This window comes from Haliotis rubra, unplaced genomic scaffold (genome assembly GCF_003918875.1).
Source record: "Haliotis rubra isolate DU_JTF1 unplaced genomic scaffold, ASM391887v1 Scf244, whole genome shotgun sequence".
In the NCBI taxonomy this organism is placed as follows: Eukaryota; Metazoa; Mollusca; class Gastropoda; order Lepetellida; family Haliotidae; genus Haliotis; species Haliotis rubra.
In genome coordinates, this window is record NW_025766492.1 from 517349 (window position 1) to 639244 (window position 121896).

The 121896-nt window shown below is 40.8% G+C and overlaps 4 protein-coding genes across 4 annotated transcripts; 2 read left to right on the plus strand and 2 right to left on the minus strand.

Moving 5' to 3' along the window:
- Positions 1-34833: 34833 nt before the first annotated feature.
- On the minus strand, positions 34834-45032 carry LOC124278973. The gene is made up of 8 exons (XM_046714763.1): positions 44811-45032; positions 43388-43618; positions 41896-41987; positions 41068-41132; positions 39642-39756; positions 39371-39426; positions 39024-39157; positions 34834-37722 (listed from the first exon to the last, which is right to left on the minus strand). The coding sequence occupies exons 1-8, from the start codon at positions 44985-44987 to the stop codon at positions 37417-37419; spliced, it is 1176 nt and encodes a 391-aa protein (XP_046570719.1). The 5' UTR covers positions 44988-45032; the 3' UTR covers positions 34834-37416.
- Positions 45033-48899: 3867 nt separating this feature from the next.
- On the plus strand, positions 48900-61343 carry LOC124278994 (probable tRNA (uracil-O(2)-)-methyltransferase). Its single transcript, XM_046714790.1, is given in 11 exon segments — positions 48900-49493; positions 49693-49813; positions 50573-50777; positions 50901-50969; positions 52143-52250; positions 52960-53031; positions 55487-55593; positions 58141-58324; positions 59086-59419; positions 59935-60051; positions 60605-61343. Coding segments are annotated over 11 exon segments (2118 nt in total). The 5' UTR covers positions 48900-48913; the 3' UTR covers positions 60826-61343.
- Positions 61344-63772: 2429 nt separating this feature from the next.
- On the minus strand, positions 63773-112130 carry LOC124278995 (oxysterol-binding protein 1-like). Its single transcript, XM_046714791.1, is given in 15 exon segments — positions 63773-68242; positions 68244-68281; positions 69492-69712; positions 70941-71110; positions 72133-72332; positions 73166-73283; positions 74187-74297; positions 74299-74445; positions 76729-76974; positions 77548-77668; positions 82641-82740; positions 89124-89304; positions 89862-90106; positions 91016-91221; positions 111903-112130. Coding segments are annotated over 15 exon segments (2334 nt in total). The 5' UTR covers positions 112025-112130; the 3' UTR covers positions 63773-68134.
- Positions 112131-113527: 1397 nt separating this feature from the next.
- On the plus strand, positions 113528-119874 carry LOC124278996 (mitotic-spindle organizing protein 2B-like). Its single transcript, XM_046714792.1, has 3 exons — positions 113528-113647; positions 118447-118603; positions 119610-119874. Exons 2-3 carry the CDS (start codon positions 118479-118481, stop codon positions 119809-119811), a joined length of 327 nt encoding a protein of 108 aa, XP_046570748.1. The 5' UTR covers positions 113528-113647; positions 118447-118478; the 3' UTR covers positions 119812-119874.
- The last annotated feature ends 2022 nt before the right edge of the window (positions 119875-121896 follow it).

Sequence of the window (121896 nt, forward strand, 5' to 3'; positions counted from 1 at the left end):
GCAACAGAGTCATCTACCCTATTCACGTCAGGCTCATCAACATGATTCAGCAACAGAATCATCTACCCTATTCACGTCAGGCTCATCAACATGATTCAGCGACAGAATCATCTACCCTATTCACGTCAGGCTCATCAACATCATTCAGAGGCAGAATAATCTACCCTATTCACGTCAGGCTCATCAACATGATTCAGCAACAGAATCATCTACCCTATTCACGTCAGGCTCATCAACATGATTCAGCGACAGAATCATCTACGCTATTCACGTCAGGCTCATCAACATGATTCACCGACAGAATCATCTACCCTATTCACGTCAGGCTCATCAACATGATTCAGCAACAGAGTCATCTACCCTATTCACATTACACTGATGTATTTGATCAGAATGATTTATTCTATTCGCTTTCGACTCACATATCCTAATTGCGTCAGGAGCATCTACTCTGTTCGTCTCTTATTTAGGGGATAGTCTAGTGGTTAAGGCGCTCGCTCGTCACGCCGAAGACCTGGGTTCGATTCCCACTGGCGTACGATATCAATGTACGATATTGCTGACATGTTGCTAATACGACGTAAAACTAAATTCACTCATTCACTCTCCGTCTATAACAAAACATGTCGAGTTGCATGTGTGCGTGCATGCGAGTGCGCGTGCGAGCGTGAGTGCGCATGTGTGTGTACGGCACACTAAAAATCATTAGTCAATATGCCGCAGACAAATCTTATAAATGTTCATTTCAAGAAGGGTTATGGTTTGTTATATGATCAATATAGATTCTATGTTGTTCGTAGTTAACTGGACTTTAAGTTCTGTGGTTGCTTTATTCGTTGGTTATTCTGCGTTATTCTGTGGTTGCGTTGACCATCAGACGCCGTCCTCTTGGTGTTACTGACGACAAGACGCCGTCCCCTTGGTTACTGATGACAAGAAGCCGCCCTCTTGTTGTACTGACAACAATACGCCGTCCTCTTGGTTACCGATGACAAGACGCCGTCCTCATGGTTACTGACCACAAGACGCCGTCCTCTTGGTTACTGACGACAAGACGCCGTCCTCTTGGTGTACTGACAAGACGCCGTCCTCTTGGTTACCGATGACAAGACGACGTCCTTATGGTTACTGACGACAAGACGCCGTCCTCTTGGTTACTGACGACAAGACGCCGTCCTCTTGGTGTACTGACGACAAGACGCCGTCCTCATGGTTACTGACAACAAGACTCCGTCCCCTTGGTGTACTGACAACAAGACGCCGTCCTCATGGTTAATGACGACAACACGCCGTCCTCTTTGTTTACTGACGACAAGACGACGCCCTCTCGGTTACTGACAACAAGACGCAGTCATCTTTGGTTACTGACGAAGACGCCGTCCTCGTGGTGTACCGATGACAAGACGCCGTCCTCATGGTTACTGACCCACAAGACGCCGTTCCCTTGGTGTACCGATGACAAGACGTCGTCCTCTTTGTTACTGAGACAAGACGCCGTCCCCTTGCTGTACCGATGACAAGACGCCGTCCTCATGGTTACTGACGACAAGACGCCGTGTTCTTGGTGTACTGACAAGACACCGCCAAGCTAATTGAAGCATGATACGTCGGTAATGCTGAAACCTCTGTCAGCGACTTACATCTCTCACCTTGACGTAAGCTGAACGTTGACGTAAGCTTACCTTGACGTAAACTGTACGTTGACGTATGCTGTACATTGGCGCTATCCTAGCGCAACGCCTTTACTTACTCTTATACAGTTAAAGACGTTCGAGAGTCGTAGGATTAAGGTCGATTTGTTTAACGGGATAGTTTAGCGGAATCTTGAACATGAAATCCCATTTCACCTAACCACCGCCTTATGAAACGGGTTAAGAGACGTCACATTTAATGAAACAGCAAGCTCTACATCTTGAACATTGGCGTCCGATATGACGTTGCTGTCATCACCGAGATCCACCCTGTCGTAAATACTGGGACACCGTATTTCCCAGAGAACAAATACGATTAAACAACGTACTACTCCCATGATAGATGTGACGTTGACTTGACCGCGAGAGCGAATAGGTTTCTCTTGTAATTGAATCACCCTTTATTTTCTCGCGTGTCCGACCAACTGCGGAGCTGTCTCTTCAAATACTCGCAACACGTATGAATAAATTCATTAAACTGAGAAAGTTCGACGATTCACTCTGTAAGAGACAGTATCATGACTTTAAAACTGTAGTGTGATTTTGCAGTGTGGGCGCTTGTCGACAAACCCCACTTCTTCAAGGCAATAATCCACACGTCTATGACGTCTAAGCATTACCAAATAAACGGCTTCTAAGCGCAAATCGCAATTGAAAATGTGAACAATTTGAAAGATAACTTAACGGATATCTAAATAATTCTGATTTAGGTTATTGAATGACAAATCAACCACGAAGAATCCCCAGTTTCCTGAATTAATCGGCATGAGCTTAACGCTAAGCTGCCCTGACTTATATTTGACGCATTTAACTATTATCAGCTTCAATGGTCATTTAGCGCTTCTATTTCAGCTGATAAGCGAAAGTCGGTGGGGAAAAATACCATCTCTATTTGTTTTGACAGAACAGGGTTTGATAAAAGACCATTTCATGAAATTATGTTTATTAAAGGTATTGATTTCCCTGGCAATTTACGGCCATAATCTAGTAGCGCCGATCATTTGCGTCTTCTCTTCGCGATCTTGTCGTTAAAATTTCCAGAGGTAATGTTTACGATTGACCGTAAATTTTACAGGGAAATTTCTAAAGCATTTTGTGAGCATTTGCCAATAAATTGCCCAGGTAATTTTAACGCCGTATTGGACAATGGGGACATTTGGTTAATGGGCTGGTCTAGAGACCGATAAAAATCCACTATGGTCAACTGCACAACCAAACATTGTAAATCGGCATGCTGCCATGGTAACCCTTATCCACCAGGTTGGCAATGTTGGAGGCAGGTTTTTACACTTGCTTTTTCAAACTTCATCGTTTTTTGTGTTCGGCTGAAACGACCGTGGCATGTGTAAATGTGTTTTATCTTGATCCCATATAAAACGCACTTCATAACGACTGCAGTTTTGGGCCAAGGTTTATGTTGTACATAGCTTCATAGTCTGAACAGGTTATGGAGCTGGAAGTCTTGCGTTAACGATTTCAGAACGTAAAGGCATATTCTTCACACAAATGTTAGCACAATGGGTTTCAACTTTTAATCCTTTTTCTAATTCAGAGTGCACCTGAAAACCATCCGAAGGTCAGATACATATAACATTCGCTTCCTATTCAAGTCAGGTTCATCTGTACTATTCACCGACAGAATGATCTATTCTACTCGTTTTAGACTTATGATCTATTCTACTCCTTTAGACTTGCGCCAGGGCGGTGGGGTAGCCTAGTGGTTAAAGCGCTCGTCACGCGAGACCCGGGTTCGATTCCCCACATGGAAACTATGTGTGGAGCCCATTTCTAGTGTCCCCTGAATATTGCTGGACTAATGCAAAAAGCGGTGCAAAACTAAAACTCACTCACTCTAATTCAGAGTGCACCTGAAAACCATTCGCAGGTTAGATGCATGTAACCTGTTCGCTTCATCCACCCTATTCACGTAAGGCTCATCAACATGATTCAGCGACAGAATCATCCACCCTATTCACGTCAGGCTCATCAACATGATTCAGCGACAGAATCATCTACCCTATTCACGTCGAGGCTCATCAACATGATTCAGCGACAGAATCATCTAGCACCTATTCACGTCAGGTTCATCAACATGATTCAGCGACAGAATCATCCACCCTATTCACGTCAGGCTCATCAACATGATTCAGCAACAGAATCATCTACCCTATTCACGTCAGGCTCATCAACATGATTCACCGACAGAATCATCTACCCTATTCACGTCAGGCTCATCAACATGATTCAGCGACAGAATCATCTACCCTATTCACGTCAGGCTCATCAACATGATTCACCGACAGAATCATCCACCCTATTCACGTCAGGCTCATCAACATGATTCAGCAACAGAATCATCTACCCTATTCACGTCAGGCTCATCAACATGATTCACCGACTGAATCATCTACCCTATTCACGTCAGGCTCATCAACATGATTCAGCGACAGAATCATCTACCCTATTCACGTCAGGCTCATCAACATGATTCAGCGACAGAATCATCTACCCTATTCACGTCAGCCTCATCAACATGATTCAGCGACAGAATCATCTACTCTATTCACGTCAGGCTCATCAACATGATTCTTCGACAGAATCATCTACCCTATTCACGTCAGGCTCATCAGCATGATTCAGCAACAGAATCATCTACCCTATTCACGTCAGGCTCATCAACATGATTCAGCGACAGAATCATCTACCCTATTCACGTCAGGCTCATCAACATAATTCAGCGACAGAATCATCTACCCTATTCACGTAAGGTTGATCAACATGATTCAGCGACAGAATCATCTACCCTATTCACGTCAGGCTCATCAACATGATTCACCGACAGAATCATCTACCCTATATAGACCGATCCAGTCTGTCAATCAAAACTAACGCATGCGTCACTTTTGGCCAATCAGAAGGCCGGGTGCGCTGTGTGGATTTGCCAGACTTATTTCCGGGGTCAAACGATGCCTCGGAAGCAATGTGCTTCGAATTATGCCATTTAAACACGCTATATCTATTACATATTGCTGTGATTTGATGTGTACTTTTTAACAAAAACATTACGGTCAAGACAAAACATATTGAGGCGGATCAAGGAGCACGATAGGTCTCGCGATCAGATAATTGTCTGCACCATCGTTCACGAAACCTACGTCATGCCCGCAGATAAGAATTTGCACGAATTTCCACACTTTTGCACATGTGCAAAATCATTACCAATTGATGACAACAAATACAATGAAATAGCAGTTTAAGACTTTGCAAGTGTTATAAACACGGACAATTCTTGTAACTACAAAATTGTTTTTTACTTAACGTTTTTAGTCACTACTGGGCATTGAGTTGGAACGCCATACAGCTGAAGTGAGACAGGCGAGAAAACCGTGACACAATGTAAACAAATCTGCCAGCGATCTGATTTCGGTTCTAGGGTCGACCGAAATAGCAAAACTTGTTACATTAAAGAACAATGTGGCGGATACACATAGATCTTAGATATTCCTAAATTTGTCACACATTTTAGAATGTTTTAAATTTCAAAAGCGCAATCTGAAGGCCTACTGCACAGTACCTTGTTAATAGTGCAAAATATTCGAGGAGTAATCATGCAATATCCAAATATCAAAATTAATTCATATGAGTGCCTATGAAACTATGCTTCAAATATATCAGAATCTGTATAAAGAGATGGATGGGACTTTGAATTGAGTTACTTCCTCCATGTGGAGCGAATACGAAAACTATGTGAGAAGAATAGTGACTTTCTGGAGTATTGGGCGGAGTGAAATAAAGTGTATATCTTAATTATGAGGACATTTGAAGTTTTGTTACAACATAAAATTATTCACATATATTGGTACATTTTAGGAGCAATATTGCAATTGTCATTTTGATTAATTCACTGGAAATGATAGCAAGGTATGTTTTAAGAATCTTGCTCTTTTTAGTAAATGTGGAAGGGTAATAAATAAATACTAATCTAATCAATTATAAATAATTATTTAATTGATTGACATATCAGATTCATGTGATTTTAAGGCAGAACTAGGCAAACAAACACTATACAAATCATGACAGGACAATCACTTGGTATTAACTTAGTTTGTTGGCTCCTGCTTTTAGATGTGTTTTTTTAAAATAATATATTTACTAATAACATAATTCTGAAAGTGATTGCTAGTATCATAACTCATCAAAGTTATTTCAACATCCAGAGAATTTGATAAAGCAACCCTATGTTTTGGTCACATCCTGGTCAGGCATTATCCAGTCCTGGAACAGAAATAACTTACAGAAATCTCAGTTGACTTTTCATGTAATGGGATAAATATTGAAACATATATTTAACCCAGATTTGATGTAATGTTTCTTATAAATCATCAGTTTTTTAGGAGGCTACTAATATTTGAAGACTGAGCCAAAGCTAGTGTTTATTAAGATGTTTGTTTTGGACAAATTGTTCAAGGTTTGTTGATGGTTATTTGGAAAATGAGCTTCATTAAATTGCACACTGGTTGTAGGAGGTGTTTTCCTAACCTCTTGCTATGACTTTTACCAAATTTTGAATCAACCTTACTATAATTTGTATGACACTATCTCAGAAAAGGAAATAGATCAACATTTAGAAATGTCCTCTAGGGATATAGTCTCAGATCCAATAAAACAGAGATTGTCATTGTTTAAGAAGCAATAATGTCAATATATGTATTTGTATTGACAAAAAGCTTTGCACCTTATTTGCACTAGTAGTTAGCAGTTAAATATCTCTGAAGAAAAAACAATATTTTTGTATTTTGTGTAACATTCTATTTCAATGCTAGTTAATTGTTCGGATAACTGTGGATCATCTGTTCAAAGATTTTGCATCACAGGTTTCCTATTTCTGGAAGATGGGTCACTGGACAGGTGCAGACTGTATCTTGGATCTTCTTTGTGTTCTGGTGCTTTGACATACCTGTACATAAACGCTGGCAGTTCATGAAGTCAAGTTTTGTGGACGTTTGTATGTAAGTTAGGATTCCACAACAAACTACATACATCGTATAGAAAAATAAAATGGAATTAAAAAATGGATTTCCTTATATTCAGTGTCATTTTAGGATGGTGTACAGATTTTAGAGAGGGAAACTTTACTGAGAATTGCTGCGGATCAGCTGTTGAATATTTGCTTCTGGGTCGGTCCGGAGTACATCCATGGAAACATACTGTTTACAAGCCAAATCATATTTTCCAGATTTCCAAATAAGATCAAATAAGTTATGCGCTGTGACTGATTTGTTTACATTAATTATATACAGACAAGATACTCTCAGCAGCTGGTCGAGACGATTTTTCATCGGGCATGTAACTCATTTTCACTCGCCAATTGTCATCTGCCAACCAAAATATATTAAAAATCACATACCTATAACTTGCCTCTTTAAATATCATTCACAAAGGACGGATACCAAAGTACCAGAAGCATAATTCATCAACAATGTTCTCAATCACGTATGTTTCGCCGGTGGTGACGCCATTGTGATTAGTCAGTGGTTGTCCCCCCTAACGACAGAATCATCTACCCTATTCACTTAAGGTTCATCAACATGATTCAGCGACAGAATCATCTACCCTATTCACGTCAGGCTCATCAACATGATTCACCGACAGAATCATCTACCCTATTCACGTAAGGCTCATCAACATGATTCAGCGACAGAATCATCTACCCTATTCACGTCAGGCTCATCAACAAGACTCTACGACAGAATCATCTACCCTATTCACGTCAGGCTCATCAACATGATTCAGCGATAGAATCATCTACCCTATTCACATCAGGCTCATCAACATGATTCACCGACAGAATCATCTACCCTATTCACGTTAGACTGATGTCTTCGCATCAGAGTGATTCATTCTATTCGCTTTCGACTCACATATCCTATTTGCGTGAGACGCATGTACTCTGTTCGTCTCTCATTTAGGGGATAGTCTAGTGGTTAAGGCGCTCGCTCGTCACTCCGAAGACCTGGGTTCGATTCCCACTGGCGTACGATATCAATGTGTGATATTGCTGAAAAACTAAATTCACTCACTCACTCTCCGTCTATAACAATGCATATCGAGTTGCATGTGTGCGTGCATGCGAGTGCGCGTGCGAGCGTGAGTGCGCATGTGTGTGTACGGCACACTAAAAATCATTAGTCAATATGCCGCAGACAAATCTTATAAATGTTCATTTCAAGAAGGGTTATGGTTTGTTATATGATCAATCTGTGAGGGGAGCTTGGTGCCGGAACTAGACGCATGTCTCTCTGTTGAAACCCACGAGCGCGGATGTGAGGCTGAGGATTCAAATCCACATTCGCTGGTTCCTGTCACTCCAAAGGGAAACAACTCTTTACTCTGGAGATTGTAGGTGCATTTAGTGAAACAGTATTGACGTTACAATCACGCTGTATGCGCTTACTGCGAGAGGAAGGCACGAAATACCACAGGTGTCAATCGTTTACCGCTCGCGAGTGGCTCGTATATAGGGTGTATCGGTAACGGGACGTGATATATTGCTTGTAAAACTGCGTATTCTGTAAAAAGAAATTCCACTACAACTTATTTTCTTACGTCTTACATAACATCTAAAGTCAACAATTTTTTTACAATTTTGTTTACAAACCCTGAGTTTGTTATCACTTTTCTGCCTCGCAAGCTTTCAGAAGAGTTTGAAGAAATGGTTGTAGGAATATCTCTAATCCTGTCATCAACACCCTCTGTCTATCGTTGCTTCTGGAATCCACAAGTCTTGAAATCGAAACAAGTTAATCAATAACAAAATGATGAATACAACAAACTCGACTACAGTGGCAAAACCGAAACTTTCATAGAAACGACGACACCGAAAAGCGAAACGACATCAACAATAACTATACAACAATATTTTTTTCCAAAAAAATCATCCTCAACAGATGCAGCGACAGGAACTCCACAACACCATAGCGATCCATCACGACTTCACTGACGAGAACTTCACGCAATGCCAAGATCACGTGACAAACCAAAACAAAAAGACGATTCAAGAACCATTTTTATTCCAAGTGAAAACTCTTTGCTATGTTATTTCAGTCGCTTCAGCGAACAGCGTTTTGTTGTATTTTCAGCTGTTGTCGTGCTCCCAAAATGTGAAAATGGTCCAAAACGACAATTTTAGCTATCCCAACCTGTAGGCGTTAAGCCAAAGCCTGAAAGGCAATTATTCAAAACGCAATTTCTTTTAAGAATACACTTCCGTCGATAAAGACAACTTAACCTAGGTATGAGATGTTCCCAAAGGCAATATCATCAAGCGTGTTTTAATCTAAATAACACCCATAAGAAATGGAGATTCTGCGATGAACATCTGTCTTAGGGCTCATCTGTTTAGTACTGACAGTTTTAATTTATTTGAAGTGTCACTTGAGAATTCGCATTACCTGTCGAGAAGAAACCTCTTTTACAAAACGTGATAATCCATTGCACAATTGGTGATTAGTTCGAGTACAGTGGTATTTCTGATTGATGATTCCAAGAAACGCCGAATGCAGTTCGGAAAGATCGGGAAACTCCGCTCTGCTTGAAATGATCCGATTGAACTGATTTTGGATTCACCTACGCCGGACCGGGGTGGGTCTGCAGTTTTACGCTAAATCATCGGCTGTGCAGTTATTTGTGTGGAACTTGATCCGAAGCAATGCTAACAGAAACATTAATAGTCATGCCTTGCAGTAACATGTAGAATCATGCAATGAATTTACAATCATCAAACACGTAATGAAATATTACAGTGCCACGTGCGCAAGTTATTAATAATAATTGTCTAAACAAAATCCCCTGAAAGGAAGCGTGTATGTAAATTGCCATACATCAAAAACGAAGCTAATCTGAAATTATGTTATTATTTTGTTCATTTCCGGAGTGCCATTAGATGACAAGGCGCCTCAATACCCCCACCCCCTTCCCCTGTCGTGCATCACCCATCCACCCCCACGGCACTAAAACAAACAATACAGGCACCGAATCATGGTAAACAAACGCCCAGTGTATTAACATTAAAACTTCATCATGCTCCTGTAGCCGGCGGGTATCCCGTCCAGAGATGGAGTGTTTCTGACGTGATCGAGATTTTTTTTCACCCCCCACACCTGACAAGATTCGTTTCCATTACAAATACCAATCACAATTTTATTTCCGATACAGGATTATAAGGTAATGTAAAAGCTCTCTCTTATGCGAACCGTGCGTGTTAACAACGAATAAAACAGAAATTGCTATCAGGGATGTATAGGGAACGCGCGGTACCGTCCCCATCAGTAGCAGCAGAGATGATGCTGCATCATGACTAGCAGCAGAGATGCTCGGCCCCTGTCGGAGCGATGCTATACAATTTCTCATAGATCCGTAATCCACCATGTCTCGCGCATCACCCTCAGCGTTTGGCATCTCGGCATTGGGGTACTCTCGCGAGAATTCCACATTTAAATAATGAAATGGTGACAAAAGAGATGTGCGTGTTAGGTCGAATCTCAACAACTTAGTCTGACCGTTAACCTGACCTGAGACGCTCGCATAGAGAGGCTGCGCCACGGAGTGGTGGTGGTATGTTTATACAATCTTTTCTATTGGATCGGTTTATGCCCACACACACAAGTCCAACATTTGTAAAGAGGGTAGAGGCACTGGGTTCCTTCTCATAAAGTATCAGGACAGATGATTATGGTTAACCCCAGCCCCTACTGATGAGCTGGGCCCCGTCTCCTATTTCCCAATATACGCTTTGGCGCATGTTGACGACGCGCAAAGGGAGTCGGGGAGAATTAATCAACTTGGTGTTGCACATCCGCCTTTAAGTTTGGCATAGATACTTTCTCGATATAACACGCCTGTCATTTACAACTACTTATTTGCCAGTGAACTATTAAACCCCACATTCAGCTAAAGCCCGTTTTATATTGCCAGCACGCTGAATTACCATGCGTCAGTTCTTCATGAGGTGAGGTGAAATTGGGTTTTACGTCGTGCTTGAGAATATTTCGCTCATATGACGACGTGCAAGCGTGTGTATGTGTATGTGCGGCTGCTTGTACTGAATGAATGGTACTAGCCCAGACTTAAGCTGGTTTTATAGTGCTAGCCCACTGAGATACCATGCCGCAGTGAAGCACGAATACCCCACTCAGACACATTATACTGACTCCGAGCCGACCAGTCATTGTACCCATTATTGCCGAGCGCCAGGCAGGGACCAACAAGTACCATATTTTAAAGTCTTTTGGTATGACGCGGTCGGGGATAGAACCCGCGACCTTCCGCTCTCCGGGCGGACGCTCTAACCACTACACCACGGAGGCGGTCCGTCAGTTCTGCCATGAATATCCTGCTCAGAAACAGTTTACTGACCAAGATTTGACTGAACTGATTTCATGAACTTTAACATCAGGCAGGGTGACAACAAGTGTCATCTTTGGGTATGACGCGACAGGGAATCGAACCCGCGTCTCTTCTCTCCAGACAGACGCTCTTCCCACTTGACCACGGAGGCGGTAATAATTAGTCATGTATGTAACTTTCAGAAAATTAATATTCAACAGTAAAGATCTGGGTAATAATCTGTTTTCAGGTCGTCGTAATTAGAAGGGACTTTTCTGGATCGGGCTGTCATGTTCTGTGACGTGGTTCACGCGTGTCATCATATCTATATCTGTGACCTGTGGTCATGTCAGGACTAGAATATCTGGTCCAGACTCGATAATTTCCTGACCGCCGTCATACAGATGGAATATTTCAGAATCTGTTAAATACAAACAAATTCAACAATGTATAACGGACTATTATGAAGAGACACGAAACTTCTGCTTGTCATAATCGCGACTGATTGGAACGGGAGGGCAGGTTTGCTAACTTGGTTGACATGTTACATTCAACGGTTCAAATTACGTAGATCGATGCTCATGAGGTCTATCAAAGAATTGTTTGGACCAACCTCGATCAGTTACAGAAGGCTGCAATATTGCTGAGTGCGGCATTCAACAACGACAACAAGAGTATTTGCTCACATTAATTCTCATGTAATGGCGGAATGGAATTCTGTTCGAACATGGCTAGTTTAATCAGTTCATTTGAAAGATTATTGAAAAGCTTTCAACCCATGAATTGAAATTTCCGTAAACTCGCTATTTTTGTCTTTCGCCATTGTGTGTCCAGGAACTCGCGCGAATACACGGTACTACCAAGGAACGCTAATTAATAAAAGAACTGTTTTCTGTTGGTTGGTTACCCAATGCACACATCGATGGCGTCAAAAACGCCAACTCCATGTCAAACTGTTTCCTTACTATCTCATATTTCAGGGGGAAATTCTAATTTATTGACAGAACGTCATTTTCTTTATTTCTCAGTTTCAATGCGTTTTCCAAGTGACTCTACACAAATAGGACGTAATCCATCATCCCTTCAACAGTTAGAACCAGTAAATAGACGCACTCCTAGCGGTCAAGTCTGTGCAATCAAGGGAGATAATTACGACCCGACTTCCGTGTTCGCATGAACAAGTTTTAAGTGGAACAATTTCTATTCCGCAAGACGGACAAGACTAAGAAATGACAGGCATTGTGACGGTTATTGGCGCGCTTTGACAGGCCAATTATATTGACGAGCCCATGCAAATGATGGGCTTACACTACCTAAACAATCTGTCATATTCTCTAGTTGTTTCTACAAGATATCGAAAGGTTTTGACATAGTTTCGTTTTTCCCGATAATTTGGTCCACTTCATTACTTCAGTTTAAAGCGAGCAGTGCGGGGTATTTCGGAACGGTCCTATTACAACAAACGAAGCGTGCAGGCTGTACAAAGCCCCAGAGAAGGCTTTCTGTGCTACCAGTCTTAAGGAATCGACGGATAATCACCTGTAAGTGCCTCTCTTTAATGCCCAACGACTTCCGGTTACCAACAGTACGCCATCTATCGGACTAAAATGACCACAATTATCTCCCCATATCTGTGCAACAGTCTGAAATAATATCCCATCTGCCCTATTCTATATAATTCCATCTTGGCAGTTTCAGATATCCCATATCACATATTACATATCATATTACATTAAAGATGACAGGTTACATATCACACATTGTGTCAACGTATCACCACAATTCCGCATATGTTCAATATGACGCCAGTTTTCATCAAATCTCATACCGTGTTCGTAATGATTTAAATTTGCTTCCGCCACCATACTCGACATGGATTCGCATGCTATTACAGCTGAGGTTAATTTATTTCATTTATTTTACATACCATACTGACAAATTAGCAAAGTTTTTGTTCCATAACTTCTTTAAAATAAACCCCGTGAAAAAGACTATACTCATTACCCCCTTTAAAGATCAACGGAGAAGCTAATTCTGGGGATCTGTTCGACAGAACCAACAGCAGTCGTTATAACAAACGTCATAAGACCGTTTACACAAACATGAACGTTAGACGTGGTCCGTATTTGTGTTTAGGAATACAAATTATGTGTTTAAGGAGAAAGAAATAGCCTCAAGTATTGAGCAATTCACCCAATCTGTGTTTTTACTGAAACGATTGTCTTTTGACATATCCAAGGAAATATTTATTCAACTGTTGGTATACACGTCATTCCAAATCTCGGCTAGTCTCGGGGCTCACGACCTGTATCCAGTGCAGGCTGCACGTGCATTGCACAAACAAACATACACCAGGCATGTATTGGGGGGATTCGGTGAGGATGAGAAGGAAAGGTACCAAAAGATGAGAGAGATGATGCTGAAAGAAAAGGGTAGATTGCGACTGTGAATCGGGAAAGGAACACCGTGTTGTTGCACGTGGCGTAACGAGAGTTCAGCAGTGACGTTGACAGATGTACATAACAGCACTGCTGACACGTGACCTCGTGCAGAACGATACCAGAGATTGGGAATCTCTTTCAAAGAGAGTTTGGAGATATGTATTAACAAATGTTGAGAATAAAACCGGTGGTGTAACATAGCGGAAACGTATACATATAACAAGACAAGATAAATAGTTACACTGACAACATGTATATCCGCAGTATTCAAGTGGGAGGATGAAGGTTGTAATATATACACCTCAAAAACAGTTAAGCACATTCCTTTTTTCTATACGTCCCAAACTTGCATGTATCTTTGGGGGTATATTTCAGTATGGCGTTGACCTCGTTCTGATAAATGTCTGAAATACCGTTGATATTATGTTGGTATAGAGACACCGTGGGACCGTATCATTTCGACACATGGTCCGAGAATGAGTATTGTTTTACGCCGCCCGATTAACAATTAACTTCAGTCGTTGTAGCTACCGGAGAACCCGGGCCGTCGGAGCGACTAATCGTCACGTCTCGTTGATCTGAGAAAAATGTGCCATATTGACGGCATGTGAAATTTTATCAGTTATTTTCACTAAGCATTATGACAATTGTTCTATTGTTTTCAGTGTTTGAGATGAAGCTTATATCAAAGCAAAGTCATAAATTAACGGACAAAAGAATCGCCAGTGGCCCGTTTCACAAAGCGATCGTAAGGTGATAACTCCTATACTTTAACATGGACGTACGATAGCCGTAACGACTACGATCGCTTTGTGGAACCGGGCACAGTTGTGTACTTTCTTTTGTAGGTCAGTTTAGTTGATTGTTCATGACGTCACAAACGATTGTATAAGATGTCTCCAAAAATAGTGTAAATGGGATGACGTCTCCACTTGAAATAAAATATATCACTTTTTTCTACGTTTCTCAGGAAAAACAGACTTCGTGGAAGACTAACCTGTCACACCTCGGAATTATCGATTACCGAGATGATCTGCCCTTCTGCGTTGTTCGTACAGTAGTCAATCACTGTTGTGTCGAGCTTACAGTTGTCTCGAAGAAAAGGTTTGGTCCCTGCGTGTTCTTTTAAAATTATCTGTCTGCGGTTATTTAGAACCTTTGGTAACTCGAAGTATTTACGAGGTCTCTTCAGCTTCGACACAGCGGTGTCTGCAGTTCATTCTCTAAACTAGTGGTGTTCCGATGATCGAAAATAATCGAAAATCGATCGAAAGAAGGATTAAAAATGATGATCGATTGTATAAAACATATTTTCAATTAATCGGAATTTGGTTGTTTCAATATAACACACATGGATGAAGTAAGCTAACCAGTAATTTGACGAATATTCACGAACAAACATGCGCTCGAGAACATAACGCTATGCACATTGTAAAAATGTAACCATTTTCATTGTTTAATTACAATTCCAGTGTCTTTTTTTTGCATGCATGTATTTCATTGCATGACAGCATTAGTTATAAGAAACATTAATTAGAAAAAAACTGGGGAAATATCCTTAAAATTGGTGGTTTCATTAAAAATGTATATATTTCGATAATAATCGATAATCGTTCACCACCTCCGATAATCAATAGTGGTGTTGGTTTCCGATTCCCAACACTACTCTAAACTGTATGTATTTGTCTGGCACGAGCAAACCTTCAACACGTGTGTCCTCAAACTGTCATGATCAGGTACTGAATATCGTGTATCTAACATATGACGCTTTGTAGTAGATCCCTCCGCAATGAGCGTTGAAAACCCTCAGCTGACGATTGCCTTGATGTCACAACATAGTCCCATTATTTATCTTCCTCAGAGAGACGGCTTGTCCACACGGTGTTATACATTGTGTAGTATTACCCTAGCCTGGTCGTTTATCTGGAAGTGATGGATGACCGCAGGGTCTCGGACACGTGTACATCAAGGGGAGAGAACTGAGACCCTGCCCTCCCAACACAAGTCAACGGGGTACGTAACATTTAAACACATATCTAATACGTTTCCCTGTGACAAGGGGCGACTTCTGTTAATGAGTGGTCGTCTCGGAGTACGGGATCAGCGTCCAATTAAACCCTGGTCGGGCCTGGTGGTGCGGCTTGAGGTTACACTTTGTATGTAGTAGCTTCTTGTTTACTGTTGTTTGACGCAGCGCCGGATAAACCAATGGCTGATATCATGAGCACCGACCAGGATACGATGACATGCAGTCAATGGAACCACCGGGCTGACCACCTGATCCAAAGATCACATCCAATTGTTTGTTTGTGGGGAAATACTAGTATCTGAAAATATATGATTTTGAAAACAAAACAAAACCAGTTCTATTTAAATTGAAAAAAGAGCCCCTGTTAGGTAGGAGATTTCTGTGGAAAATGTAGACTATAGCATTGCAGTAAGGGCTGAGAGGAAGGGGAATTAATAAAGTTTAGAGACTGTCAGCTGACCAGTTACACGGGAGCGAATTCTAACTTGGAATCACCACAAAGGGCTTGGTGAGGGATTGGGGTAACGTAGGCGTCATGGCAGTAAGTGTGGTGATGGAGATGATAACCCTTGTTATTGGTTTGGGGGTGGGGGGGACACACGCTGAGTGAGTGTGGGTTACAGAGGTATGTGGTACCGTTTTGAACCATAAACATATTCATACATAAACTCTGTCAAAAAAGAAACGCAACCCCTGTATTTTAGAGATTTTGATCTGAAGTTTTAGGACGACACGGCATTTTTATTATTTAAGACAGAAGTCTGAAATTTGGCAGAATAATAACCCAGATGGGCATGTTTAAAATTGTCATTTCAAAAGTCATCTCACAGACACCAGTTTGTCACCAGGGGGGGCGTCTTTCTCAGTATCTCGTATGAGCACCACGCGCTGCAATCACTGCACGGCATCTCCTTGGACAAGAACGGATAAGACGCCGGATTCTTTCCTGGGGAATGGCTCTCCACTCCTCCTGCAGTGCAACGGCGAGCTGTTGCAGCGTCTGTGGCGGCGGCTGACGTTGACGTACGCGTCGATCCAGAGTATCCACAGGTGTTCAATAGGGTTGAGGTCTGGTGATTTAGAGGGTCATGGCAAGACATTGACGTTGGAATTCTGCAGAAAGTTCATTGTTGCACGTGCAGTATGAGGCCGGGCGTTGTCCCGTTGAAAAATCTGTGTCTGTTGGTCAATAATCGGGAGAAGGTGAAGCTCTAACACGTGGTTGATGTAACGTTGGGCTGTCAGGTTCCTGGAACGATCACCAAGTCTGATTTCTGGTTGTATGAGATGGTTCCCCAAACCATGACGCTTTCTCCGCCAAATCTGTCCACCTGTCGGACGCAGATGGGCGCAAAACGTTTATGACGTCTCCCATACAGACGCTGTCTTCCGTCGTGACGTTGCAAAAGAAAACGTGATTCATCAGAAAACCAGATTCGCCTCCAGTTTTGTAAAGTCCGTATCCTTACGTTGTTGCACCACCTGAGTCGTCGGCGTCGATGTAGGGGCGTAGTACAGGTCCAACAACTGGTCTACAGGCACGTAAACCCGCTTCTTTCAGACGGTTCCTAATCGTTTGAGCTGACACTCTCCTCAAACCTGGTATTTGTGTGGCAGTCACGGTTGGTAGGGCATGCCGATTACGCAGGTGATGGACCCGGATGTACCGATCTTGAAGGGGTCGTGATTCTGGCCTTCCACTTCTCGGGCGATCGTTGGTCAAATTGACGTTGTTGTAGCGGCTCCAAAGTCGGGATATCGTTGTTTTGTGAACATTTAGGTGCCGTGCAACAGTTCCAAAACTTTCTCCGGCTTGAACACGACCAATGGCGATATTTCGGTCGGCAGCACTCAATCGTGGCATTTTTAACACAGCTTTTCGGCGACAAATGAATGAATATAATACGGAAGCACATGGGCTTTTATACACCCCTACATTAACTGCCATTTTCATGATTTGCATGTGTTTTTTTTGTGCGAAGTCACCATGAGGGTCATTTCATGCGTTGTGACGGAATAAGCAATAAAATACACTTATGCGTACAAATGCAGTTGTTTGGATGGTAATCTTCATTAATTACGTGTCTCATTTCAATACATTCGAATAAAATTTAGTTTGGAAGCAATAACCTCATTCAAACGAATTTTTCATATCTGAGGACAGGGGTTGCGTTTCTTTTTTGACAGAGTTTATATAAAGAAACAAAATAAAACAACTTAATTGAATTAAATTTATATATTAATTCTTAATGCTGCAGACAAAATGAAAGTGAATTCACAACATGAGAAAAGGCCTTATCGAGATGAGGAAGAGCAGGACTGAATGGTACTTGTTAGCCGAAATTAGGGAGGGGGGGGGAGTGATCTTGAGTGCATGGGGGCGGAGTGGGTAGAGGGTTGGTGTTGGAACGGACTGGCCCAAGGAACAGTGCCATGAAAAGAACATGGTGAAAGTGGTAGACTTTGGCAAGGGGATACCTTCTTTGCTGAACTTACTTCAACGAGATAAGGGGGGCAGCATCGGATAGGTGTGGGGTAGTGATGCAATAACAGCTCGGTTAGGTAGATATGTTAAAGCCAGACGAATATGAATCCCACAAATTCCTCCGATTAAATCTTTTAAGAACTAATTACCGTCAAGGCGAAAGGATTATGCTCCATCACGTTCATAGTGGTGTCGAGAACGCCAAATTAGCTTCGTTACATTCCGTGAATGTTGACCGAGCCAATGAAAACCTTTGGTGATGGACATCGCGGTTTTGTTAATTACCGAAGTGTCAGTTTGTGTGGTGACGAAGTGGTTGCACTGAGGAATTACCATCGCTCCAGACCGACTCCAGTCTTAATATCGGACGCAAATTAAAGCTTCATCGCCCCACACACGGGCCACCATCTTATTACAAACCACAGCCGACCAAGGGGCATGTTTTTCTTCTCTTTAGGAGATTTTTGCGGGAATTGTTGTCCCGAAATAAATGTGAATTGATAAATAAGTGGAAAAGGTCGCTGTTCTGTTGGCATATTCACGCTTCTTGTCCGGCTCTAACTGAATTACCTCCCTTGGCACGTGAGCGGGAAGCCTGCCAACTCGCGCTATCTTTGCATCTCTGCCGGTAAAAAAGACACCAGAAAAATAAATTTCGACACGAAATTACCATGATTTGCTTTTATCGTTGTAAAAATCAAGCTCTACATCAAGTGGCTTTTATGAAATTTGATATCGTTGGAATTTTATCATTACAATTTTGTTAACAGCCTTTAGATGCGGCAATAAGGCGTTTTGATGATTGGACGGCGAAAGGAATCGACATGAAAGAATCATGGAGAGCCCGGCCCTTCAGAGGTTGAGTAGCCGCATGTTTGCTATCCAAATAGATGTCGTTTATTTTGTATGCTACATTCTTCCACTCAAGGAATTCAACTTGTTGTTAGAACAAATAAGAAGTAAGTCCAAAGAAAAAGTTCATCTCAAAATAGTTTACCTGGATAGTGTCAAGAATAAATTTTCCCGCAAAAAAAGGAACGTATTTTCAAACCTAGTGATCGAATCTAAAAAGCTCTTGGTGACCTTAATAAACACGTTTGGCACAAAGAAATAATAGATTTCATTCGTTTATATTTTGCATCTCGTGTGTAAATTATTTTTGTTAATATTTATTCAAATGCTTGTAGATGAAATATTCAACTTAAGTGTCGGTGTGATCTTACAAAGAAATGGAATTCTTGAGCCCAAGGACTTTTGAAATGCTGGAAGCTGTTACACGAACAAAATTATTGATTGTATCTGCTTCGTGAACAGAGAAGCAGGACAAAGGACAGCCGCGTACAGCAAGGTTGGTTTAGAATACAACTATGTGCAATAGAACGGAGCAAAGTACAACCGAATACAATTAAGCGGGGCAAAGTACAATGCAGTAAAGTAGAGCCGGGCAGAATGCAACCTAGTACAGTAGAGTGGAAAAGAAAACAGTCAAGTAAAGTAGGGCGGGGCAGAATACAACCGAATAAAGTAAAGTGGGACAAAGGACAACCGAGTACAACAGGGCGGTGTGATCTTACAAAGAAATGGAACTCTTGAGCCCAAGGACTTTTGAAATGCTGGAGGCTGTTATTAAGCCAAACTTCGAACAAAATTATTGATTGTATCTGCTTCGTGAACAGAGAAGCAGGACAAAGGACAGCCGCGTACAGCAGGGCGGGGCAGAAAACATCCGAGTACAATAGAACGGGGCAAAGTACAACCGAATACAATAAAGCGGGCCAAAGTACAATAGAGCCGATATAGTACAACCGAGTACTGAAGAGCGGGGCAAAGTACAACCAAGTAAAGTAGAGCCGGGCAAAATACAACCGAGTACAGTAGAGTGGAACAGAATACAATCAAGTAATGTAGGGCGGGGCAAAATACAACCGAGTACAGCAGAGCGGGGCAAAGGACAACCGAGTACAGTAGAGCGGAGCGAAATACAACCGAGTACAGTAGAGCGGGGCAAAATACAACTGAGTACAGTAGAGTGGGGCGAAATACAACCGAGTACAGTAGAGCGGGGCAAAATACAATCGACTATAGTAGAGCGGGGTAAAATACAACCGAGTACAGTAGAGCGGGGCAAAATACAACCGAGTACAGTAGAGCAGGGCAAAGGACAACCGAGTACAGTAGAGCGGGGCAAAGGACAACCGAATACAGCAGAGCGGGGCAAAATACAACCGAGTACAGTAGAGCGGGGCAAAATACAACCGAGTACAGTAGAGCGGGGTAAAATACAACCGAGTACAGTAGAGTGGAACAGAATACAATCAAGTAATGTAGGGCGGAGCGAAATACAACCGAGTACAGTAGAGCGGGGCAAAGGACAACCGAGTACAGTAGAGCGGGGTAAAATACAACCGAGTACAGTAGAGCGGGGCAAAATACAACCGAGTACAGTGGAATCAGGTAATGTAGGGCGAAATACAACCGAGTACAGTAGAGCGGGGCAAAGGACAACCAAGTACAGTAGAGCGGGGCAAAATACAACCGAGTACAGTAGAGTGGAACAATACAATTAGGTAATGTAGGGCGGGGCAAAATACAACCGAGTACAGTAGAGTGGAACAATACAATTAGGTAATGTAGGGCGGGGCAAAATACAACCGAGTACAGTAGAGCGGGGCAAAGGACAACCGAGTACAGCAAGGCGTTTCAAAATACAACCGAGTACAGTAGAGTGGAACAATACAATCAGGTAATGTAGGGCGGGGCAAAATACAACCGAGTACAGTAGAGCGGGGCAAAGGACAACCGAGTACAGCAAGGCGGGGCATAATACAACCGAGTACAGTAGAGTGGAACAATACAATCAGGTAATGTAGGGGGGGCAAAATACAACCGAGTACAGTAGAGTTGGGCAAAATACAACCGAGTACAGTAGAGTGGAACAATACAATCAGGTAATGTAGGGCGGGCAAAATACAACCGAGTACAGTAGAGCAGGGCGAAATACAACCGAGTACAGTAGAGTGGAACAATACAATCAGGTAATGTAGGGCGGGGCAAAATACAACCGAGTACAGTAGAGCGGGGCAAAGGACAACCGAGTACAGCAAGGCGGGGCAAAATACAACCGAACCGAGTACAGTAGGTAATGTAGGGCGGGGCAAAGGCCAACCGAGTACAGCAAGGCGTGGCAGAATACAACCTAGTAAAACAGATAGGGGTAATGTACAACCGTGTAAAGTAGAGCGGGGCAAAGTACAACAGAGAAGCAACGACACGGGGCAGAGTCCAACAGAATGGGACAGAGTATACTGAGAAGATGGAGAGAGACAAAAGAGCATATATACACAAGAACCAAGACCTTTGTGTTTCTCCTCGTCTTAACGTTCTCTGCAACACTTCATCATTGTGCACTCACGTTAATAAGTTCTAGGAAAACATGTGGGACGCCCTCTGTATTGATTGCAACATGCGCTTTGTTTGCATTAGCTCGTTATGTTTCAATAACCTGAATATGAGCGTTTCTTCTCAATGTTCCAACACATGGGTAATGCCGGGCCATGAGTACATGTCGTGTCAGTGATCCTTTGAAGAATTAACCATTAATTCCACACGCACTTAACTTCAAGCACGCAATTCAATGCTTGTAAATTCGACACTTGTCCATTCAAGGCGAAAGTTTAAAAATTATGAAGCGTTTAACATTACCTAAGTGAGTGAGTTAGTCAACCCCGTCATGAGAGAACAGGGGCGCTTGGGTAGCCAAGTGGTTAAAGCGCTCGCACCACAGACCAAATACCCGAGTTCGATTTCCCACATGGGTACAATGTGTGAAGCCCATTTCTGGTGTCCTCGTCGTGATATTGCTTTAATATATTGCTAAAGGCGGCGTAAAACCATACTCACTCATTTGAAGATATTTCAGTTATATCTCGCTGCGTTTCAGCTTCAAGTGGGAGGAAAGCCCCGTGTAACGCAGGTCCTGCACGGTAATCATTGCAATGAAATAAGCGAGCAAGGGTGCTGACATACCTAAAGACTTACGATCCGGGGTTCGAACCCACGATCATAGATTTAACCAGTGATCCCTTTATGATAATGGCACTTTGTCATGATAACACTAAAATGGGTCTGCTGTACAAAAGAAAACTAAGGTCCTTTTGACTAGTTACAGTCAATCATCGTTGTGTCGAACTTTGATGTGTCGAACTTCCGGTTGTCACAGATTATACTTGGTCCATGTGTATTCTTTCTTCAGTCATCAAGGGGCGGTGGGGTAGCCTAGTGGTTATAGCGTTCGCTCGTCACGCCGAAGACCCGGGTTCGATTCCCGAAATTGGTACAATGTGTGAAGCCCTAATTTCTGGTGTCCCCCGCCGTGATATTGCTGGAATATTGCTAAAAGCGACGTAAAACCCAACTCACTCACTCACTCTTCAATCATCATTTTGCGGTTCTGTCGAACCTCGGTTACCTCGGAGGTAGCTTCGACACAGCAGTGTTTGAAATACACGAATACAGTCCTTCGAAAACGTGTTTACATGCAGAAACTGTCCAGTTTGACTTGTTTGCTGTGTAACGCTATTTTGGCGAATCTGTAAATGATCGAGTCTGAGCCAGACAATCCAGTGATTTATACTGTGAGCACATCGTCAGTAACGTTGACACACTATCAACCAAATCACCCAGCATGATCACCCGTTTGGGACAACTTCGACCTACGGATACAAGCGGACAGTGCCAAACAAAACCAAATACATTGAAATGAAACTGCAATGAAAAAACACGTCGCGACTATCAAATATACATCAATCGATATATCGATATGTCGATATATCGAGACGTTAATTATTCCCAGAACTGAATCGATGCACCACCTAGCTGGGAATATCGTTACAATATACTGATATGTCATATACAGTACAACCAGAAATTATTGAGAATTTAAAGATTGTAATTTTTATATTTTTTTTCATTCATTTCTCACGTATTAAATATGAATATTACCAGAACATAACTCCAGATTCAAAGACAGGTGAACAGTTAGTATTTTGTTAAGTCACCATGGGCAGCAATGCAGGCTTCAATGTGGCGGGGCATACTACTGATCAAAGCAGTTAGAAAGTCGTGGTCCATGCTGTCCCAATATCGGACTGCCTCTTCTTTCATTTCAGCAATATTTGTCAGATTTTTCTTATTGACACTTTCCTTCATAAGTCCCCAAACATTTTCTATTGGATTTAGGTCAGGGCTATAGCTTGGCCAATCTAATAATGTCATATTTTGGGTCCGAAACCAGGCCTGTGAATGCTTTGAACGATGTTTTGGGTCGTTGTCCTGCTGGAAAATCAAAGAAATTCCATAGAACACGTGAGCAGATGGAAGTAAATGTCCCTCGAGAATATCTGTGTACCGCTCACTGTTCATATTCCCTTCAAATACACAGAGGGGCGTTTCCCCTAACACAGATATGCCACCCCACACGTTAAATTTCGGACTGTACTTTGGGCGCTGATACAAAGGTTTTTCAGTTTGTTTGGTCCAGAATTTCAAAGTATTAGGAACAGCCACACAAAACTTTCATCTGAGAAAATCACATTGTCCCAGTTAAAATTTCTATGCTGTAAGCACCAGTTCAACCTTCGCTCCTTTTGTTCAGGTTTAATGATCGGTGATGGAATTCCTCGACTTTTCTGCCAACCCACTGCATGCAGCTCAGTTCTAATTGTCTCCTTACAGACAGCCACAGTTCCTCTATCAATCATATCCAGCCTTAAGTTTTCTAAACTCCTTCGTTTGTTTTTAGAAACAAGAACACCAAGCCGCCTCCTGTCACCGACAGTCAATTTTCTGCGCCTCCCTGGTGCTCAATGCCATATCCATTTGCAATATTTTTCAAAACACGATAAACAGTGGACAAAGGGATGCCTGTTCTACTTGAAATCACTTTAGCTGATCTGATGTCCTTGTTATAATACTCTAAAATCAACTTCCTCTTCTCTAAATCATCCATACTGAGGATCACTGAAACTGTCGTCTGCTAGCAAGTAAACAAAGGGGGATAACTCTTCACAAACTAATGAAAAAGGATTAACGGAGTCGTCTCTCTTGAATAAAACCAAGCACTTGATAGCTGGTCAAGGTTGTTTACACTAGAAATCCAATTAAACATATTCCTAAAATTCTCAATAATTTCTGGTCATACTATACTACTCACACGAAGTAAAGGCCACTCGATTTGTTTTACTGGCTGTACAGTAAAAGCCTTGTGCCTTCGTTTTCTTTGTTTATTCATTTATTATTCAGTAGTGTCGAACTTGGAATAACTCGAAGTATTAACCTCTTCAACTTCGACATAACGTTGGTTTACGTTATTCCTGCTGTGACTGATTAATTAACTACTATCAAAGGAAAATAGCAGGTATTTTTTACATTCTCTTGAATAGTACTTATAATGAGGACATAAGTGCTGTTAAATACTTTGATAATGGGTGATATTGTATTACTGTCATACCCCCTTACATTTCTATATGGTAAGGGACCGTTCATAATTTATGGCTAGGGGGTGACTCGGAGGATTTTTATGGACAAGCATGTACAATGTGAGTGACCCCCCTAAAATTTATGTACAAAGTAAGTGACAACCCCACCACCCCACCCAGCATGTCATGTACAATAACAATGAACTCCCCTAATATACTTGTGTTCAAAATTGCTGACCCCCCTAGTACATGTGTACAAAATTGATGACTCCCCACTACCTCCCCAGAACAAAATGGGTGACACCCCACCCCACCCCTTAAAATCATCATTTAAACAAATAAAATATTGGAAGGGATATGCACAGTCCACGACATGGTTGACCGCAAGTGCTATTGGACCACATGATGAGTGAGTGAGTGAGCGAGTTGGGTTTTACGCCGCTTTTAGTACAATTTCAGCAATACCACGGCGTGAGACACCAGGATTGGGTGGTCAGGAACGCTGCCTTGTTTGATGCATGCCATCGTATCCGATTTGATTCATGCTCGTTTCAGTCACTGCAATATTATGTCCAGACTCGACCATTTACAGACCGCCGTCATATAGCTGGAATATAACGTGGCAAACAATAAAGCTCCCCACTGCGCTTGGCGACCTCAACCGTGCTCGGAGCCGAACTCACAACTGACGGACCGTTATGTTTAAAAACAAATAATTAAATTTCTTTGAGTTTATAGTTATTCCTGCATTCTGAGGAGATGAATTTGCATTCATTTCCCTCCGCAGATTCATTAACTTTGTGTATCGGTTTTTCGATTCATTTTTAAATGAAGTGACAAAAATACACAATCAATCCTTAAGTGATAGCTGCCGTGACGACGAATTCTCTTCATCCAACTAAATTATTTTCTTTGACAATTTGAATTTTCTCTTTTATTCCAACTATCATGTAATTGATACTGTAAGAGTGTAACGCGGAAGTTGAGTGTTTTTCGTTAGTGTGCTATCGCGGATGAGTTTGATGAACAAACGTAAATTGATTTGAACTCATCTTGGAAATAGAAATTCAGTCGTAAAACATTCCCCAATTCACTATCTTGAGAGAGGTTCGAATCCAGGATGGGGTCAACCCCAAAAGGTAGTAAAATCTGTAATTTACTGAGAAAGTGTAGTCCCAGATCAAACATATGTTACATTTGACCACTTTCTAAATGGCATTGTGTATTCACAGTTTTCGGCCATGGGAACCTTGCCAATATATTGTCAGAAGGGTATACCAAGTAGATGATCCAGACATGGTTGTCCGACTTCCACTTTTGTGGAAGCCGCGATGGCTCAGTGGGTTAGATCGCTGACTTTCTGTGCTGGCGATTATGTGCCTGACTCTGAGAGTACGACTCCCCGGTGGCACTCGGGGCGTTTGCAGTTGGGTAGCCTAGCGGTTAAAGCGTTCGCTCATCACGCCGAAGTCCTCGGTTCGATTCTCCATATTGGAAAAATTGTGAAGCCTATTTTTGGTGTCCCCACCGTGATATTGCTTGAATAATGCTTAAAGCGGCGAAAAACTAAACTCACTCCCTCACTCAAAGGCTAAAACGCAAAAGAGGTCAAGAATCTATGCGTTACTGAGACAGCGTAGGCAGAAAATCCCATATATGACAACCCGTGAAGGTCCGGGTTAGAATGAACCTTCAGTAACCCATGCTTGTCGTAAGAGGCGACTTACGGGATCGGGTGGTTAGGATCGCTGGCTTGATTGACACATGTCATCGGTTCCCAATTGCGCAGATCGATGCTCATGCCGTTGATCACTGTATTGTCTGGTCGAGACTCGATTATTTACAGACTGCCGACATATAGCTGGAATATTGCTGAGTGCGGCGTAAAACTAAACTCACTCACTCAATCCTATATGACACATGCCACATTTCACTACTTTTACTGGCATTGTGCATCCACACTTTAAAGACATCCCCAAAGACATACACTAAAACGGTACCACATTCACAGGAACCCGTTATCGCCATGTAGGTTACTCTATTTATATATGTGACGTGCGTGTAGATCTATGGTCTATGTATAACCTACATGGCGATAACGGGTTCCTGTGACCACATTTGGTACTAGAACGTATTTTTCAAAATTCTTATATTAGCCCTTGGCAAGTGGTGACAGTGGTGATATAGGAACAGTAACGATGGTGGCACGGGCTGGGAAGGCGCTTGATGTACATATTCAATGGGACACTATTCTAAACCTAGAAGTGTTTATTTACATTTGTTCATCCGAGTGAGTTCAAAAGAACGGAGCTGTCCGTAGTAACAATGTTTCGCTGTAAAGTGAAACGTAAACATTTCAGAAAGTATTCCTATATTTGGTAGAACCTTATTCAATAGTCATTTATATCTTGCAGGAATGCTGACAAAATGCCGAATTTCGTGCAATTCTACCTGGCAATGAATCAAAGCAATTATTTCTGTTGTATTGAAATCGTGGAAAGCCAAGCAAAAGCGCGGTGTGTAGGTGTAAACCTTTTTCCTCCACAGTGACATGTTTATGAAAGAACACGTGCAGTTATTAGTAATTACACGTCATAAAAAACGGTACACGTAATAACTTCATAACATTTGCTTATGCCAGTAAAACGGACGAGCGTTCGCGGAACTCCGTCAGGTGTATGGCTAAAGGGGGATAACTCGTGGCATTCCTAGTAACCTGGTTTCATTACTTGTTCACGGTTTGTGTTCACACCAAGGAATTAATTACTGTGGTATGTTACGTTTGTTTGCTCTGTGTGTTTCGTTTTGTTTGTTTTTGTGTTTTGGGTGGGTTTTTTTCTGTTGTTGTTTTTTGTTTGTTTGTTTTCGTTTTGTTTTTTGTCTGTGTTTTTTGGGTGTTCTTTTTTGTTTTTTGATTGTTGTTGTTTTGGGGTTGCTTTGTTGGGTTTTCGGGGAGGGGAGGGGTTGCTGGGTTTGGTTTTTTTTATGGTGTTTCTTTTCCCAGCCTTTAGTACTATTCAAGCCACAGCACATTACACGTGTGGGGGGAAAGAATCTTCGGCGAGACGACCAAATTACTGGCGATGCTTCCATATTCATATACCGGTATTCAAACTTACATCGTGACTGCAAATACCTCTTGATCTATTTATTATCACCATGTGCTTTATAATGTCATTATACGATGAAGTGTAGCTTAACATCGTATGTTTCGATTATCGGAAATATAACTGATTAGGGATAATACAATGCTTGTATGATATTTACGATAAGGAATTGTGAAGTGAGTGTAGTTTTATGCCGCCCTTAGCAACGTTCCAGCAACATCACGACAGGAGACGGGCGTCACACACCCATGTGAGAAATTCAACCCGGGTCTTCGACGTGACGAACGAACGCTTAACCCACTAGGCTACATCATCGCCCCTTACTATATGAAAGAGACTTGGGTATAATACGTTCCGTCTATGAGGAGGGTATTCAAAATAAGGTATGAAAGGTATTGTTTAACAGTTCGTACAATAATTTATTGTCCAACTCACTAAATACAATTCCTTTAAAGACATCCCCGAACACCTACACTAAAATCTTACCACATTTGGTACTAGAACGTAATTTTCAAAATTCTTATAATGGCACTATTCTAAACCTAGAAGTGTTTATTTACAAATGTCGACGTAAGTTTCCTTGGCTCAGTGCTGTATATCAAGATCCGACCCTCAGCAAAACTATGAAATGAAATATCTCAATATCAATACAATAGTTGAATACACAGATACGGGCCATGAAAATTGCTATATATGCAAAGTTTAAAGTTGATTTAAAGTTGGTGCGTTCATGTTATAAAAGTGTGTCTTGTAGTATTCTAGTACGTCTCTTACTTGTACTTTTTGTATTATATTATTTCTCCTTTACTGTCTATATTATTCCGTGTATGGTTCTAATAGTTGCCTGTGGTGTAATTTGCTATGGCAAATATCCTTGAGCTTGGAAAGGGGTTTTGGAAGTTGTAACAATCTGCCCCTGATCCTTTTCACTTTGTGAATAAAATATGATTAACAAGTGTCCTGTCTTCGAGGATGCCAAATCAGTTAAAAGAGACACCGGTAATTGGGAACGTCTTCACAAATTGAACGTAGTTGTACTCTGGATCACGTGTGATGCGGTCTGAGATCTCGTGTCACAAGTCAAACACGTATCACTGCTATGCAGATCTGTCCACTTAGTCCAAGGATCCTGTTAAATACGACCAAAGGGCCATTCTCTAAGTACCACGCAAATCTGATAAAAACACAAAATGCACTGACTGCTCCCTGAACTCGTGACCCTTGAGATCGATAACAATTGGTTAATTACTTACGCTAGGGAGAAGTCATTAACGTGGATCTAAACTAACACGGACAACAAAGAGGGGCATGAGTTGGCCCTGATTCCAAACTAAAGGCTCCTCCGGAGCAGAAAAAGACATTCATGAAGAAACAGCGCTATTAGATTAGCCGTCCGGACTTATCAAATTATAAGAAATTCTGAGAGCACGAAGCATGGTTATGAAATAGCATGGGAAGTTATGGTTACTTCAAAGGCACCAACGAAATAGCTTCATTGATTAAGATATTCCAACAAACGATGTTCTTAGAAGTTTCCGTTATTAATGCCGAGCAATGAGGAATTCCATATCATAATTAATATAAACTGAAGTTGAGCCGGAGCGGTTAGAGTGCTCGATAAGATGATCGCTTTATGTTCAATGTTTGATGTGAAAACACACAATCAAATGATTCTGACGCTGTTGAAATAAAACTCTCTTTTGTCATGCCGCGTCATGAACAAGTTGGAATGAAATGAATATTAGCACGCTAGGAACACTGGCAATTAATTCCCAGTCATGTAAACAAAACTATGACCAAAGGAAATAACAAAATACAACCTCGGGTTTATTAAAATAAAAATATCAGTGATGGTGCAAACATTGGTTGTTAAAACTCCTAGTTGAGGGAAGATAATATTCTCGGCCATGATTCGCAGGAGGTAGTTTGGTAGATTTGTTTTATTTTCATCTTTTAAATTCCAACGTCCCTCATTCAACATTTGATGTTTTCCATCATGCTGAAACATGAAGTAGAGTATAAAGAGACGCATACCTTTATCTCATTTAAATGACCTGTGAAGATCCGGGTTAGAATTGGTTTTCAGCAATCCATGCTTGTCGTAAGAGGCGATAACAGGATCGGGTGGTCAGGCTTGCTGACTTGGTTGGCACATGTCATCGTAACCCAATTGTGTAGATCGAGGCCCATGCTGTTGATCACTGGATTGTCTGGCTGGGATTAACATTATAAAACTGAATATCTTAAAGTTTTCTAAGTGGCGATGGGCGTTCATAATTTGATTTTATTGCAGATGAAAACTTCTGATTTGAAGAAGGTACGACATAGTGATTTTTCGAAAACCGATTATCATGTTATACTGCAAACAAATAGTATGGGAACACCCTAAAATGTGATAGTCATATATAAACTTAAACGTGGTGAGGTCATTTATACTCTAAGGTAAATACAACTTTTTGTGTGCTTAATTGGCACCTTAAACGACATGTTGGAACATGCAGTGAAGCAACTGATTCAATATTCGTTGAGTTTGAGTGAAATGAAACATTTTCAAAAACAGCGAAAATCAAGGGTGCTCAAACAACGCCCAAACATAACAGCCTAGTGCATGTGGAAGACAGACTTCCCATGCAGCTAGTGGCGCCTATGCACTATACACCGGACACAAAATCACACGTCCTAAAAAAGGGCGGTAGAACAACTCAGTGAACATAGTAAATATCGGGCGTGACCATCATTGACCAAATTCTTAAATATTGATGCCAGGGGCTGGCCTTCCCATTCCCAAGACTTGAACACCCGGATAAGCTGGGAAGAGAGCAGACGAATCAGACCTTGCAAGACCTTGGGCGAGCACTCTTTGACCAAAGGTACCGGTCAGACAGGACATCCTACCATGAGACGTTGTGTTGCCGCTACAGCCGCCCCAAGAGGTTATGGTCTTTATTGACTTTATCAGTGAAGTTTGACTGACTGACTGAGTTTGGTTTTTACGCCGCTTTTGGCAATATTCCAGCAACATCACGGCGGGGGACACCAGAAATGGGCTTCACAAATTGTGCCCATGTGGGGATTCGAACCCGGGTCATCGGCGTGACGAGCCAACGCTTTAACCATTAGGCTACCCCACCGCCCCCAGTGAAGTTTGAGCTGGAACGTGATGCATTATCGTTCCAATAAAATGATGCCATACTACTTTTCACCGTCTGTATTGTCACCTAGATGGCAGCGGTATGATACGCATCTGTTTTTATAATAATGCACACAGTCTTATAAGACCGTCTTTGCCTTCATTAGTGATAATGATATGAATGTCTTTCATTTTATTTGAAAACTGTTTTCATTGTTATTGGAAGCGGTGGAGCCTGGTTTCATCACAAGGCACAAATAATTTCAAGAACGTTTGTGTATCAGCTTCAAACAGACCTAGATTACAACGAGTCATGATCAGACGTCTGAAACTTTATGACTCTAACGAGCTGATACTTTTCTTTGCCAAAGTTCCTGCGATAGTGGGATGTTCTCTCGTCTGGGAAATGACTGCTCAAATAACAATGTGGCACTCAGTGATTCGCTGGTCATCCCTATATCGTGGAATTTCTGAAACGTTCGTTTGCCGTCAGGGACATGGAAAAAATACTATGGGTGGGACTGACGGGATGGAAACAGTGTGGTTTTATGTCGATTATACAATATTCCAGAATTGTCACGATAGGGCTACACCAAAAATGAGCTTCGTTTGTTGCATCCATGTGGGGAATCGAACCTGGGTCTTTGGCGTGACGAGCGAACACTTTAACTACAGTGCTACTCCAGCACGGAAGGTCTGGCGGACAACGAAACCCACGACATAAGACCCTTTGACAATGAGCTATAAACGACATATACTACTAAAAAACTGAGAAGAAGCCAATTATTTCATCTTACAACAGTTAATTAACAAAGTGTTTAGAACTTAGTAAGAACTAAGTCTTGATGACATCAAAGATCCTCCAAGAAACATTAAAATATCAAAAGATTGGCAAAACCCTACTGGACCTCAGTTTGATCGGGGCGTGGTGGGCGAGCTGTCTGAGGCGCCAGGCTAGTGATCCAGCGAGCTTGAGGTGTCGGGTTCGAGCCCACCTGTGACCGGGTGTAAAACCTTGGAGTCAACTTTGTGTGCAGACTCTTTCTGTGTTGTCACAACCCCTGGTGAACAGTACAGCAACGTGCAGTGAAACTTGGACAAAATGCTGTGACTATGTGTCCCAGTCCACCCAGCTGCCAATGGGTGCCTTGTAAGGATGGGAACGTCACATTATAATTAACTTGGTTCGCCTAGTGGCTGCACGAGTTGTATACTCCCCAGGGAGTTGAGAATGATAATACGGTGTGCTGTTGAAATTGACATCCAATGATCGAGGGGAAAAACAGCGCCTTGAGCATGTACTAGTTGGGTGGATATGTGCGTTATATAAATATCATACAAAAAATAATAATAAATAATAATGACCGCGCGGAGGCATGCAGTCACGAACAGAATGTACACAAGGTGCATGAAAACCTGTGTATCATTACAGAATTGTTGCATATCATTTGCTGCTGATGATCGCACCATGAATGCAAATATGCCACCTCAGCGTCAAGGATGTCATTAAGGAACGAGAATTCATTGGCATGCTTGAAGCAGAGTCAACACAACGTCACGCTACAAACGTTTTGGGGTTTTGTCAGCAAAGGCGTGATCTGCAGGGCATGGAACCGATCAGCTACCATGGGTACACAGGATTTTGCGAGGACCTTTCCATTGATTCGGGGATCGTTTATATATAAATGTATGATGTAAGTAATCAGAATGATTCTGACTATCTGTGTATTGTTATATGTTTTATCGTTTTCATTGCATGTGAGAGAAGAATGCATATATGCCGATCATTACCGTTGTCGTTCTGCGAGATTTTCGGTCAGTCATGGCATCACGCTGCACAGAAACTTAGACAATTTCGTATAAACATATCACATTACTGTATTGTATCTATTTTTTTAATTTGCTATTTCTTGCTACGATACTATTTCCATGTATGTTCTAAAAGTATTGAAATTATGCATGCTACGAATAAACGAATGGATGTCTGAAATTTGTTGAAAATGGACAAGTGTGTCTTTCTTTGTTTACACAGTGTCTTTCGCGCACAGCGTTCGTTTTCATGCCCAATATCTTTCGCTTCAAATCACCTAAACACCTGATTGTAGTGACAAAGACCATTTCTTTTTGATACTAAAATGTGTGATGAATTCAGTGATGCATTTATCGCAACTGAATATGAAATATACGTGATGTAATAATTAATAAAGCTAGCCATTAAATGTCTTGTGTGTCACATCAACACCCGTCCCCCGCAGAGGAGGGATATTTGTGGCCCCATATTTGCTTCCATTACTCAAGTTGGTTTTGAGTCGATGTAACACGTGTTCTGATTGGATAGAAAGAAAGGAGATAATTCGTGTTGCGATTTTCTTGCCGCTAGGGGATTTTACGAGAACCGGGAAATATGGTCGTATTAGAACAGAGGTTCGTAGGAGGATATGACAAGTAACCTCTGTGGGAAGAGAATGACTGAAGAGGGGAACGATGTTCCTTTAGCAGCTATCCAATTATTTTGTTTTTGTGATTTCCCCATGTTTCAGCTTTGATCAGGTATTGTTTGGTCACGTGATGTTTGCTGACATTGTGTCACACATCAAACTCTTGTTCATTAAATATGTCTTCTCGCAAAGTAATATTTGCAACTTTATCTGATGCACACAGTTTGACGTTTTACCTTCTCAAACTCAGATGAGTTTGCCATGGCATAACAGATTAGCTGTTGTAAATGAAAGAATCAGGGTGTCCTCAACTTTCTGTTATCTGCAAATACTGTCCCTTTTGTTTCAGTGAGTTTAGTTTTACGCCGCATTTAGCCACCGCGGGGAACACCAGAAATGTGGGAAATCGAACCCGGGTCTTTGGCGTGACGAGAGAACGATCATTCATTATCTAGGCTACCCTACCGCCCCATTTGTTTCAATACTGCACTCAATAACTCGGATCGTCGAAAACCCAGGTTTGATTCGCTACACTGATTGATCTGCCCGAATAGTTACTGATTCAAGTTACCTTCACCCAAGGGAGCTCACCGATATTACCGGCAGGAAGGACTGATTAGTGCAGGGCGGCAGGGTTGTCTCGCGGTTGAAGCGGACGCCGAAGTGACGAGCGTGACGAGTGTGTCCAGTGTCCATGTCATGATTGTTAGAAGATTACTAAATGCGGGGTAAAAAGATATTGACTCACGCAATATGCTCATAAAATGGTCCACGGAGTATTCCTATGCCGTTTCCATTCACTGGTTTTCTTCGCTAAAGGGGTTTATATTTGACACCGAGTCTGGAGTCGTATTAAACTACAACTCCTAACTTGGAATCCTTACTGTGTTTCTGGATCGATGCCAAGCCCTCTGCGAGTGCAGCTGAACTTGTATCATTACTGCATGTAATGTTGACCCTTGAAGATCCGGGTTAGAATAAATATTGGTCTTCAGCAACCCATGTTTGTCATAAGGGGCCACTAACGGGATCGGGAGGTCAGACTTGGTTGACACGTCATCACATTTTTATCCCAACTGCGTAGATCGATGCTCATGATGTTGATCACTGGGTTGTCTGGTCCAGACGCGATTATTTACAAACCACCAGAATATAGCTCTTTGATAAACAACAAACAAATAATATTGACATTATGACTTTGTTCAGTGTTTTTGTTTAGTGAGCACCTTCACTCACCCCGTACCCAAACAGACCACACGCATTTGTCACATCGATTTTTCCACAGCGAGTGAAAGTTGCCAGTCAGTATGTAAATCCTATTTAACCAGTGGATAATTGCAGAACCTAATAAAAACCTGGGTACAGTGGATATTCCCTTGAAGCCTTGAGTCCGAGAGGGTCATATTGCCCAATCCACTCTACATGACCAGTGGCGGATCCAGAGGTGGGTTCAGGGGTTCGGACACACACAGACCACCACCACCACCACCACCACCACCCACCTCTCTCCCCCTCCCCTCCGGAAATGACTAAAGACCACATTGAAGTTAATGTTTTGCAATGGCAGAGCCAAGGTTGTGTTCACACCCCCTCTCCCCTTTGGACATTTCTGGATCCGCCTATGATGAACATTAGGGAAGAGAAGTCAAAGATCTTATGAAAAACATGGTTTATTGTTCCGTCACGTCATTCAGTAATGCCCGTCTGACGAGCAGATCGTGAATCTACATCTTTCTGAAACAATCACGTCTGCCTCGTCTCCAATAAAACACGTGAACATTGAACAAGGTATACAACAAGCAATGCGTGCATAGTGATGATTGGGCCACTGCAGGGTACATCTAGTAAACAAACACTGGACACTTGACATGGCCTGGCTTATTCCAAGACATTACGTGTAGAGTTGATCCATCACTGAAGGGACCTTATAATAATTACGCTTTTAAAAGCTGGTTCCCGGCTCCCTTTGAGCGTCGTCAAATTGCGAATGTTGCGATATGAGAGACAGGTCCCACCTAATATGTACCACCCCTTGGCTGACGTCACATGCATTATTTCGATGAAGCAACAAAATTCGACAAATTACGTCATAGGGTAGTGTGACTTTGAGGTGCTATGCGTATTTGCACAGTGTGCGCACCGGTTTTACTTTGATACCTCTATATACACAAAAATGTTGAAGTATATTTTTAATAAAGCAATTGCAAGTGATTGGTTAACACAACATATTTTGTGTTTATGTTTCCATTAAACAAAAAAAAACATGAGCCACGTCCACTAGCGAACAAACTGGACGTGTTCCACATTCCTGGTTTCAAGTACGTGACATGCATAGCCTCAAATACAAATAGATGAATGAAAACTTCAACAGACTTTTTATTAATGTCACACGCATAATCATTCTATGTTTAACACATAATTCACATACAACAAGTGTATTTTTCACAACTAAACGCATTTGCCCGATTACAGTGTCAGTCGTCTGCTTCAGCTTAGCAATGGCCGATGCAAATATTATCTACGGCGATTTTCATTTTGGATACATTGAGACTGTTTTGACACGAATTCCGGTGTCTTAAATGATATTCTGTGTTTGGCAAATATGGATATTTTTCTGGACGAAGAGTTTGATCTGGAGACAATGGCCGTCATCCAGAGGTATGAAGTCGAACATGAACCACCAAAACTACAACCCCTACCCGAAAAAACGATTCAGAAAACTCACTGAAACTGATCTAAAGGACTAGGGCGCTGACGTCATTCCACAGCAACAAAAAAAATACATCCGGACCAAATGGAGTGTTAAAATGTACCAATGTACAGCCTGGTCAGTTTTTAACATTTTCTAGTGCCTATCATAAAGTGAAAAGTCAACATGCAATATATATCAAAATGATTTCTGGAAAAGTAGTTTATCATCTTCACCGTGTCTGCTTGGCCCAACTGTCATTCCAGAACATTCAAGGAAATGGTCTGTGGTCCAAGGGAGATAACTCCATGCATTATTTTTGGGGTGCTTTTTTTCATCAGCTGATCAATGACCTAGTTCATATGTACATCGGGTTAGACTGATGTACCGTGTGCATAGTTTTGTTTACTGAAGAAATAAAACAAATAAATAGTTTTAGTAAAGCATAATTTAGTAAATTTACACACTTAAATATAATTTGTATTAATTCCAGACTGCAACTATGATCGCATCAGCATGAAAGCCATTATGCCTGAAAATCTAGGCACGAAATTATGGCAATTTTAAGCCTGAAGCCCAACCAAAGAACATTTCTCAAAGATGTGGAAAAAAACACCTCCCAACCAAGCTATCGAGTACCACACACATTCTCTTTAACTTGTAAGATCGGCAAAAAACGTCATTTGCAGACACTGACAATGTAAGAGACAAACAGTTTACACCAGCCAATGCCCATTTCCATGGGAAACTGAAATCCATTGCAGAAAATGGTCTTTCGAGACCAACAAAACATACAGATATAATTCTACCGGCAGATTTACAACACATTTCGCATTCCGTCATTCCGACCACAAATCCGTTATTCTCTGTTACCCAGTATGGTACCAACAGGCCATCCACTTCATCACTCGGAGCATATATTTTCACAAACAACTAAACACGAATTCCTTTCAGAATCAGATTACTCGGATTTACAAAATCTGCACACATTTTTTTTAGGTTTAAACCACCATAAACCCCAAAACATTGAAGTCAGGGGCGGTTTCACAAAGTGGCGATAACGCTGTATTCATAGGCAGAGGGGGCGCATCTACACCCCCCACCCCCCACAGCTGTTGAACATCTGTCAGTTATCATTGTAGCTGCAATCATCTTTGTGCTACTTACAAGAAATGCTGCTTAAAGGTATCAAATACCAATATCAAATACTGCAAGTCAACTACTCCAAGTTCAATGTACCATACAGTTAGTACACTGAGCCAGATCATTATCTTAGATAGCTCCTACAACCACTATAGGGTCTGAGGAGGTAAATCATATTGACCTCTGTACATGTACATAGAGACATAACAATCTTAAACTCATCCTTTGAGGAGTCTTTGGGTTTTTATCGGTTAAATTTACATAATTTTGGTCCAAACATTCAAATTAAAAGTAAAACAATTAAGATTCACTCACTCACTCACTCAAAGCCACACATTGGTCAGCCACTTGCTCACATACTAGGAAAGAAATCATGGGGTCAGCCACTCAAGGAGTCAGTCACTCAAGGGGTCAGCCACTCTGACCAGGTCCAGTCGTCGGCACAGTAAAGCCTCCACATGTAGAAGCCGCTGACGGCAGCCACCTGGAACATGCGGCCCAGGAGGATCTGTGTGGGCCAGATGCTGTGTTGCCCAACAAGCCAGGACAAGCCAGACAGGAAGCCACCGCTGCACTCTGACAGGAAGATGGTCGTCAGCTGGGTGAACATGTAGATGACAGACAGCCGGAGGATGAGGGGGGATTTCCATGGCGACATGGACATGATGGACTCGTCAGCATCAATGTCGTCCAGTAGGGTGACGTTGTTCTGAAACAATGAGTCACATGACACATCCTGGACACACCCTCTGTCACATGCCTAGAGTGAGTGAGTGAGTAGGTTTTTATGAAACTTTAGCATTATTCGAACAATATCGCGATTGAGACACCAAAAATGTGCTTCACACATTGTACACCCATGTGAAACTGAGTGAACTCTTTAACCACTTCAGGGGTGGAAATAACTTTAAAATTGCCAGTGGCACATGTAAAATCACTTGCCCTGATAATTTTTCCACTATACCGGCCGTTTTCTTGTTGATTTTTTAAATAATCAACATAATTAACATTGGAATATCAACTGGACACCGGTACAGTGTGATATACACATTTGCTTGCCCGACAGATAAAAACACTGGACTCGGGCCTCGGGCAATGGGTTATTTCCACCCCTGCACTTGGATATGCCATCGCCCATAACATAGTTAGAATTAATAGTTTATATACCATATAGTTTATACCTTATATGTTGAAGGAAGTATTGTGATAGTGACTTCAGTTTATTGACTGACTGACTGACTGACTGACTGAGTTTGGTTTTATGCCGCTTTTAGCAATATTCAAGCAACATCAGCGGGGAACACCAGAAATGGGCTTCACACATTGTACCCATGTGGGGATTCGAACCCGGGTCTTCGGAGTGACAAGCCAACGCTTTAACCACTAGGCTACCCCACTGCCCCTCAGTTTATTGACAATGACTTTAACATATCAGTGCTTTGAAGTAGTGACTTCCCTTCATCAATAGTGACTTCTGTATCAAGTGAGGATGGTTTTCCTGCTCTTGTAGCAATATTCCAGCAATATTCTAGCAATACAACAATATCACAGCAATATTCCAGCAATATTCTAGCAATATCCCAACAATATTCCAGCAATATCCCAACTTCAGCAATATCCCAACATCAATATTCCAGCAATATGACTTCCAGATATATTTTATCAGATATATTAGAATAGTCCAGGATGTCCAGTATTCCAGCTCCTATATTCCAGTCCAGCAATATCCCAGCAATATCCCAGCAATATTCCAGCAATATCCCGGCAGGGGACACCAGAAATGAGCTTCACATTGTACCCACGTGGGGAATCGAAACCGGGTCTTCACATAACAAGCAAAAGCCTAAACCACTAGGCTACCCCACTGCCCTTTATTATCGATAGTGACTTCATTTTATTGATAGTGACTCTATCATATCAACCATGACTTCAATTCATCAACAGTCACTTCAGGGTATCAATAGTGACTTCAGTGTTCCATTTTAGCTCAAGAAAGATGGTAAAGAATACCTCGTCTCCCTGTGTGAAATTCTTGGTAACCTTGTCGACGATGAACAGGATGCAGTAAAGGCGGATGATGACAGAGAGGAGGAAGAATGGTGACAGGAATTTCTTGAAGAATAACACAGCCTTCATTGCAGTATCTACAGATTATACAAGTGAGTGAGTGAGTGAATGGGTAGCAGGGCTGCTTTACATCATCTGTACATCATCTGTGTTTAATATTCATATATTAACAGAATTAAAACATGAAACAACACTGTGTGTGAAATACACATATGTCAGAAAGTGCACGTGAAATCTCCAAATCATCATCATCATAAAACAATAAAATAATTTAGTCCGCCAAAACGTACCTGCCCTCATGTTGAGAATGGAGATGAAGATGTCAGCCAGAGACTTGCTGTAGTATCTAGAACATGAGATGTTTCAAGATCATCACGCACCTTATCAACAATCAATTTAAAATAAACAAGTCCCATTCATCATTAAACTGCAGTCATTACCAGACACTATGATAAAACTGCAATAAAGAAAATACTCCCAATATTCAGAAGCAATTGCTATCCAATCCGGTAATCAGTACTGCCACAAATTTTTAATTTCTGTTGCTGAACAACATCTGACCTGTTCCATGAAGGTGGTGGTTGCAGCGGTGCTCGGATGTGTGACGTCTCCTCCAGCATGGCGTATAACACCACAACCGGACAATCCGTACACAGACTGCAGAAGGCAGCATCAGCTGATTATACCTGGGTAGTACAATCCATGGCAACAGATGGGACAAACAGTTAGATAGGGATGGCAACAGATAGGACAATCCATGGCAACAGATAGGACAATCCATGGCAACAATCCATGGCAACAGATAGGACAATCCATGGCAACAGATCCATGGACAGATAGGACAATCCATGGCAACAGATAGGACAATCCATGGCAACAGATAGGACAATCCATGGCAACAGATAGGACAATCCATGGCAACAGATAGGACAATCCATGGCAACAGATAGGACAATCCATGGCAACAGATAGGACAATCCATGGCAACAGATAGGACAATCCATGGCAACAGATAGGACAGTCCATGGCAACAGATAGATAGGACAATCCATGGCAACAGATAGGACAGTCCATGGCAACAGATATGGCAACAGATAGGAAATCCATGGCAACAGATAGGACAATCCATGGCAACAGATAGGACAATCCATGGCAACAGATAGGACAATCCATGGCAACAGATAGGACAATCCATGGCAACAGATAGGACAATCCATGGCAACAGATAGGACAATCCATGGCAACAGATAGGACAATCCATGGCAACAGATAGGACAATCCATGGCAACAGATGGGACAATCCATGGCAACAGATAGGACAATCCATGGCAACAGACAATCCATGGCAGATAGGACAATCCATGGGATAGGATCCATGGCACCAGATAGGACAATCCATGGGCAGATAGGACAATCCATGGCAACAGATAGGACAATCCATGGCAACAGATAGGACAATCCATGGCAACAGATAGATAGGACAATCCATGGCAGCAGATAGGACAATCCACAATAGCAACAGATAGGACAATCCATGGCAACAGATGGGACCAGATAGGACAATCCATGGCAACAGATAGACAATCCATGGCAACAGATAGGACAATCCATGGCAACAGATATGGCAACAGACAATCCATGGCAACAGATAGGACAATCCATAGCAACAGATAGGACAATCCATGGCAACAGATAGGACCAATCCATGGCAACAGGTAGGACAATCCATGGCAACAGATAAGACCAATCCATGGCAACAGATAGGACCAATCCATGGCAACAGATAAGCCACATCCATAAGCACATCCATGGAACAGACCAATCCACCTGCCCCACCCATCCACCTACCCCACACACTTTCCTGGTCATCCACATCATGTCATGCGCAGCCACCCCCACCCATCCTTTCCTACCCTACCCACCTGGGACGGACATCCAAACTTTCTGTGCGGAAAGCAGCCCCAATACCCCTTCCTACCCCACCCACCTTCCTGGGACATCCACATCATGTTGTGCACAGCCACCAACAGCAGAAGTACCACAAACACCAACCTGAAACACAGACACAACACCAAGTCTACACAGGGCGTGACTGCACACATCCTGCACACATCATAGACCATCATGATAGGAAACTGCTGGTGAAGACACCCCTAAGTCATACAACCACATCAAGTGAGCCAGTGAGTGTCTTACACTGTCTTATGCTGCTTTTAACAATATTCCTTCAATATCATTTTACCCATGAGGGGAATCGAACCCGGGACTTTTTCGCGATGATGAGAGAATGCTTTAACCACTAGGCTACCCCACTGCCCCCATGAGCGAGTGAGATGGGATTAACACCACTTGGAGCACTATTCAGTCAAATCTGGGATGCCACAAACAGGTTAAGGGAGACAACTCTGCAAAGCAAACTTCAGCCCATGAGGAGCTGGGTCAGCAGAGCCCTACATCAGCTTCTTCACTGGGTTATTTATTCGCATATTTATTGAACCTCAGAAAAAAACTGGTACTTTTAAATATATTTATACTTCATAAGTCAAATAAATCAAACAAAACTCTAGAGTGAGTGAGTTAGTTTAGTTTGATGCCACTTTTAGCAATATTACAGCAGGGGACACCAGAACTGTGCTTCACACTTTGTACCCATGTGGGGAATCAAACCATGATCTTCGGAGTGACGAGCAAAAGCTTTGACCACGAGGCTACTCCACCGCCCCAAAACTCTGGATATCTTGTCAGCACTATAATTTATTGTACTTTGAACAGGGTTTTCAAATAAATATAATGCTGTGGAATATATGTCACTTACCACAGCTGTACAGAGGATCCTTCACTGTAGATATTCCACAGCAGGCTCACAGCAACAGCATAGCACAGCATGGAGATGCCTATGACAAGACACTGGAATCACAAACAACAGCATCACAAGGAAGGATAGCAATATATGGATGAACAACTTCTGTATTACAGTGAGAGTGACGTTTCTGTGTAGGTTCCAACAACACCATTACTTAGCAAGTGATAAACAGAATAAAGATCGAGAGGCATATATATACAAGTGTGGGTAAGTGTTTTTAAAATCATTAACAATTTTTCCCATTGCCAATATGTCCAATTATCAACTTTTCAGCCAGCTCTACAGCACTACATTAACCGGCCTCATAACACAGCCTTGATCATCCAGAGTAAAACATCTCAAATCTTCTTTGGTTTGGTTGGTTGGCTGTCGTTTAAAGCTGCTCTCAGAAATGTTCCAGGTTTGTTACATAAGCCTGGACCAGACAATCTAGTGATTGTCATCATGAGCCAGTGACTGACTATCCAGTCCACTAGTCGCCACTTATGACAAGCATGGGTTGCAGAAGATCACTTCTAAACAAGATGTTCACTGGACAGAATGCAACAAAGCTAGTCAACAACTGGTGAGTGACATTCATGCTTCTTTCAAACCTGAAAGAACAGGGTTATTGTAACAGGTTGTTGTAATTTGTTGAAAAAGCCTCCTGCAAAGTTACTTAGGTCAAAACAGATTCATCTTCTGCAACCCATACTTGTCATAACAGGCAACTAATGGCATCAGGTGATCAGGCTTGCTGAATTGCTTGACACATGTCATCACATCCCAACTGCGCTTATGATGTTGATCACTGGATTGTCTGGTCCAGACTCAATTATTTACAGACATTGATGAGTGCAACAAACAAAACAAAACAAAACTGTCTCAAAATGAAGCAATGGTGGTTTTTTTTAGACATAATACCAGGATAATTCAGGATGATCTAACATGTATGAGACCAAGGGTTTTAGCACCACTTTGAACAATATTCCACTTATATCAAGGTGTGTCAGTTGACTGTGGGACAAAAGCCTAATATCTCAGATGGTGACCGTGGTGAAACCAAACAGCACAATATGGTGTTGACAGGCCAGGAAACAATCAGGGTAAACTTTTACTTGTATTCAAAAAGTTTTCTGTTATGGGACATAACTCATTGTAACAAATTCCTTAGAAGACAGAGCCATTTGTATTCCCTCAGAACAAGAGAGAATATAACCACAATCTGATTGAAATCCCAGCTGGAATGAGTGAGTGAGTTTAGTTTTACATCGCATTTAGCAATATTCCAGCCATATCACTTCAGGGGACACCAGAAATGTGCTCCACACATTGTACCCATGTGGGAAATCAAACCCCGGTCTTCGGCGTGATGAACAAATGCTTTAACCATTAGGCTACCCCACCGCCCCTCTGCTAGAATCAAACAATATTAGGTTACAACTTCCCTTCAGCCGATGGTTACCTTCCACCTGAACCCTTCTTCTTCTCCCTCGTCTTCTATCTTCTCTGCAACCCTCTGGCTGCATCGCATCACAAAGTTTTGTACTAACACCACCTCAGCTAGTAGCAACAGAGGTTCTGTTGCCCATATCAACTTGTCATACAGCCACACGATTGGCCACGGAGTGAGATTGATGGGAAGGAATGCCAGCAGCACCAGGAGGCCCAACTGGAGGTATGGGACGACAGAAAACTGTAACAAACCAGACAACAAACGTTGACAATGACTTATTGATTCAATGAGTTAGTGTGTAGGTAAATCAAAAGGGGAGTAAGTGAGTTCAGTTTTAAGCCACTTTTCATGTACAAGTACATTTAATTCTCAGCTCCTTTGGGAGTGTACACTGACTGACTGAGTTTGGTTTTTTACCGCTTTTAGCAATATTCCAGCAATATGAGCGGGGAAACCAGAAATGGGCTTCACACATTGTACCCATGTGGGGATTCGAACCGGGTCTTCTGCAGTGACGACCAGCGCTTTAACCATTAGGCTACATTGTACCTTGGGAGTGTACAAGCCAAGCAGCCTTATCAGAGTGAGTGAGTGTCTTTTACTTTCCATTGCATTGTTCCAAAATATCACAACAGGGCTACCAGAGATGGGCCACACACATTGTACCTAGGTGTTGAATCAAACCTGCATGGGTCTTCGGCATGACGAGCGAACACTTTAACAACTAGGCTATCCCACCACCAGATTAATCAAAAGGCTGATTGATCCATTCATTCAGGAGACTGAAGGAATTTCTTAAACAATATCACACGGATCAGGACACACACACACACAAACACACACACACACACACCTTGAACATGACTTAAGACCACATTGAAGATTTTTTTGCGTTGGCACAATGGCAGAGCCAATGGGGGGGTTCAGGCGGTTCGAACACCCTAAACTACACCCACATACACACCCCTTCAAAATTCCTGGATCCGCCCATGAATATTAATAGATAAACTGCCCTGTTCAAAACCTCAAGGCTAACCCACTGCCCATAACGTGAATATAGGCCATAGACTTATCCTGTCTCTTTAGGTAGTAAGGGATTTGTTCAAAATATGCCTCTGTTCACCCATCCATGAATGGTAGCCAGTAGAATGAGTTGGTAATGTGAATATGACTCTTCTAGTTCTATCTTCTGATAAGGCATGGGTTAGAATTGATCTTCAGCAACCTCATGCTTGAGGCGACTAACAGCATCGGGTGGTCATGGTGGTAGACTTGCTTGACTCTTGTCATCTGTGTAGATTGATGCTCATGATGTCAGTCACCGGGTTGTCTGATCCAGACTCCATTGTTTACAGACCGCTGCCATACAGCTGTAATACTGTTGCGTTTAACGTTAAAAAATAAACAAAATTACATTTGCAAACTTTCTTACCAGTGATCTTGGTATGTACTCGACAATTACACTGTGGATGTACAGAAGAAGTGAAAATCGAAGGATGACGTCAATACCAGTGAACGCTCCATATAAGGGTACTGTCACAAGGCACAGGTAAGACAGGAATTCTATAATGCATAGACAGGGCCAGTATCGACAGGGCCATAAACACATGCTGGTTTGTTTACATCTAAATTAAATATGGCGCTCTCCGTTTATTTCCGGGTTTTCTATAAACTGGTTTCGTAGGTAGTAGGCGCATGTCAGCGCGCAGTGTAATAGCTAAAACGGAACGTGACCAAACTTGATCACGTCTCAAAATCAATCAAAACGGACTACTTTTTTTATTTCACGAAAGTTTACCACTACCAGCGTATCGTTGGGTGGAAGATTTTGTTATTATCAAAGTGACGGTGGCCTTTTAACTGGCAATTCTAGCAAACTGATTCATGTGTTTCTTGCTCTACTAGATCAAATATGAGGATGTATAAGTTAACATTTACTGAAAAGGTTCTTGAGAGGCATATAGAAATTGGTATTCAAGTATAAGACAAAATATTATATATATACGGTCTCTATACAGTCTCAAGAATACAAACGCGGCACGTTTGCCAATGATGTCATAAAGATTATTTTGTGCATCTTTGTTTGATCAACCTCAACTGGTATGTGTTTGATCATAATAAACTGACAGGCAAAGGAAAGTATACGCCGCAACATTACTAGCGTTATCCAAACAATGTTAGGTTGAAAAACCACACCAAAACACTGCAAACTTAAAGGTCCAAACACACAACTATGATATAGCCCCTATAGGCAACAGGACAGTACTTAGGGCAAAGCATCAAAGAGGCCATAGACACCATAATCAATATGTCGACACTCAATATAAAAGGGCAACAATTAGATGCTGTCTTGATTTCTACTGCCCGGCAGCTCAGTAGAAATTAGTATCAGACTTGACTAGTCACCGTTTAGAACCCTTGGCATCAGTTATCATACATTTAATGTGACGCTGCAGTCACAGCTGTCCTTGATAGCATATCATATTGGATGACCCAGATGAATACCAGACAGACTGGGCTTCTGATAACCTAAACGAGAACATAATGATATTCTGATGTCATTCATAACGTCATTTATGCAGTTAGAATACAAACAATCGCTTCAACGTATACATACACCTATTAAATAACACCCTTATATATGTTGACCTCTCACAGAACTCTTTTCAACTTGCGTATGATGATACATCTGAGAATTGTTTAAAAATGTACTTGGTGGAATATGTCTCCAAAACACACCCTATGGAGCATGCATAGAATGTTCACGAGTGCAGTCTGTGTCAGTATCACATGTCGGTATTTCGTCTGCACTGGATACAATGTTCAATGATTTTTTCTGCCTCTACGGTATGCAGACGATCAGTGGATGGCCGGAGATTATTGGTATGCGTAACTCCGGTACGTCCTTTGAAACAGTTGGTCGAGAAATGAATGTCTACTATACAGTTGCCAGTCGTTTGGTCATAAAATACGGGGAAAACAATGAGGTGAAGGATCCGACACGTCCTGGACCACCCAGGGTGACGCCAGGTCGTGAAGACAAGGCACCATTGAGGTTCATCTCGACGACAACCATTGTACACTAAACGCCAAAACATACGCTACCCTCCCACCTTTATGAATTAATTAAAAACTATTAAAGATGGAAATACGAAAAGAAATTCTCAAATGCATACATATTTAGGTGAAATGCATCTTTTTCAGAAGAGTTAAATTGTCCTATTTTCGACCATACCGAAAAAAACATATAACAGTGATGTAGATGTCCAAATGAAAGGTTGAAATAAAATTTTGCTTTGAGACAAAGATAAACCATTTAAAGTCACCATTTTTCAACTATCAAAACAAGAGACAACAGTTGTAGAGTGTGTAACATTGTAAAAGAATCATTCCTGTGATTCAGTGTTTTAAAACATTTTCTGCTGATTTGCATTAGTGAAAACAAGTACAACGTGTCTTTGATATTGTCAAAAAGTGTTTTGGAACACCTAAAATTATCTTTGTTAACATGTTTACTTGCAAAGTAAAAATTTTTCATTTTCTGTTTACACATAGCAATATCAATCGCCAAAACGTTGCAATATTCAAGCAGTATTTGCATCAATTTCAGGTGTAGAATGATTGTATAGTTCCATCCTCACTTGAGCAGATTTTAAGAAATTCAGTAAGGAAGGGGGGTAACGTTTCTTTTGGCGTTTAGTGTATAGATTCAGAATGCTTAGCATTTGGATATTGCATCTGAGGGATAAGTATATGTATTTGGTAAATGTCTGTGTTCAATTTTATTCATACGTATCCAGATGTGGTCCACCTTGACAAGAGCTTGGCAATTGACAGCTGTTTGTTTACATAGCAACGGTGCTATCTTCTTACAACTGCTTTTGTGTAGTTTGCTGCAAACAAAGCTTTGGTCCCTTTTTTTGGACACCCTCAAAAACATTTTTCACCATTCTTGATTTTTCTTGGGTTTTGTGTACATAATAAATAGAGACTTGTGAACAATCTTCTGCAATAATTAACTTGTTATCACAAATGCCTAGGAAATGAAACCTTGGGTCTCGTGGTATACATGTTCATCCATCCTGTAAACTCCCATACATCCAGCTATTGACACATGCAGACATAATATAATTGGGTCCTAGTCAAATTGGCCACAAAACATCAAAGTCAAAATGGCCACAAAAAAGTCAAAATGGCCACAAACCCTAGTCAAAATGGCCACATCAAAAAGTCAAAATGGCCACACATTATTTTTTATATTTTTTAATACTCATAACATTTTCCCATGTTGCATCATTTGATTTCAAAACCCCAGACCTCGCATGAAGATGACCTGAAAAGTATAAGAACAATTGCAATAAACACAGAGATTAACAATTAATTGACCAATTGCGGCTTAATTAGTTAACGAGGTACTTCTGGATTTACATCTTAATTATGGTTACACAATGTATGTAATCACATGTTGATTAGTAATTAACGAGCCAATTAAAGAATAAGTGGTCATTTTTTTAATACCTGTGCATCTTACCTTCATCTTCACTTGTGCCTCCTGAAGTTTACCAGGCTCTATGGGATTGGAGTGTGGCGAAGAGCCCTCAGTAAAGGTGCCCTGGTCACTTATTGACATGAATGTTATCAAAACACTATAGCTACCCAATGATCATAGGGTTTTGAAATTTACATCTAAAAGTATTGATTAAGAAAACATTGCGAGAGTAACTAAACAGCTCAAAGTATTACATAAGAAAACATCTCAAAGTACAGGCCAAAAAAAACCATCTCAAAATATTAAATAAGTAACAATCTCAAAGTTAAGAAAGCATTTCAAGAACAATACTCATTAATATGCAAAAAACATAATGTATGGCCATTTTGACTTTTTCTACGGCCATTTTGACTTTTTGGTATGGCCATTTTGACTAGGGGTTGTGGCCATTTTGACTTTTGTGTGTGGCCATTTTGACTTTTTTTGTGTGGCCATTTTGACCTGTTCCATTATAATTTACTTCTCATGGCTGTAAATAACACTAAACATTAATAGTGGAACGTACATACGAAGATGACAGCAGCATTCACATACAACTGAGAAAAGGCAAATTGACATATACAATAACATATTTATCTGCATAATAAATGCTTTCTTCTTTGATATATTTCAAAATAGGTCTTGGATATTTAAACATAGTTTTATTAAATAAACAGTGAGTATAAGGGTCTTACTTTGGGAACAGCCCAAATAACAACAAAGCCTTATAAGACACATTACTAATAAACTTTTAATTCTGAAATACCAAATATAAAATGTTATTTTCCTGCTTCTCTTCACTGACCTGAGCACTTCGACTTATCCGTTTTGATCCAAGGTTGCTTGACCACTTTGGTCTTCGCTGTTTTGGAATAATGAGATTACCATAGACGGGTCCCAGTAATAATGTCTTGAGATTGCTCTGTACAATATCACATTGTTAATAAGCTTAACACAATTAATATTAATTAATTAATCATTTATTGTTGTAATAAATTTGTTGTGTCATGATAATAGGTATGTTTTCATGCTTATCCGTAATGCATCATTCAAGATGTCAGCGCCCATATGCACAGATTGCGCATAGCAGCGTCACTCAATATTGTTTCACTGATAAGCCAATACACCATTTTCCATCGCCAGCGAACATGTGTGACGTTGGGAACGTTGACGTGAAAAGTACAAGTGAGGTTGTCATGACTCACAGTGAATTATCAGAGTCAAAATTGAAGACGGAACCAGAAATACTTGTAGAAACAGAATTTCCCGGAACTAAAAGTGGTTTTAAAAACGCACTGTCGGTGTACATAAACAAACCTCATGTTGTCAACAGGAGATTATGTGGTGCAAAGATTGTATTTTTACGTTGGTATCCAGTTTGTAAGGAACACGAAGTCAGTTCTTTGTTGGAACACTTTACCAAAGCAGACGACATTTGTGATGAAGGGGAGGCAACCCATGCCATCACTCCCGCAGACGAAGATGTAGATCTAGATTCCTATGACGAAGGAGTGGTGATCATTGTGAGGGATCTCATTCCCAGACAGATTGATAAATACCCAACTCTGCGAGAACTTGTTCATTATGGTAATGACGTTATTTGTTTTTAATTAGGTGAAATCATGTAAATTTGACAGTTTTATCAAGCTTATCAAGTTTGTACAAGTCACAGTTTGTCAACAAGCAAACTGTGACTTGTAATAACTTGTTTGAGGAAAAAAGGCTACGTTTTGTTGTGTTTCGTGTTTATCATTGTGTGTTTGTAATTGTTTTTGTTTGCCTTCAGATTGCTCAAGTGATTCCATACTGTTCATTCCTGTTTGTCATGTGAAGTCGTCCCCTCCTCACGAGCAGGACGTGAATGAGGATACATACAAGTTTACTTACAAAAGTGGAGACACAACAAGGTGGGGTGTTTACGTAGCAACACAACAAATTTGTGAACTTACATAGAAATAGGGGATACAAATGGCACAGCTGTGCTGAAGGAGCCGTTGTCAGCACCACAGATTATGTACCCCAATGTGTTAGATGAAATGTTTTCATAAGCATAATTTGACGAAATATGATAATTCATGGGGATTCCCGTGATTTTGAATAAAGCATGTCCGAAATTCAGTTCATTGGGTAGCTGAAGCTAATTTGAATCCAGTGATAAAATGGCATTGGCTGGACAACTGTAAGTTGAAGTCTTGTCAGATTCACTCTGCAAGGTGAGACCCATTTTGCTCCCATACAGATCTTGATTAATGATCAGATATTCTTGAACTGGGTGCTGCCATTTGTTTGAAGCAAATGCTAGCAATGTTAGAAGTAGATTCGCTTGACTCATGATTGCCACTGGTTCCACTACTGTTGAGCCACGAAATTACTACCTGGTTTGGCAAGGTTGGAGACTTGACATTAACAGTCTCTGAACTCCCTTGCTTGAGGAAGAGTGAGAGAGTGAGTGAGTGAGTGAGTGAGTTTAGTTTTACGCAGCTTTAGCAATATTCCAGTATTATCATTGTGTGGGACACCAGAGATGGGCTTCACACGCTTTACCATGTGGGGAATTGAACCCGGGTCTTCGGCATGATGGATGAATTCTTTAACCACAAGGCTACCCCACAGCCCTACATCAGGAAGAAGAATCAAGACTGATATTATAGTGTTTCCATCTTCAGGGTGCAGCTGTCTGTCAGGTCTAACAAAGACTCAGGTCATGTGACCTGGAGGTGGCTGAGCGATGTCCTGCTGCAGAAGATTGTGAGATGGGGCCAGGAGGAGACGCTACGAACAGCGACGTCATCTCTGAGACTGGTGCCTGTTGACGAATACAACAGACTGTACAATGATCTCAAGGTCAAATATGGCCATCCATTTGTTGAGGTGAGTAGGTTTAAATGGGAAGATGAATTATGCTAACAGTTTTTGTTATGTATGTTTCCATTGTGACTAAATTATACATGTTAGAAGAGACATTCAATAAATATATTTTTCATTTTTTGACAGAAGTGGCCAGAGAAGACAGATCCAAAGAAATTTGTGTATGAAGATGTTGCCATAGCAACCTACCTTCTAGTAATGTACACTTTTGAATTATTTCTTTTTCATAAAAGACTTTCAGTGTTTGACTCTTTATGCTTTATGAATATGTCAAAATATTTTTCTGAATATGCTTTTTCACAACTATTGTACCTGTGGAGATCCAGGTTGGAATTGGTCTTCAGCAACCCATGCTTGGAAAAGCAGTGACTAACAGGATCGGGTGACTCGGTTGACACATGTCATCGTATCCCAACTGTGTAGATCTATGCTCATGAAGTTGATCACTGGATTGTCTGGTCAAGACATTATAATTTACAGACAGCAGCTGGAATATTGCTGAGTGCAGCGTTAAACAATAAACAAACAAAAAAAGCGTTTAGCAGGTCAGAACAGTGACTGAAAGGATCAGGTTGTCACACTCAATGACTTCGTTGGTTGCATTCCATTGTATCAACTGCATCGGTCGATGATCATGACATCAGTCACTGGGTTGTCTGGTTCAGACTTGAATATTTTCAGATCACCCGCATATAGCCAGAGTATTACTGTGTGTGACATTAATCAAATAATTTTAGAAAGGAGCCGAGGCTTGTGCAGGAGCTAGACCATGATTTTAGTTTTAAATAACATGCAGACATGAAAGACACAAGAATATATTAGTTGATGTTGTTTGAAAGGAAGGGTTAAGAAATGGGAAGATGTGGATGTGGGAATGGCATTGACAACTCCAGATAAGTGGCAAATCTATAACTTATGTCATGGGTTAACACTTTCTCAGTAAAGTACAGATTCTAGTAACTTTGTTAAGTTGAGTCCCATACAGGAGTCAAACTCTTCTCTCCTAGAGTGAGTCAGCCAAAGTCAGCGATCTAACCCATAGAGTGGAATTCAGACTGGTATTGTGCAGAAACCACGCGAATGAGTCGGTTAGATCGCTGACTTTCCATGCTGGTGATTAGTTCCTGACTCTGAAAGTGTGGGTTTGGATCCCAGATGGGACTCAACCAAACGAAAGTACTAGAATCTGTACTTTACTGAGAAAGTGTAATCCCATGTATAACATATGTTACATTTGACCACTTTCTAAATTACACTGTGCATTCATAGCTGCTCACTCTAATCAGTGTTGAGCTGCATGTGTAGAAACACATATGAAAAATAGTTCACCAATGCTGAGTGTATAATGTATCTGTCTTGTTACATCAGCTGATATGGAAGGCAGACCGAGAGAAGCAAGGCGTGACACAGCGGCAATCCTTCGTTGATCTGGGGTGTGGCAACGGTCTCCTGGTACATATACTGGCAGCTGAAGGGGTGAGGCTAACACCAGCAGGAGCATACAGAAATGTATCTAGCTCCGAGGCTGATAATACATCCCAAGTCTGAAGTGAATGTCTGTAAAACTGACGTATTGGAATTGGTCCCAGTTCTTGTTATAGTTTTAACAAGTGTTATAGCTTTATAGAGGTGACTTGTATTTCACAGGCATCAGATGAAAAGCAGCAAGTGTGGCTTTAAGGCTAAGTTGAATGCAATGTTAAATACTTCTGAATTTTAGGTAATAGGAACTTTACAAGTTCCTAATTTTGAAAAACAAATTTCCAGTTTGACAGAAATAAGCACTTACTTTAAAATAGTAGACATTTCCCTTGGTACCTCCATTGGTGCATACATTTGATGAGAACTGGGCCCAAGTTCCAACTGTACAACCCATACATTCAACAGAGATGGTCACTGCACACTGCATCTGCTATTTTGATATGCCTCATGACAGCTTATTTTGTTTTGAATGATAGGTAAATACGAGAAGAAGGTGCTAACAGAATTATTAATCAGTGAAACCCATTAAAACGATTTAAGTATGTCACCATGCGTACTGATTGGTGACATAAAGATCGCAACTCTGGTGGTCAGACTTGATGACTTGGTTGCTTACTGGAACACATTTAAGCGATTTAAGTAGGATTTCTGTTAGTAGATGCTAGGTATACAGTTGTACAGTGATCTATTGACGATGTTGCAGCACCGAGGCCTTGGATTAGACATCCGGAGGAGAGGTATCTGGGATATGTACGGATCTGAAACAATTCTCAAGGTAATCTCTGAGAAAACGTTTATATTGTAGTGTTGAGTGGAGACAGTTAGTAATAATGTATGGACTGAGTTAGCAGTAATGTTGTGTAGAGTTAGTTGGTAGTAATGTGTGTAGAGTGAGTTAGCAGTAATGTTGTGTGAAGTGAGTTAGCAGTAATGTTGTGTGAAGTGAGTAAGCAGTAATGTTGTGTGAAGTGAGTTAGCAGTAATGTTGTGTGAAGTGAGTTAGCAGTAATGTTGTGTGAGGTGAGTTAGCAGTAATGCTGTGTGTGTAGCAGTAATGTTGTGAGAGTGAGTTAGCAGTAATGTTGTGTGAAGTGAGTTAGCAGTAATGTTGTGTGAAGTGAGTTAGCAGTAATGTTGTGTAGAGTGAGTTAGCAGTAATGTTGTGTGAAGTGAGTTAGCAGTAATGTTGTGTGAAGTGAGTTAGCAGTAATGTTGTGTGAAGTGAGTTAGCAGTAATGTTGTGTAGAGTGAGTTAGCAGTAATGTTGTGTAGAGTGAGTTAGCAGTAATGTTGTGTAGAGTGAGTTAGCAGTAATGTTGTGTAGAGTGAGTGAGTAGTAATGTTGTGTAGAGTTAGTTAACAGTAATGTGTGAAGTGAGTTAGCAGTAATGTGTGAAGTGAGTTAGCAGTAATGTTGTGTAGAGTGAGTTAGCAGTAATGTTGTGTAGAGTGAGTTAGCAGTAATGTTGTGTAGAGTGAGTTAGCAGTAATGTTGTGTGAAGTGAGTTAGCAGTAATGTTGTGTGAAGTGAGTTAGCAGTAATGTTGTGTGAAGTGAGTTAGCAGTAATGCAATGTGTGAAGTGAGTTAGCATGTTGTGTAATGTTGTGTAGAGTGAGTTAGCAGTAATGTGTGTGTGAGTGATCCAGTGAGTTAGCAGTAATGTTGTGTATTGGCTGCCATGGATACCACTAATGGCAGCAAGGTATATACAGTACAACCAGAAATTATTGAGAATATAAAGATTGTAATTTTTTATATTTTTCACTCATTACTCACGTATTAAATGTGAATATTAGCAGAACATAACTCCAGTTACAAAGACAATTGAACAGTTAGTATTTTGTCAAGTCACCATGGGCAGCAATGCAGCTTTCAATGTAGCGGGCATACTACTGATCAAAGAAGTTAAGAAAGTCAAAATAGTCCATGCTGTCCCAATATCCGGACCACCTCTTCTTTCATTTCAGCAATATTTGTCAGATTTTTCTTATTGACACTTTCCTTCATAAGTCCCCAATCATTTTCTACTGGGTTTAGGACAGGGCTATAGCTTGGCCAATCTAATAATGTCATATTTTGGAGTCCGAAACCAGGCCTGTAGATACTTTGAACAATGTTTTGGGTCATTGTCCTGCTGGAAAATATTTTTTTCCCATAGAACACGTATGAAAAGAAAATAACAACCAGTAGACTGTCAGAATGTTTTGGACTACTTACATGTCACATTTATGCATATACGTTGCTTGAAACAACGAAAGTTTCCTTCGTGTCAGTGAACATGCCATTTTGAAAAAGTCGCTTCCCGATAGTGATGTCATACGTATGTCAACATTGTTACACATGTTTGGTATTTTCATTGACGTGAGGTTATGAATGAAAATACACACAATCAATCTGTCCTGTTGTTTACATTTTCTGTTCTTATGCTTCTTTTGTATTTTCACAAACTTTTTCACTTGATTATTTTCACTATTAATATCTTTTGATTTGGGACTAGACAGGAGACCAGTCTAAAATCAAGTGGCACCAATAACGTCATAATCAAAGGGTGGTAACTCTGGCCTGTTTAGCTCGGCAAACAAAGGCTTCACAATGGCATAACATTTCAGCACTTATTTTGAGGGTTATACTTTCATTGTAACAAAAATGAGTGTATATTTTAAAACATTGATATTAACTAATTAAAAAATTCACTGTGATTCATATAAGAATAAATTTGATTTATTTGTGTACACCTCCCCTTTAACCCTACTCAGCAATATTCCAGCTATATTGCGGCCATCTGTAAATAATCGAGTCCAGACCAGACAATTCAGTGATCAACAGCATGAACATGAATCTACGCAAATGGAATACGATGACATGTGTCAACCAAGTCAGTGAGCCTGACTACCCGATCCTGTTAGTCGCCTCTTATGACAAGCATGGGTTACTGAAGATCAGTTCTAACCCGGATCTTCATGGGTGCTGAAATGTGATTTGGGTGGTCAGTCTCTGTGACTTGGTTGATTTCATGTGAAGGTGTTTGTAAGGTGTGCACTGATGCTAACACTACCTGCCACTGGATTATCAGGTCCACATGCAATTGTTTACAATCTGCCATCATATTGCAAGAATATTGTTGAGTGCTGATTTAAGCAACAAAATTCCATAAAACTGCATCTCTACAGTAAATTATTTTCTTCATTAAAGTACCTTTCTATGATTTTTTCCATGTCTTTATTCCAGGAACAGACAGTTATTCCATCAGCAGACAGCTTGTTTCCAACATACGATTGGTTGATTGGTAACCATAGTGATGAGTTGACGCCATGGATACCACTAATGGCTGCAAGGTATATACAGTACAACCAGAAATTATTGAGAATATAAAGATTGTAATTTTTTTATATATTTTTCACTCATTTCTCACGTATTAAATGTGAATATTAGCAGAATATAACTCCAGATTCAAAGACAGGTGAACAGTTAGTATTTTGTCAAGTCACCACGGGCAGCAATGCAGGCTACAATGTGGCGGGGTATACTACTGATCAAAGAAGTTAAAAAGTCGTGGTCCATGCTGTCCCAATATCGGACCACCTCTTCTTTCATTTCAGCAATATTTGTCAGATTTTTCTTATTGACACTTTCCTTCATAAGTCCCCAAACATTTTCTACTGGGTTTAGGACAGGGCTATAGCTTGGCCAATTTAATAATGTCATATTTTGGGTCCGAAACCAGGCCTGTGAATGCTTTGAACGATGTTTTGGGTCGTTGTCCTGCTGGAAAATAATTTTTTTTTCCATAGAACACGTGAGCAGATGGAAGTAAATATCCCTCGAGAATATCTGTGTACGGCTCACTGTTCATATTCCCTTCAAATACACAGAGGGGCGTTGCCCCTAACACAGATATGCCACCCACACTTTAAATTTCGGACTGTACTTTGGGCGCTGATACAAAGGTTTTTCAGTTTGTTTGGTCCAGAATTTCAGTATATTAGGAAACAGCCACACAGAACTTTCATCTGAGAAAATCACATTGTCCCAGTTAAAATTTCTATGCTGTAAGCACCAGTTCAACCTTCGCTCCTTTGGTTCAGGTTTCATGATTGGTGATGGAATTCCTCGACTTTTCTGCCAACCCATTGTATGCAGCTCAGCTCTAATTGTCTCCTTACAGACAGCCACAGTTCCTCTATCAATCATATCCAGCCTTAAGTTTTCTAAACTCCTTCGTTTGTTTTTAGAAACAAGAACACCAAGCCGCCTCCTGTCACCGACAGTCAAATTTCTGGGCCTACCTGCGTCTCCCTGGTGCTCAATGCCATATCCATTTGCAATATTTTTCAAAACACGATAAACAGTGGACAAAGGAATGCCTGTTCTACTTGAAATCATTTTAGCTGATCTGATGTCCTTGTTATAATACTCTAAAATCAACTTCCTCTTCTCTAAATCATCCATACTGAGGATCACTGAAAATGGCGTCTGCTGTCAAGTAAATAAATGGGGATAACTCTTCACAAACTAATGAAAAAGGCTTAAAAGAGTTGTCGTTCTTGAATGACACCAAGCACTTGATAGCTGGTCAAGGTTGTTTATACTAGAAATCCAATTAAACATATTCCTAAAATGCTCAATAATTTCTGGTCATACTATAAGTGAACTATGTGTGTCTCTGTCATGCATTTGTTTCAAGCCTGATTCAGATGGCACAATATAGAAAACAGCCATCCAATGAAATTACCCAGTTCTGTCTTAAATACAACAAACAGTGATATTCAACCCGCGAAGATCCGGGTAAGAATGGTCTTCAGCATGTCTTGGTTGACACATATCATTGTATCCCAATGCGTAGACCACTGGGTTGTCTGGTTCAAACTTGATTATTTACAGACAGCAGCCATATATAGAGGATATTATATGAGTGCCCATGTCATACCATGTTTACGACACGAGTGCTTAAATGTTGGTATTTCCCGAGCGAGACCGAGGGCACGAATATAATATTCTGTTTATTACCGAAGTCATCAAGTTGAGGAAAATTAACCCAAATCTACTTTCAAACACAGGCTGGCTACCTGCCGTCGCTTCATGTAGAACGCAACGTCACAGAAGAAACGTGACGTCATAGCCTTGTTCATGACGTCATGTTACCATGACAAAGTGATATTTTGCCCTAGGGCATCGTATGAAAAATATGAACCCACGATAGGTTCGCCCTCGTAGGTAATAAAGCTGGAATATTGCTGAAAGCTTCGTTAAACAGTAAACCAAACAAACAGTGATATCACCGGTACTTGACACTAGTGCTCATGCTGGTTAACTATGATGATTGCAAGTGTGTGTCATTGCATTCTGATGTTATGTGACATCTGTCATGGGTTTGTTTGGTCTGGATTTGGTTTTAATTAGGGCACTATGACATATAAAAGTCAAATATTGCCAATTGTCATAAGAAACAAACAAGATCTTACCTTATCTTTGGTTTATAAAGATTTTTCCTTAGTTGCTCTTATTCTTCATGCCTCTGTTCAGCAGCTGATATTTTCTTCTCCCTGAATTGAACAGGTCCTTGACAATACCGCTGCTGTTAACTTCTCCATGGTTTGAACAGATCCTGCTAAGCTGCTTCTAACTTGCCCTCCCTGTATTTAACTAATCCTCCAAAAGCTGCCGTTACTTTCTCCTCCCAGTGTTCAACAGATCCTCCTGAAGTTGCTGTTACCTTGTCCTCAGTGTTTTAAACAGATCCTCCTAAATTGCTGTGACTTTGTACTCCCTGTTGTAAACGCATCCTCCTAAAGCTAAAGTTTAATAGATCATCCTGAAGCTGCTGTCACCTTGTCCTCTTAAAGCTAAAGCTGCTGTTACCTTGTCCTCCCTGTCTTCAACAGATCCTCCTACAGCTGCAGTTATTTTGTCCTCCCCTGCTGTCTTCATGACTTTGACAAGAAGTTCAGTGAGAGAGAAAAGGGTACCTCTCCGTAGCGGACTTACCTAAACTTTGTGAAGGAGGTGGGGGAGGTATGCGGCTTCAAGGTGGAGGAGGACACTCTCAGGATACCCTCAACAAAGCGAGTAAGTGTTGATCAGTAGTGAATTGTGTGTAGCCTGACGGGGCGCCTGGGAGCATCATCTCATTTCTGCTATGATTGGGTGGGCTCTTTGTTCCCTGACCAATAAGAGTTTTGCATGGTAAAGAGAAATGGGCCCTGTGTTAGACATCTCTCCTTCCATCCACACTTTCTTTGTGCAACATTGTTCACCCATCAGTCATTCACTGCTTTTCGCTTTTTAGAATATTTTAATTTTGATTTTTTTTTGGTGGGGGGGTTGTTGCCATGGCACCTAATTGGATATTTATGGTCGAATATTACTTTGTGAAAGTATACAAATAGTACATTTTGCTAATGAGGAAGTTTCTTAAATTGTTACTTTTGTGGTATGTGTGTCCTTGGCAAATGAGGACAGGGACAGTTTTTTGTTGCATAGCTGTTAATTCAGTGGGTTTTTAAGCTTGTATACCCAGGTAATTGCTGAACTGGTCCCATTCAGGGTTTGACAAATATCAGGATCTTCCTTGCCATGTTAAAAATTGCATATTTGATAAAAAGTAAGAAACAATAATATGCAGACTGAAATCTGGACTATGCCAGTGTTTTCCAGTGCTGGAAATAGAACAGCCTTCATGGCAAGCTCTCCTTGGCAGAGATATCAGTATAAAGATGCAATAATTTCCAGATGAGTTGCCTTGTATTTGCTACAACCAGGGTAACAGGCATTTTGAATATTCAACCTGAATTTATCACTTCAAGCTAATGTTATGGTTGATTTTTCAGGTGTGTTTTATTGGGCGAGGGAGAACGTACTCTGAGAAAGAAGAGTCTCTCCAAGACACCACACGGACACTCTTCGTTCAGAGTCGATGTGTACAAGAGAAACCTGAATCCAACTCTCCATGTTGTAAGAAGCCACGATTGAATATCTCAGAATCTGGGAAGGGATGGTCTGCCAAGTTTGAGCCTCGGCAGAGTGAGGAGCCAGTTCGAAATTGTCAGAAAGTTGCCACAGCAACCAAACAGGCCATTGTGAAGACTGTTTTTGAGAAGATTCTTGTGGCACCGGATGGGGAGGTTGTCTCCCTTGATGATGGAAAACACTGGAGAAAAGGAGGTAGGATTGCTATCAGAATTACAACCATAATAGTTTTGCAATGTCTTTATGTGACAGAAATTGTAGTGTCAAGTCAGAATAGGACATGTGCAAGGTCGATAGATTATATACTTGTCATGAGATTGAGTTAACTGGAGATCCTTCACATCATCAAATTCACTCCAGGAAAGAACTTGTACCTTGTAAACATTGTAACCAATGCTCGTCTTTGATTCAGCTGAATGGATGAGGTGGGGCAACTAGGCAAATTTGGTTAATTCAATGACTTTGTTCCCAGATGGTGTGTTACATACTTACAGACCAAGAAAATTAACAAATGAATCGATAAAATGAAGAGTTTTTTCCAGGGCACTTTCTGTATATATTAAATTTTGTAAGAGGAACTACACTTATAATAAACTAATTAGTAGCCCCCCTTGAGTTGACTATAACACTGTGTTTAAGAATTCTGTGATGTCGGTAAAATATGACCTACTGATGATAAACATAATTCACTCACTCACTCTCCCTGCCAGGTAGCCTGCCGTAGTGCGAGGTGGCACAGCTGTTTGACCAGGACATCCTGCAGCAGTTGAAGGCAGAGAGCGGAGGCATGCAGACACTGCTCAGGAACCACAACAGTGTATTTCAAGGTAAACTATGTTTAGTCTGAATTGGATTGGGTAATGCTTTGTAAATGTAAATGTCCCTTAGCCAATTCAGAATAGAAACAGGTACCCTGGTGTTGATGTTGTCTGTGGAATCCAGCATATCCTGATTCCTTCTAGAAGCTGTAACTGTATCAGAGATTAACTTTTAAATTTATTTGACATTCTGTTTTGTCATACATGCAAAATTTGAGTTTTTTTAAAGCTATTCATATTTCTTTCCAGGGTGGTTGGGAAGCCTAATGGATAAAGCATTTGCTTGTCACTCTGGAATCATGGGTTTGACTCCCCACATGGCTTCAATGTGTGAAGCCAATTTCTGGTGTCCCCCACCCTCATATTGCTGAAATATTGCTGAAAGCGGCACAAAACTGAACTCACTCATTCTGTCCAAGGTATTTTAATAATTAAGGCCTTTTACACATCCATTTTCATAAGGCTATTCAAGCCTTTATTAACCCTTTTTGTGGTCAAACAGATGGACTTCTATATGTGCATTACTGTTTTGAAATTCTCAATTCTCCTGTTGCATCTGCAGTGTCTGGAGGGCGAGTGCGTCTCCGCGACTTCTCACAAGCCGACCCTTGGAGTCAGTCCCGCAAAGCCAAGAACAAGAAGATGTTGGCTGCAGACCATCACAAGACATCACTGTGCTGGTTCCATGCCAACCACCCAGATGGCTGCCCACGCTCAGCTGACAAGTGTGACTTTGCACACGGACAACAGGAGTTACGAGGAAAGCCTCCACTTGGAAAATAATGCGCGCCTTGTTAACATATGTGTGCCAACCTGTGTCTTTCATAAAGGGTGCTTTGAGGTGCAAGAACAGTGTGAAGAGCTGTGTCCACCAGAATACTTGGTAAAACTGAAGGGCTCATTTGTCCCATTTATGATCATGGACTGTCGGGGCCGTGTGGGGTAGCCTAGTGGTTAAAGCGTTCACTTGTCTGGGCGAAAACCCTGGTTCCATGCCCCACATGGATACAATGTGTGAAACCCATTTGTGGTGTCCCCAGCCATAACATTGCTAAAAGCAGCGTACGCTCGCACTCACGCACACACACTCAGAGAGTTTTATAAGAGCATTATTGTTAACAGCAGCGTTCATACCAAGATTGTCATGGAGGACAAATTGTACCACAATTATTTGTGCTGGAGCATTTGATCGAATAATTGGTCAATTGATCGATCTTGCTTGCATCAGTAATGATTTATGGGCTCAAGAGACTTATCAATTTTCATAAAAAATGAACCATCAAATTACACTTTAGCAAGTATGTCTCTTTTTTGTTGTGTTTGTTAAATCAAGACAAACAACTGATGCAGTATCCTGACTCGTAAACCTGCAGTGTAAACAACATACCCATGTGTCAGAGATGCCAACCCTGAATCAAATGAAAGCTGGGTCATACCATGCTAAAAGCAATTCCCGAGCCCTGAAGGTGCGAGTTGGGGGTGAGCGTGAAAGAGGGCTCAGGCTCCTTTTGACAGTGGGGGTCTGGGGGGCCTCCCCTATGAAAATCTTTTGATTTAGCCTGGAAATATGCAATTTCTGGGCATACTTAACTTGATAATACTTAACTCAAATGAACATATTTAAATGGCTATTTACTAAAATTCTTCCAAACATTATAAATTTGTAAACATATTTGTATTTTCTAAAAATTCGGATTTTTTATAAACAAATCGGAGAGTGGATTTTGTATTTGAAAATCGGAGTAACTCCTCCAAAATCGGAGCAGTCTGCATGTGTGTGTGTTAACAGGAAGTATCCTTGATCATCTTGATCGTGGTATTAATCGGTGCCTGTTTCGTTTCATAATGTCCTGTTATTGCCTACAAATGGTGGGGTTTACGATAACAATTGATTACTGAGCTATTATCAATCTGCATATTGTGAGCAATAACCAGCATTTATTATTATGCATTTCTCAGCATATGACAGGATGTGTAATGAAGTCAGTTCTTTCCATTTAAAGTTTGGAGGAATATTGATCATAAAGTAAGCAATTTGTGTGTGTGGTCCATAGAACTACATAAATCTTAGATTGAAATTTACATGAATTTAAAAAAATATGTCAATGATTTGGAAAAACTAATTCATAAATATATTGTGACCTTTTGAAAATCACACATGTAATACTCCAAGTACATCAGGTCTGTCCTTTTCTGTCATTTCCTTCTCGACTGTGAATTGCTCTGGGCTCCATCCTGTAGTATGGAGAACCCGATCCATATTTTAACGGAATAATAACAAACAATGAGTACATGTGATGAATTTACTCATTAACAAGTTCTCCCTCAGGGACCATATATTGCTTGACACCATGACGATCAGGCAGCACATGCTACATAAACAGGCTGGACTTGCATGGGCTACCACGAAGTACAGGTCAAACCAGAAGCTTACAGACATTCATACATCACATATACTGGTAACTCAGTGGATACGAGGGATATACCATGAATCTCCTCGTATCCACCAGCAGCTTTGTGTGGGATATCGTGAGCATCTCACATTCACCAGCAGCTGTGTAGGGGCTTATCTCGAATCAATTCATTTACACCAACACTTGTATATGGTCAAATCAGGAATCTCACTCATAGGATACAAGGAATCTCCCCCCATACAACAAGATCAGTGATTGCAGTATGTAAGGAATCTCCTTGCATCCATACATAGAAGTGCTGAAAGCAAATTGGGAATACCAATGGAGCAGTGTTGCTAGCATACTAGAAACCACTGTCTCATGTACAAAGTAGGCATTAAGTCAGGAAGTGCAAGCTCAATCTCTCAATATAAAGTATGTAACTTAGCAGTGCTTGGAGCATACCTGGACTTCTTTGTATACCCCTAGCAGTGCTTGGAGCATACCAGAAACCTCCTCATATACCCATATCAGTGCCTAGAGCAAACCAGGAAGTTCCTGGTCTGAATTCAGCTGGGTTTAGAACATTCCATGAACATCCTGATATACATGTAGCAGTGCTTGGAGCATACCAGGAACGTCCCTGTAACTGGAGCATACCAGGAACGTCCCTGTAACTGTAGCAGTGCCTGGAGCATACCAGGAACGTCCCTGTAACTGTAGCAGTGCCTGGAACATTTCGTAATATCAACAAACACATAAGGAGCTGTGTGTGGTGCATACCATGACCATGTTAGTATACACAAGCTGCACTGAACATTCCAAGCATGTCTGGAAGATCAGAGCTGAGTGTGGGAAACCAGCTTCACATTCTGGGTTCTGTTCATATCATTGTCAACATTTCATTGAAAGGGCACACAATGTTTCTCAATATCAATATTGAAGCTCGAAGTTCTAAATTCCCATAATTTGGCTATCAGGAACGTTGGAGTATGTATGTACAAGTCCTTGCATAGACAGCACTCGGATTTCATGTTACAGCTATCAGATGCCTTCAGCTTAACCTGCAAGTGAGGCAGGCTTCCAGGACTCAGTTTGTGATTGATACAGTTGGATTATGAACTGGCAATGGAAATGACACAACATGCAGCTATGTACAGATGTGCAGAGTGATAGCTCCACTATCAAGGAGCTCTGTCCCATGTGCACAGTGTGTCCAGGAAATATAAGGCAACCAAATAGTGACAATACTACTCAACACATGTTAGGGATCAGTTCATGGTCAACCTGGATCCTTACAAATGTTCAACAGTATAAATATGACCCGCGCAAGTCTCTCAGTATCTAGGAAGTTCATTCCATAATGCCAAATCATATAAAATACTTGTATAATCAAGGGTAAATTCACGCCCCTCAGTCCGGAGCCTATGAAAAAGAAAATCACATTGCAAATCTCCTTGTATTACAATTCATACAGATTGTAATATTTGATGCTAATATCTGATGCTAAAAAAGGCAGCAAACCAGTATGATATGTGTGATATCACACATGAACTTGCATAACGTTACACAATGATATCTTTATGACTGGAGTTATCTCCCTTTACAGAAATGCAAAAAGTATTCCTTTAGCAAACGTGAATGTTATCATATTTGGCAAACATGGTTAATATAAAACACATTACCAATATTCATTACATATCAGGGCTTAATCAGGGAATAATATCAGGGCTTGTCACTGAATCCCACATGATTTGAATAACGCTGAATTGTGGCTGTCAATTTGACACCGCATCAACTACCCAAAACCTGTTGTCAACACAGTGTCAGGATACAACGGAGGCCTAGTAAGGGTCCAAAACTTAATTCCTTTACAATGGCAGGAATCACATGAAGGACTGGGCATTTTGTTGAAGAGGGGTGGAGCAGCGAGACCTGGCCTTAGGGCAATATCCTATTTTGCCAATCTTCCTAAAAATATGTATAATATCCCTACAAAAAATGACCAGACACTAAATAATGTTCAAGTTAATTAAAAAAATATTGAAAAATGTAAAATGTTATTCCTCCTCCCCATCTTTTATGTCATTCTCCATAACCTATTTCTCCATAACCCACCCTATTTCACAGGCGGGTGTTCCTATAATAAATGCCCAGTCCCATGTAATAATCATGTAATAATCACATATACAATCATCATATTATCAAATGTATCCTGGAAGTACATTTTTCACAAGTTCCTCACCCAATCAACATACAGACAAACAACCTGTATTCATCTAAAGTAACAGATTCCAAGACACAACTTGACTGTCACAGATTCTGAGAATAAGCTCCAAACTTATGACACAAACCTGTGTGAATGAACTGACACACAAGAAAATGACCAATCACAGAATCTGTGTGAATAAGTTGCCACACAGTGTGTGAAAGCATGGACATAAGTTTAAAGCAGATTAGTGCCCACAGGGCTAAGAGCAGTATCATATGCTGACATAGAAAAGAAGTAACCTCCCTTTCCAGGAGAAAAGCAAGTTACCTCCCTTAGCAGGAGACATTTAGAAGACTATCCTCATAAATACATTATATATTATGTCAACTAAAGATACACCATCTAACAATGAGTGTTGCTTGTGTGTAGACTACATCTCATGGCCTCTTACTATAGCAGTGATTCTGGAGGGGAAGTAATGCATGCAGACAGGAAGCAGGACAAATATCCTTTCTGGACATTGTGGAAGTCTCCAGAACACTGCTGTATAGTAGAGTAACACTGATATATTTACATAGTTCTGGAATATTTTCTTCCTGTTCACCTGTTCTAGAAAAACTGCCTGTCTGTATCCGCTGCTCCTACAAAACTAGCAATCAAGTCTCTAATTCAAATTAATTAACAACTGTGAACTGTATTTGAGAAGCACTTCATAGAAAGAGAGAAACGCCAGACAAGCATTCTATGTTATGCCATCATATCAAACCTCTTTTTTCTTGTCCAGTTAAAGGGAAATCTTTGCTTCAGGATATATATATTTTTTTAACAGCTACGATTATATTTGTTATGATGATCTGATAATCATACAGGCTGTGTGAATGATTTGAATGTTCAACTCCAGCACAAGTTGTCAGACTACAACAGGGCAAGGACTAGTGAGAATATTATCACAGAAGCTGTCTTCAAGAAGCACATCTAACACAATAAAACAACTACTATAGGGGGGCAGGCAGGCAGGGGAGGAGGGTGAGAAGGTAGTCGACAGCATAGAAGGTATGTGCTATGGGAAGAGAGCAGAAGGTTTGTTAATGTGAGGCCATGGCAGAAGAATTGTTGAGTGAGCGAGTTTAGGTTTAGGCCGCTTTTAGCAATATTTCAGCAATATCATCGCGGGGGACACCAGAAACTTGCGAAGAATTGTTGAAGGGTGGGACCAGAGCATAAAATATGTTGGAAGAATTGTCGAGGGGTTGGACCATGGCAGAATATCTATTAAAGGCTGGGATGATTGCGAAAGCTTTCTCTGGGGGCTGAAGCAATATTTGTAGTGACAAGGAGCTTATACAGAAGGTAGGTGGGGGACATTGATAGTGAAGCTGTGCTACTGAGGTATAGGCAGACTTGTGGAAAGTACACAAACCAATTGGAAATGGTAGGGCCAATACACAAGAAGTGGGTCCAGTTAGAAAAGCAAGGGAACAGGCAGGGTCCAACGGAACAGGCAGGGTCCAGTCCAAATGGGAAGAGGCCGAGCTGGGCGGACATCTGTACACTACGACAGCTACAACGCTGAATTCTATTTACATAACAAATACACTGAGACCGTGTGCAGTGCTACCAAAGTTTCATACATCCACACTTCCAGCCCTTTAGGCCAGGTTACCCTTGTATCTACAAGCTCTGTACATTAACGCACAATGTCGGATCAACAAGTACCGCTTCATCTGGAGGGGATGAACAGGTACTCCAGTGACCTTTAGATCGGAAGTTCTACACTAAGTTTTCTGCAAATCGTAAAAACAAGTCATGTCACTGCGTAGACTTCACTCATACATTAAAACAGGATTCTAGGGCTAAGAATAAGGATTTCTATTCAATATATTACTGTTTGTACAGTCATAATTTCAAACATTTTACATCTGATATCTGACAGTTTGTCCAATGATTTCACATTGGTATTGAATGATTCATTCCTGTTGTTGACTACTGAAGCCATAGATAATTAATGCTTCCCCCACAAAACATCCATATACATACTCATATGTACTCATACCGTACATTACACATTGTAATGCTGTCGTACTTCCTATACCTTTACTTATGCTACTCCAGTTTATGCGGGTATTTTCATCTTTCCGTCATGCACACAAATCATTCTCATGTCAAGTGCATGTTACACAAAATGACATATTAACCTGCTTAAAGCTAAAGTCCATATACCTATGCGGAACTTGTACTGTACAACTTTTGTACATTGTATCATGTTGCTACTGTACTGACACAACCATTAGTGTACAAATGGTAATGCACGTTATTCTCATAACCATCACTCTCATAAAAATGTCTGAAGAGTACCCACCCCAATTCAATATCCCTGAAAATCCCAGGTTTTATTGATTTGTAAAAATGTCCATTAAGAAAGCTCTTAAAAATTTTAGAAGCGGTAGAATTACTTAGCTTACAAGTTGATACCTTTCTCAAGCAGTATGGACAGCGTACCTACAAAACACTACATTGAACTAATTAAGAAATTGAAATCCGTTCGTCCACTGTAGCTTCTTTTTCAGACGGTCCTCGTGCCCAGTTCGGCTTTCTATGGACAAGATGCATCACAAGCTCTGTATACTGACATATCCTCCCCTGGGCAAACTTCGTAGCCTTTTCTCTCACATATACTGTCATATGTTTGACATGGATCTGATTATTATTCTGTGTAACTTCATACCTTTAATATACTGCTTGTGAATAATATATGGTCTGATAAAGCTCTTAGCAATATTCCAGCTATATCATGGCAGTGCATATAAAGCATGGGCTTGACAGCGTTACCATGTGGAGAACCAAACCCAGGTCTTTGGCATGATAAATGAATGCTTGAACCACTAGGCTACACTAAGTTCTTGAACTCATTGTCAGTGTAGGGTCATATTTACACAAAGTTGTAATCGGGGGATAGCTATTACGGAAGGGGCTGCAATTTTCTCCAGTCTCCTTCATGTTCGCTGTCAAGTTTCTTTATTTGTTTTTCACCGTTTCTGAATTTTATCAAGTCACTATTTTAACATGTAGTAAAGTTCATACCAATTACAGCATAACCAAGCAATACAGGATAATCAAAACACCTGTAAAAACATTGTCAGAATATAATTCTCGTATCATTCTGTAGTCTCCCAAAAACCAATGGAACTTGTATGAAGAGCACTGGAGCTCGACACTTCACAAGGTATCAACCTCCGCATGACACCACAACGGCTTCTTATAAAGGCAGTGATATCACAGGGGATAGCCTATCACAGAGCATCCGGTTGGAGCAGACTGTGATCATGGCATTGTCGTCGTCGTCTGTGGAGTGGCTGCAGACTGTGTCGACGTCTACATCACCCGTTAAGTGGCACTCAGCTATATGATTTAATGGCTGGTATCCTCTTTAATGGAAGAACAATCACTATCTCCCAAGTCAGAGTTATGTCCCCTGAGTGGGTGATTATCACAAGAATATATCGGGGCACCTGTCCCAGTTCTGTTCTTTCTTGCACAGCCAGTACTCCCCTGTGTATGTGTGGATCAGGCTCCCTGTGGTGCTGTCCACCTCCTTCCCGAAACCACTTGGGCTCATACATCTTATATTCATCACCTGCAACATATGTTCAGACATATCACCTACGTACAGCTCCACGTAAGGATCATGCAAAATTGAGAATACTGTCAACCAAATCATTGTGCCTGACAAACCCGATCTCATTAGTCTCCTCTCACAACAAGTATGGGTTGCTGACGGCCAATACTAACCTGGATCTTCACAGGTGTTAGAGATGATGCCAGAGGCTAAACATTCCACACCTTAAACACATACTTGTGTCTATAATGGCCTGCTTAAGCACTGACGTCTCCAGTCATTCATGACCTACTTAACCCAACACCCATCATCAGTCATGACCTACTTAACCCAAACATCCATCCTCAGTCATGACCTACTAACCCAAACATCCATCCTTAGTCATGACCTACTTAACCCCAACACACATCCTTAGTCATGACCTACTTAAACCAAACATCCATCTTCAGTGATGACCTACTTAACATCACCACCCACTCTCAGTCATGACTTACTTAACCCCAACACACATCCTTAGTCATGACCTACTTAACCCAAACATCCATCTTCAGTCATGACCTACTTAACCCAAACATCCATCTTCAGTCATGACCTACTTAACATCACCACCCACTCTCAGTCATGACCTACTTAACCCCAACAGACATCCTTAGTCATGACCTACTTAAACCAAACATCCATCTTCAGTAATGACCTACTTAACATCACCACCCACTCTCAGTCATGACCTACTTAAACCAAAAATCCATCTTCAGTAATGACCTACTTAACCCAAACATCCATCTTCAGTCATGACCTACTTAACCCAAACATCCATCTTCAGTAATGACCTACTTAACCAAAACATCCATCTTCAGTCATGACCTACTTAACATCACCACCCACTCTCAGTCATGACCTACTTAACCCCAACACACATCCTTAGTCATGACCTACTTAACATCACCACCCACTCTCAGTCATGACCTACTTAACCCAACACTCATCCTCAGTCATGACCTACTTAACCCCAACACCCATCATCAGTCATGACCTACTTAACCCAAACATCCATCCTCAGGCATGACCTACTTAACCCAAACATCCATCCTCAGTCATGACCTACCTAACATCACCACCCACCCTCAGTCATAACCTTCTCAAACCACCCTCAGTAATGGCCAACCCCCACCCTCAGTAATGGCCAACCCCCACCCCCTGTTGTGGCCCATCACCCTGAAATACACACCATCAGTCTTGGCCTTCTCTGCTTCACTGTCCCTCTTTTTCCTGGCAGCTCTCTGTTTTTCTTCCAACTGGATTTTCACTCGGTTAGCCTCATCCCACTTGCCATTTTCCATGTGCCGTTGGTCTGGACGGTTCCGCGAGTCTGTTGGAGCAACTCCTTCCTCTGGTTCATTTAGCTCCACAGCAAGCTGCGTGAAGTGGTAGATTCTCTCACATGACACCCTGGACAACGAAAACAGAGGAATGTCATGAGGTGGCAGTTCCACATCTAGACTGGGATACAGCACCATCTTGACAAACATAAAACCCTGAAAACATCATGGCCTTCAGCTTTGAGATTGGTTGCCTTCTTATCCTAGAGATGCCCTCAATCTCTACAGTATAACATGTTTATGCCAAGCACCATTTAACCTTCATGCTGCATAGTGTATGTCTAACAGATGCATTCTATTCTACAAGTGTAAGAGCTGGCTTTGAACATGTTCAGTATTGCTTCTTGTTTATTGCTGCTCTCAGCAACGTCTTTGAAAGACTTCCCCATGCTATTGCAGTCCTAATTCCCACTGTACTGTACAAACACTTCCAAACACTTGTACATATGCTTCTCAATCCATATTCTGTTCATCATTTGCTTCATGACGGTGTTAGAATGAATGAGTTTAGTTGTATGCAGGGATGAGAATGAAGTTTTGAAAAAACTCTGAAAACTAGCCGAAGCTCCTGATATTTTGGCATTTTAGACCTTTAAAACTGGCTCAGAAATGACAATACATGTATCATGAACACGGCAACCATTAAAAAACTTTAAATCTGCTGAAGCACATTCATACAATTGACAACGGATTTAGACGATTCACAAAAATTACCCTTGACCAATATCCGAATTTAGCAGAGAAAATTCTATCCCTGTGTATGTCGGCTTTAGGGGGACACAAGAAAGGGGTTTCACAGAGTGGGGAATCAAACCCAGGTTCTTCAGATAATTTTTCAACATCAGGAGTACGTACTCCTTATCTTATCGATATAGGAGTACTGGAAAAGCTTAAGAGTAAATGTAGAGTACTGAATGGAATTTAATGGAGCATCAGTAATCTTGTGTTTCGTTTCATATATGCACCACAACATTGCTACTCTTGTGTAAACAGGTCAATAAACAATAAAACAATACTTTTTCAGATAAATACGTCTGTAAATGATTCTAAGACCGTATACCATTGCTGTAGTGCGTATCTGCTTCATTTTCTCAATTATTTCCTACCATAACGTGGATATTTTTTATCCGTACATACGCCGATACGGCCCGCATCTGGAGCCCTGTTGTTTTCCTTCCTTACTTCACTCAGCTATTGTCATGTGTTTAGTATTGATCTGGGAAGTATAGTAAATCTTAAAGCATGCTAATCATGGATTTTCCATTATCAATGTGCACATTATTATGCGGTATACATACATTGGCTTGTTAACCTTCCACATGACTTTATGTGGGCCTGTTTCAAACACCGGCTTGCCCTTGTTGGACTCCTCGACTTTCACCACCTTGGCTCCCTCCATCTGGGAATCCCATGTCCCTGTCATCACCCACTTGGGTTTGCCGGATGCATCAGTCACCACGCCCGACACCTGCACACAGAACAGGCAGTGAGTGGGGCTCAGAAGTGAGAGAGAGTGACTGAGAAGAGATGAAAACTCTAACAAATAGCAGGCACCCTGTAATGTGGGGAATCTTTGGTATGACAAGATGCTTTAACCACTAGGATACCTCAATGATCTATAAGGACTTTTCATTTGCAACCTGTAAATGCACTATTACTCCAACATCTGAAAATACAGTGACCCACCCATCTCACTTTTCATCTTGCATGGAATGACAGAGAACCATCCCACTTCTCACCTTGCATGGAATAACACAGTGACCCACCCATCCCACTTCTCACCTTACATGGAATAATACAGAGACCCACCCATCCTGCTTCTCACAGTGCAGGGAATAACACAGAGACCCACCCATCCTGTTTCTCACCTTACATGGAATAATACAGAGACCCACCCATCCTGCTTCTCACCATGCAGGGAATAACAGAGACCCACCATTCCTGCGTCTCACTTTGTAGGGAATAACAGAGATCCACCCATCCTGCTTCTCACCTTGTAGGGAATAACAGACCCACCCATCCTGCTTCTCACCTTGCAGGGAATAACAGAGACCCACCCATCCTGCTTCTCACCTTGTAGGGGATAACAGACCCATCCATCCTGCTTCTCACCTTGCACGGAATAACAGAGACCCACCATTCCTGTGTCTCACCTTGTAGGGAATAACAGAGACCCACCATTCCTGCGTCTCACCTTGTAGGGAATAACAGAGACCCACCCATCCTGCTTCTCACCTTGCAGGGAATAACAGACCCACCCATCCTGCTTCTCACCTTGCAGGTAATAACAGAGACCCACCCATCCTGTTTCTCACCTTGCATGGAATAACAGAGAGACCCACCCATCCTGCTTCTCACCTTGCAGGGAATAACAGAGACCAACCCTCCATTCCCACTACTCACCTTGCGTGGAATAACAGAGACCCACCCATCCTGCTTCTCACCATGCAGGGAATACACAGCAACCAACCCTCCAGTCCCACTACTCACCTTGCGGGGAATTTCCCTGGAAAAGTAGCTGTATGCAGAATACTTGAGATGGCACTTGTCCCCATTCCGATGGTTCGTGATGTCCATCTCCCCATGACTGTCCACCCACAGCTTCCCTACGATGATGTTGTGCACCGTTGTTGTCACCTTGCGCCACGTGTAGTGGTTGCCGCTCTTGGGAAACACCAGGTGGGCAATGCCTGGACAGGAATGAAGGTATTGACAATACGATCAGTTATGATTCAGGCCTGTAGATTATTTAGTCTGGACCCATTGTGGTGGTGTGTGGTCCTGTGCATTGAGCCCAGGTCACAAATCAGTTGAAGTTAAGCAACATTGGTCATGGTAGGACTTCAGTCCTGCCCCACAACGAAGCACACATGATACATGTGGTCTCACCTCAGGCAACTGGGTTTGTTCATAAATTGGCTCTGTTCATCTATCAGTGAATGGGTACCCGGTGGGACAAGTCATATGAATGGTACCCTTCTCGGCTGGGTTTATCCATGGTAATGTCTTAGAGCCTTGAGCATGCAAAGTGTGTGGAAACAGGCGCTTTATATATAACTATTATTATTATAACCAAATGATCAGCACAAAACTTTCTGCATAACAAAAGAGATGCTCTTATCTACACTTTCACAATGCCTTTGAGTGGGTGAGTTTAGTTTTACACCGCACTCAGCAATATTCCAGCTATATGGCTGTGGTCTGTAAATAAATGAGTCTGGACCAGATATTCCAGTGATCAGCAGCCTGAGCATCGATCTGCACCATTGGGAACCGATGACACGTGTCAACCAAGTCAGCGAGTCTGGCCACCCGATCCCGTTAGTCACCTCTTACGACAAGCATGGGTTACTGAAAACCAATATTCTAACCTGGACCTTCACGGGTACAAAATGCCTTTGAGGATTAACAGGCTAGTTCAGCGAAATCACAGAAGGCATTCATTTGTAAAACTGTAAAGATACAAATCCCATATTTAATGGTTCTGCTGACATAGTTCAAGTGTTAGAGGTTCTGGACTCACCCATGGGTATAATCTGTAGGTATTTGCCACGGAACTTGCTTGTCATGGTGAACTCTTGCCACAAATTCCACTCCTTCCCCTCTCCATACACGGCCAATGTGGGCGGATGGTGGGATACCTGTAGCACACAAAACGCTGAACATGCTGAAACCTGCTAGCTTGGAAGTTGAGTGAGTGAGTGAGTGAGTGAGTGAGTGAGTGAGTGAGTGAGTGAGTGAGTGAGTGAGTGAGTGAGTGAGTGAGAGTGAGTGAGTGAGTGAGTGAGTGAGTGAGTGAGTGAGTGAGTGAGTGAGTGAGTGAGTGAGTGAGTGAGTGGAACTGTGAGACAGATTTGAACAGTATTCCAGGTATATCACAGCGTGTCAGCTTAATGTAATAGGAAAGTTTGAAGTGACGCACGTGAGCATGGGAAACTGCGCTGACAGGTTTAGAAATATAGGGATTCAACCCATGTTCTTGGGTTTCTGGCATCCGAAAGGAATTCAAGTCAGCACAGTATTGTTTTAGCATCAAACAGCTGAACACTTTTGTAAAAGAAAGATGAGTCAAATGTGTATTGTAAAAGATAAACATAAAATCACAAAAAAACTGCTTTGCATAAATACAAAATTTACTGCAACATAATCATGCTAAAATCTTATAAAAGTCTTACAGTTAATAATGCGAGGGCTAATGACATACACCCAGTTGTAAAACAGAAACAGAGCAAGTTGCCCCCATGTATCCCTACAGACTGATGATTTTGCATTTTACATTACAGTTTGCGAGGATTTTTACTCACTAATATGATGAAAAAAACCCTGTTCATGACGTTTTTACTAAAACGAAAATATGGAGACCACTGACTAGAGGCCCCAAATTTAGTTGACTATTTACTGGTGATAGACACCCTATCAGAACCCAAGTACTTAGTCTTATCATACAACCAGCATGAGAGCCTTTCTAGCAATTAATTCAGAATATGGATGAGGACGACAGCAGCCAATAATGCATCCATCCATATATTGTATCCATGGGTTACCTGCTCTGCAATAGACCTCCATCCCAGGTCATCCATCCTATCACTCTCGTAGGTCTCCCCCAAGAGGGGATTGAAGGGCTTTCCTGTCCGACTGAGTGTAGTGGCGTACGCCAATTACGTACGCCGATATCATGAACGCGGCCACCCAGGCCAGCTGTTCGGCGGAGTCCTCGCACTGCGCTGCCATATCCAGGCAATGCGTGTACTCAAACTCCTCGGTTAATCTTTGTAACATGGAGAGGGGTTCGTTGAAGTTGACCTGAAACAGGAAGTGAATTAGGTGTTGGTCTTTCATTAAAACATTATTATTTTTATTATTATAGGATATTTATATAGCGCACATATCCACACAACTAGTAAATGCTCAAGGCGATGATATTGTTTTTCCCCACGATCATTGGATGTCAATCTCAACGGCACATTGTATTATCAATCTCAACTCTCCGGGGAGCATACAACTCTTGCAGCCACTAGGCGCACCGAGTTATTGCGGCTTTGTCATCCTTACGAGGTACCCATTGACAGCTGGGTGGACTGGGACACATAGTCACAGTACTTTATCCAAGTTTATTGCATGTTGCTGTACCTGCAACTAGGTGTTTGCACATATTCATGTGGCCACCATCTGGTCATATACCAAGGATTGATTCGTGGGTTCTTTTAAGTGCACAGGGTTGTGTACTGTACACTAGGGGTTGTGACAACACTGAAAGAGTCTGCACACAAAGTTGACTCCAAGGTTTTTACACCCGGTCACAGGTGGGCTCGATCCCGACACCTCAACCTCGCTGGATCACTAGCCTGGCGCCTTAGCCAGCTTGCCGACCACTCCCCACAAAAATATACCAGTAATCAAGACACCATCCCAATACATTCCCAATACATAGCTGTTTGTGGTGCACGTTCCAGTTTAAATCACTGAAACAAACTACTGCCTGGTTCAAGCATGACTGGGACCAATATGCTCTCAGATTACATTGCACAAACGACCATATTTTTAGACAAAATGGGCTCTAACCTTGTACCTATTTGCTCTGTCCACCGCTTCAGTGTTAGGCAATATTTGAATAAGGCTCATGCAAAAAGACTGACTGACTGACTGAGTTTAGTTTTACGCCGCTTTTAGCAATATTCCAGCAATATCACGGCGGGGGACACCAGAAATGGGCTTAACACATTGTGCCCATGTGGGGAATCGAACCCGGGTCTTTGGCGTGATGAGCCAACGCTTTAACCACTAGGCTACCCCACCGCCCCGGCAAGAAAGACAGCTCATTTGCCTTTCCATTAGTACAAAATGGCCTCATTCCCTAACCTCACAAAAATATCTACAAGCCTCACTAAAATACACAGTATACAGGTTAAATGTGCTTAAGGTGGTGGAGAAACATGCAAACCTGTATTGATGATGCATGGGTTAGTTCCGGAGGTGTGAGATGGGGTAATTACCTTCAACATTACTGCACTCATATTGCAATGTGAAATCACATGTGTGCATATCAGCTGGTGCTTGTCCAGACAGGGCTGGTTTTATAGTGCCAACTCACTAAGACACCATGGTACAATTTGACAAGGATACCCTATCCACAGAACAGTGAAACCTGCCAACACTGGCACCTGTCTAATCCGGCACACTGTCAAAACCAGCGTAACATTTTGGTCCCACCATTTTACAACGATATTATGATCATTAAAACATTGTCTAATGCGGCACCTGTCTATTCCATATTCCAGCACGACATTCCGGTCCCAAAAAGCAATTTTAACTGTAAATAACACTGTCTAAACCGGCATGGGTATGAGCAGTCCAATCAAGGACCCGTAATCCAATACACTCCTCTCGACACACTAGATAATCAGGAAGTAGTGATTGCATGGTGAATCAAATGCTCGTAGGATTACGGCAGTTATGCTTTCTAAACACTGATGGATTGCATTAACTGTTTTCAAGTGAGTGACATGAATGGTTTTTGACTGCCTGCAGTGTAAATGGCAGTCATGTTGGAAAATGATTGTCACTGTCTAATCCGGCACCCTGTCTAAACCGGCATTCTATTTCGGTCCCATGGGGTCCCGGTACAGACAGGTTTCACTGTATACATATTGACTGAGCTGACCAATCCTTGTTTTACTTTTACCAAGCAACAATCAAGGTACCATATAGAACAAACTTTATGGATAACAACTTCTTTTTATTCGTGAGTGTGACGTTTCGATACAGATTCTTGTACCGTTGTCAAGCATAATGGGACATGAAGAAGGGGGTATTATATATATACTATATATATACATAAAAAGAAGTTGTTATCCATAAAGTTTGTTCTATATTGTACTTCCCAACTTCTACAATGCCACTCAAAGAAGAAATCAAGGTACCACCTTATAATTTGTTTGGTGTCAGTGAGTGAGTGACTATGGTTTTACAACGCTTTTAGCAATATCACAGCGGGGGGACACTAGAAATGGGCTTCACATATTGCATCCATGTGGGGACTCGAACCCGGGTCTTTGGTGTGACAAAAGAGGATGACACAGTACTTACAGGCATAGGGATCTTGGACAGTTCTCGACCAATACAGTTCTTCATTATGCTCCAGAGGTTCAGACTAAAGTTGGGCTTGTCTTGGATCCTGCGTCGCCGAACACGTTTTGGCACCACTTCGGTGGAGGAGTCGGAAGCAGATGAAGGATTCTGGGAATCATAAGATACGGATGATGTTGGTGTTCGGGATTTGTCGTGACTTGGAGGTCGCCTGTGTTCTCCCTTCACAACGGATACTGCGTCCATCTACAACGACGGACAAACACGACTCAGTTGCAGACGAGAGTCAGGACAAGAGGCCATCCCAGCAAGCTGGATGCAAGTCCTTTCAACAGCACTTTCTAGTTCTAGTCTGGACTGGAGCAACTAGTTCCGTATGTTCAGGTCTAAAACTGTAAAAGCTCAGCTAGAAAGACTAATAACAGCATCAATATCTGTAGTGAGTGAGTGAGTTCAGTTTTACGGCACTTTTAGCAATATTCCAGCAATATCACAGCTATTGAGAATGACACTTGTGGTCCAAGTTCCGGCAACTGTTAAGGCAAGAAGCCACACGGAGGACAACCTTTTAGTGTATTCTGACAACGTTTCAGCATAAATCCTTTAACCGTTGTCCAGCAAGAGTGAGTGAGCATGGTTTTAGGCTGCTAAAACATTGTTCACACATTGTTCCCATGTGGGGAATCGAACCCGTGGTTTCATGTCAAATCACTTTTTGTCAAATAAGGTGACTGTGACACATTCTGACCGAGAATGGATTTCATAACACAAGAAATGCCCAGATCAGAACTGTCTCCATCAACTTATCTTCCAACCCACCTTTTGGGGCGAGTCTGTCTTGGTGGTGATGACAATGGCCCCCGGGGCCCCAGTCTCTGACTCGGACTCACTGGACATCTCGTTGTTGTAGCTCTCCATGCTGAAGTCGCTGTCTGTGCGTCTGAAACAAGCAGCCATACATGTGTAATTTCTGTCAATGTGGTCATGACACATATTGGGCTTTAATGTCATGTTTAAGATCATTGTCCTAATATTTGTTTATCATGCAGTATTGCATTCAGCTGTCTTCCAGTTATATGGTGGAAAATGTCTTGATCAGAGAGTACAGAGATTTCTACCGTGAGCAACGATACAAGCGAGTGGGCTATCAAGACAGGTAATCAACTAAAGTGAGTGAGTTTAATTTGATGCCGCTTTTAGCAATATTCCAGATATATCACGGTGGGGTAACCAGAAATGGGCTTCACACACTGTACCCATGTGGGGAATCGAACCCGGGTCTTGGGCGTTACAAGCGAACACTTTAACCACAAGGCTGCACCACCGCCCCTCTATTACACAAGACTTGATGAAGGCAACATGCTCTAAAACAGGAAGTATAACGGATCTGTGTACTGCTACCCCACAGTACACATGCATGTTTAGCTACAATCTCAAAATCAGGAACTGGTCAAACAAGTAATATGCATCCTGTTCTTCAATAATCCAAGAATCAGAAACAGGAAATGACCTTTTATTGCAAGAACTGGTGTCATTAACAATCGCTTCCTGAAAACAAAAACAATTACAACTACCTGTGACTAACCAATGAGATTAAAGCCAAGCTACAAGTGTCATTCATCATCTACTGAGTGAAGCAATACAACGTTCTCAGGACAACAATCAGGCCAAATTAAATTATATATCTTTTCTCTCAGACATACTGTCTCAAATTGGTGCTTTCAAATGTTAAATATTTATTTCAAGATAACTGACAGTTAAGATTCAGATGTTTCTACAACAGTTAGCCATTAAAAAATTCTGTGCAAATAACATACATGCTTGACAAAATTGGGGTTAGTTGTCATATTGATGTCTCACAATCTGTAGAATTACAAAAATACCATACAGTTCTGAAAGCATACAATCATTTAAAAAAAACAAAACACATTATCCCATATTTTAAGAGTGATGTAAAGACTAAAACTACTCCCTGATTCCCATTTCATGAGAAAAAAGATTAACTCTAACCGGCCTGTAAAAATGAAGAGTTCTACACTAGACATTATTGTCCACAAACAGCAATAAACAATGACAGGCTAAAGCAACATTGAATGAATGAACAGACTAATAAGGAAGGGTTCTCAGAGGTGTCAGGTACCCCAACTCACCATTCAATAAAACTGTTATCAATGACTGCCTTCAGGGAGGGTAGAGTTGATGTCAAGTGAAACACACAAACACATGACCTAAGAGGAAATAATTCTGTGACATCACGCACTTCAATGACCCTGTGGTTGAGTAGGAGCAAACTCCACAGTGACAACAATACAGAGGAGTACTGACGGCAACTGACAGACTTCTAGCCAGGAGAGACATCCAGGGACAGGCAGTCAGTGGTTTCCTGCGCAAAAGTCCGAGGTGCAGGAAGCCCAAGAATGTGCCACACTGGCATACTGTTATATACCTCACTCACTCACTGACTGATGCAGTATTAATTGGATAGTTGTCAAATGTTGCACAGTCTATACAGACCGAGGTGCAAGAAGTCCCAGAATATGGCACAGCTGAAGGATGGTAATTTTGGAAGCTATGTTCCATGGATATGTGGGTTGATACAAGTATCATGCTTTTAATGAACCTGATCGATGAGATATACTGCATGCTCTATGAATAGTGTATGCTGTATTTCATGAATATGATTTTTGTAGTAACATATACACAGAATTACTGGGATATCACCCATATGTACAGGATGACACATGTGACATGTACAGCATTCCTGGGATGTATGACACATGTACAGCATTCCTGGGATGTATGACACATGTACAGCATTCCTGGGATGTATACATGACACATGTACAGCATTCCTGGGATGTATGACACATGTACAGCATTCCTGGGATGTATGACACATGTACAGCATTCCTGGGATGTATGACACATGTACAGCATTCCTGGGGTATATATGACACATGTACAGCATTCCTGGGATGTATGACACATGTACAGCATTCCTGGGATGTATGACACATGTACAGCGTTCCTGGTGTATATATGACACATGTACAGCATATGTATGACACATGTACAGTATTCCTGGTGTATATATGACACATGTACAGCATTCCTGGGATGTATGACATGTACAGTATTCCTGGTGTATATCTGACACGTACAGTATTCCTGGTGTATATCTGACACATGTACAGTATTCCTGGTGTATATCTGACACATGTACAGTATTCCTGGTGTATATCTGACACATGTACATGTATTCCCAGGATGAGTGAGGCAGTATAAATGGGACAGAAAGTATTCCAATTCGTTTCAATTTGTAAATATTTCCTTCTTTATGACACATGTACAGTTGGTGGTGAAATTTTGACACATGTACAGCAGTCCTGGGATGTATCTGTAATGCATTCCAGATTATGGCAAACATGCAGTGACACACAAGCAGGAGTGTATGGTATGCATGTATTAGCCTGGATCAATGCCATAAAATACCTTCAAGGTGCCAGCCCACTGATGTGGTACAGAGCTGGGCCATATAGGTAACCACGGCATGCCAGCCCACGGCATGACACCCAGCATTCCTGATGTGGTACAGAGGGGCCAGGTAACCACGGCATGCCAGCCCACTGATGTGCATGTACAGCAGCTGGGCCAGGTAACCCATGGCATGCCAGCCCACTGATGTGCACAGCTGGGCCAGGTAACCACGGCATGCCAGCCCACTGATGTGGTAAGAGGGGGCCAGGTTACCACGGCATGCCAGCCCACTGATGTGGACAGCTGGGCCAGGTAACCACGGCATGCCAGCCCACTGATGTGGACAGCTGGGCCAGGTAACCACGGCATGCAGCCCCTTGATGTGGTGAGCTGGGCCAGGTAACCACGGCATGCCAGCCCCCTGATGTGGACAGCTGGGCCAGGTAACCACGGCATGCCAGCCCACTGATGTGGACAGCTGGGCCAGGTAACCACGGCATGCAGCCCCTTGATGTGGTGAGCTGGGCTAGGTAACCACAGCATGCCAGCCCACTTGTGTGGACAGCTGGGCCAGGTAACCACGGCATGCCAGCCCCCTGATGTGGACAGCTGGGCCAGGTAACCAGGGCATGCCAGCCCCCTGATGTGGACAGCTGGGCCAGGTAACCACAGCATGCCAGCCCACTGATGTGGACAGCTGGGCCAGGTAACCACGGCATGCCAGCCCACTGATGTGGTGAGCTGGGCCAGGTAACCACGGCATGCCAGCCCACTGATGTGGACAGCTGGGCCAGGTAACCACGGCATGCCAGCCCACTGATGTGGACAGCTGGGCCAGGTAACCACGGCATGCCAGCCCACTGATGTGGTGAGCTGGGCCAGGTAACCACGGCATGCCATGGGTATAAAACTATGACCGTCCACTCTTCAGACAGGAGCACTAGACCACAGTGGCGGTCACTATTCAATTTGTCTTAAAACAAGTTGGACAGAATGAATCATACACCCTGAGGATGATGAGCTGGCAAAGACTAAAACCCCCATCAGCTAAACTGAAAACACACAACAAAACATTGCTGGTGAACAGCTGATATTTTGAAACCACAAAACATTGCAAGTGAACAGCCGATATTTTCAAGCAACAAAATATTGCAAGTGAACGGCCAATATTTTTACAAACAAACATAGCTGGTGAACGACCAATATGATTTCATACAACAACTATGTTTTAACCTTGAGTGAGATAACTAGACCACTGTAAACCAACAAAGATGATACACAGCATTGCTCTGTGAGCAAGCATGAAACTACAGCTAATAAATCAAGACATAGGAAGAGAAGAGAGGGAGGAGAGAGGACAAGGAGAGAGACAACAGGACGACGTAAAGCTACAAACTCCACTTACAGAAACTCTGCTCTGCATGTCCAAGGGAGAGGAAGAACATGGAGATGACATGGTATGTTATTGCTGGGCAACACAAGTAACACCACGGTGAGATAACACCATGGTGATGTGACAAATGGTAGGTTTGTGAGGGCTGGAGTATCATCATGGCAGAGACACGGCAGGTCTAGTGACATACACCTATTCAGTATTGAGAACAACGGACGATTATCTTTGCAGATGCTAACATAATTACAGGGATTTATCTAGGCCTGCCGGGGGTTGGTATTCATGCTCAAGCCTGCAGCAAATATCTGAAAAAACTTCTAAGTTTAGTGAGTATAATTTTACAGCTCTTTGAGCAATATTCAAGCAATACCACAGCAGGAGATACCAGAAATGGGCTCTTTAATTTGAAAAACAATTCATTTGAATTACATTTAATGTTACAACAGCTTTAACTAATGCACTGGCCTTGAAGAGACTTGCATTTTATTGACATGTGCAATACACATGATAAAGAGTTTTAAAATTAGTTTTCGATTTCACTGAAAAAATGTGAATTTAAAAACAATTTTAAATCATTCTAAAACTGAGCTAAATAAAGATGGTTCTTCAAAGGAGCATGTCAAAGGCAGTTTGGAATTCTAGATAAGTCCCTGATAATGGTTAATACCCTAAAAATAATTAATGCTCTAAAAATAATTATAATTATTAGCCTAAAAATAATTAAATCAAGCTAACTATGAAAATAAACATTGCAAGGCAAAGATGATCTGGATGCCAAATAAATATAACTTTTAACACTCAAAGGTCTGTTAACATAGCTTCATTACAGCTAAACAAAGATCCAGAGTACCATTCAAAGCAGTGACCAAACTGCTACGACTTTCATAAATCTGTAAGTTCAGGAGTTACGAGAGCTGCAGCAATGGGATCACCGCGAAGAACAGCTCTGCGGAAGTTCATAGAGCAACATGCTTTAAAGCAAGATGCAGAGATTTCAAACATTCCTGATGCTGTCACTACATGCAGAAAAGGCAACACATACCTGTGTGATTTTTTAGCATTATGCGGCAGCGCCACTTCGAATTCTTCCACCTGGTGATCCAGAGCGTCAAAGAAGTCCTCATCGTCAGATGGGTTAGAGCCTGCATCGAAGAGGGGGATGTAATCACAATTCCTTGGTAAGAGTTTCATTGTTAAAATAAGTTCCAGGGTCCCATTCCACAGATCAATGTCAGAACTACAACTGCCGTAGGTAGGTATTAATGTGAGTTACGATCCACTTGTTTATTTGTTTTGTCAGATTCAACAATATTCCAGCTATATGATGGTGGTCTGTAAATAACTCAGTCTGGACCAGAAAACCCAGTGATTAACATTTAAGTGCCAATCGATGCAACAGGGATACAATGATATACATCCAATAAGTCTGTAAATCTGACCACCCAATCCTGTAGTTGTTTCTTACAATTGTGAGTGAGTGAATTTAGTTTTATGCCGCACTCAGCAATATTCCAGCTATATGGCGGCGGTCTGTAAATAATCAAGTCTGGACCAGACAATCCAGTGATAATCAAGTCTGGACCAGACAATCCAGTGATCAACAGCATGAGCATCGATCTGCTCAATTGGGAACCGATGACATGTGTCAACCAAGTCAGCGAGCCTGACCACCCGATCCCGTTAGTCGTCTCTTACGACAAGCATGGGTTACTGAAGATCAATATTCTAACCCGGACCTTCACAGGTATGTTTCTTACAATTCTAACCCAGATCTATTGAGACTGTTCACCTTACCACCAACACCATGCAAACATTTCTTCTCACAAAGCGATCTTATCGCCACAGCTGTCACAATCTATGCTCAAGTATGGGAGTTACAATAACTTGACCAATGAGATCGCCAAGATGAAAGAGATTCTGCTGCTCGCGTCTTAGAAATATGTTCTCTTTGCAACACATTTTTAATGGCAAGTCATTCAGTAACTGCTGACCCCTGTCAACTTATTCATATAACAACTACCAGGATAGACTAGTCCACAGCAACCTTGCTAATTGTATGACTTAATGGGTTGGGTGATCACTCAGTGACTGGTTTGATAGCGTATCAGTGGTCCCCAACAATGTCCCATGTGTATCATTGGTCTAGACTCCGATACTTACAGGCCACCTTCATACACCTGGAATAATGCCCAGTGGTGTTCAACAACTATTAATCAGAACCATGCCTACTTATTCCATATAGTCTGAAAGCAAATTTCTTATTGAAAAAACTGTTCGTTGTGAACATGTTTAAATTGTTACTACAACCATCAAAACCGATGCTTCTTACTCAGATGAATTAAATATAGTACTCAAAAGAAATTTAGAAAACACCTGACTTTTTTATAGTTAACCTGTCACACCAAGACAGGAAAGTAATATGAATACCGTATACGGAAATTTTCGAGGTATCTAATTTTCGAGGTTAGAGAAGCGCAACCTCGAAAATATTATATCCATGAATTTTCCGAACTTCAAACCTTTGGGTTAGATTTCCTATCGATAAGCATTTCAACTGCTAGCAACCAATGACTTCCTGACATGCGCATTAACTCTTTAATGCCTGTCTACAACTAATCTTAACGTTCAGTGACCCTGAGCGGCCTGAATGAACAAACAACAGAAATGCGGTGTCGAGGACTATTTAATAGTGTTGTAATTGTTGGTCAGAATAACATGCATTATAAAAAATAGGTAAATCAATCAGTGTGTTACATGTGAAGTCAAACCAACTGTCAATGCACTCGATGTCACTCTCTGGCCAAACGGACGCATCGGCGATGCCAGGTTTGATGAATCGCATCTGTAAGGGGATTGTTTACACAAACATCCTAGGGCTGTAAGGCATCCGTGCTGTTGGTCAGTTTAAGCTAAAGAGGTCAAGTTGTCAGCTTTCTAACAACAACATAGTTTCAGCAGAGACCCATCATACATGCTTATAGTTAGTTGTTAAAAAACAATATCGTCTGAGAGAAAAATGCGTCATGTTTGAACACTGCCCGACAGAGTGTTTCATGGGTCATTTATCACAACAAAGGATCAAAGGGTTGTTTTCATTACTATTATTTCTGCCATGGACTGGTATACCGGTAGTTATAACAATCAGACGGCAGTTATCACTGGCTACTTGTCGATAGTTCACTGAGTATTAATCCGGTAAGTCATGTTTCTGGGCACTTTCTTCTAACCTCGAAATTAAAATTGTTTAAAATATTTATATATTTTAGGCCCCAAAACCTCGAAATTTAAATCACCTCGAAAGCTCTGGGGTCTCAAACCTCAAAATTTTAGTACCTCGAAAATTTCCCGGTATAATGGTATATCGAAGATTTGTTAATTTCTTTTGAGATGTTTGGATTTAGAAAATCGCTGTTATTCACTGTTTGTATTACAAAACACGGTGCATATTGGTTCTTTTTATTAAAAAATTAAAATATAGAAATAAAGATGTTATTTATAAATATATAAACATTCAAATGTACAAAATATTTAGATGTCATTTGTAATGAACTAAGTCACTGAAATATGCACCAAACTGACCCCAGTGTAAGACTACTTACTGTGCTCAAACTGTGTACAACATATGTTTATTTATACCACATGTCAACAATACAGACTATATCATTCCTGGAGCTCAGTGCCATTGTGACCACCTGAGGGGGAAGTTGGCTGGGGGATAAGTCTGCAGAACATACTGACCTAACATCAACATACTGTGTTATCCACTGTCAGCCACAACAAGCTCAATACACATGGGAGTCTATGTAATCAACCCTAGTTACCTCCCCTGCCTCAGTGCTGACCAAAGTGGAGCTAGTACTTTGGACCATTGTTTAGTGATAGATGAGTCTCGTATGACGGAACAACTGTTTATCAGCTATAGTCTGTTTCAGACTCTCCGTGCACTAACCCACGACCTCAGACAAAGGTCAGCAAAATGTGAAGGTCATTCCAGGGCTCCAGATAGGGGCCGTATCGGCGTATGTACGGATAAAAAATATGCAAAATACGGAAGGACATATTTTGGAAAAAGTAGCAGATACGCACCACAGCAATGGTGTACGGTCTTAGAATCATTTACAGTCGTATTTATCCGAAAAAAAGTATTGTTTTATTGTTCATTGACCTGTTTAAACAAGAGTAGCAATGTTGTGGTGCATACATGAAAAGAAACACGAGATTACTGGTACTCCATTAAATTCCATTCAGTACTCTATATGTACTCTTAAAGTTTTCCAGTACTCTTATATGGAAAAAATAAGGAGTACGTACTCCTGATGTTGAAATATTATCTGGAGCCCTGTCATTCCCTCCAAGTCCATTCAATAATTAATATTTGTATCAATTTCCACACATTCAAAAAAATAAGTTATGAAATTAGGAACAAGAGATATGTCCTGAAATATTTTCCATGATTAATCATTTATTGGTTGTAAGGTTCTGTATAGCTGGCAATACAGTCACTTGGAGGAGTGTTTTGATGGCCATACTCCTCAACTTAACCTTGCTGACTGAAAAGATGAGGTCAGGTTTTGTGAAGTGACATCCAACATGCCATTCAAAATTAATGTACTTGTCTTGCAGCATGAATGAGTATGTGTGGTGGGTGGGGGGTTTTAGGAGGGGACTAGTCCTTGTTTCATCCAGGTATTGCCAAGCATCAGAGGTGTGATGATGATGTAAGTGATGATGATGATGATGATGATATTGTGTATTGTGATGTGTATGTGTGTGTATTGATATTATTGATGTAGTATTGTTGTGTATTGTGTTATTATTGATTATGATGATTATTATTATTATTGATATGTGTGTGTGTGTGTTATTGATGTGATGTGTGTGTGTGTGATATTATTGTGTGTGTGTGTGTGTGTGTGTGTGTGATATTGTGTGTGTGTGTGTGTGTGTGTGTGTGTGTGTGTGTGTGTGTGTGTGTGTGTGTGTGTGTGTGTGTGTGTGTGTGTGTGTGTGTGTGTGTGTGTGTGTGTGTGTGTGTGTGTGTGTGTGTGTGTGTGTGTGTGTGTGTGTGTGTGTGTGTGTGTGTGTGTGTGTGTGTGTGTGTGTGTGTGTGTGTGTGTGTGTGTGTGTGTGTGTGTGTGTGTGTGTGTGTGTGTGTGTGTGTGTGTGTGTGTGTGTGTGTGTGTGTGTGTGTGTGTGTGTGTGTGTGTGTGTGTGTGTGTGTGTGTGTGTGTGTGTGTGTGTTTTGGAGGGGGACTAGTCCTTGTTCAGGTATTGCCAAGCATCAGGCTGGGTAACAACAAATACCATCTTATAAGGAATTGTATGATGTACGAGGATCAAGCCAGGTTGAAGATCCCCATGAACATAGACTACTCTAATGCTTCTACCTACAAAGAGAAAGAATGTCCAAGTTTTATGGATGCTTTCAGGGCCTGTGATCTTATTCAGCTTTCAGTGATCATTGCAGGAACTTCGTAACATCCCAAACTATGCCAGACATCAGCTTACAACATTTTGTTCTCCTTTGGACATAGTAAAACCTTTCGTGTTGTCTCCCACACATATCCTATCATAGCAGTGCAATGACATTTTCTCTGTTTATTCAAATTTAGGACCATATGATTAGTTTGTTACTTAACACCACACCCAGCAACATTCCAGTTGTATGACGACTGTATGTAAATAATTGAGTCTGAACCAGATAATCCAGTGATAACCATCATGACCATCGATATATGCTATTCAACTAGTTTCATCACCTTCAATGCATAAGCAAGTATTTTAAGAATATCCATCCTATCTTAAATTATAGATACAGGTTGTGTGTGACTATGGCAAACCATCAGTTAGTTTCATTCACATTCAATGCATGAAACCATCTATTGGTGTGAAACAGTCTTTAGAGGAAGTCAATCAGCTGATTGTTCTTATCAGAATGTCAGGGTCAGGCAACATGTCACAGTTGATAATGAAGCTAAGTCAGGTCAGTCTAAGACGTTGTAACATGTAAGCAAACCAGGGGTAGGGCCAGATCTGCTGTGCAGCTAAATCACGTCATGAAAAAACATCACTGAGTCTTTTTTTGGTTTCTAGGCCACCCCACCGCCGCTCCTCAAAGATTGATTGATTGATTAGTTGTTTAACGCCACAATCTGTAACAAGCTTTACGGCGGCGGTCTATAAATAACTGAGTCTGGCCCACTGATCAACATCATGAGCATTGATCTACACAATTGGGATACGATGACATGTGTCAACAAAGTCAGCGAGCCTGACCACCGGATCCTGTCAGTCGTCTCTTATAACAAACATGGGTTGCGGAAAACCATTTCTAATCTGGATCATCACAGGTCCTCCTCGAAAAGAGGCTGTTATAAGAAATGTATTTTTCCAGAGAGAGTAAAGGTATTTAGGTCAAATGAGGTCCATTGTTTACTTATGACTCATTGTATTCATGCAACAACATGCATGATCATGTTTGCATTAGTGACTGCTTCTATAGTCCATTTGATTTCATTTTAGACCGATGAATTTCTCACGAACACAAATTCTAATATTTGCAACAAAACCAAATTTTGCACAGTCACATGAAATCGACAGACCAACTCTGATGATTTGTCTCATAATTTTGGTCACCCCGAATAAAAAGTTGTTAAACAAACGATCATTATTTTGTTGTCAATTTTCGCTATTTCTTGCGTGGGAGGACCACTTACTCGTAGTACAGCCAGGTGTGTGAGTTGAAATTGAAATTTCACTGCACACGCTTGTTTATTACCTGGCTGTTCTAAGAGCAAGTTGCAATTATTAGATTTTGTGTTAGTGAGCAATTCATCAGTCTAAAATGAAGTCAAATGGACTATACCAATTGGGACAAATGCCCATTTTAAGAGTGCAAGTCTACTGAGATACCATGTAACACTATTTCGATTTGCGTAGCGATCCTTTGTTTACATAGGTTGTATGGCTCCACGTGCTGTCATTGAAGCCGACGGAGAACAAACGATGCAGCCAGTTTGATATCTAAATATGTACTGTCATAGACCTTACTGTTGCAGTTGTGGAAGAATATATATGTAACAATGTAAAACAGTATGAAGAGCGCACCGAAAAGCTTGTGCAAGGCCAGTGTCTTCATATTGTGAATATGCGCGTTTATTTACAAACAAGAGAAAGTCCGGTCACGTGATATGCAAATTAGCCAGTAGCAGTGATGTTATGCTAAGTCATCACTGCACCGGAGTGTGATCAAACCCCTGACATTTCTCCGGGTAGATGCTCTATCTTCTATTCTGTGGAGGTGGTAGACATGTCAGTGCGATCTTGGGAAACATTGTGTGCCAACAAGAAGAGTTGGATCCATCATGAAACTTGGTGAATGAACCAAGGCTAATGACACACTAATGACATGCAAGGTGACTATGGCACGCAATCAACCAACTGACCCTGATGATGCGATCCATTTGTTCGCCAGTTCTCTGCTTAGGATAAATTCTAACCAATGGGTCTCCTAAACTTGTATTACCTGGGTTTTCTTTCTTGACATTCTGCAGTGATTTGCGTGCCTTGTTCTCCAGGGACACCTGGTCCTTGGCCAGCTGCTCCACCATCTCCTCTAGCTTGAGGCGCTGGTCGTGCTCAAACTGCAGCACACGTTGCCACCGCTTGCCGTGAACCTGGGCAAACTCGTAGTACTCCGAACAAGCCTGAAAGTGGGACATATGGAATCAATAGACACTTTCAGAGACTTTCAGAGACTACGGTCAACACATTTCCAAATGGATGATCACATATTTCTGAAAGTGGGACGTATGGAATCAACAGACACTTTCAAGACTATGGGATGATCACATATTTCTGAAAGTGGAACGTATGGAATCAACAGAGACTTTCAAGACTATGGGATGATCACATATTTCTTACAAAGGCATAGGCATAATGTAATTAATATCATGAAGGTTCCCTTATTGAATTTTATATGTATCTTCATCACTTCAATCAATAACTTCTGAATGAAAAGAAAAACATTATAATAGTTTGGAAACTGAATGGTCAAATAGCGACTGACTGTGTGGATCTGTGTGCTGATGTAAGCCCTCCCATGCTCATCCTACAATACACATATTCCTTTAAACGGGTTAAAAACCACTGGATCTTTTCATATATCTATAATGAATCAGTCAATAACTTCTGTTCCTGAACTTTTTGTGAGTAATATTTACTAAATCCATCTGCAACTGTTCTGCCCTTCAGTCCAGCTTACATTAATCATGGCATTCGATGTTATCCGGAAGAGAGTTGCTCTTTCATTCACGGCCTTCAGCTTGCTTGCCACATCGGTCATGCTGTCCATCTGCTCCAGCTCTGAAAGGGTCTTCTGAAGGGCTGCTCCATGTTTGGCAATGAGGTCATTGCACGTGTTGAGGTCTTCTAGCTTGGCGTTCAGCGTCCGCAGCGTGTTCTGCAGCTCAAACTTATCGGGCTGATGAGCTTCCTCTTCGTCACTCTCTGGAGAAAAAGATTCAAAACAACACATAAAGAGAGCTATCTAACTTCAAGTTCCTGAAATCATTGACAATAACTGGCTTTTTTCCAATCTAGGTCCCGATTCACAAAGCATTTCAGGGATAGAAATGCTTTTTTTTCTAAGTGTGCCTTAGGGCACCAGACAAATATTTTAGATGTGCCTTTCAGAAATCAAGTGTGCCCACATGTTTTTAGAATAAATGACTGTAGCAATGATGATGATCATTTGAAATTTATTGTTAAGTAAAGAAATGGGTTTATAAGCATTCAGATATGTATGGTATTATTCAGTTTTGAAAAAAATAATTGTGTTGGGGATTAAATGACTAAATGTGAGTTATGTGTCTAGAAAATTAGGCGTGTGAAAAGGGCACAGAGAACATATTTCAGCCATGCCATTTTAATATTTCCTGTGCCATGGCATACTAATATATGGGGTATTTCGAACCCTGCATTTGTAACATTATGACCTGTCGAAACTCTATTATTTACCATAGGCTCACGGATATCACAGCGCGCTACAAAGGTTTTGTGGATTGGGATCCAGGACAAACACAATAATTCAAATATTTATAATAAATAATGAAGGAAACATTACATTGAAGGAAACATTGAGGAAATTGAAAGTAGATTCTTACATTAATAAATACAATAAACAGGATTCGGAAGATGATGTTGAAACTAATCAGTTAAAAAAATCTTAGGTAAATAGGTCCTGTCTTATCAGCCTGAGGAGGCTTAAACATAATCTGATGTCAAACCTCAGTTATGTCAATAGTTTTATGTACAGCAATTATTTCAAGATGAGATTTATAACACAACAAATAGCTAACTGATCAATGCAAAAGATCTGATTATCGCCATAAACACTGATCATGATAACTTCATCACCTGCTTCCAGCATCCTGATGGCTTCAGCCTTTGCCAACTCCAGCGCCGTCACCCACTTCTGTCTCTCCACCTCCGACGTCGCCTTCAAGTAGAAGCTTTGAGCTCCGCCGTTGGAGATGACGAAGGTGCATGAGTCCTCCGTGTGTATGAAAGCATTTGCCAGGTTGATGGTGCCGCGGCAAGTGTGTGCCATCTCCGCCTGGTTCCTGCAACATCAACAACATCAGTCAGAGCAACGTCTAAAAGGTTGTTTCTAGAAACCTAAACGACACCCCTTTTCACTTGCAAAGTAGTAATTAGTAATGGTAACTGTTTTTTTCACTATTGTGATAGTCATGTAGTGAGTGAGTGAGTGAGTGAGTTTGGTTTTACGCCGCTTTTAGCAATATTCCAGCAATATCACGGCGGGGAACACCAGAAATGGGCTTAACCCATTGTACCCATGTGGGGAATCGAACCCGGGTCTTCAGCGTGACGAGCGAACGCCTTAACCACTAGGCTACCCCACCGCCCCTGATAGTCATGTAGTCATGAGAGTCATAGCTCCAAGCTATAGTCTGTTTGCAGTGAAAATGTACCGATGAATTTCACCTTAAACAAAAAAGTAAATCAAATAAAGGGATTTTAATTAAGATTGCGAATCCTCATAATTTTACCTTGAGAATTGAACATTTTATTCAACTTGGGATAAAAGTTTTTTAACAAACGATCATAGATTCAAATCGCTATTATTGGTTTGTATTACAAGGGGTTAAGCGCAGTAGTTGGAACAGTGAAACAAATGCATGTGCGGTACGTGATGAGCATTAACTTAGACCAACCCTACTTGTTCTCAGTGTTTCATTTAATGTCTGCTAACAGACTATAGTTCCTTATAGTTTTCCAGATGATGTCTGTTCTTTGAAGAGCAAAATATGAACATGCACTTGGCGCAATTTGGTATAAATATGAGGTTGCATTTCGCTGTTGCACAGTGCAAGTTTAATCAAACCCTAGCTTGACATACCATTAACATGATCAGATCCCTAATAAGAAGGAAACAATTTCAGTGCAAGGTCAAGAATTCAGCAAGATTTTGTTGCAAATGTTCTCAATGGTAATTACAAAATATAAACACTTTTACCCATCCCAGTGGTTAAAGCGTCCCACTGAAGGCCTGGGTTCGATTCTACTTATGAGTACTATGTGTGAAGCCAATTTCTGGTGTCCCCAGCATAATATTGCTGGAATAGTGCTAAACTCACTCACTCTTGATGTTAACTCTGTAACTAACAGCATTAATTTCATTTCAAGGATGCCCAAAATTATAAACGGCACTAGAAATCTTCAATGTTAAAGTATCAAAAGCACTATGACAACATAAACCAAAGGTCAATGACATCAACCAGGTCCAATGCCATTGATCACCTCTGGTCTCATAATTAAGGCTCTACAGTAATTACCTGGCAAGCAATATACACATATGTAACCATGGTAACATAATAGTGACTTACTAACAGCAGCATTATGACACAGTGACACATATTTAAAGTAAGTCCTTCCCATTGTGGCACCATTGTCTGGTCAGTTAATCAATACAGATGACAATAATCTCCACTGTTTCTCAAAACCCTCACATCTGAGGATACTGAGCAAAATGAAATTTCCGGAGAAAATGTTAAAAGTCAAATTTTACATTTTATAGGACTACATGAATTTTTTAATTTGAGTAAGACGAGTTAAAAGGTAGTTTCGATAGAAATTTAAGCAAACCAGGATTTGCATCAACTATCACAGGTTTCTGGAATGCCTAACGATGCAAGACTAGACAGCCATTGCTGTCCTTGAGTCAACTGGGACGGTTTTCTGTATTTTGATCGGGTCAAGACTTGAAAAAAACAATGAATGATCAAGCATAAGAATAAAATATCAACTTTAAAACATTTGTAGATTTTATCATGTTCATGACCGACAGCTTCCTTTGGAACTGAAAGTGGTGACCGACAGCAAACATCATGGCCATGTTCGACAGACACAGGACACAGTTTGACTTCTGGCTGGGATTAGTAAATCAGGTGCTCACCAACATCCCATTATTTCATTACTCCCTGTAGCCATTTCCAACACTTGCTCTGTGTAGTCTCCTCAACGCTAAATGCACTTTATTGGAATTTCATTGCACTTGTTACAGTGACTATGAAAGAGAGCTGAGGTGGAGTGAGGTGAAATAAAGTGTAACATAGCATTCCAGATGATTGAACTACAGTGTTAATCAGTCACCCAGACCCTAAACAATAAACTGAACACGAATCCTACTCAAGTGTCCAATGATTTGGCAAGTCTAGATTGCCTCGGCTTTTGGCAGAAAATAAGAATACTTCTGAGCTCCAATTGGATTTTTTAAAGACAAATATAATTTGTTTTATATTTTTAAATAAGATAACTTTATTTCTGGGACTAAATGAGTGAGTGAGTTTAGTTTCTCGCCGCTTTTAGCAATGTTCCAGCAATATCACGGCAGGGGACACCAGAAATGGGCTTCACACATTGTGCCCATGTGAGGAATCAAACACAGGTCTTCAGCGTGATGCTTTAACCACTAGGCTACCCCACCACCCCTTCTGGGACTAAATGTCAGTCTACACGTGCGTGTTGCTGCTTGTATACAGTCCAGACTCGCATTGGTTTTATAGTGCTATAACCAGTGCTTCCACCCTTCAGCTTTGCCTTTCGTGTTTGAAACGACACCACCATCCTTCAGATCAGGATGTGGTTGACTCAGTGAGTGTAGGAATGAGCATGTACATGAGGGAGGTGACTGAAAGTTGGCTCCTTATCTTCGCAGACTTATCTGATATACCAAGCATTTAAAAATACTATTGTGAAATGTATAGTGGAACGAGAGAACCATGCACCCGTATCATATTTATCTTTATCTTGTATTCTGTAAACATTCACATATTCTGGTAGGTCCTTTCAACTCGATTTTGTTTCCTTTTTAAAACATTTTCAGCTTTAATGAGTGAGTGAGTTTAGTTTTAGGCCACTTTTAGCAATATTCCAGCAATTTCATGGTGGGAGACACCAGGATATATCCCATGTAGGGAATCAAACACGAATCTTGACGAGGGAATGCCTTAACTACAAGGCTACCCCACCACCCCTTTAAATTCTGTTAAAGGTATGTCCTATGTTGTACAAGTGCACAAAACAACATACAAGTTACAATGGGCCAAGTGCACAAAACAACATATGCACAAGTTACTATGGGCCAGATGAGGCATGTACTACATCGCACACACCGGTCAGTTCACGCATATATGTGATGCCTGCATTGATCACAACACACACATCTGTTGCATATTTCACACAAATATGCAGGTAATCTTGTCTTTGAGACATAACTGTATACCAACTGAATCTCTATCATATCGCCATGAATATTCTAAAGTTACATTCACGCCAACCCTAATGTTAAAACATACGATTATATTTAAATACTCGAGTGCCGAATGTTTTAGGACACACCAGGAGCCCTCTCAATTTAGAACACTTCTGTCTATCTAGGGTAAGTGTTCGAGTGGGAATACTGACTCAGCAATATTACTACAGCTGGGTCGCAATGACCTTAGTGTGTAGATGCACAATCACCCAGGCATGCAAGGTCAAAACATGTGGAGATTGCGTGTCCAAAGCCAGATACACTGACTGTAGGAGACGACCAACTGGATGGGTAGTAAGGCTTGGTGTCATGGTTCAGAGTGTCGTCATGGCAGCATGGATCACTGCTCACAGTATCAATCACCGGATTGTCTGTGTGAGTGAGTGAGTGAGTTGGTTTTACGCCGCTTTTAGCAATATTCCAGCAATATCACGGCGGGGGACACCAGAAATGGGCTTCACACATTGTACCCATGTGGGGAATCGAACCCGGGCCTTTGGCGTGACGAGCGAACGCTTTAACCACTGGGCTAACTCACCGCCCCTGGATTGTCTGTGTGAGTGAGTGGAGTTCAACACTGCCTTCAGTGATATTAGTGTTCACCCTGCACAAGATCACCAGAAGTGCTACATCTCAAAGACCACGCTATGGAACCCTCAGCCACTGAGCGGCGCAGATATTAAGCCTGATGGTTGGCTGGTTTGTTGTTTAACGCCACACTCAGCAATTTTCAGCTACATGTCTGTGGTCTGTAACTAATCGAGTCTGGACCAGACAATCCAGTGATCAACAGCATGAGCATCCATTTACGATGACATGTGTCTAGCAAGTCAGAAAGCCTGACCACCCGATCCCAGTTGCCTCTTACGACATGCATGGGTTGCTGAAGACCAATTTTATCCCAAATCTTCATGGGTAGAATTAGCATGAACTTAAGCATGTTAAGATAACACTATTGTCAGCATGTTTCATGTTTAATGCCGCACACAGCAATACTCCATAGTAATGACAGCAGTCTGTAAACAATAAAGTCTGGACCAGACAATCCAGTGACTGACATGCCTCAACCAAATCAGCGTACCTGACCAACCACCCTGGTTAGTCATCTCTTGCAATAAGCACAGGTTTCAGAACACCAATTGTAATCCAGATATTTACAATGGATCAGTTTGATGTGTCAGAAAAGCCTGAATTGAATTTCCAGTTTGCTGACAGGTAACACACTGGCGCTGATAAACCTAGAAAGTTAATCAGCACAAATCTGGAATTGGAGACTACTAGGGGTGCCGCGATACGCGAATGTATCGATGCATCGATACATTTTTACTGACGATACGATACGCGATACATGCTTGCGTGTATCGATTCCTATTTTAAAACTTTATCGATTCAAATTTTTATGCTATATCCATCTCCGTCAAAGTAGTCAAAGTCTTGATAGTAAAATTATACCAGACCACTCCGATAAATAGATGTAGCTAGCTTTACTTAAAAATAGGTTGGAAACTAACAGCTTTTGTGATTGGCTAGACTATTTTGATGGACCAATCAGCGAGCGCGCACGTTGCCGGGAAGGTAATGCTATGAAAAGGCGCGATAATTATGTATCGCGATGCGTATCGTATCGTGACCTTAAAATCGTGATACGTATCGTATCGTGAGATTGGTGTATCGTGACACCCCTAGAGACTACAATGCTTGGTTTCCAGCATGCTTATGCAAGGCAATTTGCACAGTGAAAGACATGCCATAAATACTGGGCCACAAGCCATCATAAGTGTCATCACCACTGCACTGGCAACACGCATAACGTTCAAGCATCACCAATCAATACTAATCACAACAGATCATCAGGATACTGACACAATCCCCTTCAGTTTCTAATGACATTTAATCATCCTAACTATTGAAACGATCGGCCAAGGGATAACTTGCCAAGTTACGGCACAATATAGCATCAACTGGCAACAAGAACACCAGCAGGTGCTTTCAGCAAGAAGTGGTCGCCATGGCAATGGGCTTACATCAAATATCACACAATACCAGCCTGCCCAGACTGCCCTGCATGCAGTCTGTGACTCTATGCAGGAGTCATGTGAAAAACACCATAGAAAAACACCTTTTGTTTCCGGAATAAATATTTCAATTTCCCATTTTCCAACAGGATTCAAGGCATCCTTCAGCAGACAATAATGAGTCTTCATAAATCAGTGTATTATCATAACAGTATATCATCAGTCTTTCACTTGTAACAGATCAGCTTCTTTCTCATGACAACAGTATACATGGTACAACTACAAGATCAGGGTATCACTCATGACAACAGTACAAGATCAGTGTATCACTCATGACAACAGTACAAGATCAGGGTATCACTCATGACAACAGTACAAGATCAGTGTATCACTCATGACAACAGTACAAGATCAGTGTATCACTCATGACAACAGTATAAGATCAGTGTATCACTCATGACAACAGACAGTACAACTACAGTGATCAGTGTATCACTCATGACAACAGTACAAGATCAGTGTATCACTCATGACAACAGTACAAGATCAGTGTATCACTCATGACAACAGTACAAGATCAGTGTATCACTCATGACAACAGTACAAGATCAGTGTATCACTCATGACAACAGTACAAGATCAGTGTATCACTCATGACAACAGTATACATGGTACAACTACAAGATCAGTGTGTATCAATCATGGCAACAGTACAAGATCAGTGTATCACTCATGACAACAGTACAAGATCAGTGTATCACTCATGACAACAGTACAAGATCAGTGTATCACTCATGACAACAGTACAAGATCAGTGTATCACTCATGACAACAGTACAAGATCAGTGTATCACTCATGACAACAGTACAAGATCAGTGTATCACTCATGACAACAGTATACGATCAGTGTATCAATCATGACACCTCCCTTCCCCCAGCTGTTATTCAAACAGCAACTTATCCTGATACCCAAGACATAGGGCTGTCCACCTCAGGCTGGTGTTTATTCAGATCCTTGTTAAGGTTGGATAAGCATAGGACATGAATAGTTGGTCTGAACAAGTGGGTGTTCAGGGATATACCTGGCTCAGAAAAGATATGAGATAAAATCTCACATGGGACCAAAATCATGAGATTTTTTCAAATCTTATGAGATTTAACTGTTCATGATCGTTCACAAGAAAAGGAATAAACGACAAAGAGGACATTGTCATATGTATTTAACTCTTTCAACACCAGTCAACCAGAGGCATTTACTACCATGACACCGAGTTCCCAGAGACTCTGAGGTCATAGATGAAGCCTATGTTTATCAAGGAAAATATCAGCTTGCAAAACATTATTGCTACTATATATCATACACCATTTGAAAGGTCTAATCCTACTGTTTATAAATATGAAATTTATTTTTTATCATATTATTCAAATAATACAACTACAACGTAAATAACTTCATATTTAATGAAAATGCAAGCTTACACATTCATAATGTCTAGTTAAACCAGAAGGGAGCAAAAAGTGCGGCAATTTTTTCCATTTGTAACATGTTACATAATATCCCCTTACCTTTTTCTTTTATATTTTCATTTTTACGTAATCGGAAAATTATTATAAACAGATTTCTCAAATAATTTGCATGGTCGTCTGTTTCCCGATACTAGTGATACAACAATGGGAAATACATCCGTTTTGGAAGCTTCGTACGAATAACATGCGAGGCAATTCGTTTGATGGCGGGTATCGTTCAAAAGCTCTGAACATCAACAATATCACTGCACCCTTGCCAAGAGTATTTTCGCAGTTGTAAGAAGCGATTTTATTGGATAAAAATTGGTTTCTAATGACGCTTTTCTGCCACAGTCTGCTATAAGGGTTGTGACTGGTCAAAATTCAGACACGTGACCTAAGGCAGCCAATCATATTACGGCAATGGATACCATCCTCATAAACGAAAACTTTTAGATATAGACAAAAGTTTTGGGTAAAATAATGCTATTCTGAACATATTAAGCAAGAAATCGCTACCTATACATAAATTATGGAACTTATTGGACGTATCGTACTAGGTTATGACCAGTGACAAAAATGCTTCATGCATATATTTTCGCATTAAACATCGTGTCCGAGCGTGAAGATTGAGGCGGCGAGAGCCGAGATGTCGCTTGTCAGTGACTTGACTTACATTACATGATCACACAAAAAGATGGAAATAGTAATTTTATATGTACGTTTGACAACTTTTATGAATGCTGTTGTTGATTTTATTCATTAGTTTATTCAATTTATTTAATGATTTCCTCGAAACATCATTACTTTACTCTTTGACAATGTTATTGTGGACCCGCTGCCAAAGCATGTGTCCGAGAATCGTTGTTTTCAATAACATTGCGAAAAATAGTTTATAATTTTAATTCTGCTGATAATATATGATCCATTGAAATTTAATAAGTGTTTTAAGACATTGTGAAATGTGATAGATTTAATATATGAATCATAAGTCAGGTAGGTTCCTAAAATTATGTCTCATTTTGACGTGACTACTGCCTGGCCGATTAATCGGCCTCCGGTGTCTGGGGACTCATAACCTTGTGGCCGATTATTCGGCCTGCAGTGTTAAATGGGTTTATCAACTTCAAGTCGATGGTTTCGTTAGCAGACGCTTTTTGGGAGGCATGATGTTGCAGAATACAACTTCTGAACGCGAACTCTGTACAGCGTCACACAGTGCATAAACAACCCAGTACTGCGAGGTTCAGAGTTTACCATACTCCTTGCAGCACAGCTCGTTTTGTTCAGCACTGTGTAACGATGTTCTAAGTTCCATACCAGAAGTTTTATTTCGAAGATTAAAAATAGGTAGAAAGCAACAGAAATATCTTTGACAGAACAAAATAATGACAAAGCCTTTCTCAGTAAAATAGATTTAAACACTTTATTATTTCTTATCGTACAGGTGACTGACTGACTGAGTTTGGTTTTACGCCGCTTTTAGCAATATTCCAGCAATATCACGGCGGGGGACACCAGAAATGGGCTTCACACATTGTACCCATGTGGGGATTCGAACCCGGTACTTCAGCGTGACGAGCCAATCGTACAGGTGAGCAGGATGTGATTATAAATCGCTACAGATAAATTTGAGTGCGATTTTATAGCAATTGATGCGAGAAAATTGGGTTATCGCGGCCCAAGTCAATCCCTGGACCGTGTTCAACCAGAACACAATATACATTATAACAGTTTGCTGACTACTGTGTGGGTGTCACTTAGCTCATCCTGGAACTGGAGTGGTGATTTAAGTGGTAATAAGAGATTGGCCTGATATGCTGATGTTTTAGGGCTTATTTTTATTGCAGATTAAAGACACACTCATCAATATTCTAGCCACTGAAAGTGGCATTTACATAATAGTGTCTGGCAGACAAGCCAATATTCAGTAATTACCGTAAGTAATACAGTTCGCTCTACCCCCATATATAGTGTAGTAAAGGTTTCCCTGAACTATTATAGTTAAAGTTCATATGCAATGTAAAACACAACTTTGCAGATTCTGATACCTTCCGGTATGGACTTACAGTAACAAATGATCAAAAGTGCAAATTCAACTTATAAAGTTAAAAAATAATAACGCGATTAACCCCAGCCACCCCTCCAAAACAAAATCAGAGTTCAAACGATTCACTAAATTCACCCCAGCAGTTACCGATTTAACTGTTTATATCATTTCATTTGACTATTTCACCACACGTTCTTCTTACCGAGTCACTTTCTCATTTCGATACTTAATAGCAACATCATTATTTAGCATTGTCAGAATTTCTAACTGTGATATAGATATGCCACTGTCACAGATAAATCTCAATGTGTGTTTAATTGACACCTATGTGTCTGCCTGCCTCTCTGCTAATGCTAATGACAATATGCAATACACAACTTCGATCACTGACCACATGCAATTTGAACGTAACACCTATCAGGCTATACACCATAAACTAAACGCATTGATTTATGGCTCGTGTACCCGAAGTTCTGTCTCCGTCACATTATGTAATTACACAGACAGGCAGGTGTGATACTTGTACACATGACATGTTATGGTGTCTGTTCATTGCAAAAGGTATACACAAAAAATTAGCATGTATTTACAAAAAAAACCCCATCTCTATACACACACAAAGAGTGGATCGGCAAATGAGCCCGCCAATGAAAGTCTTCGTTACACTTAAGTGCAAGCCCACCTGCTCTGACTCGGTTCGGTATCCTGGGTGCTTCATTTGAAGGGAAGTAAACCCAAGTACAAAATATTGCACTTTTGATTTGCGATTGTACGCTTATAGTTTATATGTATTTTTATAATCAGCAATGTATATTATATGTCATGAATAAGTGATAATTGTGTTTTAATTATGTTTGTTTTTTGGTTGCATGTGACCTTTAAAACACAAGGATGAAATTGATGATCATGTCAATCACTGAATTGTCTGCTCCAAACTCAATTCTTTACAGACTACAACATATGGCAGAATATTGCTAGGGTGAAACATTAAACACAATCATAATAAGTACAGACTGGTTTTTTTTCCTCAGTGGTCTGATGCAAGGTTAACAAAATAAGGTTTCACAGGATCAAATCCAGTCTTGGAAATGAACAAGCAAATCAAACCTTACATTCATGTAATCCAATCTCCTGCAGATAAACAGACCCATTGTTCCGTATACCTCAAATACATAAGAAGAATACCACTAAAAGCCCATTCAGCATTCATATCAATTTGCAATCTAATAAACACTAACAGCATTTCATGGCGAAATGAAACCCGCAAATGTGTATGTATTGTGAAGCTGTTATGGTGAATCATCAGTAAGCCATGGCCGACTGGTAGCTAACATTATGACTAGCGGTATATTGACAGCCGATCCAGACCGTGACATTCACTGCGACCCAGTACAAGCAGCAGCTGGTTGTCCCAGTAATGTTCCAGGGCTATGTATCGACAAAACGTGTCTGTATCCCCTAGTCATGTGGTGTGTTGCTCATTACTCAGTGTTCACAAAGTAATCATGTCACGGTACAGGCATAATGAATAACTCCCTCAACTGATTATTAATTCCAGTAGGGTTTTTTAATTGCATAACAACAGCTGTGCCCTACCCTATTATCATTTCATACAAATAAACTGTATCTCAATACTGTAACATGGAGAAGCTGTACGTGCTCAGTCTAGTAACATCTATCAGTCTAGTCAGGTTATCATGTAGTGAAGATTTCATACAAATAAACTGTATCTCAATACTGTAACATGGAGAAGCTGTACGTGCTCAGTCTAGTCAGGTTATCATGTAGTGAAGATTTCATACAAATAAACTGTATCTCAATACTGTAACATGGAGAAGCTGTACGTGCTCAGTCTAGTCAGGTTATCATGTAGTGAAGATTTCATACAAATAAACTGTATCTCAATACTGTAACATGGAGAAGCTGTACGTGCTCAGTCTAGTCAGGTTATCATGTAGTGAAGATCATGCACAGCAACAATGTGACGGGGTGGGTGAGTTGGCATGTGAGTGGGTGGGCAACATCAGGGTGAGAGGGGAGGAGGGTGAAGCAGAGCAGAGCGGGGTGGAGCGGAGTGGAGCAGGTGGGTTGGAGCTTCATGTTCATGTAAGTGGAATGGAGTGGAGTGGACGGAGCAGAGTGGAGGTTCATCATGTTCATGTAAGTGGAGTGGAGCGGGGTGGGTGGCCGTTATGCATGTGAGCGGGCATGGGAGTGGTTGGAACTGTTGTAATTGATGGTTGAGTTACTTCGAAGGATGGGTGATTCAGTTGTTGTTTTTTATAGGAGGGCATGGTTTAATTGCAAATTAACAATGCACTCTGGAATATTCCAACACTATGATAACAGACAGCATCAAGTGTGAACCAGATATTCCAGTGACTGATACTATCAGCAGTAATATAGAGCACAGAGCACATCACATTTGTGAATTGCTGCGCTTTATAAATGAATGTACTATTATTATTATTAATCCACAAAATCAGGATATGGTAATATATAATTAACAAGAACATTAAGTCAAAGAATATGACCACCCCATTAAGTATGTTGAATCACATCTTTGGACAATCCGAAGCGGCTTGGTCTGACTCGGAATCCCCAGTGAAAGGCGAGTGGGTGATTGAGAATGGCTTCTGACATGATGGTTCAATGTATCAGTAATGAAGTTGGTGATATTTTTTATTGAGAACCTAGTTTTACTTGGCAGCCATATCAATACTACCAGCACTCAACACATCTGTGAGATGCCATAGTTACCACTGGCCTCACCCACTGACTTAACATGCTGAAAGTGTGAGTGAGTGAGTGTAGTTTTAGGCCGCATCTGTAAATAACTGAGTCTGGACAAGGCAATCCAGTGATCAACAGCATGAACATCGATCCACACAATTTGGATACGATGACACGTGTTAACCAAGTCTGTGAGTCTGACCACCCGATCCTGTTAGTCGCCTCTTACGACAAGCATGGGTTGCTGTAGATCAATTCTATACTGGATCTTCACGATGTATTATAACACTTATCATGACAATGATCACAGAAATATAGGAACATGCATTATGTAAAATATTCAAGCAGGATGTTTATAAATACTATGAAAGTCAAGGATTAAACCCGGATCAAATCTTGACCCGGCTTGGCTGAGGCAAACAACAGGAACAGCATGAAAAACGACATTTTGATGTTAACAATGGTGTGGTTGGTGAAAATAAAGTGTGTTCACAAAGGCATGGCCGGCTAACACTTGGGAGAGAAGCACAACTCATTCCAAATGACTGTAATTGTATGAGCTTTGTTACACACAAGTCAACAATCACTAATGTGTTTTAATGTACTTTTGTGGGATTGTATGAACACTACAAACATTTTGAACTGAGGAAAAAAAGAAAGAAATTCTAAGCCCAGGTTATAAGTAAATAATCACAACATGCATCACTGTAAATGATGAATAAACACTCCGGCACCTCCACAGGATAATCTGTCTCAAAGTCCCTGAGCCACATTATTTTCCCTTCTGTCCAGCCCATTCTGCAGTGCTACTGTGACTAAATGAAGTCGAGATTTCCTCAGGTTCTGAATTTCCCATCCCATTGGGGTCCTTTTCAGTATGGAAGGAATTATTTGTTTCTGTCAAAATTATATACATTAAGAGACCAAGCGTTAGTCTACTCAAGAGGGCAGTCTGTGACTTTAGCCACTTGTTTGTTGCATCAGACAAGCCAGTGTCTTCAGATTTAATACACTATTCTACATATTCACACGAAGAAGTCCTGAATATGAAGTCAAGTGACAGTTGTGGGCTTCTTGCCTCCAACATTCCTGGCACAGATTGAAAGTCCTCAGGTTTTCACAATACACATCAATGTACATCAATCTGGCAAAGGCATTGCAATATGGAGGCAGTGGGGTAGCCCAGTGGTTAAAGCATTTGTTCGTCGCGCCGAAGACCTGGTTCGATTCCCCAGATGAATATCATTAGTCCTGGTCATGTTAGAGTAGATACCAGAAACTAGGTTTTCAGTATTCTTTCCTTCATGGTGCAATGAGAGTACAGACCAGTCTCAACAGCAGCTTACAGAACTCCTAAGAATTAACTAAAATAAGAATATCAGTTTTTCGGGACTTCTGCGTTACAACCGCTGACATTACGTCAGAATCACATCCTGGCAATGCCACAGATCGGTGAAACCCAACACAGCCTGCCATACTCTCACACATGCTTCTTTTCGCCTGGCAGATTACCCTTTCATGTCAACACACAGTCAGTGCTCTGACACATTTGGCACCACGTTTGTCTTATCCAAAGGGAGATAAGTCATGGTACATGTCGAGTCAGGCTGATTTCTTCTGAACACCATAATTATTCACATAAATTTATCCTTTAAATCTTGCACTATTTTTCCATGTTTACTAATCATATTCCCAAGTAATCCATTTGAAAGGCTAGGACTAGGGATGGCTATTGAGGCTATTCAACATCTAAAAGTAAAAGAAAAATAGTCCCACTACACTTGTGTTGGCATTACACTAGGATTGTTATGCATGAATTCTCCTTTGAAATAGTCAAGGAAGTTGTCAAGGAAACGTGTGTCGTCTGCTAAATGGATCCCAAACATCAGTGAGTCACATCAATTATCATCCTTCTTGAGACAGACCTACATGGTCAAGGTCAAATGTAGCATAATTTACAACAGTAAACTGTAACACAATTATTTCCAAATGCAATCCTCAGCTTACGCAACATATTGTGAATTCCTCTGGTGTGTTAATGTTAAATGTACCAACATGTACTGTCATAGGCCATTAGGTATACTAAGAGTCATGTGATTGTGACTGTGACAGGTTGTCTGGTGCTGGTGATGATGGAGTAGACGAGGCAGATGACGAACATGGTCAACAACACCAGAGCCAACAACAGCAGCTTCGTCAGCATCCTTAAACCTTAAATTAGTGTAACACTGGATACTGCATGCATAAACATGCCTTTAAGAATGTGGTCAAATGTTACATTTGGGACTACACTAGGGCTGCAACGAATACACTATGTGGTGAATATGATACGTATCATGAATAATGGGTAACGAATACGAATAATTATTCACAAATACAATATTGTAGTTAAGTGATTGATGTACAATATGGAACGTCCATGTTGACAGTTTTGATTTGTCACACCAATAACCAGTGATCTCATGACACTCAAATTTGGCATGTAATAGTTATATTCGACAGTACCATGTGCGGCCTTCGCAAACTAACATGACTTGCACTACTGCAATGCTAGTACATATTCCATCCTTGCATATCTCACTTTCCAAAAGTACACAAGGGTTCAAGTAAAACATGCTCCCTTAAAAAAATCGTAAATATTCGGTTCTGGTGACCACAAATAACGAATTGAATTCATGAAGGGCTACGGTTCGATTCACCGAATATGCAAGTGAATCGTTACAGCCTTAGACTACACTCTCAAGAAACAACAGATTCCCTTATTTTGGAGGTTCAGTCCGGCTGAGTGGGTTACATAGCTGAATTATTGAGCTGGCAATATGGTTCGTCATTCTGAGTGAGTGAGTTATTTTACGCCACACTAAGTAATATTCCAGCTATATTGTGGCGGTTTGTAATATTTGTGTCTGGACCAGACAATCCAGTGATCAACATCATAAGCATCAATCTATGCAATTGGGATACAATGACATGTGTCAACCACGTCAAAGAGCCTGACCACCCGATCCCATTAGTCACCTCTTACAACAATCATGGGTTACTGAAGATCAATTCTAACCCGGATCTTCACGGGTCCCTCATTTTGAGAGTCCGAGTTCTAATCCTGAATGGAATTCAACCCCCAACATTCTTGATCTTGAAAATTACGAAGAAACGCAGGTCTAAACATAGCATTTATAGGACTGACCTGAAAGTACACTTTAGCATTTCCAGGAAGTCATCCAGGGATAGAAAAGCAATTGACACATGGTGTCATAAGGCACCATACTCATAATCAGGTAAGCCTTTGTAAAATAGTATCCATGACCATTTCAATGATCCAGTTATAGAAAAACAATAACATTTTATGACTGTACTGACTGATAAGTTTAGTTTCGATAGCTTTTAGCAATATTTCAGCAATAAGCCTTTGGGGACACCAGAAAAAACAACTAAGTATGCCTCGAACCTTTCGATGATCCAGTTATACTTAAAACATCATAACATTTATGACATTTCAATTTAACAAATTAGTAAACATCATGTAAACCTGTAACGTTAGAGCTGGATTTCTTAAACACTAACAAGACTGCAAGAATAGTTCAGTTTCATTTGTCCAACCCACAAATTATTTCATCATCCAAAAGAGGATTTCCTGTTTTGACCAATGGCATTCAAAATAGCCATGTCCGTGTTCAGCTGTTATAGTGAGAGAGTAGCCAGAAACAGTTTGATGAGGGTAAAAAAAAAAAGGTCTTGAATCATTTCAATTAGTCAAAATTATCCCATTTTCCCTTAAAAGAATAGGCATGTATTATTGTTAAAATTTTAGTTGTGCCATCAGGGCACATAGACAATATTTCCTCCGTCTCATTTCCTTATTTATCGTGGCGTGCCATGCAAATTAAGCACTAGTTCATTTCCTGGATTATCATCCTCACTCAACACTTAAGATGTCATATGTCACCAGTAAGGGCGTGAGGTATTATCAGCATATTGAGGTTCATTCCCACAGTCAGTCAACAAAATATGGGTCTAAAAGATGGTGAGGTGGTAGTCGTTTCAAATACAAAAGGCAAAGCCGAAGTGTGGAAGCACTCAGAGTCAGACAGCAAAATTGAGGAACCACAGATATGTCCTTGACTTCTTGTCAATTTTATTAAACAAATAAGGAATATTGAATAAACATCATCAGCATTTGGTTTTGTTATATTCATGAACTTCAGTCCAAGTCATGATGTTTGAAACTGCTTCTAAATTCTAAATTTGGAATTATACAATATATTGCAGGGTTTTACATAGCTCTTTGAAACTAGAAGTCCTGGGGACTCAGACTCTAAAAGGCAACTCTAAAAAAAATATGCCCTATTTCCAAAATTGGGGGTCCATCAATTTGCATAAAATCAATGATCATGGATGCTTCCCATTTGATAATGATTACGTTATGATATGTGTTACTTTCAATGTCACTGGAATAATGATTGTAAATAGAATGTTTATATTTTAATATGGGATATCATTACAAACTCAGAAAGTTCTTTCCCAGAAAAAAATTATATTGCGTCCACAAGGACGCACAGGATTTTAGTTTGGGGGTGCTTCTGCGTCCAATACGCAGGAATCTTGCGTCCCGTAAAACCCTGATATTGTGATACATTGAGATACATCTGGAAAATAGGTGTCCTCCCATTTGTGAGAACTCCCAGTTGTGAGACACATTAATTAATGGTTCAGTGCACACAGGTGGTGCTTCCCCATCCCTACGATGAAAGTGGGAACAGCCCTGTTGCTGAAGAGTACCCGCAGGAGGCATAGTTCATTAATGAGTTAATTAACACAGAAGACATTGTTCGGTGAAGAGCATTTATTGTTTTTAATAGATACTGAAATACTGAAAAAGATTAGCCTGAACTAGTGATATATTCTACTTGTTGAAGGCCATAATGGTGATGGAAAGAGCAGTCAAAGGTTAACAAGAAGACAAAGTCATCAATATCCCCCGCAATGGCAAAATACTCTTCATGATTATGTCTACGAGTTATGATTATGTCAAATATTTAGGTGTGTACATAGAAAAGTGGAAGGAGAGTATTGAAAGGGTTTAAAAGTTCTGCTCCAGAAAGGAGCACTATCACCAATTTCAGTCAAACTTGTTGCCATGGAAATGCCAAAAATATTTTATTCAGAATTCCAAAACTACCAAAAGGCACCAGTACACCACCAGATCTATGTATGTGCCAAGTTTGGTGAAGAAATATTGAATGGTGTTAGAGTTCTGCTCCGGAAAAGAGCACTACCACCAATTTCAGGCTAAGTCAAACTTGTTGCCATGGAAACGCCAAAAATATTTTAATTCAGAATTCCAAAACTACCAAAAGGCACCACTACACCACCAGATCTATCTATGTGCCAAGTTTGGTGAAGACATATTGAACGGTTTCAGAGTTCTGCTCCGGAAAAGAGCACTACCACCAATTTCAGTCTAAGTCAAACTTGTTGCCATGGAAATGCCAAAAATATTTTATTCAGAATTCCAAAACTACCAAAAGGCACCAGTACACCACCAGATCTATGTATGTGCCAAGTTTGGTGAAGAAATATTGAATGGTGCTAGAGTTCTGCTTCGGAAAAGAGCACAACCACCAATTTCAGGCTAAGTTGAACTTGTTGCCATGGAAACGCCAAAAATATTTTAATTCAGAATTCCAAAACTACCAAAAGGCACCAGTACACCACCAGATCTATCTATGTGCCAAGTTTGGTGATGACATATTGAACGGTTTCAGAGTTCTGCTCCGGAAAAGAGCACTACCACCAATTTCAGGCTAAGTCAAACTTGTTGCCATGGAAACGCCAAAACAATTTTATTCAGAATTCCAAAACTACCAAAAGTCACCACTACACCACCAGATCTATCTATGTGCCAAGTTTGGTGATGACATATTGAACGGTTTTAGAGTTCTGCTCCGGAAAAGAGCACTACCACCAATTTCAGGCTAAGTCGAACTTGTTGCCATGGAAACGCCAAAAATATTTAATTCAGAATTCCAAAACTACCAAAAGTCACCACTACACCACCAGATCCATGTATGTGCCAAGTTTGGTGAAGAAATATTGAACATAAATACATTTGGATTAATTATTGTTACAACAGTTATTGCTAGATTTTTCAAACACGTAAATCTGAGAAGGTAAATTAATTTCTCTTTCAAATGATCACGAAGTTACCTACACAAAGTGTTTATTTTTTAAAGCCATTTATCTGAGTAGGTTAATTACTTTATCTTTTAGAGTTTCATTAAGTTACCTCCGCAAGACTCAGTTAAAAAGCTAATCCATAATTAGCTGGGGTTAATCCATTCTATCAGATAGGGGAGTAAGGTGTGATTTCTTTGCTAAGTACCTACTCCACTGTCTCACAACTGGGAGTCTCACAACTGAGAGTTCTCACAAATGGGAGTAGACCGGAAAATCGAATCCCCAGTCCAAGTCACTTGATGCCAATACTGTTGCAGCAAACTTCAAGTTTCCTTGGACATCCTTTTCCATCTTTAAACTAAGTTTTAACATTAGGGCAATGACAAAGACTGCTCTTCTTTCATGCTTAATTGCTTACAAATAAATTTAAATTCAAAGGATACTGACATTCCAAATTTTCAATCATATCCTATAAACCTGACCGACGCTAACTGGTGTCTTAAGTTAACATAAATAACAGATAAAGCATTTAAGTCAAGGGGTCTTGTTTTGTTTTTGAAAGCTACACTCAGCAATATATATTCCAGCTATATGATGGTGGTCTGTAAATAATTGAGTCAGTGGGAGCCGTGACAATTAACACTTATCAGAGGTAAGGTGAGGTGAAATTGGGTTTAACGTCGTGCTTGAGAACATTTTGCTCATATGACGACGTGCTTGCATGTGTATGTGTATGTGCGGCTGCTTGTACTAGCCCAGACTTAAGCTGGTTTTATAGTGCTAGCTCACTGAGATACCATGCCGCAGTGAAGCATGAATACCCCACCCAGACACAGTATACTGACTCCGAGCCGACCAGTCCTTGTTGTACCCATTAATGCCGAGCGCCAGGCAGGGACCAACAAGTAGCATATTTAAACGTCTTTTGGTATGACGTGGTCGGGGATCGAACAACACTTATCAGAGGGGTACACAAAGTCCGCAGTCTAGACTACCAGTTGTCCGACTTCCATTCTTGTGGAAGCCGCGGTGGCTGAGCAATCTAGGTGTCTGACTTTGTGTGCTGGTGATTAGGTGCCTAACTCGGAGGGTGTGGGTTCGAATCCCAGATGGGACTCAACCCAAACAAAGTAATAGAATCTGTACTTTACTGAGAAAGTGTAATCCCAAAAATAACATATGTTATGTCCTTACAATAACCTCAATATTAAAAGTTGAATATTTATAAACTTTTTTACTGCTTATGGGTACAAAGATTCACTGACCCCTGAACCCCTCCTAAAGTTAAGCATATATCTGACTGACTGAGTTTGGTTTTACGCTGCTTTTAGCAATATTCCAGCAACATCACGGCGAGGGACACCAGAAATGGGCGTTACACAACGTTGGGATTCTAACCCGGGTGTTCGGCGTGACGAGCCAACACTTTAACCACTAGGCTACCCCACTGACCCCGATCTAAACGAAGCAAGTCTAGATTTTCCACAGCTTTATCTTTCACCTCATCTCCTTTTCAACATGTTCAATTTAAATGGAGTTATTTGCTTGCAAAAAATGATACATTTTCAGGGACTAACTATACTGGACCAAAATAGTTAGGGATATATGTAAATTTTGAAACTATGAATAATGATCTATTTATTCATTGACACACTGATAAAATATAAATCATAAAAATACCAATATCCCTAACTTATTTTGTCCAGTATATTAGACTAGTCAAAACGTGAAGAAGCTTTGATTGCCCACCAATCACCTCTCTCTGACTTGATTACATCATACACCAGCATCCAGACCATCAATCAGGACAATCAGTAGATTCAACAGTCCAACTTATTAACTACACATCCAGTCCAGTGGTCAATTAACCGTGATCAAGCAGCAGTGATTGGCACTGCACACATGCTTAATCCTGCTTACATAACACTCCCATTCCAGAGAAATGCTACTAGACTTTGGTCATCAGTTATTCAAAACCAGAATTTTCTTTTAAACTATCAGTTTAAAAAAAACAAATCAGTCTTTGGGCAGCTTGGATTAAGTTGCAATGTATACTCCCAAGGAAACTGTGAGTAAATATAGCAGATCCACTGACTGGGGACATAATGTTCAGGTTTGAAAATACTTTACTGTGTGGACGTTGCACATTATCGATATCAACATTATTATTACAAAAGAATGTTTTTCACACCAACTGGCATGAAACAATGACTGTGAAATCACAAAATCATTGCCCATGTATCTGACATGCAACGAATATAAAGCGTATTCATGCCCATTAAACCGTGTTTATCTTCACTAATCATGTTTATATTCAGCACACTTCCTCCTCTGCATCATGTGAGATATATGTGACATATGCCCTCAATAAGAAAATAAAGGTGCTCTGTCAACATGATAGAGCCATTAGCATTGGTTCATCAAGGTACTACTGATTCACTTCCAGTTTTTGTTTTACAGATAACTCTATGACACACTTTCATGTGTTATTATAAAATGACATTTATCATTTGATAATTCCTACAAATAGCACATAAACATGATTGAATTCATGAACTGTGTTCTTTTCTTACCACCTTTACTGTTCAACATCATAATGAAAAGGTGTCAAACACTTATCTGAGTGATGATAGAGTTCTTTGAGCATTGGACAAGCCAGCCCTACTATCATAGCACACATAACTGATCAATTGCAAAATAATGCTATGTATCCTACAGAACCTGAAGATAAATAGTCACATAGTGTATATACTACCCATGCAGTCTATCAAGTTCACCTTAACCTAACACTCTGGTATCAACAACTGGTTATGTGAAACGTCTGGAACCAGATTTTTTTTCAAAATTAAGGATTCCATGACTATTTCGATTGATATGTCTTGAAAATTGTACGTTTCTAATGCAACACTATCACACGACATATGCACAACTTTGCTACACTGTCAAAATAGAAATAACGCAATGAAATAAATTAATTACCACACCTGTAATATGACAAAAGTCCATTCTGCAAAACGAACCATCTCTTCTGGTAACCTTTCAGGTAATTTGTCCACTTGTAGAGCCAGCCTCGGTACTGAGACTGATGTGGTTTCGAGTCCGACATTCTGTCAGAACTCTTCTTCGTATTTGGTGTGCTGTTGACAATTTTGACAATTGAAGTCAATGACAAATAATATCAGTCCATGTCACGCAAGATACCGTGGCCCAAAATGGCCGGATTTGGAATAGAGAATAATAGATGCACAACTTATTATATTGATGTAGAGATGAGATGGCGTTCTGTTGACGTTTTCATTTAAAGTATTCTATACTTATGCCAATTTGATTGTCGGACAGACAGCCTTACCACTGCACTGAAAACAACATATTTTCTCGGACCGTGTTTTTATTTGAGATTAGGATAAATTGAACTAATTTCGTACAAAACGTGACAGCATAAATTCATATGTAATATCGCACTTCAGTAAACAGTTACCTTCATTGTAGCATTTTCAGACTAACATTTTATCAAGTAAAAATAATAAGTATGTGGGACAGTATGAATGCTTCAAGCTTGGCTTAAGTGCCTCTCTCTCTCTCTCTCTCTCTGCTCTCTCTCTCTCTCTCTCTCTCTCTCTCTCTCTCTCTCTCTCTCTCTCTCTCTCTCTCTCTCTCTCTCTCTCTCTCTCTCTCTCTCTCTCTCTCTCTCTCTCTCTCTCTCTAATTTGGGCCGTATGGAATAACGAAAATAACTGTACTCTTGTATAAGTACAGATGACGTAATGCTTTCGAAACACAAACATGGAAAAAGATACTTAGATAAATCCAGAATTGAAATATCACAAGTGTCCTTATTTCTAACTTTACGTAAATTTAATAATAATTTCTTTAACTGAAGAATATAAGCTGTCATCCATAAAACGTGTCATGTCTACATGTTCGTCCAACTTCTAAATGCCTTTCAAAAACCTCACAAGTATGATGCTGATTCCAGAAATTGGGGTAAGTCCATATGCTTGTTCGAAAAGTAAAAATTAAATTAAAGCCAAGTTTTAAACAAAATGAAAAACAACAGGAAAACATTGATGTCCCACATCAACGTGCATGCCAAAACGTATTATGTGATTATAACAAATAGGTCAACTTCAGAGAGTGAAAGAAAATAATAAAATGTCGTGTATCACATCATTTGCATATCAAATTCATTTAATACAATCAGAGGGTATCCAGTTGTAAGGCAACGGTACACTTAAAAAACCAGCTCAATTTTAACAAATGATACAATGTAATGTAGATGTCGCACTTCGGGAGAAGTCACTGTAAAGCCCAAATTGTTTTCAAGTTTGTTCTGAGGATATTTCGTCTATAAATGCTGGAATTCAAAGCGTCATGAAATATATGCTTGATATTTTGATAATTGGACCTCATGTATACAACTCATTTCACGTTAATAAAATGATATCAAAATCACTTTGAACAATCTCTCTTTCTGTCTATGTCTGATATGTCTGTTATATCCATTTACGTCAATTCTTATGTTCTCCCACGCAAATGAACATGTCATAACATAAGTTGTTGAGTGAATAGTACATTATACGAATCGTTGAGCTATTTCCGGTAAATACATTACAACTTCCGGTTATGATAAATGCGGAAAACTTAAATAGAAGTTGACGTACGGATGGAGTTATATCCGTGATACCAAAAGATGTTTGTAACAGTGTGCTAAAGTGACGATAACTTCGATGTAAGTCATTATCTGTGATGTGGTCTATCTTCGAATACTGATGGAGTGAATTTGTTAAGGAAAAGTCGGACTGAAGAATGGTACAGGCAAGCCAACCAACCTTGCCTCAACTATCTTGAAAATAACTGTATGCCTCCAGCGTTTGGTTAGGGTTAGGAGCTAACAATTTGTATAACTCAATAAGCGGTAAGAGTTCCTCCCGTTAGGAACGAGGGAGACATGAGCATGTGTAGTGGCGACATGAGGTGAGTTAGCCTTCAATCCTTACTTTACAAAATTTATGTTGGCGTGTGAAAGAGGCTTCAGTGCAAATTCAGGCCAATTTCCATTAGCCCAAAATTTCTACATTAACCCATTTCATAATGTACTTCGAGGTTTTGGTTTCCCGTTTTTGTGTGAAAAAAAAAGTATTAAAATGCAAAAGAAAAACAACAAATGGTACTCACATATTACACGGACATGTACCTACTATATTGGATTAGGTCCCTAACCTAAACCCTAAACCCTCAGCCCTAACCCCTAACCTAACCCTTGAAATAATCCTAATAAATAGAATGCATTGACCCGAACCACGGACATGTACCTACTATATTGGATTAGGTCCCCAACCCCAACCTAAACCCCAACCCTAACCCTAACCCTAACCCCTAGCCTAGCCCTAACCTAACCTAACCCTAACCTAACCCTAACCCCTAACCTAATCCTTCAATTAATCCTAATAAATAGAATGCATTGACAGAACCGGCACAAACACATGACTGACGTGTCTGGTGTAATGCATTATTACCTTCGAAATAAAAAAATACTAATAAAACACTTTTCTATGTAATGGTGCAACTTACTGAATGACAAAAATATATATGTGAATTTAAAAAAATTACAAAATACAAAATACACAACACTTAACACCCCAGCAGCCCGTGAATAACAAATAAATATGAGCGTATTAGTGAAAAAGAAAAATATTTCAAACTGGTGCTTGCAAAATATTGTGCATCCGCCGGTATACAACTACTGGAAACTCTCAACATCGTTTGCCTTATGCAATGACATAGCTCGTAGAGATGAAACACCAGTGAGCGGAGCTTATACGCACTCGCTGAGCCAGACAACCGTGTTGCCATGCAGGCGTCATAGGGCATTGTTTCGAGATCGTCCTTTCGAACAAAAACACATTACATTACGTAAAAGAGTATTATGACGTATTTTTAAAGTTTGTGGTGCTGTATTCTAAAGGTAGGCCGTTATTTGTCTCTGTTCGTAATCTTGGTTTTTATGCCAACATGATTGTTAGGTCTCTGATGGGTAGTGAAAACTGGAATACCTGTTTATGACTACTTAACTAGGACTTGTCAATGAAAATTGATACAGCATTTGCCTTATTTATCAACCACATTTTGCTGGTCCCACTTGTTGCTTTTGAACAAAATGTGTAAATGATATCTTTATAAGTTTATGCAGACTCTAACACAGAGGCCCAGATAAGCTGCGTATCCGGGTAAAATATGCATAGAAAATGTCCATTTTCGCGTTGAAAAATAATTGTTGCGTACCAATTACGCATTTAAAATGTTAGATACGCAAAAAGTTTAAAACAATTGCATACGGAATATATTTATAATAATTGCTTGCGTAATGAAAAAGACATCGATTGCTATCAAGTTAGACTGTTAGTATAGGACAAGTGTTGTACTGTAAGTATAGGATGAGGGATTTTTTATGAAATCATTTCCATTATATTTAAGTTAGTTTTGATTAGGTATGACATAAGGCAGAACATACCTGTTTAGTAAACTTACTCAATGACATAATACTTAGGTGAGTAAAATGACTGAAATACGCACATATTTGAAAGCAGTGGGTAACGGAAAATGAAATACCCACTCAACATTCATAATACCCACTCCAAAAAAATACAGTGGGTACAGTACCCACATGAGCTAAATCTTATCTGGAGCTCTGCATGCTAGTCTCAAGTAAAGATTTGGGTTAGAACTGGTCTTCAGCAACCCATGCTTGTCACGAGTAAAGATCTTGATTAGAACTGGTCTTCAGCAACCCATGCTAGTCTCAAGTAGAGATCTGGGTTAGAAGTGATCTTCAGCAACCCATGCTTGTCCCAAGTGAAGATCTGGGTTAGAACTGGTCTTCAGCAACCCATGCTAGTCTCTAGTAAAGATCTGGGTTAGAAGTGATCTTCAGCAACCCGTGCTTTTTCCCCAGTGAAGATCTGGGTTAGAACTGGTCTTCAGCAACCCATGCTAGTCTCGAGTAAAGATCTGGGTTAGAAGTGATCTTCAGCAACCCGTGCTTTTCCCCAGTGAAGATCTGGGTTAGAACTGGTCTTCAGCAACCCATGCTAGTCTCGAGTAAAGATCTGGGTTAGAAGTGATCTTCAGCAACCCGTGCTTGTCCCCAGTGAAGATCTGGGTTAGAACTGGTACACCAAATGCTCACATGATGTAGAGGAACACACACTGCTTACAAAGTGGCAAATCAGGGGAAAATATTCCAGGCCCTAGTACAGATAAAATATGAATGTTTTTTTATCTCTGAGTTTTTTAAAATAAACATGATGATAAAGTGTCAAATGCTGGGTATACAGTAGTTCATATGAATAAACTCGTATTCCAGCCAAGGCCTACACAGAGTGGCCTACCTTTAGAATACAGCACCACAAACTTTAAAAATACGTCATAATACCCTTTTACGTAATGTAATGTGATTTTGTTTGAAAGCACGTTCTCGAAACAATGCCCTATGTAGACGGCGAGTGCATTTTCTTTGACGTACCTTTCCGCAAGAAATTAGAGCGGTCAGTTTTATGTAAAAACAAGAATGAAGACTCAGCCTATCGACTCATGCATGTGCATGCATTACTAAAACAAACAATCGTCTTCAAAACGAGACACTTACCTCCACTAAAATCGACTCACTTTATTACTAAATGACCTGAAACATAAAGACCCCCACCAACATTCCAACATTTGTCGACCATTTTGGTTATGGTAAATAGCAGTTGTATCAAAAAAAGGAATCGTATTAAACGGACCGTGATTACATGACGCTCTGAAGTCTGAGGAAGGGGGACGAACTTTTAGCAGTTTCTATTTGTTCCTAAATACGTTTTAATGCGTTTCCACTAACCGCTAATTACCATAACAGTATGGCCGACAAAGGGTGGAAGGTAGGTGGGGTCTCTATGTTTCAGGTCATTTAAGTAATAAAATGAGTCGTTTTTAGAGGAGGTAAGTGTTTCGTTTTGAAGATGAATGAAAGTTTAATCAATCCATGCACATGTATTAGTCGATAGGTTGAGTTTCTACCCTCGTTTATGCCTAAATCCGTTGTGCCTCTCTGCCTAGTGAAGTGCGTCAAAGAACTTGAATTCGCCGGCTTGACGTCGAGCACACCTTGGTATAGTGCAAAGTCGTCTAGTTATATGCTGGACTAGGTATACAGGTCACATTACTTTTTCTCTTGAAGTCACACATGCTCAGTGAAAGTCAAACCTGGTCATCAGTTCAACAATATACAAGTTGCAAAATATTAGTTAACATAGTGTCAAGCCCATGTTTTCATGGCTTGAGTTTAGTGTGTGTTTGACTGCAGAAAGAGCACCATTGTCCATTGTATCTGCTAATATAAGTACTATTTCAGTAGGAATGATGACTTGAGTTTATTGTTCCACTAACTTCCAGTTTGTATATTTGTAGTGGTTTTCTGATGATCGAAAATGATCGAAAATCGATTGAAAGAAAGATTAAAAATAATTATCGATTGTAAAAAACATATTTTTGATTAAACTGAATTTTGTTGTTTTAGTACAACACACTTGAATGAAGCAAACTAACCATTAAATTTGATGAATATTTTCACGACCAAACATGCACTTTAAAGCTATACGCATTGTAATGTAAAATTGTAACCACTTTTATTCTTTAATTACATATCCAGTGTCTTTCTTGCATGCATGCAGTTCATTGCATGACTCTATTGACAGTATTAGTTATAAAAAAACATTAATTTGAAAAAACCTGGGGAAAACCCCTTGAAATTGGTGATTGCATTAAAAGTGCATATATGTTGATTATAATCGTCACCACAAGTCCTCTGATAGTCGATGGTGGATTTGGTTTCCGATTCCCAACACTATATAGTTGATGTCTGACTGACCACTGGTGTTTGCTGCTGGATGAGATGTGATGGCTTGTGAAGCGCTAATAGGTTAATAGGCACATGACTTATCCCAACGGGTACCCATTTTCTGCTGGGTGAACAGAGGCAATTTTGAACAAACTCACTTACCTAAGGTGGGACCACATGTATCACATAGGTCTGCCTAGAAACTCTCAAGAGCTAAGGACTGAAGTCCTAGAAACTCTCACAATAATGTGAAGCTAAGCTGCCAAACACGGTCACCCATCCAAGTTCTCTCTGTGCTAAGTGTTGCTTAACTTAAACTGATTTCTGACTTGAGCTCTATGCACAGGACCACACACCACCAACAAAACAACCAACCAAATATGTATGAGACTGCTGAATGACCACCTGTGTTTGCTGCTTGACAAGTAGTCTGTCTCAAAGTCCATGAACCACATTATTTTCCCTACAGCCTAGCCCTTCTTGCAATGCTAAAGCCCTAAATGAAGCAAGTCTAGATTTCCCATCTCACTGGGGCTCTTTTTCAATTTAAATTGGTTTATTTGTCATAATTACACATTATGTATATCCAAAGACTTACCTTAGTCAATTTGACAAGATGTAATCATGATAATGACTTGATTTTGTCGTTACAGTGCGTGGTATTTGACCTTTGACCAGTGACGTGATGACCTCCTCCAGCCAGGTGCTCCAGTTCTCCCTCCTCAGTAAAAACATTCTGACCCCCGAGGAAGCCGAGCTGTATGAGCTTGGTCAGCTTGGAGGCATTACCCTTGACCCTGGCGTGTTCAAGTGAGTAGCCTTGACTGTAGCTTATGTTTTAGGCCCCCCAAAAATGTATTCCCGTTTCCTGTTACATGCTTTTTAAAAATAGGGTAGGTGGGTCGATTTTATCTTTTTTTTTACTTTTTTTTTCTACCAGCACTAGGTGGGCACCTGAGAATGTCTTCAAGGATACCATATCATGTTGTGACAATGCCTTGTGATGAAACATTGAAAGATTTCTATATCAAATCATTATTCATGTTATTTATTTGAAGGTTTTGTCAGTGAGAGCCCATTATGCCAATTCAAATTTCAATGCAATCCATTTTAGCCCTACATACACTGAAAAAATGAAAATATCATACTCGATTTGGATGAAAATGATGAGTTGAGATGCACTCCAGTCATGATTTTGACTTGGTTAAAAAAGATATATTTAGGGTCGGTGGGGTTAGGATAGCGTCAGTCGGGTAACCCGAAACTGACATATTATTTTCTGGCCTTAGTCCATATGTCAGTCTGAGGTTGTGAACATGTTATCTACTGCATCAGCGAGACAAATTTGAGTAAGCTGGAACTTGCTATACATGTTTCTGCATAATTTGGGGATTTAGAACTTGAATAAGAACAACATCTGTATGAAAGAAATGTGATTTTAATGAGTATTTCAATATGGATTTGTTGACATTCTATATTTGAAGACTGATCATGACGAGAAGATGAACGAAGGTTGCTGGTTTGGTTTATGTACAGAACATACCATTTTGATGCTGATTTTAAGGGTCAAGTTGGGTTTATCTATGTGATCGGCTGGTCTACGGTCATACACAGTACTTTAAGTAGATGAGAAGCAGAGGGATTGCTTGACAGTTGACAATGGTATGTTTGAGTTGTTTTGGGTTGTCCTCTACTAGTAGACCGAGAGGAGTGTTAAGGGTCTTTACAGATTTTGCTTGATGTCAAATTTACAGAAATGCTGAAATCTGTTTTGAGTAGAGCAAAAATCTATAAATCTTTTTCATTAAAACTTCAGGATTATCATGGACCTTCTGAAAATGAATGTGGCACCAACTGCCATTCTGCATATGCTGAAATCCATGTGTAGTCAGCGTAAAAAGAAACACACAGTCGTGGATGAAGAAGTCATGGGTCAAAGAGGTTCAAGGTCTGCAACAAGTTCTGGAAGTCGGCCACGGCAAGGATCTGGATCCAGGAGGGTGGAAGCCCGGAGATAGTGCAGCTGTGTTGAGGAGCATCCCAGGGACAGTGCAGCTGTGTTGAGTGGGAGCCCTGAGACAGTGCAGCAGTGTTCAGTGAGAGCCCTGAGATAGTGCAGCAGTGTTCAGTGAGAGCCCTGAGACAGTGCAGCAGTGAGAGCCCTGAGATAGTCAGTGAGAGCCCTGGTGCAGATAGTGGGAGCCCTGAGCAGTGCAGCAGTGTTCAGTGAGAGCCCCTGAGATAGTGCAGCTGTGTTCAGTGAGAGCCCTGAGATAGTGCAGCTGTGTTGAGTGGGAGCCCTGAGACAGTGCAGCAGTGTTCAGTGAGAGCCCTGAGATAGTGCAGCAGTGTTCAGTGAGAGCCCTGAGATAGTGCAGCTGTGTTGAGAGGGAGCATGGACATGATGGACATTGTGCAGCTGTGTTTAGTAGGAGTCCTGAGATTGTGCAGCTGTGTTTAGTAGGAGTGCTGAGATTGTGCAGCTGTGTTGGGCGAGAGCATGGACATAATGCAGCTGTCCTGAATGGAAGCACAGAGATAGTGCAGTTATATGAGTGGAAGCAGATAGATTTCTAGCTGCCTTGAGACAGTGCCTGTGATACATCAGTCCACTCCACCCATCAGTGTTTTGTACTGCCAAGTAGGGTGTCACTGAATGGAAGGTATAGAGTCAACTCAAACTGATTGTATATTGATATGTAAAATATTTAGTCCTTCTGTACATGCTGTATGTGTAAAGAAAGGAAGTCCAATAAATATTTCATACTGAATGTTTTGCCTTCTCATTCTTCATCTTAATCATGTTAATCTTATTAAATGTAAACTTTTCTGTGGCAGAAAATTATTAAAAATTATTCACATAGTGTTTAATTTTAATTGATTAGTATTGACACATCCTCATTAGCATAGGGGTAGCCTCATGGTTAAAGGGTTCACTCATCAAGCCGAAGACCCAGGTTCGATTCCCCACATGGGTACATTGTGTGAAGCCCATTTTTGGTGTCCCCAGCTGTGATATTGCTGGAATATTGTTAAAAGCGGCGTAAAACTGAACTCACTCACTCACTACAGATATTGATGCTGTTATTAGTCTTTCTAGCTGAGCTTTTACAGTTTTAGACCTGAACATACGGAACTAGCTGCTCAGGTCCAGACTAGAACTGTAAAGTGCTGTTGAAAGGACTTGCATCCAGCTTGCTGGGATGGCCTCTTGTCCAGACTAGAACTGTAAAGTGCTGTTGAAAGGACTTGCATCCAGCTTGCTGGGATGGCCTCTTGTCCAGACTAGAACTGTAAAGTGCTGTTGAAAGGACTTGCATCCAGCTTGCTGGGATGGCCTCTTGTCCAGACTAGAACTGTAAAGTGCTGTTGAAAGGACCACCGTGATATTGCTGGAATATTGCCTGAAAAGCAGCCTGCAAAAATAAACTCACTCAAGTCAACTTTCTTTCAAAGGGAACAATTAAGTCAAGTTTTCACACACACACATTTTAAATTTCTTTTACATGAAGAAGTATGAGATGGTGCTGGTGTAGCAGCCTAAAATGTACCACCAAGAGCCAGTCTCTTTCAAAGAATTAAGTCATTTTTCACACACACACTAAATTTGTATCATGTGTATCAGCTGTTATGTATCAGCCTGTAGTGTGTATCAGCTGTTATGTACATCATTTTTACCAGCCTGGTGTGTATCAGCTGTTATGTATACCACCTCTACCAGCCTGGAGTGTATCAGCTGTTATGTGCCACCCTACCAGCTGGAGTGTATCAGCTGTTATGTACCAGGCTGTTATGTACCAGCCTGGCTGTGTATCAGCTGTTATGTACCACCTCAGCTACCAGCCTGGCGTGTATCAGCTGTTATGTACCAGCCTGGTGTGTATCAGCATGCTGTTATGTAGCCCAGTATCCTGGCGTGTATCAGCCTGTTATGTACCACCTCTACCAGCCTGGAGTGTATTAGCTGTGGTATGTGTTATGTACCAGCCTGGTATGTATCAGCTGTTATGTACCACCTCTACCAGCCTGGGGTGTATCAGCTGTTATGTACCAGCCTGGTGTATGTATCAGCTGCCTTAGTGTACCACCTGTACCAGCCTGTA

Bases quoted from the DNA above. Each gene is read 5' to 3' on its own strand.
- LOC124278996 (XM_046714792.1), top strand. From the start codon at position 118,479: ATGACCTCCTCCAGCCAGGTGCTCCAGTTCTCCCTCCTCAGTAAAAAC. The intron at 118,604-119,609 runs GTGAGTAGCCTT...TTAAAACTTCAG, and splicing joins CTTGACCCTGGCGTGTTCAA to GATTATCATGGACCTTCTGA.
- LOC124278973 (XM_046714763.1), bottom strand. From the start codon at position 44,987: ATGTGTTTATGGCCCTGTCGATACTGGCCCTGTCTATGCATTATAGAA. The intron at 39,757-41,067 runs GTGGGTGGGGTA...AGGTATAATCAG, and splicing joins GATGTGGATGTCCCAGGAAG to CTGATGCTGCCTTCTGCAGT. The intron at 39,158-39,370 runs GTACGTTTTGGC...TATAATCTGTAG, and splicing joins CATTCTCAACATGAGGGCAG to ATACTGCAATGAAGGCTGTG.